At 49.3% G+C, this 144,179-nt stretch overlaps 2 protein-coding genes across 7 annotated transcripts in view; one reads left to right on the forward strand and one right to left on the reverse strand.

Annotated features, from left to right (window-relative positions):
- Nucleotides 1–30,082: 30,082 nt before the first annotated feature.
- On the forward strand, nt 30,083–91,439 carry p2rx1 (purinergic receptor P2X, ligand-gated ion channel, 1). Its single transcript, XM_080211099.1, has 11 exons — nt 30,083–30,225; nt 58,711–58,858; nt 59,765–59,836; nt 62,693–62,762; nt 73,710–73,806; nt 79,150–79,230; nt 79,335–79,476; nt 81,975–82,111; nt 83,477–83,567; nt 88,407–88,472; nt 91,263–91,439. The coding sequence occupies exons 1-11, from the start codon at nt 30,083–30,085 to the stop codon at nt 91,437–91,439; spliced, it is 1,224 nt and encodes a 407-aa protein (XP_080067225.1).
- Nucleotides 91,440–120,706: 29,267 nt separating this feature from the next.
- Nucleotides 120,707–144,179, reverse strand: part of camkk1a (calcium/calmodulin-dependent protein kinase kinase 1, alpha a) — a 166,599-nt gene continuing 143,126 nt past the window's right edge. For 3 of the 6 annotated variants that reach the window (XM_080210626.1, XM_080210625.1, XM_080210627.1), the window contains 5 exons: nt 144,018–144,105; nt 141,361–141,489; nt 136,968–137,071; nt 131,088–131,135; nt 120,708–123,124 (listed from right to left, as the gene is read on the reverse strand). In XM_080210626.1, the coding sequence (XP_080066752.1) occupies nt 123,052–123,124; nt 131,088–131,135; nt 136,968–137,071; nt 141,361–141,489; nt 144,018–144,105 (442 nt within the window). In that variant the 3' untranslated portion in view covers nt 120,708–123,051. Of the gene's footprint in view, nt 123,125–131,087; nt 131,136–136,963; nt 137,072–141,360; nt 141,490–144,017; nt 144,106–144,179 lie in introns of those variants that run through there. The other 3 variants (XM_080210631.1, XM_080210628.1, XM_080210630.1) reach the window with 3 other exon arrangements.

Here is a 144,179-nt window from a genome sequence, read left to right on the forward strand (position 1 = left end):
GATGTGTGGGTTAGGTTGATTGGCCAATTGCCCCTTAGTGTCCAGGGATGTGTAGGTTAGAGGGGATTAGTGGGTATAATATGTAGGGATATGGGGGTAGGGCCTGGGTGGGATTGTGTTCGGTGCAGACTCGATGGGCCGAAGGGCCTCTTTCTGCCCTGGAGGGTTCTATGTTCTACCCTTTTCTCAGCTCAAGTCAGATATTGTCCAGGTCTCGCTGCATTTGGACACGGACTGCTTCAGTATCTGAGGAGTTGCGAATTGAACAGAACATTGTGCAACCATGAAATCCCTTCAGCGCGGAAGGAGGTCATTCGGCCCATCGAGTCTGTACCGACTGCCCGGCAGAGCGTCCCTCCCAGGCCCATTCCCTGGCATTTACCCCACTAATCCCTCTAACCTACACATCTTTGGATACTACCATCAGCGACCTTATGATGGAAGGGAGATCATTGATGAAGCAGCTTGGGCCTGGGGCATTACCCTGAGGAAATCCTGCAGTTTGGTAGGAATAACAGATGTGTCGAGTATAGGGCTAACGGGAGGACTTTGAATAGTGTGGATGAACAGAGGGATCTAGGTGTATGTGTACATAGATCCCTGAAAGTTGGGAATCAAGTAGATAAGGTTGTTAAGAAGGCATACGGTGTCTTGGCGTTTATTGGTAGGGGGATTGAATTTAGGAGTCGCAGCGTCACGTTGCAACTGTACACAACTCTGGTGCGGCCGCACTTGGAGTATTGTGTGCAGTTCTGGTCCCCACATTATAGGAAGGATGTGGAGGCTTTGGAGAGGGTGCAGAGGAGGTTTACCAGGATGTTGCCTGGTATGGAGGGGAGGTCCTATGAGGAGAGACTGAGGGATTTGGGGTTGTTTTCGTTAGAAAGAAGGCGGCTAAGAGGGGACCTTATTGAAACATATAAGATGATTAGAGGTTTAGATAGGGTGGACAGTGATAGCCTTTTTCCTCGGATGGAGAAATCTAGCACGAGGGGGCATGGCTTTAAATTAAGGGGGGGGTAGTTATAGGACGGATGTGAGGGGTAGGTTCTTTACCCAGAGGGTGGTGAGGGATTGGAATGCCCTGCCTGCTGCAGTTGTAAATGCGCCTAGTTTGGGGGCGTTTAAGAGATCCGTGGATAGGTTTATGGACGAAAAGGGATTGGTTTAGGTTAGAGGGTCATTGCTTTTTAACTGGTCGGCGCAACATCGTGGGCCGAAGGGCCTGTTCTGCGCTGTAATGTTCTATGTTCTATGATGCCCTGGGAATGGAGATGATTAATCTCCAGCCACGCCGTCCATATTTCTGAGTGTTTGATATGCCTGGAGTGTTTGTTCCCTGATTCCCACTGATTTCAATTTTCCCAGGGCTCCTTGATAGTAGATTTGGTCAAATACTGCCTTGATGTCCCTCTCCCCACAACACTCCATCCCCCCCACCCATGGATCTATCCCAGGCTCCCTCCTATTTCTCATTACGTGCTGCCCCATGGCAACATCATCCAAAATTAGTTCGCAAAAGTAGGCTGATGACACCCAGCTCTATCTCATCACCTCTCTCCACCCCACTCCACGAAATTATCCGCCTGTTAGAGCATAGAACACTACAGCACAAACAGGCCCTTCGGCCTACAAGTTGCGCTGATCATATCCATACCTACCAGGCCATAGAACTATCTGTAACTCCCAAATCCATATACTCATCCAGAAATCTCTTAAAAGACCTCCACCACCACCGATGGCAGCCGATTCCACTCACTCACCACCCTCTGACTGAAAAACTCACCCCTAACATCTCCTCTGTACCCACACCCCAGCACCTTAAACCTGTGCCCTCTTGTAGCGACCATTCTGTGAAAGCTGAAAGATTGTTTTTATTGTTTAGAGAACCTAAAACACTGGGGGCACAGTCTCGGGATAAGGAGTCAAATCGTTTAGGATTGAGATAAAGAGAAATTTCTTCACTCAATGGCTGTGAATCTTTGGAATTCTCTAACCCGTCTCGTAGCGACCATTTCAGCTGGAATGGTATCCAGCATTCAGATCTGGATGAGCAGATATTTCCTCCAGTTACGTACAGGCCTTCAGTTCCCACTCCAAGTTCAGTTCCCTAGCGACCAACTCCATTCCTCTCCATGGCAACAGTCTGAGACTAAACCAGTCTACTCACAATCCTGATGTCTTACCACATCTTGAGGTTGATGGTTTACTCATTGGAGTTTAGAAGGCTGAGGGGGGGAGTCTTATAGAGACGTATAAGATAATGAAGGGGATGGGTAGGGTAGAGGTAGAGAGATTCTTCCCGCTCAGAAAGGACAGCAGGACTAGAGGGCACAGCCTCAAGAGAAGGGGGGGACAGTTTAGATCGGAGTTGACGAGGAAATTCAGAAAGGATGTGGTGAACCAGGTCTCTGGACCATCACAGGTGTGCCGACACACTGCCTCTCTGTCTCCTGTAAGTAGGACACTCTTCAACTATAACCCCTTGCCATGGGGTGAGTCTCCTCCTCAGGATCCCCCCTGGACATCTCCCCCAGGTGGCACCTCCTGCTGGAGCTGCATGTGCCAATGCCTCACCCTCCCCTCCTCACCTCCTGAGGTCGCTGAGAAATGGAGCCTGGAGCTCGGGATCCAGCTTTCTCTCCAAAAATAACCATCGAAGATAGCAATGGGTGCAGGATGCAGCAAAGGGAAGCTGTGACTGAGAGATCGATAGGCGATAGGGGCGGCACGGTAGCACAGTGGGTTAGCACTGCTGCTTCACAGCTCCAGGGTCCTGGGTTCGATTCCCGGCTCGGGTCACTGTCTGTGTGGAGTTTGCACATTCTCCTCGTGTCTGTGTGGGTTTACTCCGGGTGCTCCGGTTTCCTCCCACAGTCCAAAGATGTGTGGGTTAGGTTGATTGGCCGTGCTAAGAAATTGCCCCTTAGTGTCCAGAGATGGGTAGGTTACAGGGATTAGTGGGTGTAATATGGGGGTAGGGCCTGGGTGGGATTATAAGAACATAAGAAATAGGAGCAGGAGTCGGCCATCTAGCCCTTCGAGCGTGCCCCGCCATTCAATAAGATCATGGCTGATCTGTCGTGGCTCAGTTCCACATTCCCGCCCTCTCCCCATAACCCTTAATCCCCTCGCTTATCAAAAACCCATCAACCCGCGTCTTAAAAATATTTAGCGAGGCAGCCTCCACCACTTCAACGGGCAGAGAATTCCAGAGATTCACCACCCTTTGAGTGAAGAAGTTCCTCCTCAACTCCGTTCTGAACCGCCTCCCCTTTATCCTGAGGCTGTGCCCCCTAGTCCTACTGTCCTTTCTGAGCGGGAAGAGTCTCTCCACCTCTATCCTATCCATCCCATTCATCATCTTATACGTCTCAATGAGATCTCCCCTCATTCTTCTAAACTCTAACGAGTACAAGCCTAATTTATTCAGCCTCTCCTCATAGCTCAACCCCCTCAACTCCGGCATCAGCCAAGTAAACCTCCTCTGCACTCCCTCCAAGGCCAAAATATCTTTGCGCAGGTGCGGCGCCCAAAACTGCACACAGTACTCCAGCTGCGGCCTCACCAATGCCCTATACAGCTGCAGCAAGACCTCCCTACTTTTATATTCAATCCCCCTCGCTATGAAGGCCAGCATCCCATTCGCCTTCCTGACCACCTGCTGCACCTGCAAGCTGGGTTTTTGCGACTCATGCACAAGGACCCCCAGGTCCCTCTGCACCGTCGCCTGCTGCAGTTTTTCTCCATGTAAGTAATAATCCTTCCTACCATTATTCCTACCAAAGTGGACCACCTCACACTTGCCAACATTAAATTCCATTTGCCATTTCCTGGCCCATTCGCCCAGCCTATCTAGATATGTACGGTGCAGACTCGATGGGCCTCTTTCTACACTGTAGGGTTTCTATTTTGGGGAATTATATGAATTTTGAATCATTTGGAATTTTTTCGAGGTGTACTCAGAGGTGATGGAGGGGGTTACACTGGGAACCACTGCTGGACAGCATTGGGCAGACACGTCCAACCTACATAGCGACACATCAGTCAGGCAAACCTGTCATTCAATGCAATCATAAGGTTCCATTTATTCCAGGGAAGTAAAAAATTAAACAGTGAGAAATTAATCAGAAAATCCAAACCACGGAAGTTCTCAAGCCTCAGGCTCGCACCATAAATTGTCCCCAAAGTCATTACTGCTCATTCAGATGTTGAACGGAGTAAAAGTCCAATTAAACTCTCATGACACTGGAGATATTTTAGTGAGCTATTTTCCCACAAGGACATTTCAAATTGGCATTTCTCTTATTTCAAGACTGTCAGTGGAATTAAAAGGTTTTAAAGTCCTCATTGTGCTATTTTTATACACCAATTCAGGCCAATCATTGCGTTGCTAACCTCACTGACACAGAGTTTATCAAAAATACTGTTAAAGTACGCTCACCTTAAACCAAGGCTCGCCCCCTTGGTCAACTCACGAGTTAACGCAACCACAGCCTCCAGGATCGAGTAAATCCCTTGTATTTTTATGATCGGTTTGGCAAAAATAATCAGTTTGGAAGAAATAATAGTAAAATGGAATATTATTTAAATGTTGAAAAGCTGCAGCATGATACGGTGCAGAGGGACCTGGGCGTCCTTGTGCACGAGTCGCAAAAAACCCAGCCTGCAGGTGCAGCAGGTGATCAAGAAGGTGAATGGGATGCTGGCCTTTATAGCGAGGGGGATTGAATATAAAAGCAGGGAGGTCTTGCTGCAACTGTACAGGGCACTGGTGAGGCCGCAACTGGAGTACTGTGTGCAGTTTTGGTCGCCGCACTTGCAGAAGGATATTTTGGCCTTGGAGGGAGTGCAGAGGAGGTTCACTAGGCTGATACCGGAGATGAGGGGGTTGGACTATGAAGAGAGACTAAATAGACTTGGTCTGTACTCGTTGAAGTTTAGAAGGATGAGGGGGGGATCTTATAGAGACGTATAAGATAATGAAGGGGATGGATAGGGTAGAGGTAGAGAGATTCTTCCCGCTTAGAAAGGATAGCAGGACTAGAGGGCACAGCCTCAAGATAAGGGGGGGGGCAAGTTTAGATCGGAGTGGAGGAGGAACTTCTTCTCTCAGAGGGTGGTGAATCTCTGGAATTCTCTGGATCTCCCTTAATCTGGTGCACATATAATTCTTTAAATTTGCACCCCCTTTATTGTGAAGTCCGAGAGGCGTAGACAAAAGTCGTAGGTAGAAGGAGGATTGGAATGAGGCACTCACTGAGTGTTAAAATGGGCGGCGCGGGCTTGTAGGGGCTGTTTCCTGTGCTGTGTTGTTCTTTGTTCTCTGCTTTTCCCAAGGCAGCGGGAAGTGTAGACATAGTCAATGGACGGGAGGCTGGTTTACGTGATGGATTGGGCTACATTCACGACCTTTTGTCATTTAACACAGGCCCACTTGACCAAAGCTGCAGTGATATAACAAAGAACAAAGAACAACACAGCATGGGAAACAGGCCATTCGGCCCAACGAGCCCACGCCGCCATCTTAACAATGTGCTTTTCCTCCTCCACCCTTGACCCATGTCTACGCTTATGGTACCCCCATTGGAAACCAGATTCAGGGGAGAATAATTTAGGGACAATTTGTTACACCAATCAGCCTAAGAGCACATCTTTGGGGTGTGGGAGGAAACCGGAGCACCCGGAGAAAACCCACGCAAGCACGGGGAGAATGCGCAAACTCCCACAGACACCGGCCCAAATCCATGTATCTGCACAGCAATCAGTGATAGTCACTGAGCTGTCGTGGTGCCCATCTGCTGGTCCAGTTTTAAGCGTACACTAACGACGTGAAGCACTAGGCCACTCTCGAAACACCCAAGATTAGCCCACGCACGACCCACCGTGTGTACGCCCCTCATTGGACAACAAGGTGGACCGACACTCCTGCAGAGTAAAAGAGACAAAACATCAACACATGTAACATTAGATTTCCAGGAACGTCCCAAGGCTCTGATCCTTATTTATAACCATCTCCTATAACCCTCCATCCCTGTTTCGCTCATGTGTCTATCTAAGTAAACCTTAAACAAGTCCAGCGTTCCTGCCTCCACCACCTTACTTGGCTGTGCGTTCCATACCCCCATGACCCTCTGCGTGAAAAACCTCCCTCTAGCATCCAAATTATACCTCTCCCCCCTCACCCTAAGCCCATAGCCCCTCGTGATATTTGTCTCTAATCTAGGAAAAAGCCCGCCACTGCTGACTCTATCTATACCCTTCATTATTTTATACACCTCTATCAGATCCCCCCTTAATCTCCGTCTTTCTAAGGAAAAGAGCCCCAATTTGTCAAACCTTTCCTCATACCCCAGTCCTTCCATACCAGGCAACATCCTGGTAAACCTCCTCTGCACTCTCTCCAGGGTCTCCACGTTCTTCCGGTAGTAAGGTGACCAGAACTGGACGCAGTACTCCAAATGCGGTCTAACCAACGTTCTGTAGAGTGGTGATATGATACTGGGGGCTCTGAGGGAACACCACCTTGCACTTGTCCCTGTGATACTCAATACCTTCACCCCTCACCTGGGGCCAGTATTCTGCGTGAATGGCTCACGCTGCTCCCCCCGGAGTTGAGGGGGTTGAGCTATGAGGAGAGGCTGAATAAACTAGGCTTGTACTCGTTAGAGTTTAGAAGAATGAGGGGAGATCTCATTGAGACGTATAAGATGATGAATGGGATGGATAGGATAGAGGTGGAGAGACTCTTCTATCTCAGAAAGGACAGTAGGACTAGGGGGCACAGCCTCAAGATAAAGGGGGGGCGGTTTAGAATGGAGTTGAGGAGGAACTTCTTCACTCAAAGGGTGGTGAATCTCTGCCCGTTGAAGTGGTGGAGGCTGCCTCGCTAAATATTTTTAAGACGCGGGTTGATGGGTTTTTGATAAGAGAGGGGATTAAGGGTTATGGGGAGAGGGCGGGAAAGTGGAACTGAGCCACGACAGATCAGCCATGATCTTATTGAATGGCAGGGCAGGCTCGAAGGGCTAGATGGCCTACTCCTGCTCCTATTTCTTATGTTCTTATGTTCTTATGAATCCCCCTGCACCAATTCCACCTCAAAAGTCAAACACTTCTCTCCAATCTTTCCCCCCGGAGTGTCAGGGGAGGGACCTTAGGGAAGTTCTACTCTAGGCCGGAGCTATGCTTTAGTGACCATCCATAAACAGTCCTCTCTCGCCACCTTGTGACTATCTGACCCATTACACCATCAGAGACATCACAGGAACAGTGTCCAGGGCACCAACTCCAAAAGGATTCTATATAACGGAGGGTCCGCGTTACTGATAACGTCAGAGAGTTCTTCTCCCAGCTTTTGTTACAAGAAGTCTAATTCCCCCTTCTGTCAGTCGGAATCAAGATGAATATTAATTCCATTCATTTCAAATAAAGGCTGTGATTCTCCCAAAGGCGCTGAATCGGGGTGGAGGTAACGGTTCGAAATCCTGACTCAGTTCAGCCTCTCACCCGAATCTCTGGGAGATCTCGGAAAAGACTTCCCAGTATCTGGATTACTGCCCTCAAACCCCCACACACACATCGCTGGCTTCATCGCTGACCCCCACAACCCCCCACAGAGACATTACTGACCCCCACAACCCCCCCCACAGAGACATTACTGACCCCCACAACCCCCCCCCCACAGAGACATTACTGACCCCCACAACCCCCCCCATAGAGACATTACTGACCCCCACAACACCCCCCCCACAGAGACATCACTGACCCCCACAACCCCCCCCCCACAGAGACATCGCTGACCCCCACAACCCCCCCCACAGAGACATTACTGACCCCCACAAACCCCCCCACAGAGACATCGCTGACCCCCACAACCCCCCCCACAGAGACATCGCTGACCCCCACAACCCCCCCCACAGAGACATCACTGACCCCCACAAACCCCCCCACAGAGACATTACTGACCCCCACAACCCCCCCCACAGAGACATCGCTGACCCCCACAACCCCCCCCCACAGAGACATCGCTGACCCCCACAACCCCCCCCCACAGAGACATCGCTGACCCCCACAACCCCCCCCACAGAGACATCGCTGACCCCCACAACCCCCCCCACAGAGACATTACTGACCCCCACAAACCCCCCCACAGAGACATCGCTGACCCCCACAACCCCCCCCACAGAGACATCGCTGACCCCCACAACCCCCCCCACAGAGACATTACTGACCCCCACAAACCCCCCCACAGAGACATTACTGACCCCCACAACCCCCCCCCACAGAGACATCACTGACCCCCACAACCCCCCCCCACAGAGACATCGCTGACCCCCACAACCCCCCCCACAGAGACATCGCTGACCCCCACAACCCCCCCCCACAGAGACATCGCTGACCCCCACAACCCCCCCCCACAGAGACATCACTGACCCCCACAACCCCCCCCCACAGAGACATTACTGACCCCCACAACGACCCCCCACAGAGACATTACTGACCCCCACAACCCCCCCCACAGAGACATCGCTGACCCCCACAACCCTCCCCCCACAGAGACATCGCTGACCCCCACAACCCCCCCCCACAGAGACATTACTGACCCCCACAACCCCTCCCCACAGAGACATTACTGACCCCCACAAACCCCCCCACAGAGACATCACTGACCCCCACAACACCCCCCAGACCCCCTCCCACAGGCCTCATTGCCCCCTCCCCCCCGTCTCTCCCCCTCACACACAGACACGGCTGCCTCCTCACCCCATTCCCCCATGGATCCGAGTAATGTGGGTACCCTTACACATTCTGTCCTCACTGCTGCAGGGAATTAGCGTTGCGCTGAGACGCACAACCCCAGCGAGTGGTCATTCCCTCTCTATAATGGGAGCTTTGAGTTTTGTACCCCCCTCCCCAAACGCCTGGACACAGCAGTCTGTTGAATGGCAGACAACCAGCACCCCGAGGGATGAATGAAACTCAACTTGAATGCAGCCTTCAAGATCTCTCTCAAATATTTGTTGACCAACGGGCCCCCCACTGGCCACGTTCAATGCTCGTGTGCTCCCCTAGTAAGCCACAGCTGTAACTGCAGGAATGGACACGTAGCCACAATGGTGTCTGTGCAGAAACCGGCTCCCAGATTTTAGGAGGTCGACCAGGAGCACTAGATACCGGGGGGAGAAGGGTCATCGTCTGTTCCCCAGCCAGGGCCCCAACCCAAGGGGTGCATCTGCCATGGGAGGAGGTGGCAGAAGGGGTGAGTACCAGGAGCCTGACGCCGCGCCCTGGTGACTGCAAGGCTGTTCCAGGGAGTCAGAGTGCCAACACAGCGTGAGACCCAGGCCAACACTGCAAGGGTGGCGACCCCAGTGGAAAGTCTGGCTCAGGGATCTGTCCTCATGGGTGAGAGCGTCCAGGCCACCCTGGAGACACTGCGGGTCAAGGGTGAGTGTGTTCCTGGCATGCAAGAGGCACAGTGTTCGATGGCCTTTGGTGTCGGGGCATGTGGGAGATACAGCAGGCTGTGGCTCTGAGCCTCGACAACTTAGCCCAGGCTCAGGGGGCTACTGCTGAGGGGCTCCAGAGCCTGGCTCGCTCCCAGAGCGCTGTAGCCGGAGGAGATCTGGAGCTTGGCCAAGTCTCAGAGGGCTGAGGGATCACACGTCATGGGGCGGACACATCTAGGCCTCCAGGACTGGCAGAGACAGGGCATGCCGGAGTTCAGTCCAGCTACCCTGGCATCCCTGGGAGTGCCCCCAGGATCTCTGGGCACGCCAAGAGAGGAGGAAGGGCTTGAGCACATCCCGGACTCTTTCACCCCAGGAATCCAGAGATCTCCTGATTCCTCCTTCCTCACACCAGGGCAGCTCAGGGCCAGCGAGGATGGCACCAAAGCAGTGCCATTCGCACTAGTCAGCCAGGGCTCTCGAGGTTCCTGCCACCCAGGAGATGCCCGCCAAGGGCATCGCTGGCAATGGGGCGAGCGTCACAGCTAAACACCTCCGACGTACACCCTGGGGGAGCACCGAGGAGAAACAGCAGACAACACAAAGTTAGAAAGGTGTCGTTCTATAAGAGGGCACAGGTGAGGGTCAGCATGAGTCAGGGTTTGGTGATCGTTTATATTAGGAGCACAATAAACTGTTAATTGCACATCAAGTTATGACTGATGTGTCTCTGAATCTCTTCCCCCCCATTCTACCAGGGTGTCAGCGTACATTCGGTAGGAGTTAGATTGGAATTGCACTGGGGCAGGGTCCCAATGAGCACAACGGTGAGTTATCATCGCCCTCCAGCCTTCAACCAAGACCACTGCCAACCCCGGAATATTAATAGGGTCGGATATTTCTGGGGGAAAGGGTAGTGGGATCACAGGAGCCGGGGGTGGGGAAGGGTGATATGGTGGTTTGAGTGCCCAGGTTGGTTTGGAGGGGGGCATAGCGGCTGCACTTACTCCTGGGGTGTGTGTGTGTGTTGGTTGCAACCCCCTCACTGCACAGCACCAGCGGGGTGAAGCGGGCTAGAATCAAGGCTTCCCCCGCTGCCCGTCCTTGCTGGATACCCTCTATCGCCCCCTCTCCGTCTTTCCTCTGGCTCTTCCTGTGGTCGGGTGCCCCCTCGCTACTCCCTCCCCTCCCCCTGCTCCAGCTGGTTTCTCCCCACTGCTTTCTTTTTTCACATCCACAGGCGATTGGGTCCGCCTTGTTGGCCAACGAGGGGCATACACGCGGTGGGTCGTACGAGGGCTGCTCTTGGACGTTGCTTCGAGAGTTGCCTAGTGCTTAGTGTGCGCTTAAACTGGACCAACTGATGGGCAACACGACAGCTCAGTGACTATCACTGTTTGCTGTGCAGTTACAGGGACCCGGGTCGGATCTCCGGCTTGGGTCGGTGTCTGTGGGAGTTTGCACATTCTCCCCGTGCTTGCGTGGGTTTTCTCCGGGTGCTCCGGTTTCCTCCCACACCCCAAAGATGTGCTTTTAGGCTGATTGGTGTCAATAAATTGTCCCTAAATTAGACCTCCCTTAATCTGGCCGACATATAATTCTCTAAATTTGCACCCCTTTATTGTGGAGTTCCACGAGAGGTAGACTAAAATGTCGACGAAAGACTTGAATGAGGCACTCACTGAGTGTTAAAATGGGCGGTGCGGGCTCGTAGGGCCTGTTTCCTGTGCTGTGTTGTTCTTCGTTGAAGGAGGTGTCCCTTTAAGAGGGCCATTCCTTTGACTTCTTCCTTGAGTTTATTTGATTTAATTCGATTAGTTTACTCGGAAAAGTTGGTCTCCATGAGCACCCTGTGAGAAGGAAGTCTTGTGGCGAGACGGTGGGCTGGGTGAGAGCAGCAGGACATTGGTGACACGTCTACATGGGGGAACTAGATGGCAGATGTTGTAAAATGCCACCCAACTGGCAGTGCGAATGAGCAGAAGCCCCCGTCCTCTCCTTACCAACCTCATTTATTTACTCGTCGTCATTTTGAACGCATCCACCCAAATCTCTCTTCATCTCCGTCCGCTCAAAGAGAGGCAAACCCCACCGTTTTCCAGTCCCGTCGCGTAATCCAGCAGCACTCCAGCTTATCAACTCTGTGCCCGCTGTCCCGTACCCTTGGCATCCTTCCGAAAGTGTGATGCCCAGAACTAAAGACAGGACCGAGGTGATTTATGCACATTTAGCCTAAGTGCCTGGCTTTTACGCTTGTGTTTATGTGTGAAGATGAGAGAGATTGAGTATGAATGCTGAAGGAAATCAAAGCAAGGCTGCTACGTTCTTGAATCACCTCCTTCTTGCAAGATAAATGGGATTCAATTAAAGATATTTAGCGAGGACAGGGTGATAAATCTCTTAAATAATGTAAAGTCTTGTCGTAGATATATTTATATGATGAGTTACAAGCAGATTGAGGTGTCTAAACACCAAGAAAAATCTCCATTCAATGTTTTTTTTTAGAATTAGAACAGTGCAGAAGGAGGCCATTCAGCCCATCGAGTCTGCGCCAACAACAATCCCACCCACACCTTGTCCCCCTGTCCACATATGCTAATACCCCTGATACGGAGGGCAATCTAACACGGCCAATCGACCTAACCCGCACATCTTTGGAGTGTGGGAGTACCCGGAGGAATCCCACGCAGACCCAATTCACAGCCTCTACTGGGAAGAGAATTCCACAGATTGACGACCCTCTGAGAAACAAACATTCTCGCTGTTTTAAAAGGAGGGCTTCTGAATTTTAAACCCCTTCATTTTACTCTTCCCGCATCCACCTTATCAAATCCGCTCAGGGTTTGTGTCTCAGTAAGATCACCTGCGATCCAGTGGGTACAACAGGTGCAGGCTCAATCTTCCCTCATAAGACAACCCCCTTTGCCCCAAGAATGAATCCAATTTCCCCAGTCCGATAGGGGGGTTAACTTATGAAGAGGGATTGAATAGACTGGGTCTGTACTCATAGAACATAGAACATAGAACATTACAGCGCAGAACAGGCCCTTCGGCCCACGATGTTGCGCCGACCAGTTAAAAAAAAACAACAACAATGACCCACTAACCTAAACCAATCCCTTTTCGTCCATAAACCTATCCACGGATCTCTTAAACGCCCCCAAACTAGGCGCATTTACAACTGCAGCAGGCAGGGCATTCCAATCCCTCACCACCCTCTGGGTAAAGAACCTACCCCTGACATCTGTCCTATAACTACCCCCCCTTAACTTAAAGCCATGCCCCCTCGTGCTAGATTTTTCCATCAGAGGAAAAAGGCTATCACTATCCACCCTATCTAAACCTCTAATCATCTTATATGTTTCAATAATAACTCGTTGGAGTTTAGAAGGATGAGGGGGGGATCTTATAGAGACGTATAAGATAATGAAGGGGATGGATAGGGTAGAGGTAGAGAGATTCTTCCCGCTTAGAAAGGACAGCAGGACTAGAGGGCACAGCCTCAAGATAAGGGGGGGGTGCAGTTTAGAACGGAGTTGAGGAGGAACTTCTTCCCGCCTAGAAAGGATAGCAGGACTAGAGGGCACAGCCTCAAGATAAGGGGGGTGCAGTTTAGATCAGAGTTGAGGAGGAACTTCTTCACTCAAAGGGTGGTGAATCTCTGGAATTCTCTGCCCGTTGAAGTGGTGGAGGCTGCCTCGCTAAATATATTTAAGTCACGGGTAGATAGGTTTCTGATAGACAGGGGAGAAAGCGGGAAAGTGGAACTGATCCACTTCAGATCAGCCATGATCTTATTGAATGGCGGGGCAGGCTCGAGGGGCTAGATGGCCTACTCCTGCTCCTATTTCTTATGATCAATGACCACTCTCGGAACTGTTTCTTTGGTTATTATATCCTCAGGGGCCCAAAAACGTGCACAATATTGCACATTTGCTCTCTTTATGGCCCTGTACAGTTGCTGTAAGACTGCTCTATTTTTATGAAGGGAAATTACTGCGGATGCTGGAATCTGGAATCGAAAGAGAAAATCTCAGCGGGTCTGGCAGCATCTGTAAGAGCTGACGTTTCGAGTCCAGGTGACCCTTTGTCAAAGCTCAGCAAATCACTACAGCAATCTGAAACCAAACGTCAAAGCTTTGACAAGGAGAGAGCTCTTTTCTCTCCTTACAGATGCTGCCAGACCCGCTGAGATTTTCCAGCATTTTCTCTTTTGGTTCCCTATTTTTATATGAGCTACAAACACCAACGTTCTATTTCTCTGCGTAATCATTTGCTGCACCTGCAGACTGTGTGATACATGTACTAGGACACCCAGATCCCTCTGTACCTCAGAGCTCTGCAATCTCACTCCACTTAAATAATATGTTATTTTTCTATTCTTTCTTCCAAAATGGACAGCTTCATATAAACCCATGTTGTGCTCCATCTGCCAATATTTTGCCCACTCACTTAACCTGTCTATATTCCTTTCTTTACCTCTCCTTGACAATTTACTTTTCTGCATGACTGGAGATGCTTAGATTCATGTTACAGAGTAACTACGCTAGTTATTCCATTCTGCTCCCCTCTCAGAGGTTCCCCAAGGCTTTATTGACAGGAAAACATCAAATTCATCTGGATATCCTGGCCAATAATAATCATAGAATCCTTACAGTGTTGAGGGAGGCCATTCAGTCCATCGAATCTTGCCCACCATGCTCACCCGTAATATTTACCTTGCTCATCCCTCTGACTTGAGGGTCAATTTAGCATGGCCCATCAACCGAACTCACACGTGGTAATCGCTCATCCAAAATCTCCAAAGGGAGATTATTTGCTCATTGCTGCCTGCGGGATCTTGCTGTGCCGAAATTGGCCGCTGTGTTGACGTTATGGAGCACTTTGGAACGTCCTGAGCTTCTACGCGGCGCTGTATTCATTAAGGTGGCACCGTGGTTAGCACCTCACAGCAGCAGGAACCCCAGTTTCAAATCCCAGCTCGGGTCACTGTCTGGGTGGAGTCTGCACATTCTCCCCGTGTCTGCGTGGGTTTCCTCCGGGAGCTCCGGTTTCCTCCCGCAGTCCGAAGATGCGCGGGTTAGGTGGACGGGCCATGCTGGATTGTCCCTTAATGTCAGGGGGTAAACGTATGAGGTTATGGGGGATAGGGCCTGGGCGGGATTGTGATCGGTGCAGACCCAATGGGCCAAATGGCCTCCCCTCTGCACTGTAGGGAACTAATGATTCTAGGTTCATCCTCTCATGGGCGTTTTCCTTCTCATTCCTGTTAACTCTCCCACACTGAGATCAAAAGGATATCGCGCTGCTCTCCAGGGTGTTTGGTTCCCAAGCAGTGTGTCTGCCATCAAGATGACTTCAGCTAACAGAAAGACAACTCGCGCATACAATTCTAAGTGGGGAATCCAAATATTTTGCTTGAAAAGGTCGACTTTAAAACAAAGAGGAAGGAGCTAAAGCAAACCGATTGAAGAAATGCGCTCAACAACACTTCAGGAAATGGACAAGGGAACCAGCTTAATGGACGTAATGTTGAGCGTACAGAATAAACACGGACCGGGGCAGATGAATCAAAGGTAAACTTAGTGAAGGGGAAACGTCAGGTACAAGCGCTGAGGAGGGAGTGTTTGGGATGAACAGAATTTTGCCCAAGAATATAGAAAAAGGTGGCCAAAGACACGAGGGACTTGGAGAAGCAGATCTGTCCGTGCACAGTGTGAGGGAACCCCGAGATGTTTCGAAGGAAGTGACATCTCTTTTTCATCCATTTGAATTCTTAGCCAATAGAACATAGAGCATTACAGCGCAGTACAGGCCCTCAATGTTGTGCCGACCAGTGGAACCAATCTAATGACCCTCTAACCTAAACTATTCCAATGTTATCCATATCCACTGACCATTTGAACGCCCTTAAAGTTGGCAAGTCCACAACTGCTGCAGGCAGGGCATTCCACACCCTCTGAGTAAAGAACCTACCTCTGACATCCATCCTATAATTACCACCCCTCAATTTGAAGCTATGTCCCCTCGTGTTAGCCATCACCATCCGAGGCTCTCACTATCCACCCTATCCAATCCATTGATCATCTTGTATGCCTCAATCAGGTCACCTCTTAACCTTCTTCTCTCCAATGAAAATAACCTCAAGTCCCTCAGCCTTTCCTCATAAGACCTTCCCACCATACCAGGCAACATCCTGGTAAACCTCCTCTGCACCCTTTCCAATGCCTCCACATCTTTCTTATAATGCGGCGACCAGAACTGTACGCAATACTCCAAGTGCGGCCGCACCAGAGTTTTGTACAGTTGTAACATGACCTCACGGCTCCGAAATTCAATCCCTCTACCAATAAAAGCTAACACACCGTACGCCTTCTTAACAACCTTATCAACCTGGGTGCCAACTTTCAGGGAGCTGTGCACATGTACCCCGAGATCTCTCTGCTCGTCAACGCTACTAAGAGTCCTTCCATTAGCCCTATATTCTGTACTCCTGTTACTCTTACCAAAGTGAATCACATAAGAACATAAGAACATAAGAAATAGGAGCAGGAGTCGGCCATCTAGCCCTTCGAGCCTGCCCCGCCATTCAATAAGATCATGGCTGATCTGTCGTGGCTCAGTTCCACATTCCCGCCCTCTCCCCATAACCCTTAATCCCCTCGCTTATCAAAAACCCATCAACCCACGTCTTACCACGTCACACTTTTCCGTATTAAACTCCATCTGCCACCTCTCAGCCCAGCTCTGCAGCTTATCTACGTCCCTCTGCAAACTGTAACATCCGTCCTTACTGTCTACAACTCCTCCGACTTTGGTGTCGTCAGCAAATTTACTAATCCATCCTTCTACACCCTCATCTCGGTCATTTATAGAAATGACAAACAGTCAGTGGCCCCAAAACAGATCCTTGTAGCTTGTAACTGAACTCCAGGTTGAATATTTCCTGTCAACCACCACCCTCTGTCTTCTATCAGCTAGCCAATTCCTGATCCAAACTGCTAAATCACCCTCAAATGGTGTGTTTGGCCGTGTGGTAGTGAGTTTCTCATAGCAGACAGGAGGGTGAGTACGGTTAGGTCTACAGTGTAGTGAAGGATAGCTGGTGGGAATGGCCTCACAGTGGCAATCACCATCTCTGCACCCACTAACCTGTGTTAAAATTCTCTAACGCCCATCTCGCCCAACTCACCCCGGCTCCAGGTGTCAATGTTTAAGATGGAGTGAGGGAGGACGCACCCCCATTTTTACAGCATGGACTGCCATAAAGCGGGTGAGTTCACATGCCACATAACACGCTTGGGAGAATATTCCTGTCGTAGGGAATGTGGGTGGTGATGGGTGCGGATAAAGGGGCAGGAGGGTGGGTTAGGCATCGTAGGGGAGAGGGGCTGGTGTAGGGGTGTCGGACGTCAAGGAGGTTAGGCGTTGGGGTGGTGAGAGGGTCATGGGGGGTCAAACAACACGGTTTGAGGTGGGGGTCAAGGGGTAGGGCTTGTGTTGGGGGGGTGAGGATTGGGTTGGAGGGGGCGAGGGTGGGGTCAGGGGGTGAGGATTGGATCGGGAGTGAGGGTGGGGTCAGGAGTGAGGGTCAGGTCGTGGGGGGGGGTGAATGTTGGGTCAGGGGGTGAGGATGGTAGACTCGGAGATGCATTGGTTTCCCGTGCAGCCTGTAATTATCCAGGGGGAGTTCTCCTAACTGTTCGTTGTGATTTGATTTGATTTATTATTGTCGCATGTATCAATATATCTCGGGACACTAAGGGGCAATTTTAGCACGGCCAATCCACCTAACCCGCACATCTTTGGACTGTGGGAGGAAACCGGAGCACCCGGAGGAAACCCACGCAGACACGAGGAGAATGTGCAAACTCCAACACAGAGACAGTGACCCGAGCCGGGAATCGAACCCAGGACCCTGGAGCTGTGAAGCAGCAGTGCTAACCCACTGTGCCACCATTTGTTTTGTTCCTGACAGGAGGTAATTGTGCCATGCAATAGCGCTCGAGAAACTTGGCACCAGGGCAAAGCAGTTCGCTTGGCTGGTACCCCTCCCGCTAAACATTCACCTCCTCCACCACTGACGGACAACGGCAGCCCTGTGCACCATCGACCAGATGTACTGCCAGGAACTCACCGAGGCTCCTTAGACAGCACCTTCCAAACCCATAACCTCTACCATCTAGAGGGACAAGGGCAGCAGACACATGGGAACACCGCCAGCAGGAGGTTCCCCTCCAAGTCACTCACCATCCTGACTTGGAAATACGTCATCATTCCTTCACTGGGTCAAAATCCTGAATTTCCTCTCTAACAGCACTGTGGGTGTACCTGCATGGACTGCAGTGATTCAAGAAGGCAGCTCACTACCATCTTCTCAAGGGGCAATTAAGGATGGGTAATAAATGTCGGTCAAACCAGAACCATCCATATCCTGTAAATAACTGTTAAAAAAACTTCCACTGTGAATGCTTACTGGGTCCAATATTTACCATGTATGTACCCTGTAGTCGCTTCATATCTCCTGGGACGGTGATGGCTAACACGAGGGGACATGGCTTTAAACTAAGGGGTGGTAATTATAGAACGGATGTGAGAGGTAGGTTCTTTACTCAGAGGGTGTGGAATGCCCTTCCTGCAGCAGTTGTGGACTCGCCAACTTTAAGGGCGTTCAAATGGTCAGTGTATATGGATAACATTGGAATAGTTTAGGTTAGAGGGTCATTAGATTGGTTCCACTGGTCGGCGCAACAACGAGGGCCTGTACTGCGCTGTAATGTTCTATCTTAGGGGTCAGAGCTCGAATAGTTGTTATTCTTTCCCCTGAGCCTGCAGGTGCATTGGTGGTCAGGAAGGTGAATGGGATGCTGGCCTTCATAGCGAGGGGGATTGAATATAAAAGTAGGGAGGTCTTGCTGCGGCTGTATAGGGCATTGGTGAGGCCGCAGCTGGAGTACTGTGTGCAGTTTTGGGCGCCGCACTTACGCAAGGATATTTTGGCCTTGGAGGGAGTGCAGAGGAGGTTTACTAGGCTGATGCCAGAGTTGAGGGGGTTGAGCTATGAGGAGAGGCTGAATAAACTAGGCTTGTACTCGTTGGAGTTTAGAAGAATGAGGGGAGATCTCATTGAGACGTATAAGATGATGAATGGGATGGATAGGATAGAGGTGGAGAGACTCTTCCCACTCAGAAAGGACAGTAGGACTAGGGGGCACAGCCTCAAGATAAAGGGGGGGCGGTTTAGAACGGAGTTGAGGAGGAACTTCTTCACTCAAAGGGTGGTGAATCTCTGGAATTCTCTGCCCGTTGAAGTGGTGGAGGCTGCCTCGCTAAATATTTTTAAGATGCGGGTTGATGGGTTTTTGATAAGCGAGGGGATTAAGGGTTATGGGGAGAGGGCGGGAATGTGGAACTGAGCCACGACAGATCAGCCATGATCTTATTGAATGGCGGGGCAGGCTCGAAGGGCTAGATGGCCGACTCCTGCTCCTATTTCTTATGTCCTTATGTTATGAATGTCTCTGGCCCAGGAGTGGAGGCAGAGAAATGAGGGAAATTCCCCAAGAAAAGCCTGATGAATTCACTCAATATATGGGTTGTAAAACCAAGGCAGTAACCAGGGAAACGTCCTGAAAAGGCACTGACCCCTATTTTCTAATGCTCTCCCTGTGGCAGGAAGAAGATCCGTCGATGGCAAGAATGGACCAGTTGTTTCCATGCAATTTTTCCCTGGGTTTTAATCTTGTAAGATACAGTCCGCCGTTTAATCCATCATGATCCCAGGGACCCAGCCATCTCTGAAGTTCCTTACCTGAAGCAGATCACCTGTTTGGACTGTTCCTTCTGCCCTCGCAGAAACGTGATTTATTTTCTCTCTCTGGTTTTCTTATTGGGATTCGACTCTCCCCGCCGGGTTTGGGAACTCAGTCTTGCGCGAAGCCAACACCTCATTAACAGTTCCGCTGGGGCAACTCCTGTGTGAGACATGGACCTACAGTCAAACTAAAATCATGTCTTTGGTCTCCATGGACATCGCCTGGTGTGGGGCAAGTTTGAACCGAAATGACACAGCCTTTTGATAAATTGCCTCCAGCTCTCAACTTGAGTTACGAGGAAAGGTTGGAGAAACTGGGACTCTTCTCCTTGGAAAGACGGAGATTAAGGGGGGATATGATAGAGGTGTATAAAATACTGAAGGGAATAGATAGAGTAAACAGTGGTAGGCTTTTCCCTCGATTGGGGACAATTACGAGAGGTCACGATCGAAGGGTGAGGGGGGAGAAGTATAATTTGGATATGAGAGGAAGGTTTTTCACGCAGAGGGTCGTGGGGGTATGGAACGCGCTACCGAGTAGGGTGGTGGAGGCAGTTACGTTGGACTTGTTTAAGATTTACTTAGACAGACACATGAGTGAAGCAAGGATGGAAGGTTATAGTAGAGGGTATTAAATAGGGTCAGAGCCTCGGGACGACACTGGAAATGTAGTTTTACATGTTAACGTTTTGTCTTTTTATTCCGCAGGTGGAGGTCCACCTTGTTGTCAAACGAGGGGCATGCACACGGTGGGTCGTGCGTGGGCTGCTCTTGGAGGTTCCGGGAGCAGCCTAGTACTTCATGTCGTTGTGTGAGCTTAAACCTGGACCGGCAGATGGGCACCGCAACAGCTCAGTGACTATCACTGCTGGCTGTGCAGATACATGGATTTGGGCCGGTGTCTGTGGGAGTTTGCGCATTCTCCCTGTGGTTGCGTGGGTTTCCTCCGGGCGCTCCGGTTTCCTCCCACACCCCAAAGATGTGCTCTTAGGCTGATTGGTGTACCAAATTGACACTATTCTCCCCTGAATCTGGCTACATTAGGGGTTCCACTCACATACACAGGGGGCAGGGTAGGTGTGGGATGATGCGGTGGCGTGGGCTCGTTGGGCTGGGCACAGGATGTTCTTTTTTTTGCTCTTTGTTCTAGGTCAAATGGCTGTAACTTCATAAGAACACAAGAAATAGGAGCAGGAGTAGGCCATCCAGCCCTTCGAGCCTGCCCCGCCATTCAATAAGATCATGGCTGATCTGTCGTGGCTCAGTTCCACTTTCCCGCCCTCTCCCCATAACCCTTAATCCCCTCTCTTATCACAAACCCATCAACCCGCGTCTTAAAAATGTTTTCCCGATTAAAGGCATCTTCAGGGCATCTGTATCCTTTCCTTCTTGGCTTTGACAATCACATTCTTCCCTCTCTAACTGCTCTCTGTGATCTCCTCGATTTTCCTTGCCCCCTGTGTAGTAACTGGAGGCGATGCGATGTGACCTCAATAGCAAAGGGTTTATTAAACTAATACAACTGTCTACAACATAAAGGTCTGGCTGATCATATGCTCAGGTCTGCTCTCTCCTCCTGTCTGACTCCAACCGAATATCACCCCCCCCCTCAATCCCAGGATGGACACTCTCGCTCCAGATTGGCCCAGGTCTCTACATGACCACTCCATAGGGTCCAGCCCAGTCATGTGGCCCACATAGGACCACTTGGGAATCAAGTAGATAGGGTTGTTAAGAAGGCATACAGTGTCTTGGCGTTTATTGGTAGGGGGATTGAATTTAGGAGTCGCAGCGTCATGTTGCAACTGTACAAAACTCTGGTGCGTCCGCACTTGGAGTACTGTGTGCAGTTCTGGTCCCCACATTACAGGAAGGATGTGGAGGCTTTGGAGAGGGTGCAGAGGAGGTTTACCAGGATGTTGCCTGGTATGGAGGGGAGGTCCTATGAGGAGAGACTGAGGGAATTGAGGTTGTTTTCATTAGAAAGAAGGCGGCTAAGAGGGGATCTTATTGAAACATATAAGATGATCAGAGGTTTAGACAGGGTGGACAGTGATAGCCTTTTTCCTCGGATGGAGAAAGCTAGCATGAGGGGGCATGGCTTTAAATTAAGGGGGGGTAGTTATAGGACGGATGTCAGGGGTAGGTTCTTTACCCAGAGGGTGGTGAGGGATTGGAATGCCCTGCCTGCTGCAGTTGTAAATGCGCCTAGTTTGGGGGCGTTTAAGAGATCCGTGGATAGGTTTATGGACGAAAAGGGATTGGTTTAGGTTAGAGGGTCATTGTTTTTTAACTGGTCGGCGCAACATCGTGGGCCGAAGGGCCTGTTCTGCGCTGTAATGTTCTATGTTCTAAGGGACCATGTTACAACAGCCTCGATTCCAGTACAGTAAGGTAATGAGATTAGACAACTCAGAGCTGGGAATCGGAAAGAAATCTCTAATATTATCCCTCCGAGTGGTGAGTGGAATCACCTGCCGTCGGTGGGGGTGGAGGCGAACTCGCTGGGGCATTTTAAGAGACTTCTGGATGAGTACATGGGATTTAGTGGGATTGAGGGTTATAGAGGAACTTCTTCACTCAAAGGGTGGTGAATCGCTGGAATTCTCTGCCCGTTCTCTGCTCGCTGAATATATTTAAGTCACGGGTAGAGAGGTTTCTGATAGACAGGGGAATTAAGGGGAGAAAGCGGGAAAGTGGAACTGACCCACTTCAGATCAGTCATGATCTTATTGAATGGCGGGGCAGGCTCGAAGGGCTAGATGGCCGACTCCTGCTCCTATTTCTTATGTTCTTCGATAGGCCTGGTAGGTAGGGATATGACTTGTGGGCTGAAGGGCCTGTTTGTGCCGTAGCGTTCTATATGGAAAATCAGGGTAAACCAACTTGGAATCAGTTCGCCGTCAATGGCCTTTGACAAAAGGGATTGTTCATGCCAAGAGAATATGTCCCTGATTGAGGGACGATGGCTACATTGGTAATTAGGCTGACAATCATCTAATTTACACTGTGTCCGAGCGGCTTTGACTCTGTGGGAGCGAGCTCCTGTTAGGGGGCGAGGTTTTGGGAAGGGTGGAGAGGGCAGCAATCAGGCCGGAGACCACAAATCCCGGGATTCAGCGCGGGCTTTCCCAGTTAGCCTGAGGCTGGAGTTGAAGTATTGGGTAGCGCGTTTCTTGTACTCTGCACATAGTTCATTGGTTGCAATAAACAGTTTGGTTACTAAACCCGATGGCGGCCAATCCTTCTGAGATGTCGCGCACTCATGTTTTGCCAACCTCCACCTTGGAAAAGCTTTGGAAGGCTTTCAAACAAAACCCAAGCAGCAACGAGTGATCCACGGTAGGTGGGAGAGGCTGAGCCAGGACATTCTCCTTACTAATTCACGCCTAGCTTTGCGTATCGTAAATCCTCAGCAATGTAAACAGAGATCGGCAGACTGTGAGCTCACTTAGCACAAGGCGATGGCATGTTACTAAAAGCACGCACCCGCTTTCAAGTCTTAATTGAGCTGATAAATCTTCGACACAATCGCGTTCGCTGTCCTCATCAGTGAAGTGCTTCTTAGGAGCAGTGAACAAAGGCAAATTTCTCTGGGATAGAACAGAAGGTATCGGAAACGCTCAGCAGATAATAGGCAGCAAACCAGCCAGTTCAAGCTTCAGGTTAATGACTGGCCCAATGCGAAAGAACAAAAAAATTCTCAAGCACCTTACGCGGCCTCAGAACATCCCTTGTTGCTTTGCATTCGTGCATTCTTGAAGAGCGCGGTAACAGAATCCCTGCAGTGCAGAAGGAGGCCATTCAGCCCATCAAGCTTGCTCCGATAGCAATTCCACCCAGGCCCTATCCCTCTTATCCAACTTCTTTACCCTGTTAATCAGCGTGCTGCGGTGCAGAGGGATCTGGGCGTCCTGGTGCACGAGTCGCAAAAAACCCAGTCTGCAGGTACAGCAGGTGATCAAGAAGGCGAATGGGATGTTGGCCTCTATAGCGAGGGGGATTGAATATAAAGGCAACTTGCTGCAACTGTACAGGGCACTGGTGAGGCCGCAGCTGGAGTACTGTGTGCAGTTTTGGTCGCCGCACTTGCGGAAGGATATATTGGCCTTGGAGGGAGTGCAGGGGAGGTTCACCAGGCTGATACCAGAGATGAGGGTGTTGGACTATGAAGAGAGACGAAATAGACTGGGTCTGTACTCGTTGGAGTTTAGAAGGACGAGGGGGGATCTTATACATGGCGAAAAACTGCAGCAGGCGATGGTGCAGAGGGAGCTGGGGGTCCTTGTGCATGAGTCACAAAAACCCAGCTTGCAGGTGCAGCAGGTGGTCAGGAAGGCGAATGGGATGCTGGCCTCTATAGCAAGGGGGATTGAATATAAAAGTAGGGAGGTCTTGCTGCAACTGTATAGGGCATTGGTGAGGCCGCAGCTGGAGTACTGTGTGCAGTTCTGGTCGCTGCACTTACGCAAGGATATTTTGGCCTTGGAGGGAGTGCAGAGGAGGTTTACTAGGCTGATACCGGAGTTGAGGGGGTTGAGCTATGAGGAGAGGCTGAATAAACTAGGCTTGTACTCGTTAGAGTTTAGAAGAATGAGGGGAGATCTCATTGAGACGTATAAGATGATGAATGGGATGGATAGGATAGAGGTGGAGAGACTCTTCCCGCTCAAAAAAGACAGTAGGACTAGGGGGCACAGCCTCAAGATAAAGGGGGGGGCGGTTTAGAACGGAGTTGAGGAGGAACTTCTTCAATTAAAGGGTGGTGAATCTCTGGAATTCTCTGCCCGTTGAAGTGGTGGAGGCTGCCTCGCTGAATATATTTAAGTCACGGGTAGATAGGTTTCTGATAGACAGAGGAATTAAGGGGAGAAAGCGGGAAAGTGGAACTGATCCACTTCAGATCAGCCATGATCTTATTGAATGGCGGGGCAGGCTCGAGGGGCTAGATGGCCTACTCCTGCTCCTATCTCTGAGCATCCATTCCCTAGTCTCCTTCTCTCTCTGGAAATCCCCATTTCCCAGTCTCTCTCTCTCTCTGGGAATCCCCATTCCCAGTCTCTCTCTCCCTGTCTCCAAGCATCCATTCCCCAGTCTCTCTCTCTCTTTCTGGAAATCCCCATTTCCCAGTCTTTCCCTCTTCCAGGATCACATTGTCCCTCTCTGCTGGACACCTACCATAAACTCTGTGAGAATGCCTGAGGCACAACTTGATTTAAAGTTTTATTTAATCACACTAAGATTCAGGATGCCAGGCTGAGAGTTACTGTTGCTCTTGGCAGTTCCTCACGCAGTGTTTGCTGTTTAAATGGGGTGCACTGAGGCAAGGAATTTAAATAGCTGATCTCAGGGGATACTGGGGGCAGTGTTCAGGGAAGCTTAATTCTGGGAAACGTCCAGTTATCCCAGGAGGATCGGGACCCCCAAAGCACGGCACAGGAAAAGAATGAGGGAACGGCAACATTCCTAACTTCAGGATGTGACAAAGGATAAACAGCTGTTGCTGGTGGGCGGCACAGTGGCACACTGGGTTAGCACTGCTGCTTCACGGGTCCTGGGTTCGATTCCCGGCTCGGTTCCCTGTCTGCGTGGAGTTTGCACATTCTCCTCGTGTCTGCGTGGGTTTCCTCCGGGTACTCCGGTTTCCTCCCACAGTCCAAAGATGTGCGGGTTAGGTCGATTGGCCGTGCTAAGAAATTGCCCCTTAGTGTCCAGGGATGTGTAGGTTAGAGGGATTAGTGGGTATAATATGTAGGGATATGGGGGTAGGACCTGGGGTGGGATTGTGTTCGGTGCAGACTCGATGGGCTGAATGGCCTCTTTCTGCACTGTAGGGTTTCTATGTTCTAATTTTGGAATCCAGTTGCTGTCATGTGAGGCAGGAAATATAACAGCTAACCTGACAAGATCCCACACACACTCACCTGATGATGACCACTGAATTAGATCGAGGGATAAATATTGGCCAGAACTCCCTCGCTCTTCTCGAAGATGGTGTCACGGAATCTCTCGCCTTCATCTGAAAGGGAAGATTGGTTTGAAGACAGCACCACTGACAGTGCAGCATGGTGACACTGCTGCCGGACAGCGCCAGGGATCCCCGGTTCGATTCCCGGCTCGGGTCACTATCTGTGTGGAGTCTGCACATTCTCCCCATGTCTGCGTGGGTGGCTCTGGTTTCCTCCCACCGTCCAAAGATGTGCGGGTTAGGTGGATTGGCCATGCTAGATTACCTCTTAGCATCAGGGGAACTAGCTATGGTAAATGTATGGGGCTCGGGCCTGGATGAGATTGTGGTCAGTGCAGACTTGATGGGCCGAATGGCCTCCTTCTTTGATTCTATGTCAAATCCATCTCTCTGTTGATACACACTCAATAGTCCATCGGTGCGTCAGCCTCTTTGACTCAAAGTCGTACAACCTTCTGACAAAGAGGTCAGTGTGTTGCCTTGGTAATGTTTGGTTTGGGGGAAGATTGATGACGTGACTACTTTGGACATGGGGAGTATGATAATATCAAGAACAGCTTGCATTTATTTATCTACAGATATAAAAAGAGAGTCCCAATGCTCTCTACAAGAGCATTATGGGATAAGGCTTGACGTCAAGTCAAGGAATGAGATATTGGGTCAGATGACCAAAACTTTGGTCAAAGCGGTAAGATTTAAGGAGGATAGAGAGTGGAGAGATGGAGTGAAGGGTTGGGGCGGGAATTCCAGAACTTTGGGCCTCAGGTTGTGGCAAGAATTGACAGATCGCAGAGATCGAAGGGAATCAGAGATAGGGATTGGACCATGGAGGGATTTGGAAACAAGGATGAGAATTTTTAAGTTGAGGCGTTGCCTGATTCGAAGCTTCCTGTTTATTTCTTAAAGAACAAAGAACAAAAACAGCCCGGGAAACAGGCCATTCGGCCCAACGAGCCCGCGCCGCCATCCCAACACCACCAGTCCCCCTCTCCACCCACGACCCATGGCCATTCAGATTGAGGGAAACTAATTTAGGGACAATTTGTTACACCAATCAGCCTAACAGCACATCTTTGGGGTGTGGGAGGAAACCAGAGCACCCGGAGAAAACCCACGCAGACACGGGGAGAATGCGCAAGCTCCCACAGACACCGGCCCAAATCCATGTATCCGCACAGCAAACAGTGATAGTCACTGAGCTGTCGTCTTGCCCAGTATCTGGTCCAGTTTAGGCACACACTAACGACACTAGGCCAATCTCGAACATCCAAGAGCAGCCCCAGTACGACCCATCGCGTGTATGCCCCTCGTTGGAGAACAAGGCGGACCGACTTAAAACCTGTGAATGAAAAGAGAAAAAAACATTCTTACATGGGTTGTGGGCATGGCTGGCTGGGTCAGCGTTTGTTGCCCATTCCTAATTACCCCTGAACTGAGTGGCTTGCTAGGCCATTTCAGAGGGCAGTTGAGAATCAACCACATTAGTGGAGCTCTGGAGTCACATGTAAGCCAGGCTGGGTAAGGACAGCAGATTTCCTTCCCTAAAGGACATGAGTGAACCAGATGAATCTTTACGACAATGGTTTCAAGGTCGTAAGGTTAAGCAGAGACAAGAGTCATGGGTGGAGTGGGGGGCTCATAACGTTAAAATGGCGGGGCCTGTTTCGTTCTTTGTCACTATTTACTGAGAATGAGTTCTAAATTCCACCAGCTGCCTCGATGGGATTTGAACCTGCGTCACCAGAGCATCAGGCTAGGCCTCTGAATTCGGGGTTCGGTGACATTTCCACTACTCCACCATCTCCCCTGTGAAGGCTATGCAATATTGAGCTGTGTGCCTTTTCATTCTGTTGTATGATTGTGGCTCAGACCATATTTTGGGACAGGCCCTCTCATTTTCATTAAAGTGGAGGGTTTAATCATAGAATCACAGAACCCGACAGTGCAGAAAGAGGCCCTTCGGCCCATTGAGTCTGCACCAAACACAATCCCACCCAGGCCCGACCCCCATATCCCTACATATTATACCCACTAATCCCTCTAACCTACGCATCCCTGGACACTAAGGGGCAATTTCTTAGCACGGCCAATCGACCTAACCCGCACATCTTTGGACTGTGGGAGGAAACCGGAGTACCCGGAGGAAACCCACGCAGACACGAGGAGAATGTGCAAACTCCACAACGCAGCTGTAGGGCAGCACGGTGGCACAGCGGTTAGCGCTGCTGCCTCGCAGTGCCAGGGACTTACAAAGAACAACACAGCCCGGGAAACAGGCCCTTCGGCCCAACGAGCCCGCGCCGCCATTTTAACATTATGAGTCCCCCCCTCCACCCATGACCCCTGTCTATGCTAATGGCATTCCACATTGAGGGAAGACTAATTTAGGGACAATTTGTTACACCAATCAGCCTAACAGCACATCTTTGGGGTGTGGGAGGAAACCGGAGCACCCGGAGAAAACCCACGCAAGCACGGGGAGAATGTGCAAACTCCCACAGACACCGACCCAAATCCATGTACCTGCACAGCAATCAGTGATAGTCACTGAGCTGTCGTCTTGCCCGGTATCTGGTCCAGTTTAGGCACACACTAACGATGTGAAGCACTAGGCCAATCTCGAACATCCAAGAGCAGCCCAAGTACGACCCATCGCGTGTATGCCCCTCGTTGGACAACAAGGCGGACCGACTTAAAACCTGTGAATGAAAAGAGAAAAAACATTATTATCATACCATATCCATTTACCTTTCCAGGGACGTCCCAATGCTAATGACCCTTATTTAAAACAATCTCCTATATCCTCCCATCTCCATCCCGCTCATGTGCCTGTCTAAGTTACTCTTAAACAACTCCAGCGTGTTTGCCTCCACCACCTTACTTGGCAGAGCATTCCATACCCCCACTACCCTCCATGTGAAAAACCTCCCTCTAATATCCGTGTTATACCTCTCCCCCCTCACCTTGGTCTTGGGTGGCTGTGTGGAGTTTGCACGTTCTCCCAGTGTCCGCACGGGTTTCGTCTGGATGCCCTGGTTTCCTCCCACTGTCAAAGATGTGCAGGGGTGGGTTGATTTGGCTATGCTAAGTTGCCCCATGGTGTCAGGGGAATTAGCAGGGTAAATACGTGGGGTTATGGGGATAGGACCTGGGTGGGATGGTTGTCGGTGCAGATTCATAAGAACATAAGAAATAGGAGCAGGAGTAGGCCATCTAGCCCTTTGAGCCTGCCCCACCATTCAATAAGATCATGGCTGATCTGTCGCTGCTCAGTTCCACTTTCCCGCCCTCTCCCCATAACCCTTAATCCCCTCTCTTATCAAAAACCCATCAACCCGCGTCTTAAAAATATTTAGCGAGGCAGCCTCCACCACTTCAACGGGCAGAGAATTCCAGAGATTCACCACCCTTTGAGTGAAGAAGTTCCTCCTCAACTCCGTTCTAAACCGTCCCCCCCTTAATCTTGAGGCTGCACCCCCTAGTCCTACTGTCCTTTCTGAGCGGGCAGAGTCTCTCCACCTCTATCCTATCCATCCCATTCATCATCTTATACGTCTCAATGAGATCTCCCCTCATTCTTCTAAACTCCAACGAGTACAAGCCTAGTTTATTCAGCCTCTCCTCATAGCTCAACCCCCTCAACTCTGGTATCAGCCTAGTAAACCTCCTCTGCACTCCCTCCAAGGCCAAAATATCCTTGCGTAAGTACGGCGTCCAAAACTGCACACAGTACTCCAGCTGCGGCCTCACCAATGCCCTATACAGCTGCAGCAAGACCTCCCTACTTTTATATTCAATCCCCCTCGCTATGAAGGCCAGCATCCCATTCGCCTTCCTGACCACCTGCTGCACCTGCAAGCTGGGTTTTTGCGACTCATGCACAAGGACCCCGAGGTCCCTCTGCACCGTTGCCTGCTGCAGTTTTTCGCCCCGTAAGTAATAGTCGATGGGCCGAGTGGCCTCCTTCTTCACTGTAGGGATTCTATGAAGATTCAAATCAAGGATTCATCAATTTGTCTCAAAACAGCTCCAATCATGTTGGCCTTGCTTGTCCATATCCTGCAGGGTAATTGAGTCTGAGCAGAGGAGGTTTACTAGGCTGATACCGGAGTTGAGGGGATTGAGCTATGAGGAGAGGCTGAATAAACTAGGCTTGTACTCGTTAGAGTTTAGAAGAATGAGGGGAGATCTCATTGAGACGTATAAGATGATGAATGGATAGGATAGAGGTGGAGAGACTCTTCCCACTCAGAAAGGACAGTAGGACTAGGGGGCACAGCCTCAAGATAAAGGGGGGGGCGGTTTAGAACGGAGTTGAGGAGGAACTTCTTCACTCAAAGGGTGGTGAATCTCTGGAATTCTCTGCCCGTTGAAGTGGTGGAGGCTGCCTCGCTGAATATTTTTAAGAAGCGGGTTGATGGGTTTTTGATAAGAGAGGGGATTAAGGGTTATGGGGAGAGGGCGGGAAAGTGGAACTGAGCCACGACAGATCAGCCATGATCTTATTGAATGGCGGGGCAGGCTCGAGGGGCCAGATGGCCTACTCCTGCTCCTATTTCTTATGTGCTTATACTTACAGCTCTGCTTATCTTGGTGTTCTCTGGTTCAAGGATGCCACCGCAGTTAACTAAGAGTTAAAATTTTATTTACTTCCGATCCTTTTTGTTTTGCATACACGTGGTACAGTTCCAGATGGCCTCGAACCATAAGTGGAAATGCTGGGTTGTTACTATAGAAATAGCTGTGTCAATAGGCTCCACCCATCAGGGTTAAACAAGTTATCAACGATGAATTAGGGTCCTGTTTGCAGATGTTTGCGTCGCTCTGTCTATGTGGACCTCCCCAAGGATGATGGAAAAGGACAAGTTGGTCGCAAGCGTCTCTGGGTTCTTGTTCGAGTATGACACCCCTCGGATGGTGACGGTTAGAAACAAAAACATTGGAGTCACTTTTCGATTGATTCAACTAGGAGTCCTCGCCTACATCATCGGGTAAGAGAAAGTTTGCTTAACCCTTAACTTTTGCACATGAAGTGCAACTTTCGCCAATCACCAGGCTGCCTAGGAGCCATAAGTTGTAAAAAGTCGCCCTCGCAGCCACATTATTAACTGCGAGGGGAGTGTAGAAAGAAAACACTCGAAAGAGCGCAGAAAAGATTTACTAGGATGTTACCAGGATTTGATGGTTTGAGTTATGAGGGACAGCCTGAGACTTTTTCCTCTGGAGTGTAGATGGCTGAGGGGTGATCTTATAGAGATCTATAAAATAATAACAAAGAACAACACGGGAAACAGGCCCAACGAGCCCACGCCGCCCAGTTTAACATTATGAGCCCCCTCCTCTACCCATGACCCTTGTCTACGCCTGTTGGGTAAGATTGAGGGGAGACTAATTTAGGGGCAATTTGTTACACCAATCAGCCTCAGAGCACGTTTTTTGGGGTGTTGGGAGGAAACCGGAGCACCCGGAGAAAACCCACGCAAGCACGGGGAGAATGCGCAAACTCCTGCAGACACCGGCCCAAATCCATGTATCTGCACAGCAATCAGTGATAGTCACTGAGTTGTCGTGTTGCCCGTCAGTCGGTCCAGTTTAAGCGTACACTAACGACGTGAAGCACTAGGCAACTCTCGAAACATCCAAGAGCAGCCCTCGTACGACCCACCGCGTGTATGCCCCTCGTTGGACAACAAGGCGGACTGAATCACCTGTGGGTTAAAAGAAAAGACATCAATAAACATGCACAATTTAGACAGACATTTACAGAATCCCCAGAAGCTCAGATATAAAGCAACTGAGCCATAAAATATGTTGGAAGGTCCGGAGGAATCAATTGATTCCCAGGGACGTCCCAAAGCTCTTGATCTTTATTTAGATCAGTCTCCCCTATCCCTCCATCTCTAGTCCGCTCATGTACCTGTCTAAGTAAGAGGGGCATAGACCAGCTAGATAGTCAATATCTTTTCCCAAAGGCAGGGGAGTCCAAAACTAGAGGGCAAAACTAGTTTAAAATGAGAGGGGAGAGATACAAAAGGGTCCAGAGGGGCAATTCTTTCACACAGAGGGTGATGAGTGTCTGGAACGAGCTGCCAGAGGCAGTAGTGGAGGCGGGTACAATTTTGCCTTTTAAAAAGCATTTAGACAGTTACATGGGTGTAGAGGGATATGGGCCAAATGTAGGCAACTGGGATTAACTTAGGGGTTCAAACGTAAAGGGGGCAGCATGGACAAATTAGGCCAAAGGGCCTTTTGATGTAAATATCCATGACTCTAGGGGAGTGTCCACAACGAGAGTGCCCCAGATTGACCTCGAACTGTCAGCAAAATGTCCAGCGCTGGAATTACAGCTGGGTACTGATTAACAATGAGGGCAAATGTCACACTTCTGAGTCTGAGTGTCTATTCAAACCCTGCTCCCTTCCTGGCAAATTACCCCAGACATCAATCAACGTGCAGACATTCCTTCTTCCCATTAAGTTTATTTCTCTCTCTTTCTCTATATAAGGAGTTCTGCAAAAGGTTCTGCTGTGGTCAGGCGTTTTGCGAAATGCTGGGAGCCGTTCCTGGAACACAGGAAATTGAGGGGCTGCGAGTGGCTGACTGATACCACACACCAGGATCTGTCTCAGATCCTAATCTGTCAATAATCTGATCCTATCATCCCTAGCCCTTTGACACGGCCTCTGCTTCCCTTTCTCTCTGGGCTGTGAAGGGAATTCATCTCCGTCAATGTACAAGACAAATGCTATTGGGTCAGTTCCAAATGGAAGTTTTTAAGAAATTATTTATGGGATGTGGGTTTCGATGATAAGGCCAGCATTTAGTTCCCACCCCCAATTGCCTTGAACGGAGTGGTTTCCTAGAGCAGTTGTTCCCAGTGAGTGCCGTGAGGACATCCCCACGTGTGCTGGGGAGAGAAATTGATTCCAAACGATTCAAAATTCATGCCGTTAAACTAAAACTAACCTTGGTCTCCAACTCTGGGGCAGGCAGTGCCAAGGAGCTATACCAAGACTGGGGGAAAGGCAAATTGTGCGGAGGGTGTGGAGAGTCTGCAGAAGGATCTAGATAGGCTGGGTGAATGGGCCAGGAAATGGCAAATGGAATTTAATGTTGGCAAGTGTGAGGTGGTCCACTTTGGTAGGAAGAATGGTAGGAAGGACTATTACTTACGTGGCCAAAAACTGCAGCAGGCGACGGTGCAGAGGGACCTCGGGGTCCTTGTGCATGAGTCGCAAAAACCCAGCTTGCAGGTGCAGCAGGTGGTCAGGAAGGCGAATGGGATGCTGGCCTTCATAGCGAGGGGGATTGAATATAAAAGTAGGGAGGTCTTGCTGCAGCTGTATAGGGCATTGGTGAGGCCGCAGCTGGAGTACTGTGTGCAGTTTTGGGCGCCGCACCTGCGCAAGGATATTTTGGCCTTGGAGGGAGTGCAGAGGAGGTTTACTAGGCTGATACCGGAGTTGAGGGGATTGAGCTATGAGGAGAGGCTGAATAAACTAGGCTTGTACTCGTTAGAGTTTAGAAGAATGAGGGGAGATCTCATTGAGACGTATAAGATGATGAATGGGATGGATAGGATAGAGGTGGAGAGACTCTTCCCGCTCAAAAAAGACAGTAGGACTAGGGGGCACAGCCTCAAGATAAAGGGGAGGCGGTTTAGAACGGAGTTGAGGAGGAACTTCTTCACTCAAAGGGTGGTGAATCTCTGGAATTCTCTGCCCGTTGAAGTGGTGGAGGCTGCCTCGCTAAATATTTTTAAGAAGCGGGTTGATGGGTTTTTGATAAGAGAGGGGATTAAGGGTTATGGGGAGAGGGCGGGAAAGTGGAACTGAGCCACGACAGATCAGCCATGATCTTATTGAATGGCGGGGCAGGCTCGAAGGGCTAGATGGCCTACTCCTGCTCCTATTTCTTATGTTCTTATGTTCTTATGTTCTTATGAACTTCTTCACTCAAAGGGTGGTGAATCTCTGGAATTCTCTGCCCGTTGAAGTGGTGGAGGCTGCCTCGCTAAATATTTTTAAGAAGCGGGTTGATGGGTTTTTGATAAGAGAGGGGATTAAGGGTTATGGGGAGAGGGCGGGAAAGTGGAACTGAGCCACGACAGATCAGCCATGATCTTATTGAATGGCGGGGCAGGCTCGAACGGCTAGATGGCCTACTCCTGCTCCTATTTCTTATGTTCTTATGTTCTTAAATCTCGGGCCTCCCGCGTGTGTACTAGGTATAGGGGCACACTTGTGCGGTTTAGGTATTTTACATCAGTCAGGCCCATGTGCATTGATCTTGTGGCTGTGAAATAGGTCCCCAACCGCCCGCAAAAAAAGCAAAAACTCAAAAAGGATGCACAAACCACGGGAGAAGTGAGACATGATGTGGAGATGCCGACGTTGGACTGGGGTAAACACAGTAACAAGTCTGACAACACCAGGTTTAAGTCCAACCGATTTATTTGATAGTAAACTCGCAAGTTTTTGGGGTTTGTCCCTTCGTCAGGTGAATGGAGAGGCCAGAACAGCGGTTAGCACTGCTGCCTCACAATGCCAGGGGTTCGATTCCCGGCCTGGGTAGGTGTTCGCGCATTCTCCCCGTGGGTTTCCTCCGGGGGCTCCGGTTTCCTCCCACAGTCCAAAGAAGGCATACGGTGTCTTGGCGTTTATTGGTAGGGGGATTGAATTTAGGAGCCGCAGCGTCATGTTGCAACTGTACACAACTCTGGTGCGGCCGCACTTGGAGTACTGTGTGCAGTTCTGGTCCCCACATTACAGGAAGGATGTGGAGGCTTTGGAGAGGGTGCAGAGGAGGTTTACCAGGATGTTGCCTGGTATGGAGGGGAGGTCCTATGAGGAGAGACTGAGGGATTTGGGGTTGTTTTCGTTGGAAAGAAGGCGGCTAAGAGGGGATCTTATTGAAACATATAAGATGATTAGAGGTTTAGACAGGGTGGACAGTGATAGCCTTTTTCCTCGGATGGAGAAAGCTAGCACGAGGGGGCATAGCTTTAAATTAAGGGGGGTAGTTATAGGACGGATGTCAGGGGTAGGTTCTTTACCCAGAGGGTGGTGAGGGATTGGAATGCCCTGCCTGCTGCAGTTGCAAATGCGCCTAGTTTGGGGGCGTTTAAGAGATCCGTGGATAGGTTTATGGATGGAAAGGGTTTGGTTTAGGTTAGTGGGTCATTGTTTTTGTAACTGGTCGGCGCAACATCGTGGGCCGAAGGGCCTGTTCTGCGCTGTAATGTTCTATGTGTGGGTTAGGTGGATTGGCCATTCTAAATTGCCCTTTAGTTGCAGGGGGGCACTAGCAGGGGAAAATGTATGGGGCTATGGAAATAGGGCCTGGATAGGATTGTGGTCAGTACAGACTCGATGGGCTGAATGGCCCATTCCGGGTTCTGGATGAATCCTGTAGGATTTTATGAAATTTCCAATTGCTCGCGTGCTTTCTACCTAATTCAGAGCAAAAACCTCACGAGGGACACTGCAGATGCGGGGGGGGGTCCCCCTCTTTACGATTGCAGGGAACAGGTCAACGGGGAAAGCAGGGTTGGGGAGGGGCACAAAATCAAAACTCCAAAGCTCAGCTAAACTGGGGCATTTTCACTTTCTGATGACACCTGTAACCTGTCCCCCCCACCCAAGCCACGAGCGTGGAGCACTCCCCCAGGGTCAGACCGCTCCTCCGCACATCGAGTGGCGGATGGGTTTCCGAGTTGGCACAGACCCGCAGGACGTGACGCCGATTTCAGCTGGCACCAGCTGGTAAGTGGGCGCGGATGTGACAAAACTGTTAACCAGCGAGCGAGCAAAGAACAAACACAACACAGGAAACAGGCCCTTTGGCCCAACAAGCCCGCACTGCCCATTTTAACACTCAGCGAGAGCCTCATTCCAATCCTCCTCCTACCTCCGACTTTTGCCTACATCTCATGGATTCCACAATAAAAGGGGGTGCAAAGTTAGAGAATTATATGTGCGCCAGATTAAGGGAGGTCTAATTTAGAACATAGAACATTACAGCGCAGAACAGGCCCTTCGGCCCACGATGTTGCGCCGACCAGTTACAAAACAATGACCCACTAACCTAAACCAATCCCTTTCCGTCCATAAACCTATCCACGGATCTCTTAAACGCCCCCAAACTAGGCGCATTTACAACTGCAGCAGGCAGGGCATTCCAATCCCTCACCACCCTCTGGGTAAAGAACCTACCCCTGACATCCGTCCTATAACTACCCCCCCTTAATTTAAAGCCATGCCCCCTCGTGCTAGCTTTCTCCATCCGAGGAAAAAGGCTATTACTATCCACCCTATCTAAACCTCTAATCATCTTATATGTTTCTATAAGATCCCCTCTTAGCCGCCTTCTTTCCAGCGAAAACAACCCCAAATCCCTCAGTCTCTCCTCATAGGACCTCCCCTCCATACCAGGCAACATCCTGGTAAACCTCCTCTGCACCCTCTCCAAAGCCTCCACATCCTTCCTGTAATGTGGGGACCAGAACTGCACACAGTACTCCAAGTGCGGCCGCACCAGAGTTGTGTACAGTTGCAACATGACGCTGCGACTCCTAAATTCAATCCCCCTACCAATAAACGCCAAGACACCGTATGCCTTCTTAACAACCCTATCTACTTGATTCCCAACTTTCAGGGATCTATGTACACATACACCTAGATCCCTCTGCTCATCCACACTATTCAAAGGCCTAATTTAGGGACAATTTGTTAACGCCAATCAACCTAAAAGCTCCTTTTTGGGGTGTGGGAGGAAACCGGAGCACCCGGAGAAAACCCATGCAAGCACGGGGAGAATGTGCGAACTCCCGCAGACATTGACCCAAGCCAGAGATCCGACCCAGGTCCGTGTAACTGCACAGCAGACAGTGATAGTCACCGAGCTGTCGTGTTGTCCGTCAGTTGGTCCAATTTAAGCGTACACTAATGGGTGGTGATGACCTGAGGGTGGAATTGGAAACAGTCAATGATTCCAGAAGGAAATTGGCTGGGCGTTTGACGAAACTAAACGAAAGGGTGATGAGGATAGAGCGGGCGAATGGGATTGGCTGGACTGACCTACCAAGAGCTCAGTTGGACTCAATGGGCCGAATGGTCTCCCCCTGCGCAGTACCTACCCTAATTGTATTTATTTTTATGTTTGGAATATGAGCTCCAGTTATCTTGAAGGTATAAAATGTGGAACTGATCCACTTCAGATCAGCCATGATCTTATTGAATGGCGGGGCAGGCTCGAAGGGCTAGTTGGCCTACTCCTGCTCCTATTTCTTATGTTCTTATACTAAAAAAACAAACACATGAGCATGAATGAAACAGGTTTCCATCTCTGAAGGGCACTCGTGAAACATTTGCATTTTTTTTGGCTGTGGTCAAACTCACAAGTTCAGAGATTTGCTGAGGTTAATTTTATAACTTGTCATGGTTGGGTTTGAGCTCAAGGTTGCTAAGCTATTCACATAGATGGGGCAATGTGTGTAATGCACTGGACATTATCCTCTGGGGTACAGCCATCTCTTTAACCATTATATCAGGGATCTACACCGGTGTATCAGATTTCGATGGGTATAGATAGAATGAATGCTTTCCTCCACTGAGGCTAGGGGAGAGAAAAAAAACCAGAGGGCTTGGGTTAAGGAGAAAAGTTTAAAGGGAATATTAGGGGGGGCTTCTTCACGCAGAGAGTGGTGGGGGTGTGGAATGAGCTGCCGGATAAAGTGGGGTCACTTAACCCAGCTTGCAGGTGCAGCAGGTGGTCAGGAAGGCGAATGGGATGCTGGCCTTCATAGCGAGGGGGATTGAATATAAAAGTAGGGAGGTCTTGCTGCGGCTGTATAGGGCATTGGTGAGGCCGCAGCTGGAGTACTGTGTGCAGTTTTGGGCGCCGTACTTACGCAAGGATATTTTGGCCTTGGAGGGAGTGCAGAGGAGGTTTACTAGGCTGATACCAGAGTTGAGGGGGTTGAGCTATGAGGAGAGGCTGAATAAACTAGGCTTGTACTCGTTAGAGTTTAGAAGAATGAGGGGAGATCTCATTGAGACGTATAAGATGATGAATGGGATGGATAGGATAGAGGTGGAGAGGCTCTTCCCGCTCAGAAAGGACAGTAGGACTAGGGGGCACAGCCTCAAGATAAAGGCGGGGGGCGGTTTAGAACGGAGTTGAGGAGGAACTTCTTCACTCAAAGGGTGGTGAATCTCTGGAATTCTCTGCCCGTTGAAGTGGTGGAGGCTACCTCGCTGAATATATTTAAGACGCGGGTTGATGGGTTTTTGATAAGCGAGGGGATTAAGGGTTATGGGGAGAGGGCGGGAATGTGGAACTGAGCCACGACAGATCAACCATGATCTTATTGAATGGCGGGGCAGGCTCGAAGGGCTAGATGGCCTACTCCTGCTCCTATTTCTTATGTTCTTATGTTCTAAGAGAAACTTGGATGGGTTCATGGATGAGAGGGGTGTGGAGGGGATATGGCCCAAGTGCAGGACAGTGGGACAAGGCAAAAAATGGTTGGGCGCAGGGGATGTTTCAGAGCTGTAATTTTCTATGGTACAGCAACTTTGGTCAGATTAGCCATTGGCGGACAAAGTACAAACAGAATATTCTGTACATGATTTCATTTCATCTATTCGATTTTGGAGTACATTTTAAACTTATAGTCGCTACCACCTAGAAGGACTAGAGCAGCAGGTACCTGGGAGCAGCACCACCTCCAAGCCACTCACCATCCCAATTTGAAATGTATTGCTGTTCCTTAGAATAGAAAAGAATCGCTGCCGTACAAGAGGAGGTCATTCGGCCCATCAAATCTGCACCAACGCTCCGTCGGAGCATCAAGCCCTCTCCCCTCCCCATCACCTTTATCCTACTAAACCCCATAAACTAACACAGCTTTGGACACTTCATTATCGCTGGGTGAAAATCCTGGAATGCGCTGCCTAATGGCACTGTGGCAGCACCTACACCATATGGACTGTGGGCAGTTAGCCCAATTCACCCCCTTATCAAGGGGAAATTAGCAATAAACAACAAATATTGGCCCAGCCAATGATACCCACGTCCCATGGATGAATTGAACAAGCCATCGTGTTAACAGCTGGTGAACTGCGATAATGATACAAATAAAACAGGTAATTATAACTCGTGTAAGAGTTATAAACAATCATAAAAATGAACTCTAGAATAATTAAAAGGGTGGTGCAGTTCTGATTGTAGCGTGAGGATTGGAGTGTAGAATTAAATTGGACAGTTCTTTCAAAGGGCTAGTATAGAGAGATAATGGGCAGAGTGGTGCCTGTGACTGTCACTGGCTGGGCCAATGTTTTGTTGCTCATCAACCCTCATCAAAACCCAGCTTGCAGGTGCAGCAGGTGGTCAGGAAGGCAAATGGGATAGAATATAAAAGTAGGGAGGTCTTGCTGCGGCTGTATAGGGCATTGGTGAGGCCGCAGCTGGAGTACTGTGTGCAGTTTTGGGCGCCGTACTTACACAAGGGTATTTTAGCCTTGGAGGGAGTGCAGAGGAGGTTTACTAGGCTGATGCCGGAGTTGAGGGGGTTGAGCTATGAGGAGAGGCTGAATAAACTAGGCTTGTACTCGTTAGAGTTTAGAAGAATGAGGGGAGATCTCATTGAGACGTATAAGATGATGAATGGGATGGATAGGATAGAGGTGGAGAGACTCTTCCCGCTCAAAAAAGACAGTAGGACTAGGGGGCACAGCCTCAAGATAAGGGGGGGGGCAGTTTAGATCAGAGTTGAGGAGGAACTTCTTCACTCAAAGGGTGGTGAATCTCTGGAATTCTCTGCCCGTTGAAGTGGTGGAGGCTGCCTCGCTAAATATTTTTAAGACGCGGGTTGATGGGTTTTTGATTAGAGAGGGGATTAAGGGTTATGGGGAGAGGGCGGGAATGTGGAACTGAGCCACGACAGATCAGCCATGATCTTATTGAATGGCGGGGCAGGCTCGAAGGGCTAGATGGCCTACTCCTGCTCCTATTTCTTATGTTCTTATGTTCTTATCCTCTTATCCCTGATTGAGAAGGTGGGGGTAAATTGGGTGAACTGCCTTCTTGAATCGCTGCAGTCCGTGTGATGTAGGTACTGCCACAGTGCTGTTAGGCAGTGTATGCCAGGGTTTTGTCCCAGAATTCTAATTGTACAGAATTTGAGTACTGTTGAAGCTTTTCGCCTTGCACTCATCAAGAGTTTGCAAGGATATAAAGGTAAACAAGCAGCGCAGTGGTTAGCGCTGCTGCCTCACAGTGCCAGGGAACTGGGGGTTCAATTCCTGCCTCGGGTCACTGCCTGTGTGGAGTTTGCATATTCTCCCTGTATCAGCGTGGGTTTTTCTCTGGGTGCTCTGGTTTGCTCCCTCACTCCAAAGACGTGCGGGTTAGGTGGATTGACCCTGGCGTCAGGGGGATTAGCAGGATAAATATGTAGGGTTATGGGAATAGGGCCTGGGTGGGATCGTGGTCAGTGCAAACTTGATGGACCAAATCGCCTCCTTCTGTATTGTTGGGATTCTATTTATAACAGCAACATTGGGAACAACAAGTTATGAGTATTCTTTTAAATCGGCCTGATGTGTACAAGACAAAAAGCTTTGACTGCATGTGCCTTTTTTCAACCATATTTCAAAGGTATACAAAGTATATCGCGGCAAGGTTGATTCTTAAAGCTGGTGGCTCCCCTCCAAACAGGGAGTGGGACAGTGTAAAGTATTCTTTATACTTTAATATAATTGATTTGTGCTTTGTTTGCCAGCAAACAATAGGAAGATATCTCTGTCTACCCGGGAGATACAAATAGTTAACTTCAGTAGTAGGCAAGCTTGCTCATTCAGGAAGTTATAGAACATAGAACATTACAGTGCAGAACAGGCCCTTCGGCCCACGATGTTGCGCCGACCAGTTAAAAAACAATGACCCACTAACCTAAACCAATCCCTTTTCGTCCATAAACCTATCCACGGATCTCTTAAACGCCCCCAAACTAGGCACATCCACAACTGCAGCAGGCAGGGCATTCCAATCCCTCACCACCCTCTGGGTAAAGAACCTACCCCTGACATCCGTCCTATAACTACCACCCCTTAATTTAAAGCTATGCCCCCTCGTGCTAGCTTTCTCCATCCGAGGAAAAAGGCTATCACTGTCCACCCTATCTAAACCTCTAATCATCTTATATGTTTCAATAAGATCCCCTCTTAGCCGCCTTCTTTCTAACGAAAACAACCCCAAATCCCTCAGCCTCTCCTCATAGGACCTCCCCTCCATACCAGGCAACATCCTGGTAAACCTCCTCTGCACCCTCTCCAAAGCCTCCACATCCTTCCTATAATGTGGGGACCAGAACTGCACACAGTACTCCAAGTGCGGACGCACCAGAGTTTTGTACAGTTGCAACATGACGCTGCGGCTCCTAAATTCAATCCCCCTACCAATAAACGCCAAGACACCGTACGCCTTCCTAACAACCCTATCTACTTGATTCCCAACTTTCAGGGATCTATGTACACATACACCTAGATCCCTCTGTTATGCAGTTCTATGTCAGAGGAAAGCCTCTGTGTCCAAAGCCAATGGGTTAAGGTAATCTTTTTGAGTTCCTTTGATGCCTTGGTTTGAACCTTGAAGGTAACCTAGGTTTAACTCTCAATCTGTATGTACCTCATTGGAAAGCAGCAAAACTGGGACACCTGAGATACCCGGGACAGGAAGGTAGGTAAGACCTCACCTTTTGCTGCAATGTTTGATTAAGTGTTTGAGTACAAGTGTTGGTGAAGTGTTGCTTTATCGCACCTTTGGAGGTCCCAGTTAAGTTCAATTATGTCCTGCTAACGGTTCACTATCACTCTTTCAAACCTCAATGTGTGGTTTGCAGCTTAAGCCAAATAATCTGATGGTGTTAAATATTCTTTCGCTATCTGAAGGCCTCATGAACGTTTTATCTTCACTTCCTGTCAGTATGTTTCCCGTTTGATCAGTGGAGAGAGGTTGGCGCATTGGGTAACATGTAACTGTGGTCGTACTCCATGGTGTGGAGGTGCCAGCTTTGGACAGGGGTAAAAACAGAGTCTTACAACACCAGCTTAAAGTTCGACAGGTTTACTTGTAGCAAACACTACAGGCTTTCAGAACGACAGCCTGTTCCAAAAGCTAGTGGCATTTGCTACAAATAAACCTGTTGGACTTTAAGCTGGTGTTGTAAGGCTTCTTACTGTTCATACCAACAGTACTTGTTGGGTGGCTGATGTACATATAGAATATAAAAGTTGGGAGGTCTTGCTGCAACTGTACAGGGCACTGGTGAGGCCGCAGCTGGAGTACTGTGTGCAGTTTTGGTCGCCGCACTTGCGCGAGGATATTTTGGCCTTGGAGGGAGTGCAGAGGAGGTTCACTAGGCTGATACCGGAGATGAGGGGGTTGGACTATGAAGAGAGACTGAATAGACTGGGTCTGTACTCGTTGGCTGAGGGGGGATCTTATAGAGACGTATAAGATAATGAAGGGGATGGATAGGGTAGAGGTAGAGAGATTCTTCCCACTTAGAAAGGACAGCAGGACTAGAGGGCACAGCCTCAAGATAAGGGGGGTGCAGTTTAGATCAGAGTTGAGGAGGAAGTTCTCCACTCTAGTACAATAAAAAGGGTGGTGCAGTTATGATTGTAGTGTGAGGACTGGAGTGTAGAATTAAATTGGACAGCTCTTTCAAAGGGCTAGTATAGAGAGATACTGGGGCAGAGTGGCACTTCTGTAAAATTCAATTCAGTCACAGGGTGTAATTCTAAGTAAAGCTGCAGAGCAAATTTGTTCCAGTAAATTTCTTGCTTCATGTTGTTTATGAAATGGATGTGGTTCAGATAGGGTGGGACTGGCTGATCCCAGTGGCAGGCAAGGCCAGGATATCCCACAATATATCTGTTTATGTGTCCATCTCTATGTTCCCTGGTTTTATTTACATCTCTGTCACATCAGTTACGTGCGCCATTAAGTGAGAAAGTGTAATCATAGATTGAATCGTAGAATCATAGAACCCTACAGTGCAGAAAGAGGCCCTTCGACCCATTGAGTCTGTACCGAACACAATCCCACCCAGGCCCAACCCCTATATCCCTACATATTATACCCACTAATCCCTCTAACCTACACATCCCTGGACACTAAGGGGCAATTTCTTAGCACGGCCAATCAACCTAACCCCCACATCTTTGGACTGTGGGAGGAAACCGGAGTACCCGGAGGAAACCCACGCAGACACAAGGAGAAACTCCACACAGACAGTGACCCCGAGCCGGGATTCGAACCCAGAACCCTGGGGCTGTGAAGCTGCAGCGCTAACCCACTGTGCTACCGTGCCGCCCTCATGCTTACAGGAATATGAGTTAAATTGAGACAGTAAGTGGTTAACGTTAGCTTTCCCAGGTATGATTGTGTTTGTGGGAGAATCGAGATACAACAGGGCATGATGTGAATTCTACTGAGGTCTCTCCAATCGAGGAAAGTGAAGAACCCTCATTGCACAGACCTTGCCAGCAGTGTATCATCGAATCCCTACAGTGCAAGAGAAGGTCATTCAGCCCATCGAACCTGCACCAACCCCACCCAGGCTCTATGCCCGCAACTCAATGTATCTACCCTGCTAATCCTCTGAGACTAAGGGGCAATTTTGCATGGCCAATCAAACTGTCGGAGAGCAAATCGGAGGAAACCCACGCAGACATGAGGAGAACATGCAAACTCCGCGCTGACAGTTACCCGAGGCCAGAAGTGAACCCGGGTCCCTGGCATTGAGAGGCAGCAGTGCCAACTGCTGTGCCACCATGCTAACCTCAGATATGTCAAACGTGTGTGTGTGTGTGTGTGTGTGTGTGTGTGTGTGTGTTAGATATAGTTACTAATATTCACACAGGGTTTCTATTCCAAAACAGGGAGGTACTGGATTAGCCTCCTACATTCTTGTAATGGTTACTCCAAGGTCAAACTCACAAAGAGATAAAGGACAGATCTTCATTCTTCTACGGGAGCTGAATGGGCTCTGTCAGTTTCCTGTCAATAGGAAGTTGGCTAGAGAGCCAGTTAGCAAAGGCTAGATTTCAAAAACAGAGGAAAGCTCCAACTGAAAGCAGCAGCATGGAGGAACTTTGAATCTAAGAGCTCTTATTTATTAACAGTTCGAATCCTAAAGCTATCATCCAAACTAAAGTGAATGATGTTGGCTGGATACGGGAAACTGTGTCTACCAGGGATTGGCCCCTCTGTAAGTGCCTATTCTCAGTAAAAAGTCTGACAACACCAGGTTTTAGTCCAACCTATTTATTTGATAATATTCTCACAAGCTTTCGAGGGGTTACCCTCTTCGTCAGGTGAATGGAGAGTTCTGGCCTCAGACAGAGCATATAAAGCACAGACAGTTTAGAGATTACTGATTAAAATGCGAATCCTTACACCTAACCTGCTGTTCAAGACCTGAAGTGGCTGATAATGTGAGTGGAAGGAGCACTGATCACAGTTTAAAGAGATGTGTATTGTCTCCAGACAGTACAGTAAGTGAGGTTTTGCAAACCCAGGCAAGTCACGGGGGTTACAGATAGTGCGACATGACATGACATGACATGACAGTGCCTATTCTGCCATTCGTAGAACCCTACAGGGCAGAAGGAGGCCATTCAGCCCATCGAGTCTGCACCTAACCACAATCCCAGCCAGACCCCATCCCCATAACCCCATGCATTTACCCTCCCTATTCTCCAATACTGAGGGACAATTTAGCACTGCTAATCCACCTAACCCACACATCCTTCGACATATTGTTCAACATTATTACTGAACAACAAACTTACGGCCTGATTTTTTTTTTGGCATGGCAATGGGTAGGTAGGCAGATAGGAGGGAGATCGGGAGGTGCCCAGCCCCTGAGGGGAAGGTGTCCCCAGTCAGAAGGGGTGTCCGGTGGAGACAACCCCAACCATCCCCCACCTTCCCACCCAAGAATTGAGATTTAAAATGTTTCCCACCTCCCCCCCCCTCACTGATCTATCCATCGCCCACCAGCCTAAGAGTTGGGGAAGAGGAAGGCCCGTGAATGGATCTTAACTCAGGCAAAACGGAGGCAGACTTCCCACCTGGGGCCCTGGCTGTCCCTCTGTGAAATCATGGCCAGGTTGGGATGGGTGGAGGGACCCTTGCCCACACAATTCCACACTCCCCTCCTGCCTCAAACCCACAGGAGGATGGTAAAATTCAGGTTGGTGACTCGGGATGTAATTCCTGATGCCACCTTAGCAAACTGAGTTCTTACACATTGGATAACTTTGCCAGATGCTTACGTAGAACGTAAGAAATAGGAGCAGGAGTAGGCCATCTCGCCCTTCGAGCCTGCCCCGCCATTCAATAAGATCGTGGCTGATCTGAAGTGGATCAGTTCCACATTCCCGCTCTCTCCCCATGACCCTTAATTCCCTTAAGAACATAAGAACATAAGAAATAGGAGCAGGAGTCGGCCATCTAGCCCCTCGAGCCTGCCCCGCCATTCAATAAGATCACGGCTGATCTGAAGTGGATCAGTTCCACTTTCCCGCTTTCTCCCCTTAATTCCCCTGTCTATCAGAAACCTATCTACCCGTGACTTAAATATACTTAGCGAGGTCGCCTCCACCACTTCAACGGGTAGAGAATTCCAGAGATTCACCACCCTTTGAGTGAAGAAGTTCCTCCTCAACTCCGATCTAAACTGTCCCCCCCTTATCTTGAGGCTGTGCCCTCTAGTCCTGCTGTCCTTTCTAAGTGGGAAGAATCTCTCTACCTCTACCCTATCCATCCCCTTCATTATCTTATACGTCTCTATAAGATCCCCCCTCATCCTTCTAAACTCCAACGAGTACAGACCCAGTCTATTCAATCTCTCCTCATAGGCCAACGCCCTCATCTCCGGTATCAGCCTAGTGAACCTCCTCTGCACTCCCTCCAAGGCCAAAATATCCTTACGCAAGTGTTGATGCAGCCGAAGGAATTAGTAGCAAAATATTTATTTTGTATTTATTGGCTATTTAATTGCATTCAGGTTGGGGCGGGGGGATTGATCTGTGCCCATACGTATAGGAACTGACTGAAATGTGGCTTTTGGGTTTAGATGTGTAACCGTGTGTAATTATGTACAGAGATCATGGGTGGGATTTTCCACCACGTGTATCCCAAGACGGGAAATTCTCATCCAAGCTCAAGGGATCTTTAATTGGTCTGTCGGATTTTCCGTACGATTCGCACCGCGGGCAGGATGGGACATTTTCAGCCAATTTCTACCCTTCAGTGAGTGGCGATTTGAGTTGGAACTCACCACACTTGTCCAAACCAAATTCGGCTCAAGAATATTTCCCATGGCTGAACCATAGACTTGTCAGAGAGCCAACGAGTTATCACACTGTGTATGTATGTGTGTGCGCGTTTGGTATTGGAGCCAATATTTGTGTATGTCTTGTTTGTAAGTGTTTGATTGAGCGTATGTTTGTTCTGTCAGTGTATGTGTTCTGTCCAATGTGAGTATCTGTGTGTGCGCCGTGTGTTGTGTAGGTGACCATGTGTGTGTGCAAATTTGTGTATATGTGTGTGCGTAAATCTGTGTTTGTGTGTATTGTGGATTTTTTTTATCCATTCATGGGATATGGGTGTCGCTCATTAAGCCAGCATTTATTGCCCATCCCTTCTTGCCCCTTGAGAAGGTGGTGGTGAGCTGTCTTCTTGAACCACTGCAGTCCTGGGGTGTGCAGAATGCAGAAACGCCAAGCCTGATCATCGCTCGTTTGTATAATTATGAATGAAAAGATACCGCAAATGTCTATTCATTCTGTACTCAATGAATGCCCCCACAGTGTGGAGCAGTGCATGTGAGAGAGGCTCCAAATTAAAGGGTAGCAGACTCCTGTGATGTGTGATACTGACATATCATTCACCAAGTATGGCATAGAACACAGAAATCACTTGGTTGAGAGTTAGTTAAAATGATACCAGTCCCCGTGATGAGATTCTTTGTCCTTCAGGTAGGAGCTGGCATGCTAGACTGGCACTATGTGCATCTACAGGGCAATATCCTGTTAATGCAGGTAATTGGCACAGGAGGAGGAGCATTTCTCAAAAAGCTTCTAAACTGGCAAGACATGGCTAAGCACAGGTTTTAAGTCGGTCTGCCTTGTTGTCCAACAAGGAGCGTACAAGCGATGGCTCGTATGAGGGCTGCTCTTGGTTGTTCGAGAATAGCCTAGTACTTCACGTCGTGTGTGCTTAAACTGGACCAGATACTGGGCACCGCGACAGCTCAGTGACTATCACTGTTTGCTGTGCAGACACATGGATTTGGGCCGGTGTCTGTGGGGAGTTTGCGCATTCTCCCCGTGTTTGCGTGGGTTTTCTCCGGGTGCTCCGGTTTCCTCCCACACCCCAAAGATGCGCTCTTAGGCTGATTGGAAGTAATAAATTGTCCCTAAATTAGTTTCCCTCAGTGTGGATGGCCATAAAACAGTAGATAAGGGTCATGGGTGGAGGGGGGACTGGTGGTGTGAAAATGGCGGCGTGGGCTCGTTGGGCCGAAGGGCCTGTTTCCCAGGCTGTTTTTGTTCTTTGTTCTTTGCTCAAAGAACGACTCACTTACTGTCCTGTCTGGAGGCAATACAAATCCCTTTAATCTATGCTTAATGCTCTCTCCACTCACATTGTCTACACCTTTAAGACTTGATTAGGTGCAAAGACTCGCATTCTAATCGGTATTCTGTAAACTGAGTGTGTGTCTTTATATGCCCTGTTTGTGATCAGAACTCCCACTCACCTGAGGAAGGAACAGCACTCCAAAAGCTAGTGGCGTTCACTACCAAATAAACCTGTTGGACTTCAACCTGGTGTTGTGAGACTTCTTATTGTGCTTACCCCAGTCCAACGCCAGCACCCCCACATAAAGCAAAGAACACCAGCTCCTTCGATTGTAATATCTGGCCCTGTTCAGGTACAATTTAACTGATTAATGGAACTAATTCTGAGAGATAATGTTGAGTGGGATAACATTGTACCAGGCATTCTGTACTAGGCAGCAGTGAGCTGGCATTTTAGATGCTATACATGGCACCAAATCAGTTAGTAATACAATTCGTGTGCACTTTAAGCTCAGGATGTTTTAAAATGCATCCCTGGAGATAGGATGTTGCTGGCTGGGCTAGCATTTATTACCCATCTCTAATTGCCCTTCAGGAGATGTTGGAGAGTTGCCTTCTTGTACCGTTGCAGTCCCTGAGGTCTAGATACACCCACAGTTCTGTTAGGGAGGGATTTCCAGGATTTTGACTCAGTGAGAATGCAGGAATGGTGATATATTTCCAACTAAGAAGTCTGACAACACCAGGTTAAAATCCGGCGGGTTTATTTGGTAGGAAATGCCACTAGCTTTCAGAGCTCGACCCCTTTGTCAGGTGAAGGGGCAGAGCTCCGAAAGCTAGTGACGTTCGCTACCAAATAAACCCTGTTGGACTTTAACCTGGTGTTGTCAGACTTCTTACTGTGTTTACCCCAGTCCAACACCGGCATCATTGTCTGTGCGAATCAGAGGTGTTTTTTTTTTAATGGGTTTACAAAGGTTGATTCACTCTCCGTGGAAAAATTCATACGTTCCAGAGGATTCTTAAAGACAGGTGCACAAACCAGAAAGTGACTTCTTAGCAAATTAGCACAGGAATAATACAATACATCCAACAGTGCAAATAGTCACAGACAAATAGATTTTACAAATAAATCAACACACTTAATAACACAGGTTGGCAAAGTCGCCAGAAGCAGTGCAATTCCTCTCAGGAGCCTGAGAATTGAAAAGCAGAGAAATGAGATGCAAATGCTACAGTACCTTGGTTTGACCGCATTGAATCGCAAAGTTGTGAGCTGTGCTACCCCAACTTGTCATGAAGTACAATGGGGGAAGACGGTGGTGTCATGACAATAATCACTGGATCAGTAATCCAGAGGCCCAGGCTAACACTCTGGAGTCACGGTGTCAAATCCCACCACAAAAGCTGATGGAATTTAAATTCATAAGAACATAAGAAATAGGAGCAGGAGTAGGCCATCTGGCCCTTCGAGCCTGCCCCGCCATTCAATAAGATCATGGCTGATCTGTCGTGGCTCAGTTCCACTTTCCCGCCCTCTCCCCATAACCCTTAATCCCCTCGCTTATCAAAAACCCATCAACCCGCGTCTTAAAAATATTCAGCGAGGCAGCCTCCACATTGGAAAACGGCTAATGTTACGCCGTTGTTTAAGAAGGGTGCCAGGCAAAAGGCAGGGAATTATAGGCCGGTTAGTTTAACGTCTGTTGCAGGTAAAATGTTAGAATCCGTCATCAAGGAGGAAATAGCGAGGCATCTTGAGGGGGATTGCTTGATAGAGCAGACGCAGCACGGTTTCGTTAAGGGGAAGTCGTGTCTGACAAACTTATTGGAGTTCTATGAGGAGAGCCAAGATAGCTCGCTCCCTCGTCGGCTCCAACACACACTGTTCAAGGAAATTATCCCGGCAGCATTCCAAGAACTCCTCCTCAAGCCCACCGCGTCCAACATGGGTCGACCAATCAATATGTAGATTGAAATCCCCCATAATTATGGCCATTTCATTCCTGCACGCCGCACTTATTTGCGCGTTAACAGCCCGCCCCACCTCCAGATCATTATTCGGGGGCCTATAGACGACACCCACCAGCGTCTTCCTCCCTTTGCTGTTCCTAATCTCCACCCACAACGATTCCACTTTCTGCTCCTTGGCTCCAATATCATCCCTTGCTACCACCCTGATGCTATCCTTAATCAGCAGTGCTACGCTCCCCCCCCCTTTTCCCTCCCGCCTATCCTTCCTAAACACTTGATACCCCTGGACATTCAGCTCCCAGTCCCTGTCACCTTGTAGACACGTCTCTGTAATAGCCACCAGATCAATTAATAAATCTAGAATATAAATGATCTGGAATATTTAGGGTTGGGTCTCAGGTGTTGCTGTAGCCAGAATGGGGCCGGCGTTGAATGAAGTTGAAGTTGAAGTATTGATAAGAACATAACATAAGAACATAAGAAATAGGAGCAGGAGTAGGCCATCTGGCCCTTCGAGCCTGCCCCGCCATTCAATAAGATCATTCTTCTCAACTCCAACGAGTACAAGCCTAGTTTATTCAGCCTCTCCTCATAGTTCAACATTTAGATCATTTCAAGGATTAACTTTTTATTTTTATAAACGTCCCTATTTGATTTGAGAATTGTTTTATCCATAAGAACATAAGAACATAAGAAATAGGAGCAGGAGTAGGCCATCTAGCCCCTTGAGCCTGCCCCGCCATTCAGTAAGATCATGGCTGATCTGTCGTGGCTCAGTTCCACTTTCCCGCCCTCTCCCCATAACCCTTAATCCCCTCTCTTATCAAAAACCCATCAACCCGCTTCTTGAAAATATTTAGCGAGGCAGCCTCCACCACTTCAACGGGCAGAGAATTCCAGAGATTCACCACCCTTTGAGTGAAGAAGTTCCTCCTCAACTCCGTTCTAAAACGCCCCCCCTTTATCTTGAGGCTGTGCCCCCTAGTCCTACTGTCCTTTCTGAGCGGGAAGAGTCTCTCCACCTCTATCCTCTCCATCCCATTCATCATCTTATACGTCTCAATGAGATCTCCCCTCATTCTTCTCAACTCCAACGAGTACAAGCCTAGTTTATTCAGCCTCTCCTCATAGTTCAACATTTAGATCATTTAAGAAGGGGTCTCACTGAGAACCAGTCGCCCCGAGTACTAACAAAGAACAACACAGCACAGGGAACAGGCCCACGCTGCCCATTTTAACACTCAGTGAGTGCCTCATTCCAATCCTCCTCCTACCTCCGACTTTTGTCTATGCCTCTTGGACTCCACAATAAAAGGGGGTGCCCACCAGTGATGTGTGGGAAACCAGACAGTCTGGGGAACGCTCGAGTCGGCTTTGAACATTCCCTCCGGCTTTCTGTTTCTTTTTTCACGCTCTGCTTTGGTTCCGCCCTCCCTGCCAAATTTGGAAACGCCAAGTCCAACCTGGTTCGAAAATTCCCACCCATCAGCAACTCGGCAGGAGTTACTCCGGTGGCCAGGGTGAGGTGTTGATCTACAGGTAATAAGAAAATTGGGTCTGTAGGCATGTTGTTGGTTGTTTACCATGGCTACTTAAGAGTTAGTTCGCGGAGGGTTGCACAATCACGAACAAATGTACGGTGAGTGAGTTAGAATTGAGTGTTTCTGAAGGTCACTGATGCTGACACTGCACCTTCTCCCCATGTCTGCCTGGGTTTCCCCCAGTATCCCCCCACTGTCCAAAGATGCGTGGGTTAGATGGATTAACCATGGTAACTTGCCCCACTAGTTTATTCAGCCTCTCCTCATAGTTCAACCCCCTCAACTCCAGTATTTACTAGGCTGATACCGGAGTTGAGGGAGTTGAGCTACGAGGAGAGGCTGAATAAACTAGGCTTGTACTCGTTAGAGTTTAGAAGAATGAGGGGAGATCTCATTGAGACGTATAAGATGATGAATGGGATGGATAGGATATTGGTGGAGAGACTCTTCCCGCTCAGAAAGGACAGTAGGACTAGAGGGCACAGCCTCAAGATAAAGGGGGAGGCGGTTTAGAACGGAGTTGAGGAGGACCTTCTTCACTCAAAGGGTGGTGAATCTCTGGAATTCTCTGCCCGTTGAAGTGGTGGAGGCTGCCTTGCTCAATATTTTTAAGACGCGGGTTGATGGGTTTTTGATAAGAGAGGGGATTAAGGGTTATGGGGAGAAGGCGGGAATGTGGAACTGAGCCACGACAGATCAGCCATGATCTTATTGAATGGCGGGGCAGGCTCGAAGGGCTAGATGGCCTACTCCTGCTCCTATTTCTTATGTTCTTATGTAAGGGCGATTTGCAGGGTAAATGTGTAGGGTTATGGGAGTAGGGCCTGGGTGGGATTGTAATCAGTACAGACTCGATGGGTCAAATGGCCTTCTGTGCTTTAGGGGTCTACGTTTAGCTGGACTAAAGGTCACTGATGCTGACACTGCAATCCGCAAGAGGTTGTGCTGCCAAATGATAAGATGACTGATCAACACCAACACTAATCAGAAAAGGAAATATACCCCCATCACTTCTTGTGTTCCACTTTAACCACTATGATCATTTCGTCTCCAATGTTGCAAGTTGGTTTGTTAAGACTAACGTCATGATAATAGTCCAGCTAAACGTAGGCCCCTAAAGTACAGAAGGCCATTCGAACCATGGACCGATTTCCATTTGGCTAATCAACCTAACCCACACATCTTTGGCCTGTGGCTTTTGGCTTAGAAAGGATAGCAGGACTAGAGGGCACAGCCTCAAGATAAGGCAGGATAAGTTTAGATCAGAGTTGAGGAGGAACTCCTTCACTCAAAGGGTGGTGAATCTCTGGAATTCTCTGCCCGTTGAAGTGGTGGAGGCTACCTCGCTAAATATATTTAAGTCATGGGTAGACAGGTTTTTGGTAGGCAAGGGAATTAAGGGTTATGGGGAGAAAGCGGGAAAGTGGAACTGAGCCACTTCAGATCAGCCATGATCTTATTGAATGGCGGGGCAGGCTCGAAGGGCTAGATGGCCTACTCCTGCTCCTATTTCTTATGTTCTAATGTTCTAACGAGAACGTTCTTTTGCATCTCTCCACTCCCAGTCTGCTCTTGTGACTATCCAGGTAAGTCTCAAAGAACCCTAGCGTGTCTGCCTCCACCACCCTGCTTGGCAGGGCGATGACTGGCTTCTTCTGGAGCAGAACATTCTGCTCCAGAGACAAGTTTGCTGCTATGTGACGTCCCCAGTATCAACCTTCTAAACCTCTCCCGCACCCTCCCCAAGACCTCGATATCCACCCTACAGGGTGAAGTCCGACATTGTAAATCAGCTGAGGCCTCATCAGTCATTTATAACTAATTAGGATTCCTTTCTTGATTTCTGTGTGTACACAACCTTCTGTTGGTCATTGTAAAACGAGAGCCGTGCTCCCAGGTAGCTGATTCAACCCGGAATGGATCGAATCATTGGGAACGCTTTCGATAAAAACGGTTTATTGTATGATAATTGCCAGGCTGTGTGACACTGGGACAAGCCCACGCAACGTAACCAGGGCTGTTGCGACAGAGTACCACCCACAGGTGTTTGCAGTGTCCACTCTGAAAACAAATATTGCAGTAATCCTACCTATTCACCGGGCATTCATATTCTAAACCCCTTTAGTGAGTTTCCAAAGGCACTGTGAAAATGACACCAGCGAGCAAACATCTCTCGTTGCCAACCCACTGTATGAAACGTGGAGCCTGAGATCTCACGGGGATCACTGCCCACGTTCCAGGACAGTGACAGACATGGGAAACGGGAAGCAGGGGGCTGTAGAGGCTGGGTTGCTAAGTAGGTTCAAGGCTGAGATAGACAGATTTTGAATGGAGCAAGGAATCGAGGGTTACGGAGGTGAGGCAGTGGTCATAGAATGCCTACAGTCCAAAGGGAGGCCATTCGGCCCATCAAGTCTGTACCGAGCACTATCCCACCCAGGCCCTATTCCCATAACCCCACATATTCGCCCTGCTAATTCCCCTGACACTAGGGTCAATTTAGCATGGCCAATCAACCTAATCTGCGCATCTTTGGAGTGTGGGAGGAAACCCAGGCAGACATGGGGGGAGACATGCAAACTTCACACAGACGGTGACCAGAATCGAACCCAGGTACTTGGCCTCTGAGACACAGTATGAACATAGAACACTACAGCATAAACAGGCCCTTCGGCCCACGAGTTGCGCCGATCACATCAACACCTATCTATAACCCCCAATCCCATAAAACCCCATATACTCATCCAGAAGTCTTTTAAAAGACCCCAGCGAGTTCACCTCCACCACCACTGACGGCAGCCGATTCCATTCACTCACCACCCTCTGAGTGAAAAACTTACCCCTAACATCTCCTCTGTACTTTCCTCCCCGCACCTTAAACCTGTGTCCTCTCGTAGCGACCATTTCAACCCGGGGAAATAGCCTCTGAGAATCCACCCTATCCATTCCTCTCAACGTTTTATAAACCTCTATCAGGTCGCCTCTCAACCTTCGTCTCTCCAGGGAAAAGAGACCCAGTTCCCTCAACCTAACTTCATAAGGCATGCCTCCCAATCCAGGCAACATCCTTGTAAATCTCCTCTGCACCCTCTCAATAGCTTCTACGTCTTTCCTATAGTGAGGCGACCAGAACTGCGCACAGTACTCCAAGTGAGGCCTGACAAGGGTCTTATAAAGTTGCAGCATTACCTCCCGACTCCTAAACTCAATCCCTCGATTAATGAAGGCCAGTACACCATACGCCTTCTTGACCACCTCTTCCACCTGCGAGGCCGATTTAAGAGTCCTGTGGACCCGGACCCCAAGATCCTTCTGATCTTCAACACTACTAAGACTCCTGCCCTTGATAGTGTACTCGTTCATCCCGTTGGTTCTGCCAAAATGGACAACTACGCATTTATCCGCGTTGAAGTCCATCTGCCACTTCTCCGCCCAGTCCTGCATCCTATTTATGTCCTGCTGCAACTTTTGACATCCTTCCAGACCATCCACAACACCACCAACCTTCATGAACTTTCACAACACCAGGTTAGAGTCCAACCGTTCCTCTGAGGCAGTAGTGCGAACCACTGTTTCCACCATGGAGCAGACATTTGTATAAAATGAGACCCAGTACAGAATGTTTATTAGCCAACGCGTTAAAATGGCAGCAGGGGCTTGTTGGGCGAAGGGCCTGTTTCCTGTGCTGCGTTGTTCTTTGTCCTTTTGCGTTGGAGGTGCACAACCTCAGTGGAGGGTCCCCCGAGACTGACCCTAGTCTAGCCGAGGAACTATATCATATTTATTCTAAGTTAGGCAGGGTGTACATTCCAGCATTGTCTGGTTTTAGATTTTACATTAAACAATTTGCAAATATGCTTCAAATGGCCACATTTAACTGGTGTGGTCAAGTTTCCACAAATTCACAATTAAATCGTACATACTTGGACACAAGTTTCCGAGCAACTTATCAACAAATCAACTGTTTGCTACAATGATGAACCTTACTGCACAATCTGAAGTGATGGGGAAACTCAGCATTTAATTGCATCATTTTAGGTTATTTGAAAAAAATACTTCTCTTATTCTATTTTTCCTCAATTTTGCTCAAACTTAACCTGTTTTGTCCACTCTTCTTCAAGCCAATTTTCAATTTCCAATATTTGCTACTGTATTTTTCCTTCTCGACTTGTCAGTGGCTCTGACTGAGTTTTCACAGAGGTTTATAGCATGGAAACAGGCTCTTTGGCCCAACTTGTCCATGCTATCCTTCTTTTTTAAACCACAAAACGAGTCCCAATTTAAGAACATAAGAAATAGGAGCAGGAGTAGGCCATCTAGCCCTTCGAGCCTGCCCCACCATTCAATAAGATCGTGGCTGATCTGAAGTGGATCAGTTCCACTTTCCCGTTTTCTCCCCTTAATTCCCGTCTATCTGAAACCTACCTACCCGTGACTTAAATACATTTAGCGAGGCAGCCTCCACCACTTCAACGGGCAGAGAATTCCAGAGATTCACCACCCTTTGAGTGAAGAAGTTCCTCCTCAACTCTGATCTAAACTGTCCCCCCCACTTATCTTGAGGCTGTGCCCTCTAGTCCTGCTATCCTTTCTAAGCGGGAAAAATCTCTCTACCTCTACCCTATCCATCCCCTTCATTATCTTATACGTCTCTATAAGATGCCCCCCTCAGCCTTCTAAACTCCAACAAGTACAGACCCAGTCTATTTAGTCTCTCTTCATCGTCCAACCCCCTCATCTCCGATATCAGCCTAGTGAACCTCCTCTGCACTCCCTCCAAGGCCAAAATATCCTTGTGCAAGTGCGGCGACCAAAACTGCACACAGTACTCCAGCTGCGGCCTCACCAGTGCCCTGTACAGTTGCAGCAAGACCTCCCTGCTTTTATATTCTATCCCCCTCGCTATAAAGGCCAGCATCCCATTCGCCTTCCTGACCACCTGCTGCACCTGCAGACTGGGTTTTTGCGACTTGTGCACAAGGACGCCCAGGTCCCTCTGCACTGTAGCATGCTGAAGCTTTTAAATAATAATCCCTCCTACTGTTATTTCTACCAAAGCGGATAACCTCACATTTGCTAACATTATACTCCATCTGCCATGGGAGTCAATACGTACACAGCAAGCTCCCATAACAGCATGACCAAATAGTCTGTTTTCTCAGACAATATTGATTGAGGGATCAATATCGGGAAGGATACTAGAGTTTGCCTGCGGGAAAAGCGGCGTTGAATACACTGGCACGAATGGTGGCTTTTCCCAACATGCCATTAGGGACATGGAAAAAAATAGAAAGTAGAAAATTTGGCCTCCCTCACTACACAATGTCCCCCTCTCCCTCTCCTAGCACTGCCTGGTTATTGCCAAGGTGGGGGGGCAGTGCCAGGGGCAGTACCAGAGCCTGTGTCCAGCTACTGCCTGCAAATGACCCCCTCCCCACCCCGAGTGATGACTCTACTCAGCTCCTCCGAGAGCCAGGTACATGTCGTAGGAGACCAGTCGGAACTCACACAAGCCTGCCCATGCGCCAACATGAATGGGCGATCTTCTGGGGGTGGGGAGGGGTGAGGGAATGTGGATGATTAGGTGTAGGGGCCAGATTCAGATTTATTACAATGATGTTTACGATTCCTGTTACGTTACTACCAGGAGACGGGATAAAATTAAGAATTCCCGCTGATGTAAAACCCAAATTTGTGATTTTTGCCGCTCCTGGCATCCAACCTCCCACCCCACGAGACGAACGGGAGAGGAAAATCCCAGGCAATGGCATTGGATCTTTGACGTGCATCCAAGGACTGCTCTTGGACGTTGCTTTGAGAGTTGCCTAGTGCTTCGCGTCGTTAGTGTACGCTTAAACTGGACCAACTGATGGGACAACACAACAGCTGTGCAGTTACAGGGGGTCAGATCTCCGATTTGGGCCGGTGTCTGTGGGAGTTTGCACATTCTCCCCGTGCTTGCGTGGGTTTTCTCCGGGTGCTCCGGTTTCCTCCCACACCCCAAAAACGTGCTTTTAGGCTGATTGGTGTAACAAATTGTCCCTAAATTAGATCTCCCTTAATCTGGTGCACATATAATTCTCTAAATTTGCACTCCCTTTATTGTGGGGTCCAAGAGGCATAGACAAAAGTCATAGGTAGGAGGATGGGAAGGGGATTGAATACAAAAGTAGGGAGGTCTTGCTGCAGCTGTATAGGGCATTGGTGAGGCCGCAGCTGGAGTACTGTGTGCAGTTTTGGGCGCCGCACTTGCGCAAAGATATTTTGGCCTTGGAGGGAGTGCAGAGGAGGTTTACTAGGCTGATACCGGAGTTGAGGGGGTTGAACTATGAGGAGAGGCTGAATAAACTAGGCTTGTACTCGTTAGAGTTTAGAAGAATGAGGGGAGATCTCATTGAGACGTATAAGATGATGAATGGGATGGATAGGATAGAGGTGGAAAGACTCTTCCCACTCAGAAAGGACAGTAGGACTCGGGGGCACAGCCTCAAGATAAAGGGGGGGCGGTTTAGAACGGAGTTGAGGAGGAACTTCTTCACTCAAAGGGTGGTGAATCTCTGGAATTCTCTGCCTGTTGAAGTGGTGGAGGCTGCCTCGCTAAATATTTTTAAGACGCGGGTTGATGGGTTTTTGATAAGAGAGGGGATTAAGGGTTATGGGGAGAGGGCGGGAATGTGGAACTGAGCCACGACAGATCAGCCATGATCTTATTGAATGGCGGGACAGGCTCGAAGGGCTAGATGGCCGACTCCTGCTCCTATTTCTTATGTTCTAATGAGTGTTAAAATGGGTGGCGCGGGCTCGTAGGGCCTGTTTCCTGTGCTGTGTTGTTCTTTGAAAAGGGGCTTCACTTGGATATCTGCTCCAGATCACAGCACCTCCGATAGTGTGGCACTCCCTGGAACGCCAGCCTAGATGTCACCCTCAAATTTTATGTAGTGAACCTTGCAAAGCTTCCCAACCTGACTTGGGGAACGTGCTGAGCTACAGCTGGGATGGCTACACAGAAAGGCTACCCACTGAAATTGACCCAGTCTCTTTCCTGGTGATGAGGAAATGCCAGCGTTGGGGTAAACACAGTAAGGAGTCTCACAAGACCAGGTTAAAATCCAACAGGTTTATTTTGGTAGCAAAATCCACTAGCTTTCTGGGCTCTGCCGCTTTGTCGGGTGAGTGGGGAGACCTCCCTACTCACCTGATGAAGGGGCAGCGATCCGAAAGCTAGTGGCTTTTGCTACCAAATAAACCAGTTGGACTTTAACCTGGTCTTGCGAGACTCCTTACTGTGTCTCTTTCCTTGTGCATAGGCTAGACGTTCATTCGCACAGTTTCGAAAGCAAATGGCCAGCCTTGCCTCAAAGTTTGCAGCTACTAATAACCTGTGCACCCAGCCAAAAGTACTTCAACGATCCCACCTCTGTGTGAGACAGGGTCACAGGGTTCAGACTCACGCCAGCCATTCAGCAGTGGTCCCAGCAACACTTGTAGAACATAGAACATTACAGCGCAGAACAGGCCCTTCGGCCCACGATGTTGCGCCGACCAGTTAAAAAACAATGACCCTCTAACCTAAACCAAACCCTTTCCATCCATAAACCTATCCACGGATCTCTTAAACGCCCCCAAACTAGGCGCATTTACAACTGCAGCAGGCAGGGCATTCCAATCCCTCACCACCCTCTGGGTAAAGAACCTACCCCTGACATCCGTCCTATAACTACCACCCCTTAATTTAAAGCTATGCCCCCTCGTGCTAGCTTTCTCCATCCGAGGAAAAAGGCTATCACTGTCCACCCTATCTAAACCTCTAATCATCTTATATGTTTCAATAAGATCCCCTCTTAGCTGCCTTCTTTCTAACGAAAACAACCTCAAATCCCTCAGTCTCTCCTCATAGGACCTCCCCTCCATACCAGGCAACATCCTGGTAAACCTCCTCTGCACCCTCTCCAAAGCCTCCACATCCTTCCTGTAATGTGGGGACCAGAACTGCACACAATACTCCAAGTGCGGACGCACCAGAGTTGTGTACAGTTGCAACATGACGCTGCGACTCCTAAATTCAATCCCCCTACCAATAAACGCCAAGACACCGTATGCCTTCCTAACAACCCTATCTACTTGATTCCCAACTTTCAGGGATCTATGTACACATACACCTAGATCCCTCTGTGTCCCTCCTAGTGTCTCTTGTTACCAAATCAACCAGTTGGACTTTAGCCTGGTGTTGCGAGACTTCTCCTTTGGTCATATGCATGGAGTGTTGGGATAAACACTGAGTTTGTATCCCTGTGTGTTACAGGTGGGTTTTTATCTACGAGAAGGGTTACCAGTCTACAGATTCCACCATCAGCTCGGTCTCAGTGAAAGTGAAAGGCATTGGTTTCACCAACCTCTCCGAAATGGGGCCCAGAATTTTCGACGCAGTCGATTACTCATTCCCGTCACAGGTCAGGTCGATCGAGAGAGCAAGGCAACTCGTGAACCTTGTTTTTCTTTCCATAACGGGCTCCCAAAACTCCCACCGCCACACTGCGGTCAGATTCATGGTTTGTTCAGATTCCCCCTGGAGAGTAGGGATCATAGAAATCCTACAGGGCAGAAAGAGACCCTTTGGCCTATCGAGTCTGGACCAAACACAATCCCTACCCCCATATTATACCCACTAATCCCTCTAACCTACTCATCCATGGACACTAAGGGGCAATTTCTTAGCCAATCGACCTAACCTGCACATCTTTGGACTGTAGGAGGAAACCGGAGTACCCGGAGGAAACCCACGCAGACACGAGGAGAATGTGCAAACTCCACACAGACAGTGACCCCGAGCCGGGAATCGAACCCGGGACCCTGGAGCTGTGAAGCAGCAGTGCTAACCCACTGTGCTACCGTGCTGTGGGGGTTCACGTTCTGGGCTACTGGCCCCGGCAGGGGGGGGTCTGGTGTTCAGTCCTTAGTGTTCTGGGGAGAAAGTGATCTGGTAAAGGGGGGGGTGTGCAGAGTCCTGAGGGATCGTTGTCCAGAGAGGGGGGGGGGTTTAGTACCCTGCTTGCCAGGGACTGGGGTGCAGAGTCCTGGGGTTTGGGTCTTGATGTTGAGGGTCCAGAGGGGACAGTGCCCTCGGATAGTTTAATGGTAATACCACTCGGCATGCCAACACCCCCCCCCCAACATCTCCCCAGATGTATGACACTAAATGCCAGTGGTGCCAACAATGCCCACTGCCTGAGAATGAATAAAATGATTTTCAATTATCCAGCTTTCAAAAACTTGAATGTTGAACGTGTCAGTTAGTGTCAGACAAAGGAAGCATCTCACCGTGATCCTCCAGCCTGTAACGATATTTCTCTTCTCAGGGATCGGACTCCTTTGTAATTATGACAAATTACATTGTCACTCCGAGACAAACATTGACATACTGTACACAGGTAAGCTGCTGATTGCACTGAATATCTCTTTCCCCCACGTCCGCCTGTGTCGGTAACCTGCTCCCCCACGTCCGCCTGTGTCGGTAACCTGCTCCCCCATGTCCGCCTGTGTCGGTAACCTGCTCCCCCACGTCCGCCTGTGTCGGTAACCTGCTCCCCCACGTCCGCCTGTGTCGGTAACCTGCTCCCCCACGTCCGCCTGTGTCGGTAACCTGCTCCCCCACGTCCGCCTGTGTCGGTAACCTGCTCCCCCACGTCCGCCTGTGTCGGTAACCTGCTCCCCCACGTCCGCCTGTGTCGGTAACCTGCTCCCCCACGTCCGCCTGTGTCGGTAACCTGCTCCCCCACGTCCGCCTGTGTCAGTAACCTGCTCCCCCACGTTCCCGTGTCAGTAACCTGCTCCCCCACGTCCGCCTGTGTCAGTAACGTGTCCCCCACGTTCCCGTGTCGGTAACCTGTCCCCAACGTCCACCTGTGTCAGTAACCTGTCCCCCACGTTCCCCTGTATCAGTAACCTGTCCCCCACGTCCGCCTGTGTCAGTAACGTGTTCTCCACGTTCCCTTGTGTCAGTAACCTGTTCCCCACGTCCGCCTGTGTCAGTAACCTGTCCCCCACGTTCCCCTGTATCAGTAACCTGTTCCCCACGTTCCCTTGTGTCAGTAACCTGTTCCCCACGTCCGCCTGTGTCAGTAACCTGTTCCCCACATTCCCCTGTATCAGTAACCTGTTCCCCACGTCCGCCTGTGTCAGTAACCTGTTCCCCACGTCCGCCTGTGTCAGTAACCTGTTCCCCACGTCCGCCTGTGTCAGTAACCTGTTCCCCCACGTCCGCCTGTGTCAGTAACCTGTTCCCCACGTTCCCCTGTATCAGTAACCTGTTCCCCACATCCGCCTGTGTCAGTAACCTGTTCCCCACGTTCCCCTGTATCAGTAACCTGTTCCCCACATCCGCCTGTGTCAGTAACCTGTTCCCCCACGTCCGCCTGTGTCAGTAACCTGTTCCCCCACGTCCGCCTGTGTCAGTGACCAGCTGAATGCGCGCACAAACCATTCTTTTAGGATAAATATTTAAACAACATTCTTTACTATTTTGTTGTTAAATTTTAGAACGATTCCATTTAAGTTCTGGATATAGATCAAATTTGTCCAAACTTTTCACAAGTGTTGTTGTCTGCTTTATTCACGTGCGATTGGCAACCTTTCCTTGACCATCTTTCCACTTTATTCTCTCCCTGTATGCAATATACATATTTCTCTAATAGCACATGGTAGCCATACAGTTCACTGTATTAACTTCCACCTTCCATTTAATGATGGAATTAATCAACATCCTTTTAACTTTCGACAGACTGACATACTCGCAATCTATCATCATCATCTTCTGGATAACTTAGATGCAATTCTCCGTTCTGAATCACTTATAAAATCTCTAAACGACCCCAGCTCTGAAACCCAGCCTTGAAGCACTCCAGTGGGAGCTGCTTACTCGCAATTCCCAGCCCATACACCATTACCCATTAGCGTCCAACAACCAGTCATCTTCCCATCCATGTTCATATATGTCCATCTATCCTACCAGATTCGTGAAGTTGTTTGCTTTGTGGGGGAATGTCAAAATCTTCCCAAAATCCGGCTAAATAACATGCACCGTGTCTGTCCTATCTACAAAGATTTGTCCTTTTTTTCAAACTAATTCTCCAGCCTCACCCGCGACTGGGATTCTCCAGTCCCGCTGCAGCGGATGCCAAATTTTCCGATCTCGCTGGCAGCAGCGGAGGGAGTGAACAGCCTGCAGAGGGATCTGGATAGGCTGAGCGAGTGGGCGAGGACCTGGCAGATGGAGTATAACGTTAGCAAGTGTGAGGTTATCCACTTTGGTAGAAATAACAGTAGGAGGGATTACTATTTAAAGGGCGAAAAGCTGCAGCATGCGACGGTGCAGAGGGACCTGGGCGTCCTTGTGCATGAGTCGCAAAAACCCAGTCTGCAGGTGCAGCAGGTGGTCAGGAAGGCGAATGGGATGCTGGCCTTTATAGCGAGGGGGATTGAATATAAAAGCAGGGAGGTCTTGCTGCAACTGTACAGGGCACTGGTGAGGCCGCAGCTGGAGTACTGTGTGCAGTTTTGGTTGCTGCACTTGCACAAGGATATTTTGGCCTTGGAGGGAGTGCAGAGGAGGTTTACTAGGCTGATACCGGAGATGAGGGGGTTGGACTATGAAGAGAGACTAAATAGACTGGGTCTGTACTCATTGGAGTTTAGAAGGCTGAGGAGGGGATCTTATAGAGACGTACAAGATAATGAAGGGGATGGATAGGGTAGAGGTAGAGAGATTCTTCCCACTTAGAAAGGACAGCAGGACTAGAGGGCACAGCCTCAAGATAAGGGGGGCGCAGTTTAGATCGGAGTTGAGGAGGAACTTCTTCACTCAAAGGGTGGTGAATCTCTGCCCGTTGAAGTGGTGGAGGCTGCCTCGCTGAATATATTTAAGTCACGGGTAGATAGGTTTCTGATAGACGGGGGAATTAAGGGTTATGGGGAGAAAGCGGGAAAGTGGAACTGATCCACTTCAGATCAGCCACGATCTTATTGAATGGCGGGGCAAGCTCGAGGGGCTAGATGGCCGACTCCTGCTCCTATTTCTTATGTTCTTAAGACTCCGACCTCAAACTCAGTCTGACGCTGAAGCCAGCTGCTGTTTGAGTCATTCAGTCGGAACCGAACACAAGCATTAGTCATCGAGCCAAGGCCCACACCCAAAGCCCAAACTCTGAATGAAGTGATACCGTCTACACAGGCTGGACACTGATGAATTGAATGGTGATTCACTGTGGCTTATCTCGTTTTCTCTGCAGCAACAAAGTCCCAGGGGCTGCAAATCTAACAGTGACTGTTCAGCAGGCGAGTTTGATCGGTACGGACAAGGTAAATGAATGGGCTCCACCCGGTTAGACAATAGCCTGACCTATTGAAAGAAAATACAGACTCACTTTCACGCACAAATAACATAACACTGACTCAGTGGTTGCACCAGGTGGTCTGTCAGACTCTCCCAGCTGACTCATCCATCAATATCATTCCAGTTTTATTGTTTTGAACTGTAAACTGAAACACAAGTGCTATAGACCAATGGTTTGCAGTAGGAAGAGATTGCCAAGGCATTAATGGGAGCCCTAGAAGAGCGAACAGCAACAATTATTATTGAATCCCTACAGGAGGTGGCCATTCAACTCAATCTCCAACAGAGTATCCTACGCAGACCCTATCGCTGTAACCCCATGTATTTACCGCGCTAACACACCCCCTCCAACCTACACATCCTGGGTCACTAAGGATCAATTTAACACAGCTAATCAATCTAACCTGCACATCTTTGGACTCTGGGAGGAAACCCACATGGACATGGGGAGAATGTGCAAACTCCCGCACAGACAGTGATCCAAGGCCAGAATTGAAGCCAGGCCTCTGTGGCGCTGTGAGGCAGCAGTGTTAACCACCGTGCCACTCTATCTCATAGTCACATAACCTCTTTGGCAGAAAAGTATCCCAAAGAGAGTTCACGGGAGTGTATATTAGATGTTATATTAGACCTCTCTTGATTTTCAGAAGGCATTTGACAAGGTACCTCATAAGAGGTTATTGCAGAAGGTCAGGGGACATGGAGTTGGGGGTAGGGTGTTAGCGTGGATAGAGGATTGGTTGTCAAATAGGAGGCAGAGAGTGGGGGTCAATGGGTGCTATTCGGATTGGCGGATGGTGACTAGTGGAGTGCCCCAGGGGTCGGTGCTGGGCCCTCAGCTATTTACCATTTATATAGATGATCTGGAGGAGGGAACCGAGTGTATGGTGTCGAAATTTGCTGATGACACCAAGATTGGTGGAAAGGCAAATTGTGCGGAGGGTCTGGAGAGTCTGCAGAAGGATCTAGATAGGCTGGGCGAATGGGCCAGGAACTGGCAAATGGAATTTAATGTTGGCAAGTGCGAGGTGGTCCACTTTGGGAGGAATAATGGTAGGAAGGATTATTACTTACGTGGAGAAAAACTGCAGCAGGCGACGGTGCAGAGGGACCTCGGGGTCCTTGTGCATGAGTCGCAAAAACCCAGCTTGCAGGTGCAGCAGGTGGTCAGGAAGGCGAATGGGATGCTGGCCTTCATAGCGAGGGGGATTGAATATAAAAGTAGGGAGGTCTTGCTGCGGCTGTATAGGGCATTGGTGAGGCCGCAGCTGGAGTACTGTGTGCAGTTTTGGGCGCCGTACTTATGCAAGGATATTTTGGCCTTGGAGGGAGTGCAGAGGAGGTTTACTAGGCTGATACCGGAGTTGAGGGGGTTGAGCTATGAGGAGAGGCTGAATAAACTAGGCTTGTAATCGTTAGAGTTTAGAAGAATGAGGGGAGATCTCATTGAGACGTATAAGATGATGAATGGGATGGATAGGATAGAGGTGGAGAGACTCTTCCTGCTCAGAAAGGACAGTAGGACTAGGGGGCACAGCCTCAAGATAAAGGGGGGGCGGTTTAGAATGGAGTTGAGGAGGAACTTCTTCACTCAAAGGGTGGTGAATCTCTGGAATTCTCTGCCCGTTGAAGTGGTGGAGGCTGCCTCGCTAAATATATTTAAGACGCGGGTTGATGGGTTTTTGATAAGAGAGGGGATTAAGGGTTATGGGGAGAAAGCGGGAAAGTGGAACTGAGCCACGACAGATCAGCCATGATCTAATTGAATGGCGGGGCAGGCTCGAAGGGCTAGATGGCCTACTCCTGCTCCTATTTCTTATGTTCTTATGTCCAAAGGCTTGGTCAGAGAGCTTAAATGGAGGTTGGAAGTGAGGTAGAGAGATGGAGAGATTAAGGACGGAGACCTTGTGGAACAGTGGATAGCGCCCCTACCTCTGGACTGGTAGCTCCAGCTTTGAGCCCAATGCCAGGACTTGTTGACCATGGAAGGGGCATTCAACTTATTCCAACAGGCTTGGGAATCCTTTCACTACTTCCCCACTATCCCCTATAATGCTTTTAAGGTGGATTCTCCCAGCTCCCAGGATCCTCTGGCCCTCGGCGGGGGCAGTGGAAACCTGGTCTCTATACCTACTGGAGGGGTTGACCCTCTAAGGTTAAGGTGTGGGGGTTTTTCCCAATGTCTGCGGAGGAGCCGTAACGTCCAAGAGGGAGACCTTAAACTTATCTTTGCAATGGAGCTGCCCTTTATAAAGGGGGAGCCCCAATCTTTGAGGATCAGGTCTCTAAGTCCCCATTCCAAAAAGTCCCAAGTGTTAGAGAATTCAGTGAGACTCTCCGCAGACTCCAAGAAGTGTGGGTGAATAGTGAACTGCATTGCACCGACCTTCCCAACAAGAGTCTCACCGGTTTTCCCTACTGGGACAAGACTTAGACCCGAATTCTCCCATTTCGCACACCTCACAACCCCAGTCAGCGAGAACAGAGAATTTGACACTCAGTCAAATCTCCCGTTCACAGTAGCGAGACTGGAGAATCCCACGCGCAGGTGAAGTCATAAAATTCTAGCCTTACAAATCTTTTGGGAGAATTAACCCCGATAACCGTTACTTTGGTGTAAATTCTGTCATGAGAAGTTGGCAATGGTCCATTTTCAGATCCACAAACGCTGCTCAGCACACACTTGGCCTGTGAGGCCTGAAGTTAGGCCTCAGGCCTCATTGTGCGTACATCGGGGAGCTGCGGGCTGCTGCACGATTCCACGTCAGGCTTCTTGCTTCTCCAGCCGGATGGTATTTCCCAGGCATTCCGGGAAATGGGAAAGTGAAGCGGTTGTCTCTGTGCTTTGGCAGTCATGATCACTAACACAATCCAGGCCCTACTGACAGCTGAAGGGTGCCAAACGGAGGGGGTTTGACAACCATGTAGCAGAGTAAGGATCCAAAACAAGCATTAGGACCCCTCCATGAATAAGAAAGAAAAGGGTTTTCAATTAACTGGGCCCCGGGGCATACTTGCAGTGCGAGGTCTACTCTTGGACGTTGCTTTGAGAGTTGCCTAGTGCTTCACGTCCGTTAGTGTACGCTTAAACTGGACCAACTGACGGGGCAACACGACAGCTCAGTGACTGTTTGCTGTGCAGTTACAGGGACCCGGGTCGGATCTCCGACTTGGGCCGGTGTCTGTGGGAGTTTGCGCATTCTCCCCGTGCTTGCGTGGGTTTTCTCCGGGTGCTCCGGTTTCCTCCCACACCCCAAAAACGTGCTCTTAGGCTGATTGGTGTAACAAATTGGCTCTAAATTGGACCTCCCTTAATCTGGCGCACATATAATTCTCTAGGCTTGTACTCGTTAGAGTTTAGAAGAATGAGGGGAGATCTCATTGAGACGTATAAGATGATGAATGGGATGGATAGGATAGAGGTGGAAAGACTCTTCCCGCTCAGAAAGGACAGTAGGACTAGAGGGCACAGCCTCAACATAAGGGGGGCAGTTTAGAATGGAGTTGAGGAGGAACTTCTTCACTCAAAGGGTGGTGAATCTCTGGAATTCTCTGCCCGTTGAAGTGGTGGAGGCTGCCTCGCTAAATATTTTTAAGAAGCGGGTTGATGGGTTTTTGATAAGAGAGGGGATTAAGGGTTATGGGGAGAGGGCGGGAATGTGGAACTGAGCCACGACAGATCAGCCATGATCTTATTGAATGGCGGGGCAGGCTCGAAGGGCTAGATGGCCTACTCCTGCTCCTATTTCTTATGTTCTTAAATTGGCACCCCCTTTATTGTGGGGTCCGTGAGATGTAGACAAAAGTCGTAGGTAGGAGGAGGATTGGAATGAGACACTCACTGAGTGTTAGAATGGGCGGCGCGGGCTTGTAGGGCCTGTTTCCTGTGCTGTGTTGTTGTTCTTTGTTCAATTACTTAACATCAATTTGTTCAATTACTTAACATTATGGACGAGAAGGGATTGGTTTAGGTTAGTGGGTCATTGTTTTTGTAACTGGTCGGCGCAACATCGTGGGCCGAAGGGCCTGTTCTGCGCTGTAATGTTCTATGTTCTATCTTTCTAAATCTTAGCACGCTCCCAAGCACTTTCTAGCCAATAGAGTACTTCTCAAGTTCAGGCACTGTAGTAACGTTAAGGTCCTAGCAACCGATTTAGGCGGCTCCTAAGGTGGCCCGTAAAGCAGCAAAAAAGTGGAGAGGGGTGAGTGTCGAGTTAATGATGAAAAGTCCAGCCCTACACTATGTGTAAATGTGGGTCAAATGTATCATTGAGGCCAAACTACTTTTGTACCAGAGATAAAAGCAAAATACCGCAGATGCTGGGAAGAAATAGGATCCTATGGCACACAAGGAGGCCATTTGGCCCAACAAGTCTACACCAACCACAATCCCAGCCAGGCTCTATTCCCTATGCATTTACCCGAGCTGGTCCCCCTGACACCAAGGGGCAATTTAGCATGGTCAATCCACCTAACCCGCACACCCAGAGGAAACCCGCGCAGAGAGGGTGAGAATGTGCAAAACTCCGCACAGACAGTGACCCGAGCTGGGAATTGAACCCGGGACCCTGGCGCTTTGAGTCAGCAGTGCTCACCGCTGTGCCACCCATAAAGCAGGAATCTGATTCAAATCGGCGGAGAATCTCGGCAGGCTGACAGCAGACGTTTCCAGACTGGATGACTCTTCTCCAGAGCTCTGTTTGTCATTGATAAAGGGTCTTCCAGACCTGGAACGTTGGCTGTATCCTCTCCCCACAGGTACCGTCAGATCTGCCGGGATTTTCCAGCATTTGTACCAGCCCTAAGTGCTTAGCACACTGCAGTGCAGGCTGCCACAGGTCAACACAGCACAGCCTTGGAGAGGAGGACAAGACCAAGGCAAAACAGACTCTGAGCTACAAATCACCGTAAACCTCTGGACAACAGTTCTTGATGTCAAATAAGCAAAATAGTGCGGGCTGGGAATCTGAAACAGAAAGGGAAAATGCTGGAAATACTCAGCAGGTCTGGCAGAGGAGAGAGAAACGGGGTTAACGTTTCAAGTCTTTGTGACTCTTTAAAACTCTGAAGAGAAGTCAAACAGACTCAAATTGTTAACTCTGTTTCTCTCTCCAAAGATGCTGCCAGATTTACTGAGTTTTCAATGTCAGATATGGTGTCATAAGGGGTTTGAGGGTGAGGTCTGGGATGATAGGACATAGAAAAACTACAGTGCAAACAAGCCCTTCAGCCCACAAGTTGCGCCGATCATATCCATACCTACTAGGCCTACCTATAACCCTCAATCCCACTAAATCCCATGTACTCACCCAGAAGTCTCTCAAAAGACCCTACCGAATTTGCCTCCACCATCACCGACGGCAGCCGATTCCACTCACTCACCACCCTCTGAGTGAAAAACTTACCCCTGACATCTCCTCTGTACCTGCTCCCCAGCACCTTAAACCTGTGTCCTCTCGTAGCGACCATTTCAACCCTGGGAAATAGCCTCCGAGAATCCACCCTATCTATTCCTCTCAACATCTTATAAACCTCTATCGGGTCGCCTCTCAACCTTCGTCTCTCCAGGGAGGAAAGACCGAGCTCCCTCAACCTATCCTCATGCCTCCCAATCCAGGCAACATCCTTGTAAATCTCCTCTGCACCCTCTCAATAGCTTCCACGTCCCATATAGGTTATCCAAACTTTCTCTCATTAGAAAGCTAGCGATTGTTGCCCTCGTAGGCGTATCACCGGGCTTGCGCTAGCGCCAAAGCTGGGTTACAGGATAGTGTTGTGGTTTGTAACTACAATATAGGACAACAAAGTGATGCAATGCAATTTCCTCCAATATACCAGACCACGCACAGACGGAGAAACTGAAATACGAAACAATTCATCTCTCAAAGCAGATGAAGCTCCTTCATCAAAGTCCAGTAAAACGAGTGCTCCAACAAATCCAACATTAGTAAAGCCATGATTCATAAACTGTTGTGTCAGCCATCAGTGTTATTTATACCACTGAATATCAAAGTAGGGTTATAAAGTGAAGGACCATCCTGGAGGTTGAAAACAATAGAGAAACGATATTTTACTGGGCAAATAACCCAGGGAAATGGTAACACCGCTCGTGTGTCCAAATACACTCAGAGAAGATCTTTTGACACTAAAAAGATCGAGGTCACGACTCTCCCATCCCGCTCCGCTACTTTTTCAGGGGGCCACCAGCAAGAGTGGGGGTGACCCACTGCCATTGGGATCGATGAAGGCTGGAGGGATGCCAGGGTAGACGGGTCTGTGCTAGGGGTGGGGGGGGTAGACTGCCGTCAGGGGGTGTCTGCACTGTAGGAGGACGGGGGATTGGTTCTTCAGGGGCAGGAAAGGCTGGAGATCGGGGTGGTCCGGGACTGGGAGAGGGGATTGACGAATCGGGGGGGGTGGGCGGTGGGGTACTGCAATCGGGGTGTTGGGGGGGTTGCTGGGGGGAGCATCGCAGGTGTCCCGGGCTGACCAGCAATCGCGCTGGTTAGCGAATGGGAGGCAGACACTTCAGGACCATTGCGCACGCACAGAGACTCGCCGGTTCCATTTAGTCTGCACTTTTGGGACCTATTCCCACTCCTGAAATCTAATGATATTTGCATTGGTGGCCTCTCCATTGCACAGAGTGTGGGAATTCCAGTGCAAACTCCCACTGGAAAGAAACAGCGTGAATAACTCCAGTTTTCCAGCAAATTCAACATTTCGAATTTTTTGGGAGAATTACATAAGAAATAGGAGCAGGAGTCGGCCATCTAGCCCTTCGAGCCTGCCCCGCCATTCAATAAGATCATGGCTGATCTGAAGTGGATCAGTTCCACTTTCCTGCTTTCTCCCCATAACCCTTAATTCCCCTGTCTATCAGAAACCTATCTACCCGTGACTTAAATATATTCAGCGAGGCAGCCGCCATCACTTCAACGGGCAGAGAATTCCAGAGATTCACCACCCTTTGAGTGAAGAAGTTCCTCCTCAACTCCGATCTAAACTGCCCCCCTCCTTATCTTGAGGCTGTGCCCTCTAGTCCTGCTGTCCTTTCTAAGCGGGAAGAATCTCTCTACCTCTACCCTATCCATCCCCTTCATTATCTTATACGTCTCTATAAGATCCCCCCTCATCCTTCTAAACTCCAACGAGTACAGACCCAGTCTATTTAGTCTCTCTTCATAGTCCAACCCCCTCATCTCTGGTATCAGCCTAGTGAACCTCCTCTGCATTCCCTCCAAGGCCAATATATCCTTGCGTAAGCACGGCAACCAAAACTGCACACAGTACCCCAGCTGCGGCCTCACCAGTGCCCTGTACAGTTGCAGCAAGACCTCCCTGCTTTTATATTCTATCCCCCTCGCTATAAAGGCCAGCATCCCATTCGCCGCCTTGACCACCTGCTGCACCTGCAGGCTGGGTTTTTGCGACTCGTGCACAAGGACGCCCAGGGAATAAGAATTCCAGATTTTTATTGAATTCAAAATTTCACCATCTGCCATTTGAACTCGGTTCAAATCCTACCACGGTGTTTAAAATGATAAAACGACGCTGGCACAGTGGTTGGCACTGCTGCCTCTGAGCGCCAGAGACCTGGGTTCAATCCTGGTCTCGGGTCACTGTCTGTGTGGAGTTTGCACATTCTCCTCGTGTCTGCGTGGGTTTCCTCCGGGTGCTCCGGTTTCCTCCCACAGTCCAAAGGTGTGCGGGTTAGGTCGATTGGCCATGATAAAATTGCCCCTTAGTGTCAGGGGGATTAGCAGGGTAAATATGTAGAGTTAAGGGAATAGGGCGTGAGTGGGATTGTTGACGGTGCAGATTCAATGGGCTGCACTGTAGGGATTCGATGATGCATTTGGGTCAACATAAAAAAAAACATTTTTTCAAGAGAAAGAGACTAATGTTAATATTAAAATCATGAAACACTTCCAGGTGGAGGATGTTCGGAATCCTCTCACCAAAAAGAGTTGGATACACTGCTTAGACTCAGCTGGAATTTCCAAGACTGGGGTTGATAGAATTTTAGTTGGTTGGACTGGATAGTAGAACAGGCTCAGGGGGCCGAATGGCCTACTCTTGTTCCTGTATTCGAAGGGAAAAAGAGAGAGGCAATTGCCCAGGCTGTTCTGACGCACAGCAGAAGGTTAACGCCGGGACAGGAATTGGTACAGAACACGGGAGATTTTACACAGAAAATCCTGGATTATCCTGGCAGTATTTGTGGGGAGGGGAACAGAGTTAATGGCCGGAATTCTCCAGTCTCGCAAGCCTTGTTTCCAGCAAGAATAGGGTATTTGGCGCTCAGTCGGATCTCCACTCATCGCAGGGGGACTGGAGAATCCCAGCCGTGGGCGAGATTGGAGAATTCTGGCCAGTCCAATGACTTTTCACGTTTTGCAGCGGGACTGGAGAATCCCAGCCGTGCGTGAGATCGGAGAATTCTGGCCAGTTCAATGACTTTTCTTGTTTTGCAGCGGGACTGGAGAATCCCAGCCGTGCGTGAGATCGGAGAATTCTGGCCAGTCCAATGACTTTTCATGTTTTGCAGCGGGACTGGAGAATCCCAGCCGTGCGTGAGATCGGAGAATTCTGGCCAGTTCAATGACTTTTCACGTTTTGCAGCGGGACTGGAGAATCCCAGCCGTGGGTGAGATCGGAGAATTCTGGCCAGTCCAATGACTTTTCATGTTTTGCAGCGGGACTGGAGAATCCCAGCCGTGCGTGAGATCGGAGAATTCTGGCCAGTCCAACGACATTTCACGTTTTGCAGCGGGACTGGAGAATCCCAGCCGTGGGCGAGCTCAGAGAATCCCGGCTAACATTTCAGGTCAATGACTTTTCATGTTTTATGTCAGATTTTCAGTGTCACAGCTTCTTTCTATTGCAGAACATTTGCAAATTAGACCTTCACCATCATTACCCATTTATAGACACTTAAAATTCCCTGCACTGTGATCCTAGATGGTTGCGTTAGCCGCTGGGAACCATTTTAGCAACATCTCTACCCAGCCCATCTCCAGACCAGATGGAGTCAAAAGGGGATTCGGAAGACGATAGCTAACCTCCTTCACTCATAAACCTGGTGTTACACCGATCCAACCCTTGTACAAGGGAGAAGACCACGACTATTGCCCTCACTCAGACATCACTGACGGGAGGCACCCTTGTGGAGACCAGTCTCCATGTTGTATTGGTCACAATTAATATGCCAGGGCCTGGAGTGGGAGCTAGTTCCTCTGCAAAACTTAGAAAGGATAGCAGGACTAGAGAGAACAGCCTCAAGATAAGGGGGGCAGTTTAGATCAGAGTTGAGGAGGAACTTCTTCACTCAAAGGGTGGTGAATCTCTGGAATTCTCTGCCCGTTGAAGTGGTGGAGGCTACCTCGCTGAATATATTTAAGTCACGGGTAGATAGGTTTCTGATAGACAGGGGAATTAAGGGGAGAAAGCGGGAAAGTGGAACTGATCCACTTCAGATCAGCCATGATCTTATTGAATGGCGGGGCAGGCTCGAAGGGCTAGATGGCCGACTCCTGCTTCTATTTCTTATGTAAAAACACGCTGCCGTTTCTCTTCCTACAGGAGAATTTGCAGTTTCACAAGTACATTCCTGGAATCCCAAGACAGCACCATCAACATCTCTCTACCATTCTCCTCAGACATTCACTCTTCTCCTAATAGAGCTACAGATTGAGGGAAGAAACTTCTCCACCCCAGTCCCATCCCTCCACTCCTCCCCTGAGTGAGGGCAATAGTCCTGGTCTTCTCCCTTGTACAAGGGTTGGATCGGTGTAACACCGGGTTTAGGAGTGAAGGAGGTTAGCTATCGTCTTCCGAATCCCCTTTCGACTCAATCCGGTCTGGAGATGGGCTGGGTAGAGATGTTGCTAAAATGGCTCCCAGCGGCTAACACAACCATCCAGGATCACAGTGCAGGGAATTTTAAGTGTCTATAAATGGGTAATGATGGTGAAGGTCTAGTTTGCAAATGTTCTGCAATGAAAAGAAGCAGAGACACTGAAAATCTGACACAAAACATGAAAAGTCATTGACCTGAAATGTTAGCCGGGATTCTCCGATCTCACCCACGGCTGGGATTCTCCAGTCCCGCTGCAAAACACGTGAAGTCATTGAACTGGCCAGAATTCTCCAATCTCACCCACGGCTGGGATTTTCCAGTCCCGCTGCAAACCGTGAAAAGTCATTGAACTGGCCAGAATTCTCCAATCTCTCACACGGCTGGGATCCTCCAGTCCCGCTGCAAACTGTGAAAAGTCATTGAACTGGCCAGAATTTTCCAATCTCACACACGGCTGGGATTTTCCAGGCCCGCTGCAAACCGTGAAAAGTCATTGAACTGGCCAGAATTCTCCAATCTCACCCACAGCTGGGATTTTCCAGTCCTGCTGCCATGAGTGGAGATCCGACTGAGCGCCAAAGACCCTATTCTTGCTGGAAGCAAGGCTTGCGAGACTGGAGAATTTCAGCCATTAACTCTGTTCGCCTCTCCACAGATGCTGCCAGGCCTGCTGAGATTATCCAACATTTTCTGTGTAAAATCTCCTGCGTTCTGTACCAATTCCAGTCCCGGCGTTAACCTTCTGCTGTGCGTGAGAACAGCCTGGGCAATTGCCTCTCTTTTTCCCCTTCGAATACAGCAACAAGAGTAGGCCACTTGGCCCCTTAAGCCTGTTCTACTCTCCAGTCCAAAATTCTATCAATCACAACACCTACCCCTCTACGCCAACCCCACCCATTGCTGTAAATTAGACATTGTGCTAAGAGTGGAGAATGCTATAAAACGATGGAGATAAGAGGGTGCGGGGGGGAAAGAGTTAAATGGAACAAGTTGTTTAGAACACAGTGTCTTTTCTTTCACTAACATTGCTGGACTGTTTGAACCTTGTTAGGCATCATGAGTGGGAAATGTCGGAACAACACCGAGGGAAGCAATTCGTGCGAAATCTTTGGATGGTGTCCGGCTGAGAATGATCATCATGTTTCAAAGTAAGCATTGTCTGACCGCAGGCCTGCGGCAACCTCTGTGTAACTCCTGACAGAGAAATATTGTCCTGGCGTCAAAACCGCATCCATTTTTACCATCGCCAAAGAAATTCTACACAAAGAGATGTGTTGTGCTGAGGCCGCACTGAGCTTTTCACATGGTTTGATCCCGTGTTCAAACTCGTACAAAAATTCACTCTCTCCGTCACCAAGCGCGCATCTCCAAGAAGCGCCGAGGGACTCACTATGGCTACTTACACAGCACCTTCCACGACTGCTACTATCCAGGACAGGAGCGGCAGATACATGGGGGCACCACCAGCTAGACATTCCCCTCCCAAGTCCCCATCCTGACATAGAAATATATCACCGTTCCTTCACCGTCACAGGGTCAAAATCCTGGAATCCCCTCCCTAACAGCACTGTGGGTGTACCTACACCACGGGGATTGCAGTGGCCCAAGAAGGCAGCTCGCCATCACCTTCTCAAGGGGCAAATCGGGTTAGGCAATAGATGCAGGCCTGAGATAATCCCGTTCCAACTGATGATTTTACAGTGCTGCAGACCGCACTCTCCCCGGTTTCCCCCCCACACCCCAAAGATGTGCTCTTAGGCTAATTGGTGTAACGAATCGTCCCTAAATTATTCTCCCCTCAATCTGGGGGGTTCCATAAGTATAGACAGGGGTCAAGGGTGGAGGAGGAAAAACACATTGTTAAGATGGCGGCGCGGGCTCGTTGGATCGAAGGGCCTGTTTCCCGTGCTGCGTTGTTCTTAGTTCTCTCTCTCTGATACACGCTCTCTCTCTCACGCACTCACACAAAGAAAAACAAAGAAAATTACAGCAGAGGAACAGGCCCTTTGGGCTTCCAAGCCTGCACCGGCCATGCTGCTCAACTGAACTTAAACTCCCTACCCTTCCGGGGACCACATCCCTCCATTCCCATCTTACTCACGTACTTGTCAAGACGCCTCTTGAAAGTCACTACCGTATCCGCTTCCACTACCTTCCCCCCGGCAGTGAGTTCCAGGCACCCACTACTCTGTGTAAAAAATCTTGCCTCGTACATCTCCTTTAAACCTTGCCCCTCGCACCTTAAACCTGTGCCCCCGTGTAATGACTCTTTCGCCCTGGGAAAAAGCTCCTGACTATCCACTCTGTCCATGCCTCTCGTGATCATGAACACTCCTATCAGGTCTCCCTTCAACCTCTGTCACTCACATGAGAACAAACCAAGTTTCTCCAACCTCTCCTCGCAGCTAATGCCCCCCATACCAGGCAACATCCTGGTAAATCTTTTCTGTACCTTTTCAAAACCTCCTGATAATGTGGCGAACAGAACTAAACACTATATTCCAAGTGCCCTAACTAAGTTTGTATAAAGCTGCAACATACCAGTTTTTAAACTCAATACCCCGGCTGATGAAGGCAAGCATGCCATATGCCTTCTTGACCACCTTCTCCACCTGCATTGCCACTTTCAGTGACCTGTGTACCTGTACACCCAGATCCCTCTGTCTATCAATACTCTTAAATGTTCTGCCATATGCTGTATATTTCCTATCTGTATTAGACCTTCTAAATGCATTACCTCACATTTGTCCGGATTAAACTCCATCTGCCATCTCTCTGCCCAGGTCTCCAACCGATCTATATCCTGCTGTATCCTCTGATGATCCTCACTGCTATCCGCAAATCCACCAACCTTTGTATCGTCCGCAAACTTACTAATCAATCCAGTTACATTTCCCTCCAAATCATTTATATATATTAAAAACAGCAAAGGTCCCAGCACTGATCCCTGAGGAACGCCACTTGTCACAGCCCTCCATTCAGAAACACACCCTTCCACTGCTACCCTCTGTCTTCTTTGACCGAGCCAGTTTTGTATCCACCTTGCCAGCTCACCTCTGATCCCATGCAACTTCACCTTCTGCACCAGTCTGCCACGAGGGACCTTGTCAAAGGCCTTATTGAAGTCCACGTAGACAACATCCACTGCCCTACCCTCATTGATCATCTTCGTCACTTCCTCGAAAAACTCGGTCAAGCTAGTGAGACACGACCTCTCCTTCACAAAACCATGTTCCCGCTCACTAATATGTCCATTTATTCCCAAGTGGGGGTAAATCTTGTCTCGAAGAATCCTCTCCAATAATTTTCCTACCACTGACATCAGACTCACCAGCCTCTATTACCTGGATTATTCTTGCTACCTTTCTTCACACGCTCGCTCTCTCACACGCGTCTCTCTCATAAACACACTCGCTCCCGCGCGCACTCTCTCTCTCACACTCGTACACTCTCTCTCACACTCGCTCCACACTCTCCCTCTCTCACTCAGTTTCTCATTCACTCATGCACTCACTCACTCAGTCATTCACTCACACACACACACTTACTCATTCTCTCCCTCATTCATTCGCACACTTATTCACTCTCTCACTCTTGTTGACTCACACTGAAAACCAGTATATACAAGGAGCACCTTCAGCTGGCCTTGCCGAGTGTCGCTGGCCTTACCCTGTATTGATTTTGGTTTGCAGTATCCCTGAACAGGGATGATTAATAAGCTGTGGTGCGGTTGTGGGAGGGACATGCCTCCGATCCCGAGGTTTGATCCAGCCCCCCTTGTTTCACATGGGAATTCTGCCTGATGGAGTTGATGTGGTCATTGGATTGGCGCACCCTCTGCCCAGGGCTGGCACCGTGAGTCCATTTTCAGTATCGGACTTGCTGTTGGACACTTTGGAGCTCACCAGCTTTTCCAAGGGGCATCTCCGTGGAAACAACATCTCCTAATTTCCTGCCTCTTGGGCCTCCCTGATTTGAATCTCTCCACCACTGATATTTATAAATGACCTAGATGAGGGTGTAGAAGGATGGGTTAGTAAATTTGCTGACGACACCAAAGTTGGAGGAGTTGTAGACAGTGAGGATGGATGTTACAGTTTGCAGAGGGACATAGATAAGCTGCAGAGCTGGGCTGAGAGGTGGCAGATGGAGTTTAATACGGAAAAGTGTGAGGTGATTCACTTTGGTAAGAGTAACAGGAGTACAGAATATAGGGCTAATGGAAGGACTCTTAGTAGTGTTGACGGGCAGAGAGATCTCGGGGTACATGTGCATAGATCCCTGAAGGTTGATAAGGTTGTTAAGAAGGCGTACGGTGTGTTAGCTTTTATTGGTAGAGGGATTGAATTTCAGAGCCGTGAGGTCATGTTACAACTGTACAAAACTCTGGTGCGGCCGCACTTGGAGTATTGCGTACGGTTCTGGTCGCCGCATTGTAAGAAAGATGTGGAGGCGTTGGAAAGGGTGCAGAGGAGGTTTACCAGGATGTTGCCTGGTATGGTGGGAAGGTCTTATGAGGAGAGGCTGAGGGACTTGAGGTTATTTTCATTGGAGAGAAGAAGGTTATGACGTGACCTGTTTGAGGCATACAAGATGATAAAAGGATTGGATAGGGTGGACAGTGAGAGCCTCGGATGGTGATGGCTAACACGAGGGGACATAGCTTTAAATTGAGGGGTGGTAATTATAGGACGGACGTCAGAGGTAGGTTCTTTACTCAGAGGGTGTGGAATGCCCTGCCTGCAGCAGTTGTGGATTCGCCAACTTTAAGGGCGCTCAAATGGTCAGTGGATAGGCATATGGATAACATTGGAATAGTTTAGGTTAGAGGGTCATTAGATTGGTTCCACTGGTCGGCGCAATATCGAGGGCCTGTACTGCGCTGGAATGTTCTATGTTCTATAGGTGAACGTGTCTCCAGCTGCCTGGGCCCTAAGCTTGGGAATCAACCCCCTCCCCACCCCACCCTTCCAGCTCTCATTGCACACGTCACAATGATTGATAGACCAAATGGTCTTTCCTGGAGGGAAAATTTCATTTCTTTCTCTGTTGACAGGGTTGGGAGATTTTCACGTTAAATATCTTCAGCAATAAGTACCTCAGGGAGGAATAGTGTGACTAGAATAATATCGATTCATTAAACACCTTTCCAGTTCTAGTCAATAAAACTGCAAATCGACAACTGTGCTATCAACCCCATTTTATCCTGGAACGCAAAATGATCTCCACTGATTTTATCAGTGGACACAGGCAAGAAAGACACTTCCTTCAGTAAGCGTGCAAGTATAGCAGGCAGGAAAGACGACAAATGGTACGTCCACCTTCATAGCAAGAGGATTTAAATACAAGGACAAGGATGTTTTGCTGCTACTATTGGTGAGGCCCCACCTGGAGTATTGTGCGCAGCTTTGATATCCTTATCTGAGGAAGGGTGTCCTGTAGAGGGAGTACAGCTAAGGGATTCCTGGGATGGCAGGACTGTTGTCCAAGGATAACCTGAGTTGCTTCGGATTATATTCACTGGAGTTTAGAAGAGTGAGAGGGGATCTCATAACAACTTTCAAAATTCGAATAGGATTAGACCAGGTAGATTCAGAAAGTGTATTCCTGATGGTGGGGGAGTTCAGAAGTAGGGGTCATCGTTTGAGGATAAGAGGGTAAACCTTTTAGAACTGAGGAGAGGAGAAATTTGTTCACCCAGAGGGTGGTGAATGTGTGGAATTCACTCCCACAGAAAGTAGTGGGGGCCAAAACATCGTCTGATTCCGAGAAGAAATTAATTCTTGGGGCTAATGGGATCAAGAGATATGACGGGAAGTTGGACCAGGATATTGAATTTGAAGATGATCCGTGATCAAAATGGATGGCAGAGTAGACTCAAAGGGCCAAATGGCCTACTCCTGCTTTGAATTTCTGTGTAAGTCGCCACACTTGCGCAAGGATATATTGGCCTTGGAGGGAGTGCAGAGGAGGTTCACTAGGCTGATACCGGAGATGAGGGGGTTGGACTGTGAAGAGAGACTAAATAGACTGGGTCTGTACTCGTTGGAGTTTAGAAGGATGAGGGGGGATCTTATAGAGATGTATAAGATAATGAAGGGGACGGATAGGGTAGAGAGATTCTTCCCGCTTAGAAAGGATAGTAGGACTAGAGGGCACAGCCTCAAGATAAGGGGGGCACGGTTTAGAACCGAGTTGAGGAGGAACTTCTTCACTCAAAGGGTGGTGAATCTCTGGAATTCTCTGCCCGTTGAAGTGGTGGAGGCTGCCTCGCTGAATATATTTAAGTCACGGGTAGATAGGTTTTTGATAGACAGGGGAGAAAGCGGGAAAGTGGAACTGATCCACTTCAGATCAGCCATGATCTTATTGAATGGCGGGGCAGGCTCGAAGGGCTAGATGGCCGACTCCTGCTCCTATTTCTTACGTAAGGCAGTTTGCTCCCAATACTGAACCTTCTCTCCGATCTCCCCTCCCCCAACCCCATCTAGCCCACCACTGTTGATGGCTGCCGAGAACTTCACCATTTTTATCAAGAACGCGATCACTTTCACGGCTTTCGGTGTTTCCAGGTACGTTCGGAGACGTTCTATTTTTCATTGCTCGCAATCCTGAAGACGCTGATTAGAAAAGAAAGCCGTGTATTTTCAGCTTTACCAAAAGCTCTGTTTTCCAGGAGGAATATAGTGGAATCAATAACCAAAGAGGTTCTGAAAAATTGCACCTACCATAAGGTCCATGATCCGCTTTGCCCGGTCTTTCGTTTGGGGTACATTGTTGAAGAAATCAAAGCGAATTTCACTGCCTTGGCGTACAAAGTAAGTCTGAGTTCTTACCGCGGGCCCCAATTAACTAAGGAAGCTGAAATGGGCATTGGGTAGCAATAGCTGGCATGATCCACACCGCACCACATAGAAAATCAGAGCCGGAAGAGGCCATTCAGCCCTTTAGGTCATTTAGCCCTTTTCGGTCATTGATAATAACCTGTTCCCACCTTATCCTTGGATCATCTCGCCCCGTACCTAACCCCCTCTTGAAAGAATAAATGCCAAGATTGGAATGAGGCACTCACCGAGTGTTGAAATGGGCGGCGTGGCCTTATAGTTCTTTCTTCTTTTCATTTCATGCCTGCCAACCAGTGTTGTATCCATCTCAACACACTGTTCCCAAATTTTACACCTAATCTCTTAGGTAGTAGAATGGTAGGAAGGACTATTACTTACGTGGCGAAAAACTGCAGCAGGCGACGGTGCAGAGGGACCTGGGGGTCCTTGTGCATGAGTCGCAAAAACCCAGCTTGCAGGTGGTCAGGAAGGCGAATGGGATGCTGGCCTTCATAGCGAGGGGGATTGAATATAAAAGTAGGGAGGTCTTGCTGCGGCTGTATAGGGCATTGGTGAGGCCGCAGCTGGAGTAGTGTGTGCAGTTTTGGGCGCCGTACTTACGCAAGGATATTTTGGCCTTGGAGGGAGTGCAGAGGAGGTTTACTTGGCTGATACCGGAGTTGAGGGGGTTGAGCTATGAGGAGAGGCTGAATAAACTAGGCTTGTACTCGTTAGAGTTTAGAAGAATGAGGGGAGATCTCATTGAGACGTATAAGATGATGAATGGGATGGATAGGATAGAGGTGGAGAGACTCTTCCCGCTCAAAAAAGACAGTAGGACTAGGGGGCACAGCCTCAAGATAAAGGGGAGGCGGTTTAGAACGGAGTTGAGGAGGAACTTCTTCACTCAAAGGGTGGTGAATCTCTGGAATTCTCTGCCCGTTGAAGTGGTGGAGGCTGCCTCGCTAAATATTTTTAAGAAGCGGGTTGATGGGTTTTTGATAAGAGAGGGGATTAAGGGTATGGGGAGAGGGCGGGAAAGTGGAACTGAGCCACCACAGATCAGCCATGATCTTATTGAATGGCGGGGCAGGCTCGAAGGGCTAGATGGCCGACTCCTGCTTCTATTTCTTATGTTCTTATGTGCGACCTCTTCGAAAGTCAGCCAGTAATCCAAATAAACCACATCCACTGACTCCCCCTTATCAACTCTACTAGTTATATCTTCGAAGAGTTCCAGTGGATTTGTCAAGCGCGATTTCCCTTTTGTAAATCCAAGCTGAATCTATTCAATCCTGCCAGTGCTCTGCTATTACGGGTTGCATTCTGTAACCACGCCCACAGCAGGGATTCTCCAGTCCTGCCGCAGTGAATGGAGATTTGGCCGCATGCCAGATTTTGCATTCCTGCTGGCAGGGCGTAGATAGCCGGAGAATTCAAGCCTAACTCGTTGATAATGGACCCACTCCCTCCGCGCCACCTTTTTAAATAGTGGGGTTACATTAGCCACCCTCCATTCTGTAGGAACTGTTCCAGAGTCTACAGAATGTGGAAAATAACCACCAACGCATCCACTATTCTCAAGCCATTTCCTTAAGTACTCAGGGACATAGATTACGAGGACCCTGGAGGTTTAATCGGGCTTCAGTTCCATCAATTTCCATCAAGTTAAGAAATAGGAGCAGGAGTAGGCCATCTAGTCCTTCGAGCCTGCCCCGCCATTCAATAAGATCATGGCTGATCTGAAGTGGATCAGTTCCACTTTCCTGCCCTCTCTCCATAACCCTTAATCCCCTTGTCTATCAGAAACAATTCTTTTCTTTGCCATTTCTTTGTTCCCCATTATAAATTCCCCCGTCCCTGTAAGGGACCTACATTTGTCTTCACTATTTTTTTATTGCTATTGAAGTTTTTACAGTCAGTTTTTTATGTTCCCACAAGCTTATACTCGTACCCTGTTTTCCCCTTCTCAATCAATCTCTTTGTCCTCCTTCGCTGAATAGAGTAACAGAGAACCTGTAAGTGAGAGCACGCTAATATTCCCTCATTAATAACACTGTGGGTGCGCATGGACTGCAGTGATTCAAGGCGGCAGCTCACCGCCACCTTCTCAAGGGCAATTAGGTGGCAAGTGGTTAGCGCTGCTGCCTTACGGTGCCAGGGAGCAAGGTGCAATTCCAGCTTCGAGTGTTTGCACATTCTACCCGTATCTGCGTGGGTTTCCTCTGGGTGCTCCGGTTTCCTCCCACACTCCAAAAGATGCGCGGCCACTGGCCACGGTAAATGCGTGGGGTTATGAGGTGAGGGTGGGTGAGAGGGTCCGGATGAGATGCCCTGTCCGAGAACTGGTTGGAAACTCGATGGGCTGAATGGCCTCCTTCTGCATGTTCGGGATTACGTGATTCTAGCCAGCGACGCTTACAGTCCACGAAAGAGGGAATGTGTGAAAACTGTGGCGATGTGATTATGCTGACACTGTGTTTCTGTTGAAGGGAGGTATGATTGGTATTGTGATAAACTGGGATTGCGACCTGGACTGGCCTGAGAACCTCTGTATACCCACCTACAGCTTCCATCAGCTTTACGGGGGTTTAGGCAAGGAGAAAGCATCAACTGGGTTTAACTTCAGGTAAGAGCCCGACAATTTGAAGGAGCTTGCGTTTAGCGTTTAGCTGGGTAGCACAGCGCGTTGACCTCCTGACCTATGCAGCTCCACATTGCTTGGGTCCCAGTTACAGTCAGATCAGAGTGAAAAGCCTTGCTTTAAGGAGAGATCGGAGGAGCTGGTGAATCCCCCGCCATCTCTCTGACAAGAGTCCACTAGAATTGTTCAGAGTCCAGGGTCAAAGAGGTCCTGGTCTCATTTGGCATCATAAAGTAAGAACATAAGAAATAGGAGCAGGAGTAGGCCATCTAGCCCTTCGAGCCTGCCCCGCCATTCAATAAGATCATGGCTGATCTGAAGTGGATCAGTTCCACTTTCCCGCTTTCTCCCCATAACCCTTAATTCCCCTGTCTATCAGAAACCTATCTACCCGTGACTGAAATATATTCAGCGAGGCAGCCTCCACCACTTCAACGGGCAGAGAATTCCAGAGATTCACCACACTTTGAGTGAAGAAGTTCCTCCTCAACTCTGATCTAAACTGCCCCCCCCCTTATCTTGAGGCTGTGCCCTCTAGTCCTGCTATCCTTTCTAAGCGGGAAGAATCTCTCTACCTCTACCCTATCCATCCCCTTCATTATCTTAGACGTCTCTATAAGATCCCCCTTCATCCTTCTAAACTCCAACGAGTACAGACCCAGTCTATTCAATCTCTCTTCATAGGCCAACCCCCTTATCTCCGGTATCAGCCTAGTGAACCTCCTCTGCACTCCCTCCAAGGCCAATATATCCTTCCGCAAGTGCGGCGACCAAAACTGCACACAGTACTCCAGCTGTGGCCTCACCAGTGCCCTGTACAGTTGCAGCAAGACCTCCCTGCTTTTATATTCTATCCCCCTCGCTATAAAGGCCAGCATCCCATTCGCCTTCTTGATAACCTGCTGCACCTGCAGGCTGGGTTTTTGCAACTCGTGCACAAGGACGCCCAGGTCCCTCTGCACCGTAGCATGTTGCAATTTTCACCATTTAAATAATAATCCCTCCTACTATTATTTCTTCCAAAGTGATCAATGACCCGATCATTGAGTCTCCTGTGGCAGCTAAGTATTTTATTTTTAATCCCATTATTTTATCCATTACAATTTTTCCATTTAACTTGATTCCCTTCATCAACCTGTTACCTCTGGTATTGAACCTTTCTCACTGATATATTAGCACAAATCCTTTCTGCGACCTGAATCTTCCAAATTTACACTTCAAAAGGTACCCCGTTGTCTGTGAAGCAGTCGTGGAGTTTTGAGATTACAATAGGCGCCGTATCAATGCAAGTCTTTGTTCCGCTCTGGGTCATTGTGGGTTCAATAACATCTCCCGCGTTTCATTCCAAAGGTATGCTAAATACTACAAGGAGAACGGCACAGAAACGAGGGATCTTTACAAGGTCTTTGGAATTCGATTAGACATTATGGTCAATGGCAAGGTAAGGCTCGAGTTATCAGGTGAAGGCAGTCAGCATTGGCAGCGCCGCTCAGACCTGATGCTCGCTGACAATGGTAGTGAATTGACCTCACACCATATCTGCGTCTTTCCCTCCACAAAACCTCCTGTGGGTTTTCCATTGAATAACTCCTGATGAGCAAGTGGGCTACATTTTGCCAAGCTGTGATGGATTTTCTGTTGGTTGGCTGGTGAGACTCCAAGAAACACAAAATAATTGTCACCTCGTTAGCCAGGTCCGGAACCAAATTGAGTTCTCAGGAAGGTCAGCATGGTGTTACTGCATCGAGAACTTTGAATCTACTATTTTGTCGTGAGATAATCATTTGTTTCCAATTCATTCATCAGTACAGACACAAAAATTTCTGGATGAATTATTACGTTCTGGGGATTCTGTGTTCATTATTTCCATTGGGTTCCTCCTATTAGGGAATCTCATCTCTCCAAACAAGGCTGAGCCTTTCTCTGCCAATATTTAGGGAGTGTAATAAAATTTGGGATCAAACAGAGAAACTCTGTTACAATAGGAATAACAGATGTGTTGAGTATAGGGCTAACGGGAAGACTTTGAATAGTGTGGAGGAGCAGAGGGATCTAGGTGTATGTGTACATAGATCCCTGAAAGTTGGGAATCAAGTAGATAAGGTTGTTAAGAAGGCGTACGGTGTCTTGGCGTTTATTGGTAGGGGGATTGAATTTAGGAGTCGTAGCGTCATGTTGCAACTGTACACAACTCTGGTGCGGCCGCACTTGGAGTATTGTGTGCAGTTCTGGTCCCCACATTACAGGAAGGATGTGGAGGCTTTGGAGAGGGTGCAGAGGAGGTTTACCAGGATGTTGCCTGGTATGGAGGGGAGATCCTATGAGGAGAGGCTGAGGGATTTGGGGTTGTTTTCGCTGGAAAGGCGGCAGCTAAGAGGGGATCTTATTGAAACATATAAGATGATTAGAGGTTTAGATAGGGTGGATAGTGATAGCCTTTTTCCTCTGATGGAAAAATCTAGCACGAGGGGGCATGGCTTTAAATTAAGGGGGGTTAGTTTTAGGACGGATGTCAGGGGTAGGTTCTTTACCCAGAGGGTGGTGAGGGATTGGAATGCCCTGCCTGCTGCAGTTGTAAATGCACCTAGTTTGGGGGCATTTAAGAGGTCTGTGGATAGGTTTATGGACCAAAAGGGATTGGTTTAGGTTAGTGGGTCACTGTTGTTGTTTTTTTTTAAACTGGTCGGCGCAACATCGTGGGCCGAAGGGCCTGTTCTGCGCTGTAATGTTCTATGTTCTATGTTCTATGTTTAATACTCACTGCATTCTATAATGAGTTGCTTCCCTCTTCCACTGATGTAACAAATATACTCTCTCCAACTCAGATAATAAATCAAATATATTTAACGTTCAACAGGTTAATGAACAGTATTCAATACAAATGCAGTCTTTATTGTAATTCATGAACTGTAAGCTCTTCCATGTGTGTGTGCCAGGAAAGGTGCTCAGCAGAGGAAAGGTTCATGCGAGCCTGGGGACTAGCACTGTGTATGGTATGATGTGTCGAGTCACATGGTAATAGACCCTGAGACAACACTCTAGAAGCAGCCCAGCTGCGTTAAGAAGCAGCACCATGCATGACACTTACCCAAGTTCTGTAAATAATTGAAAGACTTAACAATATGGCTCATGTTTAAACACACAATGATTTCAGAGACTTCTAAAGAACTCATCACAACAAAATCCACAAAGGCAAATGTCCCAAATTAACTCTCAATATAGATTCATTTTTGAAACAGGGCTGACCACTTATGTGAAACAAATGTTAGAACATAGAAAAACTACAGCACAAACAGGCCCTTCAGCCCACAAGTTGCACCAATGATATCCCTACCTACTAGGCTTAGCTATAGCCCTCAATTCTATTAAGTCCCATGTACTCATCCAGAAATCACTTAAAAGACCCCATCAAATTTGCCTCCACCACCACTGACAGCAGCCAATTCCACTCACTCACCACCCTCTGAGTGAAAAACTTACCCCTGACATCTCCTCTGTACCTGCTCCCCAGCACCTTAAACCTGTGTCCTCTCGTAGCGACCATTCCAGCCCTGGGAAAAAGCCTCCGAGAATCCACCCTATCTATTCCTCTCAACATTTTATAAACCTCTATCAGGTCGCCTCTCAACCTTCGTCTCTCCAGGGAGAAGAGACCGAGCTCCCTCAACCTATCCTCATAAGGCATGCCTCCCAATCCAGGCAACATCCTTGTAAATCTCCTCTGCACCCTCTCAATAGCTTCCACATCCTCCCTGTAATGAGGCGACCAGAACTGTGCACAGTACTCCAAGTGAGGCCTGACAAGGGTCTCATAAAGCTACAGCATTATCTCCCGACTCCTAAACTCAATCCCTCGATTAATGAAGGCCGGTACACCATACGCCTTCTTGACCACATCCTCCACCTGCGGGGCCGATTTAAGAGTCCTATGGACCCGGACCCCAAGGTCCTTCTGATCCTCTACACTGCTAAGAGTCTTACCCTTGATATTATACTCCTTCATCCCATTTGACATTGTTACCAACGTAATATAACTTGCAGTAAAGTCAAAGTCATAGAAACTCACAGCGCCAGGGACCCAGGTTCAATTCCAGCCTCGAGCGCCTGTTTTTGTGGAGTTTGCACTTTCATCCCGTGGGTTTCCTCCGGGTGCTCCAGTTTCCTCCCACAGTCCTCCCAAGGTGTGCAAATTAGGTTGATTGGCAGTGCTAAATTGTCCCTTCCCATCAAGGGGATTAGCAGGCCAAATATGTGGGGTTTTGCAGGGATAGGGCCTGGGTGTGGGCTCAATGGGCCAAAAGGCCTCCTTCTGCACTGTAGGATTCAATAATTTTAAGATAAAGATTTAACAGAACAAATACACATCTACTCTCTTCCCTTCCCAGGCTCCAACTGAGGCTCCTCCCAGTCCTACTTTGTGTATCCTTGCTCCTGATTGGCTCAGCTTTCCTGCTGCCTCTCCATTGGCCCTTAAAGGATCACCCCACCCCCCCCTTAAAGAGGCCATGTTACCACTTAGCTCCATCTCTCTATGTGATAATATATAACTTCAACACCCACTGTCCAAGGGGAGGTCCGTCGCCAAGCTACTGGCTGCAGCAAGCGGAGAGAGGATGTCTTTCATTAGAACAAGGAATAGAACATAGAACACTACAGCACAAACAGGCCCTTCGGCCCACAAGTTGCACCAATCATATCCATACCTACCAGGCCATAGAACTATCTGTAACTCCCAATCCCATGTACTCATCCAGAAGTCTTTTAAAAGACCCCAGCGAGTTCGCCTCCACCACCACTGACGGCAGCCGATTCCACTCATTCACCACCTTCTGAGTGAAAAACTTACCCCTGACATCTCCTCTGTACCTGCTCCCCAGCACCTTAAACCTGTGTCCTCTCGTAGCGACCATTTCAGCCCTGGGAAATAGCCCCCGAGAATCCACCCTATCTATTCCTCTCAACATCTTGTACATCTCTATCAGGTCGCCTCTCAACCTTCGTCTCTCCAGGGAGAAGAGTCCCAGCTCCCTCAACCTATCCTCATAAGGCATGCCTCCCAATCCAGGCAACATCCTTGTAAATCTCCTCTGCACCCTCTCAATAGCTTCCACATCCTTCCTGTAGTGAGGCGACCAGAACTGCGCACGGTACTCCAAATACTGTGTGCATTACTTGGAGGCCTCATTGAAAATTAGGAATGGACATGGAGACAACATTTCTACTTGGGGAATCCAAAAATGGGAGCCATAAGTACAAGATATTGACTAATTAATCCAAGAAGGAGAAATTTCTTTACTCAATGGTAGGATAGAAACTGGTTTCAGAGTGAACTTTCTCTCTGCGGACCCAGAGGGATCTATTAGTCAGAGTGTTCTCAAAGCTCAGAGCTATGTCTTCAGCCCAAGGTATAGCTATCAAACATAGAGGGCATCGAGTACTTTGAATGGAATGCTATGTGCTTTACATCATTACTATCACTAACGAGGTAGTGCTTGATAGACTAACGGGACTGAACATGGACAAGTCCCTAGGACCGGATGGAATGCAGAGAGATTGAATAGACTGGGTCTGTACTCGTTGGAGTTTAGAAGGATGAGGGGGGATCTTATAGAGACGTATAAGATAATGGAAGGGATGGATAGGGTAGAGGTAGAGAGATTCTTCCCGCTTAGAAAGGACAGCAGAACTAGAGGGCACAGCCTCAACATAAGGGGGGGCAGTTTAGATCGGAGTTGAGGAGGAACTTCTTCACTCAAAGGGTGGTGAATCTCTGGAATTCTCTGCCCATTGAAGTGGTGGAGGCTGCCTCGCTAAATATATTTAAGTCATGGGTAGATAGGTTTCTGATAGACAGGGGAATTAAGGGGAGAAAGCGGGAAAGTGGAACTGATCCACTTCAGATCAGCCACGATCTTATTGAATGGCGGGGCAGGCTCGAAGGGCTAGATGGCCGACTCCTGCTCCTATTTCTTATGTTCTTATGTATCACTCACTAAACAGAGCCTCAGCCTGGTATAACTGAGCAATCAAACTATCTATACAAAGGTGTTCTTCAACTGTGCATAGCTTCTCTTCCTCTGATGACTGAATATTAGCTGGTCAGGTAGCGCTCAAAATCACCCCCTTAATCTGCCTGAATATATTTCACATTTGTTCTGAATAGCTTTTAATTTCCTTTGGTCAAAGTAATCAAAGCACCTCCAATACACAAGACATTAATGTATTTGTGTGCATGCAGTTCCATACTCAGCCAATTTAACTGTCTTGTTTGTTTTACCAGGCTGGAAAATTTAACATCATTCCCACTGTGACAACGATTGGTTCTGGAGTTGGTGTGTTTGGAGTGGTGAGTCAGGTTTAAAGCCAGCCCATTTGTGAAGGGAATTGCAAAGCAATCTTTCACGCAATGGGGAATGGAAATCTCAATCTCACTCCCTTCGAATGCTGTGGTTGTTTTGTGGAGGCTATCTCTAATAATAACCTCCACTCTCAACACAGAGCTATTCTCAAATCTTCTTCGCCTTCCTCTGTTCTTCAGTTTGTCCAAGCTACTGGAATTCCATCCACCCGCTCGCTGTCTCTGCTGCCAGTGAGGACAAAGAATTTGGTTTTCAGTCAAATCTCCATTGACCGCAGCGGGATCAGAGATTTCCAGTCACGGGCAAGGTCGGAGAATCCCAGAATCCCAGCCATGGGCGAGGTTGGAGAATCCCAGCCGCCTGTGAGACTGGAGAATCCCAGCCACGGGTGAGGTTGGAGAATCCCAGCCACCTGCGAGACTGGAGAATCCCAGCCATGGGCGAGACTGGAGAATCCCAGCCACCTGCGAGACTGGAGAATCCCAGCCATGGGCAAGGTTGGAGAATCCCAGCCACCTGCAAGACTGGAGAATCCCAGAATCCCAGCCACGGGCGAGGTTGGAGAATCCCAACCACCTGCGAGACTGGAGAATCCCAGCCACGGGCAAGGTTAGAAAATCCCAGCCGCCTGTGAGATTGGAGAATCCCAGCCACGGGCAAGGTTGGAGAATCCCAGCCACCTGCGAGACTGGAGAATACCAGCCATGGGCGAGACTGGAGAATCCCAGCCACCTGCGAGACTGGAGAATACCAGCCATGGGCGAGACTGGAGAATCCCAGCCACCTGCGAGACTGGAGAATACCAGCCATGGGCGAGACTGGAGAATCCCAGCCACGGGCGAGGTTGGAGAATCCCAGCTACCTGCGAGACTGGAGAATCCCAACCATGGGCGAGTTTGGAGAATCCCAGCCACCTGCGAGACTGGAGAATCCCAACCATGGGCGAGGTTGGAGAATCCCAGCCATGGGCGAGGTTGGAGAATCCCAGCCACCTGCAAGACTGGAGAATCCCAACCATGGGCGAGGTTGGAGAATCTTAGCCGCAGGTAAGGTCAGAAAATCGGGCAAACTACAACCCAAACTCTGAGTCAACAAAGATTCCCCAAATCAACAGAGCCTTTTACTCGCTCCTCCAACCATGGCCAGAGAAAGATCTGGAAGATTTGTCAAGCATCTGGAACATCTGGAGTGATCCAGACAGAGACGGAGAGTGGGGAAGGCGGAGAAAGGGGATAGCATGAGTATAATGTAATTACAGAAGGGTAATCTAGACTCAAAACGTTGGCTCTATTCTCTGTCCATAAATGCTGAGATTTTGCAGCATTTTCTGTTTCATTTCGGTTTCCAGCACCCACAGTATTTTGCTTTCATATTATGATAATGTAATTATATTGGTTAAAAACACTTAGAGGGAGGGTGTAGTGTAAGAATATCTGACACTGCAAACGTTACGTTTATTTATTGGTGTCTTAAGTATAAAAAATTAGCACTGCAATAAAGTTACTGTGAAAATCCCCTAGTCGCCACACTCTGGCGCCTGTTCGGGTACACTGAGAAGGAACTTAGCATGGCCAATGCGCCCTAACCAGTACGTCTTTCAGACTGTGGGAGGAAACCCACACAGACATGGGGAGAATGTGCAGACTCCACACTAACAGTGACCCAACCTGGGAATCGAACCCAGATCCCTGTCGCCGTGAGACAGCAGTGCTGACCACCGTGCCACCTATATGTGGGTCTGGGAAATGTACCACCCATAGGGTGATTTATGTGCAGTTTTGGTCGCCGGACTTACGCAAGGATATTTTGGCCTTGGAGGGAGTGCAGAGGAGGTTTACTAGGCTGATACCGGAGTTGAGGGGGTTGAGCTATGAGGAGAGGCTGAATAAACTAGGCTTGTACTCGTTAGAGTTTAGAAGAATGAGGGGAGATCTCATTGAGACGTATAAGATGATGAATGGGATGGATGGGATAGAGGTGGAGAGACTCTTCCCGCTCAGAAAGGATAGTAGGACTAGGGGGCACAGCCTCAAGATAAAGGGGAGGCGGTTTAGAACGGAGTTGAGGAGGAACTTCTTCACACAAAGGGTGGTGAATCTCTGGAATTCTCTGCCCGTTGAAGTGGTGGAGGCTGCCTCGCTAAATATTTTTAAGACGCGGGTTGATGGGTTTTTGATAAGCGAGGGGATTAAGGGTTATGGGGAGAGGGCAGGAAAGTGGAACTGAGCCACGACAGATCAGCCATGATCTTATTGAATGGCGGGGCAGGCTCGAAGGGCTAGATGGCCTACTCCTACTCCTATTTCTTATGTTCTTAGATGATCCGAGACTTTGGCCAGTTGTAGACCAGTGTAGAAACAAGCATTGGAGTTCACCAACCGGAATGGATTTCACCACCAACGTGGATTTGGGTGGGTGCCTGTGGGGAGTTTGCACATTCTCCCCGTGCTTGCGTGGGTTTCCTCCGGGTGCTCCGGTTTCCTCCCCCACCCCAAAGATGTGCTCTTAGGCTGATTGGTTCTAACAAATTGTCCCTAAATTAGACCTCCCTCAATCTGGTTATCATGGAGCCCAATAGGCGTAGACAAAGGTCATGGATAGAGGAGGGCACTCACAATATTAAAATGATGGCGTGGGCTCGTTGGGCCAAAGGGCCTGTTTCCCGTGCTGTGTTGTTCTTTGTACAACAGATAAGGATCTTTTTATACCTGGTAAAAATCTTTTAGCACCGAGAGGTTGAATCTTTTTCTTAAACAAACTATCTTCCCTCTTTCAAGGCAACACTTCTCTGCGACTTGGTTATGCTTCATTTCCTATCCAAACGAAACTTCTACAAACAGAAGAAATTTAAGACTGTGAAGGGCGACTCATCTAAAATGACCACAGGACAAGGGAGCAAAGATGCGACGAAGACGACTCATTGCACAGCGTCCCGAGATAATCCGATGCAATAAAAGACTCATTTAAACTTCACTTACTGTCGGAAAGCCAATTCAAACGAGGGGAGTGTGATGGTTTAGCGCTGAGTTAATGGTGTCTCCAACACTTGTGAGGCTGCTAATGCAAGATGCCCCTATTGTTCGGGGCACACTGTTGGCGTAGTGGTCAGGAAGTGATGTCCGCACAATGGCTCCCAGCAGCGCGAGGAAATACACAATCCCGGGAAAGCCATTCGATAATTCCAGCTACTTCTCAAGAGATAATAAAATGAACTCTCTCGCTGAGTCCAGAGTCTCAGCCTCACACAGCGGAGGATTACATACCACTAGATGTTGCAAGTGTAAGAACATTAGAAAGAACATAAGAAATAGGAGCAGGAGTCGGCCATCTAGCCCCTTCGAGCCTGCCCCGCCATTCAATAAGATCATGGCTGAACTGAAGTGGATCAGTTCCACTTTCTCCCCTTAACCCTTAATTCCCCTGTCTATCAGAAACCTATCTACCCGTGACTTAAATATATTCAGCGAGGCAGCCTCCACCACTTCAACGGGCAGAGAATTCCAGAGATTCACCACCCTTTGAGTGAAGAAGTTCCTCCTCAACTCTGATCTAAACTGCACCCCCCTTATCTTGAGGCTGTGCCCTCTAGTCCTGCTATCCTTTCTAAGTGGGAAGAATCTCTCTACCTCTACCCTATCCATCCCCTTCATTATCTTATACGTCTCTATAAGATCCCCCCTCATCCTTCTAAACTCCAACGAGTACAGACCCAGTCTATTTAGTCTCTCTTCATAGTCCAACCCCCTCATCTCCGGTATCAGCCTAGTGAACCTCCTCTGCACTCCCTCCAAGGCCAATATATCCTTGCGCAAGTGCGGCGACCAAAACTGCACACAGTACTCCAGCTACGGTCTGGGAAGAAGCAGACTCGTAGGCAATCATCTAACACAATCAGCTTTTGCATTGATCATAAGGTGATTGGAATATAATAGTGAGGTTTCACCGTGGCTGTACCACACTGTGTACTGTTTTTGGCTGGAATTTTACCACCACGCCCACCCTGGAACCCAGGCTCCCAGAACGGAATTCTCCGTTGTCCGAGAGAGGTTATAAAATAACGGCCTTGGCCTCCTGGTTTGATGTGGGAATGCCGGCGTTGGACTGGCGTAAACACAGTAAAAAGTCTGACAACACCAGGTTTTAGTCCAACCTATTTATTTGATAGTAAGCTCACAAGCTTTCGGGGTTACCCCCTTCGTCAGGTGAATGGAGAGTTCTGGCCTCAGACAGAGCATATAAAGCACAGACAGTTTAGAGATTACTGATTAAAATGCGAATCCTTACACCCAACCTGCTGTTCAAGACCTGAAGTGGCTGACAATGTGAGTGGAAGGAGCACCGATCACAGTTTAAAGAGATGTGTATTGTCTCCAGACAGTACAGTAAGTGAGGTTTTGCAAACCCAGGCAAGTCACGGGGGTTACAGATAGTGCGACATGAACGCTACGACAACGGATGAATGAACATCGCTTGACAGTCACCAGGCAAGACTGTTCCCTTCCTGTTGGCGAACACTTCAGTGGTCACGGGCATTCGGCCTCTGACCTTCGGGTAAGCATTCTCCAAGGCGGCCTTCACAACACACGACAGCGCAGAGTCGCTGAACAGAGACTGATAGCCAAGTTCCGCACACATGAGGACGGTCTCAACCGGGATCTTGGGTTCATGTCGCACTATCTGTAACCCCCATGACTTGCCTGGGTTTGCAAAACCTCACTTACTGTACTGTCTGGAGACAATACACATCTCCTTAACCCGTGATCAGTGCTCCTTCCACTCACATTGTCGGCCACTTCAGGTCTTGAACAGCAGGTTAGGTGTAAGGATTCGCATTCTAATCAGTAATCTGTAAACTGTCTGTGCTTTATATGCTCTGTCTGAGGCCAGAACTCTCCATTCACCTGACGAAGGGGCTAACCCGAAAGCTTGTGAGTTTACTATCAAATAAATAGGTTGGACTAAAACCTGGTGTTGTCAGACTTTCTCCTGGTTTGAAACAGGGTGTAATTGCTTTCAAAGCAGTTCGCAGAAGGTCCACTGGATACGGTGGGGATTTGGTAGGGTAGATACCAGGAGGATGTTCCTCCTGTGGGGAGAACACAACCAGAGGGCACAGTCTATAAATAAAGAGGTCTTCCTTTCAGTGGAGCCCCCTCCCTCTCCCCCCAGGCATGGTGAGCCCCCTCCCTCTCCCCCAGGCATGGTGAGACCCCCCCCTCTCCCCCAGGCATGGTGAGACCCCCCCTCTCCCCCAGGCATGGTGAGACCCCCCCCTCTCCCCCAGGCATGGTGAGACCCCCCCCTCTCCCCCAAGGCATGGTGAGCCCCCCCCGCTCCCTCAGGCATAGAACATAGAACATTACAGCGCAGAACAGGCCCTTCGGCCCACGATGTTGCGCCGACCAGTTAAAAAACAATGACCCACTAACCTAAACCAATCCCTTTCCATCCATAAACCTATCCACGGATCTCTTAAACGCCCCCAAACTAGGCGCATTTACAACTGCAGCAGGCAGGGCATTCCAATCCCTCACCACCCTCTGGGTAAAGAACCTACCCCTGACATCCGTCCTATAACTACCCCCCCTTAATTTAAAGCCATGCCCCCTCGTGCTAGCTTTCTCCATCCGAGGAAAAAGGCTATCATTGTCCACCCTATCTAAACCTCTAATCATCTTATATGTTTCAATAAGGTCCCCTCTTAGCCACCTTCTTTCCAGCGAAAACAACCCCAAATCCCTCAGTCTCTCCTCATAGGACCTCCCCTCCATACCAGGCAACATCCTGGTAAACCTCCTCTGCACCCTCTCCAAAGCCTCCACATCCTTCCTATAATGTGGGGACCAGAACTGCACACAGTACTCCAAGTGCGGCCGCACCAGAGTTTTGTACAGTTGCAACATGACGCTGCGACTCCTAAATTCAATCCCCCTACCAATAAACGCCAAGACACCGTATGCCTTCTTAACAACCTTATCTACTTGATTCCCAACTTTCAGGGATCTATGTACACATACACCTAGATCCCTCTGTTCATCCACACTATTCAAAGTCCTCCCGTTAGCCCTATACTCGACACGTCTGTTACTCCTACCAAAGTGAATTACCTCACACTTCTCCGCATTAAACTCCATCCGCCACCTCTCGGCCCAGCTCTGCAACCTGTCCAAGTCTTCCTGCAAACTATGACACCCTTCCTCACAATCTACCACACCTCCGACTTTGGTGTCATCAGCAAACTTACTAATCCACCCAACTATACCCTCATCCAGATCATTAATAAAGATTACAAACATCAGTGGCCCCAAAACAGATCCCTGAGGCACACCACTCGTAACCGAACTCCATGATGAATATTTACCATCAACCACCACCCTCTGTCTCCTATCTGATAGCCAATTCCTGAGCCAATTCCCTAGATCACCCCCAATCCCATACATCTGCATTTTCTGCAGAAGCCTTCCATGGTGAACCTTATCGAATGCCTTACTAAAATCCATATATACCACGTCCACTGCCTTACCCCCATCCACCTCTTTGGTCACTTTCTCAAAAAACTCAATAAGGTTAGTAAGGCACGACCTACCCGCTATAAAACCATGCTGACTATTTCTAATCAATTCATTACTCTCTAAATAACTATAAATCCTATCCCTAATAATTTTTTCTATGGTGAGCCCCCCCCTCTACCCCAGGCATGGTGAGCCCCCCCCCCCCCGCCCAGACATGGTGAGCCCCCCCCCCAGGCATGGTGAGCCCCCCCCCCGCCCAGACATGGTGAGCCCCCCCCCCAGGCATGGTGAGCCCCCCCCCGCCCAGACATGGTGAGCCCCCCCCCCAGACATGGTGAGCCCCCCCCCCAGGCATGGTGAGCCCCCCCTCCCCCAGACATGGTGAGCCCCCCCTCCCCCAGACATGGTGAGCCCCCCCCCCGCCCAGACATGGTGAGCCCCCCCTCCCCCAGGCATGGTGAGCCACCCCCCTCCCCCAGACATGGTGAGCCCCCCCCCCCCAGACATGGTGAGCCCCCCCTCCCCCAGACATGGTGAGCCCCCCCTCCCCCAGGCATGGGGAGCTCCCCCCGCCAGCCTCCCCATATAGGCATGGTGACCCCCCCCTGTCCCCTCCCCACCCATGCTGCTGAGCAGTGGGTGGGTGGGCCTCGTCAGTAGGCATTTACTGCCCATTTTGAACGGTTAGGTTACTGAGGCCCTTACGTGTCCAGTTAACGGTAACATCTACAGACAGTTTGAAACGGGGCCCTTCACAGCCTGAATCTCCCTTAGATCAGATCGTATCACACCTCACACAGACATCACAGTACACAGTGAATCCTAACGCGTGAAGCTTAATGTCCAATAACCTTTTAAAAATCTGAGACTTGACCCCATCCCTACCTCCAAACTGCCTCCACGGTGTCCCTCAATGTTGGCAGTGAGTCTGGCAGGAGTACAACACCTTGTAGGGACACAGACAGCTCAAACGAGAGACGTCGGGCTCAATCAAGGCAGGGGAGAGTCAAACTAATGCCCCATCCATGTAAAAAAAATCTGCCACAGGCTGCTACTAGATTGGATTTAATAAGTTGTCCTGGATAGTCAGGTCAGAATCGATTGCCTCACATGGACTCATGGGCGGCACGGTAACACAGTGGGTTAGCACTGCTGCTTCACAGCTCCAGGGTCCTGGGTTCGATTCCCGGCTCGGGTCACTGTCTGTGTGGAGTTTCTCCTCGTGTCTGCGTGGGTTTCCTCCGGGGGATCCGGTTTCCTCCCACAGTCCAAAGATGTGCGGGTTAGGTCGATTGGCCATAAGAAATTCCCCCGTGGTGTCCAGGGATGTGTAGGTTAGAGGGATTAGTGGGTATAATATGTAGGGATATGGGGGTAGGGCCTGGGTGGGATTGTGTTCGGTGCAGACTTGATGGCCGAAGGGCCTCTTTCTGCGCTGTAGGGCTCTACGGACTTGGCACAGGAAGCTCCAACTAAAGCCTGATACATCTGAAACTCATGTCAATCCATTAGCGGCTGTAGTCCCTCTACACTCCACACGATGGAGACAATGGCCTCTCTGACAATAACACGGCCTTTACCTTGATGCCAAAGCTCCATTGAAATTCCGGTCACCTTTCCAGAAGGCTACACTCGCAGTGATTAATACAAGCTCCGTTTTCTGAAGGAAAAAGACACTCAGAGATCAATGCATTCGCCTCACACTCACTTCACATTGAGGCTGTTCTGGATTTTTGGACACGGGTCACGTTTCTACACGAGTGTTGGTATGTTGCTAGGGTTTGACTACCTCAGCGCAATAGCGAACGAACACGCAAACACGTGAATCAGCCATCCAGCTCCTCGAGCTTTGTTTTACATAGAACATAGAACATAGAACATTACAGCGCAGAACAGGCCCTTCGGCCCACGATGTTGCGCCGACCAGTTACAAAAACAATGACCCACTAGCCTATACCAATCCCTTTTCGTCCATAAACCTATCCAGAGATCTCTTAAACGCCCCCAAACTAGACGCATTTACAACGGTTCGGTAAGACTAGGATCTTTGACCCCCATCCAATCCAGAATCTACCCAACACAGACTCAAAAATGTCCCAACCGGGGATGAGAATTCCAGAGATTAACCATCGTCTGAGGGAAAAAAATCTCTTCACCTTCATGTTAAATGGGTTACTTTTTATTTTGAAACCGTGTCCCCTAGCCCTGGTCTCTCTCACAGGAAACATCCTCCCAGCATCCACCTTGTCAAGCCCCCCCTCAGGATCTTTCAATAAGAGTCTTCGAGACGTCATGGATACAGGCCCAACCTTTTCTCATGATGATAATCCACACCCCACCCCCCAAACCCCCGCCAAGAATCAGTCATAGAGTCATAAAATCATAGAATCCTACAGTACACAAGGAGGCCATTTGTCCCATCAGGCCAACCACAATCCCACCCAGGCCCTATCCCTGTAATCCCACACACTTACCCTGCCAATTCTCCCCAAGACACTTGGGTCAACTTAGTCGAGTGAGCCTTTTCGGAACTGTTTCGATTATAGACTTTCTTAAGTAAGGAGAACCAAACATGTGGTGTCACCTGTACAACTGAAACAAAGCCACAGGGAGGCAGTGGTGTAGCGGGATTGTCACTGGCCTTGTATTTCAGAAACTCAGCGTGATTCTCTGGTGGACCCAGGTTCAAATCCCGCCATGTTGAAATTTGAATTTGGTAAAAATCTGAAATTAAGACCGATAACCATGAAACCATTGTCGGAAAAAGACATCCGGTTCGCTAATGTCCTTTAGGGAAGGAAATCTGCCATTCTTACCAGATCTGGCCTACAATGTGACTCCAACGCCACAGCAATGTGATTGACCCTTGGCTGCCATCTGAAAGAGCCTAGCAAGCTATCCAGTTCAGTTAGGGATAGGCAAATGCTGGCCCCATGCACTATGAATACATAAAACTTCCCAATTTGTATACCCCATTGCAATAAACTACACCATTCTATTTGCCTCCCTAATTCTAATGTGGCGACACAGTGGTTAGCAGGGACCTGGGTTCGATTCCAGGCTCGGCTCACTGTCGGTCACCAGTGGAGTGTCCCAGGGATCTGTTCTGGGACCCTTACTCACTTTATAAATGACCTAGATGAGGAAGTGGAGGGATGGGTTGGTAAGTTTGCCAATGACACAAAGGTTGGAGGTGTTGTGGATAGTCTGGAGGGATGTCAGAAGTTGCAGCGAGACACAGATAGGATGCAAGACTGGGCAGAGAAGTGGCAGATGGAGTTCAACCCGGATAAGTGCGTGGTGATTCATTTTGGCAGGTCAAATTGGATGGCAGAATATAACATTAATGGTAGGACGCTTGGGAGTGCGGAAGGATCTTGGGGTCCGGGTCCACAGGACTCTTAAATCGGCCTCGCAGGTGGAGGATGTGGTCAAGAAGGCGTATGGTGTACTGGCCTTCATTAATCGAGGGATTGAGTTTCGGAGTCGGGAGGTAATGCTGTAGCTTTATGAGACCCTTGTCAGACCCCACTTGGAGTACTGTGCGCAGTTCTGGTCGCCTCACTACAGGAAGGATGTGGAAGCTATTGAGAGGGTGCAGAGGAGATTTACAAGGATGTTACCTGGATTGGGAGGCATGCCTTATGAGGATAGGTTGAGAGAGCTGGGTCTCTTCTCCCTGGAGAGACGAAGGATGAGAGGTGACCTGATAGAGGTTTATAAAATGTTGAGAGATATTGATCGAGTGGATAGTCAGAGGCTATTTCCCAGGGCTGAAATGGTCGCTACGAGAGGACACAGGTTTAAGGTGCTGGGGAGCAGGTACAGAGGAGATGTCAGGGGTAAGTTTTTCACTCAGAGGGGGGTGGGCGCGTGGAATGGGTGCTGGCAACGGTGGTGGAGGTAAATTCGATAGGGTCTTTTAAGAGACTTTTAGATAAGTATATGGAACTCAGTAAGATAGAGGGTTATAGGGGAACCTAGTAATCGCTAAGGTAGGGACATGCTCGGCACAACTTAGAACATAGAACATAGAACCCTACAGTGCAGAAAGAGGCCCTTCGGCCCATCGAGTCTGCACTGACCACAATCCCACCCAGGCCCTTCCCCCATATCCCTACACATTATACCCACTAATCCCTCTAACCTACACATCCCTGGACACTAAGGGGCAATTTCTTAGCACGGCCAATCAACCTAACCCGCACATCTTTGGACTGTGGGAGGAAACCGGAGCACCCGGAGGAAACCCACTTTTTTTTTGTTTTTAAGGGATATACTGGCACTCGACGGGGTGCAACGAGATTCACTAGATTGATTCCGGAGTTGAGAGGGTTGGCATATGTGGGCCGAAGGGCCTGTATTGTGCTGTAGTTTTTCTATGTGCGGTTATGGGAATAGGACATGGGTGGGACTGTGATCGGTGCAGTCCTGATGGGTCAAATTGCCTCTTTCTGCACTGTATAGATTCCTAGAGTCTATGAAACCATAGTGAGCGATACACCAGTGAAGTATTGACAAAGTGCTGCACTATCAGAGGCGCCGGCTATCAAATGTTGTCCACTTTGGTAGGAATAATGGTAGGAAGGACTATTACTTACATGGCGAAAAACTGCAGCAGGCGACGGTGCAGAGGGATCTGGGCGTCCTTGTGCATGAGTCGCAAAAACCCAGTCTGCAGGTGCAGCAGGTGGTCAGGAAGGCGAATGGGATGCTGGCCTTCATAGCGAGGGGGATTGAATATAAAAGTAGGGAGGTCTTGCTGCAGCTGTATAGGGCATTGGTGAGGCCGCAGCTGGAGTACTGTGTGCAGTTTTGGTCGCCGCACTTACGCAAGGATATTTTGGCCTTGGAGGGAGTGCAGAGGAGGTTTACTAGGCTGATACCGGAGTTGAGGGGGTTGAGCTATGAGAGGCTGAATAAACTAGGCTTGTACTCGTTAGAGTTTAGAAGAATGAGGGGAGATCTCATTGAGACGTATAAGATGATGAATGGGATGGATAGGATAGAGGTGGAGAGACTCTTCCCGCTCAGAAAGGACAGCAGGACTAGGGGGCACAGCCTCAAGATAAAGGGGAGGGCGGTTTAGAACGGAGTTGAGGAGGAACTTCTTCACTCAAAGGGTGGTGAATCTCTGGAATTCTCTGCCCGTTGAAGTGGTGGAGGCTGCCTCGCTAAATATATTTAAGACGCGGGTTGATGGGTTTTTGATAAGCGAGGGGATTAAGGGTTATGGGGAGAGGGTGGGAATGTGGAACTGAGCCACGACAGATCAGCCATGATCTTATTGAATGGCGGGGCAGGCTCGAGGGGCCGGATGGCCTACTCCTGCTCCTATTTCTTATGTTCTTATGTTAATGAGGTGGCACAAATTGTTCCGTGTCACTCTCTCAAACAAAGGAGCTCTCCCCAGAATCTGACCAACGTTTATCTCTCTCTGCCAACGTTTGCGAAGACAGATCATCTGGTCATTACCGCGCGGTTCTTTGTGGGATCTTGCTGTGCGCGCGTTGACCGATATTACAACAACAACAACAACCCTTCAAAGGGCGCCGCTGCCGCTACGGTGCTTTGGGAATATCTCGGGGCTGTGACCGGCGTCACGTCAACGCGAGTTCCTGGTGACTGATCTCACTCAACGCAGCCCGGGACTGAGGGAAGGAGATAGATAAAGGTCGCCTCGTCTCAAAAGGCAGGAAACATCTTGCGGCTTATTTTCCTCGTTCCACTTTATCGGATTTATCACCGGAGAGAGAAAAAAACGGCCAAAATACGGTTATCTGTCTTTCAATAAATTGCCTTTTTAAGATCCCTCGCTTGCATTCGTGTTTGAGATAAGGTCCGTGAGTCACCTAACTTTGAGCAGATGGAGTTTATTGCTATCTTCTCGATTCAATGAACATGAAATATTACTGCTGATCAGTATCACGAGAACCATTGCTCATTCTGTGCCTATCGATCCCTCTTAACACACAGCAGTTGATTAAAGTGAATCGAACCGGAGGTCATTATCTTAATCGCATCCGTGGCTTTCTCTAAGAAAACATTATTCAAACTTCAGCGAGGCCATTCGATGATGATTTGATGAGGATTTTTTCTTCGAGAGATTGTGATCAGATTCAATATTGACAGCCGAGCACTAGACTGTGCTGGCCAGGGCTCGGAGGGAACCCTCTCGCTTGAGTTACGGGTTCAAGCCCCACTCCAGGACTTCCCGTTGGCCAGTGGGAGAGAGCGCAAATGGGCTTCCTGCTGGGTTTCTGTCAGTCCTGACCTCCCAGTGGCTTTGGGCTGGGGCATATAGAACATTACAGCGCAGTACAGGCCCTTGGAACCTCGATGTTGCAGTGGAACCAATCTAATGACCCTCGAACCTAAACTATTCCAATGTTATCCATATGCCTATCCACTGACCATTTGAACGCCCTTAAAGTTGGCGAGTCTATGCCCTTACTACCCTCTGAGTAAAGAACCTACCTCTGACATCCGTCCTATAATTACCACCCCTCAATTTAAAGCTACGTCCCCTCGTGTTAGCCATCACCATCCAAGGAAAAAGGCTCTCACTGTCCACCCTATCTAACCCTCTGATCATCTTGTATGCCTCAATTAGGTCACCTAATTGAGGAGCAGGTGAGGCCTCGCATGGGGTGCCACCCTTGTCCCAGTTGAGGCCCTTAAGTAGCCAATTATTGGACAATTCAAGCTTGTTCTACATCCAGCCTCAAACTTTAGCCTCCCGGGAGCATTTCCCAAGTACAAGTACAATAGCTTTCAGGGTGAGTTCAACCAGTTAACGTAGAGAACACAGGTGGCGCTGCTGCTTCACAGCTCCAGGGTCCTGGGTTCGATTCCCAGCTCGGGTCACTGTCTGTGTGGAGACTGCACATTCTCCTCATGTCTGCGTGGGTTTCCTCCCACATAGAACATAGAACACTACAGCACAAACAGGCCCTTCGGCCCACGAGTTGCGCCAATCACATCAACACCTATCTATAATCCCCAATACCATAAAACCCCATATACTCATCCAGAAGTCTTTTAAAAGACCCCAGCGAGTTCGCCTCCACTACCACTGATGGCAGCCGATTCCATTCACTCACCACCCTCTGAGTGAAAAACTTACCCCTGACATCTCCTCTGTACCTGCTCCCCAGCACCCTGTGTCCTCTCGTAGCGACCATTTCAACCCGGGGAAATAGCCTCTGAGAATCCACCCTATCTATACCTCTCAACGTTTTATTTTATAAACCTCTATCAGGTCGCCTCTCAACCTACGTCTCTCCAGGGAAAAGAGACCGAGCTCCCTCAACCTAACTTCATAAGGCATGCTTCCCAGTCCAGGCAACATCCTTGTAAATCTCCTCTGTACCCTTTCAATAGCTTCTACGTCTTTCCTATAGTGAGACGACCAGAACTACGCACAGTACTCCAAATGAGGCCTGACAAGGGTCTTATAAAGTTGCAGCATTACCTCCCGACTCCTAAACTCAATCCCTCGATTAACGAAGGCCAGTACACCATACGCCTTCTTGACCACCTCTTCCACCTGCGAGGCCGATTTAAGAGTCCTGTGGACCCGGACCCCAAGATCCTTCTGCTCTTCAACACAGCTAAGACTCCTGCCCTTGATAGTGTGCTACTAAGACTCCTGCAGTCCAAAGATGTGTGGGTTGGCCATGCTAAAATTGCCCCTTAGTGTCCTGAGATGTGTAGGTTAGAGGGATTAGTGGGTAAATATGTAGGGATATGGGGGTAGGGCCTGGGTGGGATGGTGGTCGTTGCAGACTCGATGGGCCGAATGGCCTCTTTCCATACTGTAGGATTTCTATTATTTATGACGACTATTTACAGAGTGCTTTCCCAACTCAGCTGTGGGTTCCAGCTGCCAGGTCAAGTCCTGACATACCCCAATGAATGCCAACTCTGTCCCTGATTGGACTAGCAGGTCACATGACTCCTCCTTCAGACAACACCCCTTCAAAGGGTTAACTACTACATGGGCTAATCCCGAAAAGGATTGGGATTAGGCCTCGGAGGGTAAGGGACAGCACCTCCATCAAAACCTCCTTATTCATTTTGGGACCCCCCCCCATCCAACGCCCCTTCCCGATTAAGGTCCAATGGGCACTGGACCATCTCCCGCCCCCAAAACCCCAATGGCCCTCTATGCGCCCCCGACAAAGGCCCTCTAGGCCCTGAGACCCTAAAAATAAGCCTTTCCTTCCTGTTCTAGGGTTTACGCATCTTCAAGCAATTCCTCTTCTGGCCTCTGCTCTGTGGTCGCACTCATAGAACATAGAACATAGAACATTACAGCGCAGAACAGGCCCTTCGGCCCACGATGTTGCGCCGACCAGTTAAAAAACAATGACCCTCTAACCTAAACCAATCCCTTTTCATCCATAAACCTATCCACGGATCTCTTAAACACCCCCAAACTAGGCGCATTTACAACTGCAGCAGGCAGGGCATTCCAATCCCTCACCACCCTCTGGGTAAAGAACCTACCCCTGACATCCGTCCTATACCTACCACCCCTTAATTTAAAGCCATGCCCCCTCGTGCTAGCTTTCTCCATCAGAGGAAAAAGGGCTATCACTATCCACCCTATCTAAACCTCTAATCATCTTATATGTTTCAATAAGATCCCCTCTTAGCCGCCTTCTTTCTAACAAAAACAACCCCAAATCCCTCAGTCTCTCCTCATAGGACCTCCCCTCCATACCAGGCAACATCCTGGTAAACCTCCTCTGCACCCTCTCCAAAGCCTCCACATCCTTCCTGTAATGTGGGGACCAGAACTGCACACAGTACTCCAAGTGCGGCCGCACCAGAGTTGTGTACAGTTGCAACATGACGCTGCGACTCCTAAATTCAATCCCCCTACCAATAAACGCCAAGACACCGTATGCCTTCCTAACAACCTATCTACTTGATTCCCAACTTTCAGGGATCTATGTACACATACACCTAGATCCCTCTGTTCATCCACACTATTCAAAGTCCTCCCGTTAGCCCTATACTCAACACGTCTGTTATTCCTACCAAAGTGAATTACCTCACACTTTTCCGCCTTAAACTCCATCCGCCACTTCTCGGCCCAGCTCTGCAACCTGTCTAAGTCTCCCTGCAAACTATGACACCCTTCCTCACTATCTACCACACCTCCGACTTTGGTGTCATCAGCAAATTTACTAATCCACCCAACTATACCCTCATCCAGATCATTAATAAAAATTACAAACAGCAGTGGCCCCAAAACAGATCCCTGGGGCACACCAGGTTGGCTGGCGGCTCTGTGAGGTAGGGCTGCCTCTCGAGTGAGGGGCAGAGGAGGCACTCGCAAACAGTGACGCTCGTTTGAGTGTGAGACGGCTGTGAGGCAGACAGGGTGGATGGGAATGTGTTCCCCGCTGTCTCTACAGATGGTGGGGTCCTGCCCAAGAAATACTGAAGGATTCAGAGATACTTCCCGTTAGAGGAGGGTGGTGGGGCGGGGAGTTGGCTACCACGTGGATGTGGTGTCCACAGCAACTGCCTGTAAAAATGTGTTGTGTTCAGACTTTTTATATAGCCATTCCCTGATGGACCAATGATTCAGAGCTCTCACCGGTGCTGCCGGCTTTTTATTCTTGTTTAAGGAGCAGGAATGTTGTGAGATGGTCCTTGTACTATTTCTATTGTCAAGGATGTTGCCTGGATTGGGAGGCATGCCTTATGAGGACAGGTTGAGGGAGCTCGGTCTCTTCTCCCTGGAGAGACGAAGGTTGAGAGGCGACCTGATAGAGGTTTATAAAATGTTGAGAGGAATAGATAGGGTGGATTCCCGGAGGCTACTTCCCAGGGCTGAAATGGTCGCTACGAGAGGACACAGGTTTAAGGTGCTGGGGAGCAGGTACAGAGGAGATGTCAGGGGTAAGTTTTTCACTCAGAGGGTGGTGAGTGAGTGGAATCGGTGGTGGTAGAGGCGAACTCGCTGGGGTCTTTTAAGAGACTTCTGGATGAGTACATGGGATTTAATGGGATTGAGTTATAGATAGGCCTGGTAGGTAGGGATATGATCAGCGCAACTTGTGGGCTGAAGGGCCTGTTTGTGCTGTAGTTTTTCTATGATCTATCTGGGACTCTAGGCGTGAGATTTGTTTCTTAGAAAGACTGGAGACAGACTCTGGTATCTGCTTCACACTCCTGTATCGGTGCCACATCGGAACTGGTTACAGGATAGGTGTACGTGCTTCTAATATGATTCCAACCTCTCTCAATAGAGAGAGATATCAGTGGTACGTCATCATCTATATCACACACTAGCACCGCCAATCTTTAACCCTTTACACCGCAAAGAGGGACTGGTGTAAAGATGCACTTTCACGCACTGCGGGGAGGGATTTTCTGGCCACATTCGCCCGGAAAATCTCACTCGAGATCAACGCACAAAAGTCATAGGTAGAAGGAGGATTGGAATGAGGCACTCGCTGAGTGTTAAAATGGGCGGCGGGGGTTTGTAGGGCCTGTTTCCTGTGCTGTGTTTGTTCTTTGACATTTGCATATCCTGCTCACCCTCCAGCGATGTTTCCTGCGGCTGGCAGGTTGGGAGAATGACCCCCTTCGTGAGAAACACGTGTATTAATAAGAAAAACCGTGCAGCAATATCGCAGCGTGCATAGCTGCCCCTTGACCTCTCCTGCCTGAGAGCAGACTCCACCCCACAACACCCCCCTCCCGGGGTGATTACCCTTTCTGAACACCTACTGGTCCCTTAGGCCAGGTGACCCTTACTCTGCTGTGTTTCCCTCAAAGGGTTAATTCAGTTGGTTCAAACGTGTTGCTATTAACGTCAAGATTAGACCCATGACTGCACCGTGCACCAATAACTCACTGTCCGTGAAACACATTGCGATTTAACACTACAGAAAGGCGAATTGTCACCCCCCCCCCAACCCCCCCCCCCCCCACTGCTGCTTTGAGTGCATGAGTCGCAAAAACCCAGTTTGCAGGTGCAGCAGGTGGTCAGGAAGGCGAATGGGATGCTGGCCTTCATAGCGAGGGGGATTGAATATAAAAGTAGGGAGGTCTTGCTGCAGCTGTATAGGGCATTGGTGAGGCTGCAGCTGGATTACTGTGTGCAGTTTTGGGCGCCGCACCTGCGCAAAGATATTTTGGCCTTGGAGGGAGTGCAGAGGAGGTTTACTAGGCTGATACCGGAGTTGAGGGGGTTGAGCTATGAGGAGAGGCTGAATAAACTAGGCTTGTACTCGTTAGAGTTTAGAAGAATGAGGGGAGATCTCATTGAGATGTATAAGATGATGAATGGGATGGATAGGATAGAGGTGGAGAGACTCTTCCCGCTCAAAAAAGACAGTAGGACTAGGGGGCACAGCCTCAAGATAAAGGGGGGGCGGTTTAGAACGGAGTTGAGGAGGAACTTCTTCACTCAAAGGGTGGTGAATCTCTGGAATTCTCTGCCCGTTGAAGTGGTGGAGGCTGCCTCGCTAAATATATTTAAGAAGCGGGTTGATGGGTTTTTGATAAGAGAGGGGATTAAGGGTTATGGGGAGAGGGCGGGAAAGTGGAACTGAGCAGCGACAGATCAGTCATGATCTTACTGAATGGCGGGGCAGGCTCGAAGGGCTAGATGGCTGACTCCTGCTCCTATTTCTTATGTTCTTATGTTCTTATGGATAAAACAATTCTCAAATCAAATAGGGACGTTTATAAAAATAAAAAGTTAATCCTTGAAACCCTGTGGCAGCGCGGCTAAATTAGATTGCTGATTCTTACGTGTTTGGAGTCTGTGTGGATTTCTTGTGTCACGTTATATATCAGTCAGTGTATTCATTCACCCTAACCTCCAGAGAAAATACCAGGGCTCACGTCTGGATTAATAAGCTTCGAATCTTGTTTTTGTATCAGAACGACCTTTTTGATCTTTGGTTCCAGTCCAAGCTCCATAGATTCTGCTTATTGCTCAACACCTGGGATATCAGAGCAGGAGACCTTGTTCTGAGCTTTCCTTTCTGTGTTCCGAGCAGGGAACTCGACCCCAACAGAAGGCAATTTCCATCCTCTTAACTTGAGACACTGGAGGGAGGGACAGAACCAATCCATATCCTGGTTGGCTCCAAAACTGGAATCGAAAGCAGACTCTGTCCGTCAACCAGCCGAGCTAATGGTGTTGGACAAGGTAGCGGGGGTTGCTGGTGGAGTTCTGGCTACGGGTGGGCAAACAGGAATGGGGTCAGTCATATCTCACGGAGATGGGAGGAGAGGCTTTGGAGGAAGGTGGTGTGGCCACACACATCAAAGTCTGCAGCGGATGAGATCGGGGAGGTTGACAATGGAAAGTTTAACACGGTCACCGCCAGTGTGGGTTTGTACAGTAAGCAGTCTGACAACACCAGGTTAAAGTCCGACCAATTTATTTGATAGTGAACTCACAAGCTTTCGGGGTTTCAGGTGAATGGAGAGTTCTGACCTCAGACAGAGCATACAACAGCTCAGTTTACAGATTAGAATGTGAGTCTTTACCACTAACCTGTGTCTGATGGTGGTCAGGATTCCTAGATTTTGCAAGAGACCTTACAGAGGACAAAGGTATTCCATTCAAAATACCTTTAGTAATATCACTAATTACATAAGAACATAAGAAATAGGAGCAGGAGTCGGCCATCTAGCCCTTCGAGCCTGCCCCGCCATTCAATAAGATCATGGCTGATCTGAAGTGGATCAGTTCCACTTTCCCGCTTTCTCCCCATAACCCTTAATTCCCCTGTCTATCCAAAACCTATCTACCCGTGACTTAAATATATTCAGCGAGGCAGCCTCCACCACTTCAACGGGCAGAGAATTCCAGAGATTCACCACCCTTTGAGTGAAGTAGTTCCTCCTCAACTCCGTTCTAAACTGCGCCCCCCCTTATCTTGAGGCTGTGCCCTCTAGTCCTGCTATCCTTTCTGAGCGGGAAGAATCTCTCTACCTCTACCCTATCCATCCCCTTCATTATCTTATACATCTCTATAAGATCCCCCCTCATCCTTCTAAACTCCAACGAGTACAGACCCAGTCTATTTAGTCTCTCTGCATAATCCAACCCCCTCATCTCCGGTATCAGCCTAGTGAACCTCCTCTGCACTCCCTCCAAGGCCAATATATCCTTGCGCAAGTGCGGCGACCAAAACTGCACACAGTACTCCAGCTGCGGCCTCACCAGTGCCCTGTACAGTTGCAGCAAGACCTCCCTGCTTTTATATTCAATCCCCCTCGCTATAAAGGCCAACGTCCCATTCGCCTTCTTGATGACCTGCTGCGCCTGCAGACTGGGTTTTTGCGACTCGTGCACAAGGACGCCCAGGTCCCTCTGCACCAATCAATTTAACCCGCACATCCCTGGACTGTGGGAGGAAACTGGAGCACCCAGTTCACCACAACAAGAGCTCTTGAGAGCCACAGGGAGAGGGCTCACCATCACCTCGTGTTAGCAATAATGGCGGGCGACCTTCTCAATATTACCTGCGTCCCTAGAACGGATGAAAAATAACGTACAGGTCAGCCGCATCCCAAAGATCGTTCAGTATCAGTGTCCACGGACAGGTGAGTTGAACCCCTGCCAATGTTGCCTCTAAATCTGGGTCACTGATTAGCCCAATCGGCCTAATGAGGACAAACTCCAGGAGAAGATTTTGAGCTTGCTGTCAAATATCTGAGGGAAAATGGTGGACTCGAGGAGATTGATGTGAATTTAACTCTCGTCCTTCTACGTGACAGATCATCTCGAGTGACTGAATCTCAAGCCCCGAGAGAAAGACGAGATTGAGACACATTTGACTGACTCTGTTCTGGCTTTGAAAGTGTAAGAGAGACTGTCTGACAAGCTATTGCCGGAAATTAAAAAGCTTGTACGCGTTTAAAGCCTGAGAGAGGTTTGCAGATAACGTCAAACCTCGAATGTGCAGAATAGGCAGTGTGCATGAGTTGCTGGGTCCTTGGAGCTGCCATCTCAGCCAGCTCTGTTTCAACGCCATTAGCAGTGAGTCCAGACAGTTCTGACACACTGTCACAATTGATTACAACCCCAATCCGCTCACTGATGCAGAATCAGCTACAACGTGTAGTCCTACAGAAGGATATTATTCAACTAGAAAGAGGGCAGAAAAGATTGACTAGGATGCTACTGAGTTATAAGGAGAGGCTGGATAGATTGGGACTTTTCCCCTGGAGCGTAGAAGTCTAAGTGATCTTACAGAGGTCTTATAGAGGGGGGGGCGCAGTTTAGAACGGAGTTGAGGAGGAACTTCTTCACTCAAAGGGTGGTGAATCTCTGGAATTCTCTGCCCGTTGAAGTGGTGGAGGCTGCCTCGCTAAATATACTTAAGACGCGGGTTGATGGGTTTTTGATAAGAGAGGGGATTAAGGGTTATGGGGAGAAAGCGGGAAAGTGGAACTGAGCCACGACAGATCAGCCATGATCTTATTGAATGGCGGGGCAGGCTCGAAGGGCTAGATGGCCTACTCCTGCTCCTATTTCTTATGTTCTTATGTTCTATAAAATAATGAGGGGTTTGGATCAGCGAGATAGTCAATATCTTTTCCCAAAGGTAGGGGAGTCTAAAACCAGAGGGCATAGGTTTAAGATGATTGGAGAGAGATACAAAAGGGTCCAGGGGGACAATTCTTTCACAGAGGGTGGTGCATGTCTGGAACAAGGTGCCAGAGGTCGTGGTAGAGGCAGGTACGATTTTGTCTTTTACAAAGCATTTAGAGATTTACGTGGGTAAGATGAGTATAGAGGGATATGGGCCAAATGTAGGCAATTGGGGCCAGCATGATGGTTAAAAAAGGGACGGCATGGACAAGTTGGGCTGAAGGGCCTGCTGTAAACCCCTTTGATTTTATGACTCTAAGTTTAACAGCTTGTTGTCTGTAGCCAATTATTCTGTTTTGGTATCCAAACCTTGTATTTTCTTTATTCATTCATGGGGAAGTGGGTGCCACTGGCTAGACCAGCATTTATTGACCATCCTTGGTGGTCAGCTCACTTTATTGAGCCACTGTCCACGTAGTGCAGGTAAGCCCACAGTTCCCTTATGGAGAGAGTTCCAGAATGGTCTTGGTATTAAGTTTCTCGAGCGTTGTTGGAGCTGCACCCATCCAGGCAAGTTTATTTATTAGCGTCGTAAGTAGGCTTACATCAACACTGCAATGAAGTTACAGTGAAAATCCCCTCGTCGCTACTCTCCAGCTCCTGTTCGGGTACACTGAGGGAGAATTTAGCATAGCCAATGCAGCTAATCAGCGCGCCTTTCGGAGTGTGGGAGGAAACCGGAGCACCCGGAGGAAACCCACGCAGATACGGGGAGAATACAAAGACAGACACCCCAAGCCGGGGATCGAACCCTGGCCTCTGGTGCTGTGAGGCAGCAATGCTAACTAATGTGCTGGGGAGTGGTGGGTATTCCATAACATTCCTGACTTGTGTCCTTGTAAATGATAGTGTTCTGGTGGAATTAAAAGTGATGGACGCAAAATGGTTACCTGGGAAGGGATATTAAGAGGCACTGGCTTTAGGCACAGACAGTGACACAAGTTAAAACCTGCAGTATCTGAATTGCTGCAGGAAGCTGGTCAGAGCTTGAGGCATTCTAGCAGGCGGCACGGTAGCACAGCGGGTTAGCACTGCTGCTTCACAGCTCCAGGGTCGTGGGTTCGATTCCCAGCTGGGGTGACTGTCTGTGTGGAGTTTGCACATTCTCCCCGTGTCTGCGTGGGTTTCCTCCGGGTGCTCTGGTTTCCTCCCACAGTCCAAAGATGTGTGGGTTAGGCTGATTGACCAGGCTAAGAAATTGCCCCTTAGTGTCCAGGGATGTGTAGGTTGGAGGGATTAGTGGGTATAATGTGTAGGGATATGGGGGTAGGGCCTGGGTGGGATTGTGTTCAGTGCAGACTTGATGGGCTGAAGGGCCTCTTTCTGTACTGTAGGGTTCTATAGATAAGAGCAGACCCAGAACAATGAGTCTGATAATAAGGTCAGACACAGATGGGGACATAAATATAACAAGATCAGGACTGAATGTATAAATCGAAACAAGTCATTGATAAAAGACATAAGTGTATACATGTATCCATTCTATGAACAATGATATGTTAACTGTTCATGTCCGTACCTGTCCGCTTGTAACCAAGTGTTAACTGTCGATATCTGTATCTGTCTACTCGACTTGTAACTATGTGTCTGTACTGCCTATTGTCTACAAGGTACAAAAATGATCAACTACCATTGTGTAGCTGTCAAGTACTGCAGAGTACCAGTGTTTCTCCCAAAGCTTTGTCCGAAATAAAACTGTATTGTTGAACCCTCCAAGTCTGACTCCAAAGTGGTAAATTTCCCACTACAGTAGACAGACTTTAGAAAGTCAGGAGTAAGTTATTATAGAGACGTATAAGATAATGGAAGGAATGGATAGGGTAGAGGTAGAGTGATTCTTCCCACTTAGAAAGTATAGCAGGACTAGAGGGCACAGCCTCAAGCTAAGTGGGGGGCAGTTTAGATTGGAGTTGAGGAGAAACTTCTTCACTCAAAGGGTGGTGAATCTCTGGAATTCTCTGCCCATTGAAGTGGTGGAGGCTGCCTCACTGAATATATTGAAGTCACGGGTAGATAGGTTTCTGATAGACAGGGGAATTAAGGGGAGAAAGCGGGAAAGTGGAACTGATCCACTTCAGATCAGCCATGATCTTATTGAATGGCGGGGCAGGCTCGAAGGACTAGATAGCCTACCCCTTCTCCTATTTCTTATGTTCTTACACCAAGGTCTCACTGAGTATCTACCTCTCTCAATTTACAGCCATTCAGGTGATAATCTGTCTTCCTATTCTTGACCATGCTAGCATTGCCTCCTTTTGTGATGAATCTCTTGGTGGAGCAGCCAATTGGGGCCCTATGCTGGTTCCATTACATAGACAGTCTAAACTGTTTGCTTTGGTGACTCTTGCACTGTAAAATTTTTGTTGAAAATTATGGAATCTTGCGGGTTTAGTCTCTTTACAAGTAACTGGGATTTTGTCTGCTTCAACAGCTAAAAAGTTATTGGGCTCTAAATGGATTGGACCCAAATTTCGGGATCTTGGCCAGGATTGTAACAAAATTGGGGATCTGCTTTGGGATCGTAAAATCTGGAATACAATAAATACCTGATAAGATGGTGGGATCAGGTTTTATAGGAATGTTTACATGCAAAGAGAGCAAATTTATTGGGTTATCATGGAACCATAGAAAATTACAGCTCAGAAACAGGCCTTTTGGCCCCTGTGCCAAACCATTTTTTGCCTCGTCCCACTGACCTGCACTTGAACCATATCCCTCCACATCCCTCTCATCCATGACCCCGTCCAAACTTTTCTTAAATGTTAAAAGTGAATCCCACAGTGCAGGAGGCCATTTGGCCCATCAAGTGTGCACTGACCACAATCCCACCCAGGCCCTATCCCCATAACCCCATATATTTACCCTAGCTGGTCCCTAATGGGTAACTTAACATGGCCAATCCGCCTAAACTGCACATCATGCGAGGAAACCGGAGCAACTGGAGGAAACCCACGCGGGCTACAAGGAGACTCCGCACAGACAGTGGGTCCCTGGCGCTGTGAGACAGCAACGCTAACCATTGTGCCCCTAATGGGGTCGGGGTGGGATTTGCGTTAATAATTTATCCTGGGTTCATCCGCTTTTTTCAGGCTGTATAACACAGCCATGGGATCACACACGAGGAAGGCATTCACATTATTGTAGGTCTCTGCTGGGCTGAAAGCTGGGCACGGAACGCATTCCAAGAGCTATCACAGGCACGATGGGTCAAATGGCTTGTGTGTCAGGGCTGATTCATCAACTTATTTTGCCACAGGGCTGTGGGAGACAGTGGTTACAGAAATGGACAGAACGCAACTGGCTCACCACATTGTCATCTGCGAACTAGAACATAGAACATTACAGCGCAGTACAGGCCCTCGATGTTGCACCGACCAGTGGAACCAATCTAATGACCCTCTAACCTAAACTATTCCAATGTTATCCATATCCACTGACCATTTGAACGCCCTTAAAGTTGGCGAGTCCACAACTGCTGCAGGCAGGGCATTCCACACCCTCTGAGTAAAGAATCTACCTCTGACATCCGTCCTATAATTACCACCCCTCAATTTAAAGCTGTGTCCCCCTCGTGTTAGCCATCACCATCCGAGGCTCTCACTGTCCACCCTATCTAACCCTCCGATCATTTTGTATGCCTCAATTAGGTCGCCTTCTTCTCTCTAACCAAAACAACCTCAAGTCCCTCAGCCTTTCCTCATAAGACCTTCCCACCGTACCAGGCGGGAACTGGACAGGAATGTCACAGGAAGGCGAAGGAAGCGCTTGTAAATAAATCTTTTGATCCTCTTGATACAAGGACAGATCTTAAGCCAGGTTAGTTGTAGAAGATGGTTTATTCGATCTTACAAAAATCTTGCTGACCATGCAGTTAACCAACCAGTCAGTTTAATCCTCATTGTGAGTAACTTACTGAAGTCCTTCTTCATCTTATTTCTAGAATATAAAAGCATGCGAAAAATATCCTCTTTATATTAATACATATTTACAATGTAACATCTTGCATCCCTCCCTGGACTAAAGTACAATTGTATCATGCGTCAGGTATACTTACTACAGTGCAACATCCATTAGAACACAGCAAACACTGATGAACATTGCAGGCTGGTGGAGTAGCAGAGCAGGATGAAATGATGTGTTGATGCTCTGAGCATGAGACAGCTGTGGGAAATTCTCCTCTGCAATCCAACTCTGCCAGTCGCAAGGAGGAGAGCAAGCTTTTCATTCAGCCTCTGCAGACCGGCACAGTTACTGAGCGGTTGGCATCAGCGGGTATTTGGTGAGATCCATGTCTATTATTTAACCTGGGTCCGCCAGCCCTTTTTTTCCAGCCTGAACAAAAGCTGTGGGTCTCTCACGCACACACGCACACACACACACAATAAAGGCATTACTGTCGGTCTCTGCTGTGCAGAGACGAAAGCACTGTACCTGGTGTCTAATCCATGATGAAGTTCCCCTTGTCTTACTGCTTAGACTTGGGCAACGTCTCTCTAAGGACTGAATCAGCTTGCAGTGAGGTCACAGAATCAGAAGGAGGCCATTCAGCCCATCGAGTCTGCACCGACCACAATCCCGTCCAGGCCCTATCCCTATAACCCCATGCATTTACCCTAGCCAGTCCCCCTAACATTAAGGAGCACTTTAGCACGGCCAATCCACCTAACCCTATCTTTGGACTGTGGGAGGAAACCCACACAGACACGGGGAGAATGTGCAGACTCCACACAGACGGTGACCCAAGCCGGGAATCGAACCTGGCTCCCTGGTGCTGTGAGTGCTAACCCACCGTGCAGAGACAGGCTCTGGTGAGGCTGTGGGGGTATTTCTCAGTGAGCCGTTTGTGGCTTCCGTCTTTGCTGCGATTTAATTGTTAATGGATCCGACGCCTGGTTACACCCCTCCCCTCCCCGGGGAACTGGCCAGCGCTTTCCCCGACTAACCCCCTCTGCCCTGCTTTTGAAGATATCAGACTCAGAACTCCAGCTTACGAGTTTTGCCTGTGGGTCTTAACAAACGGGACAGACCCCCGCAAACTCTGAGCGATGATCTGTGCAATTATGTGCAATAAATAATCATGTACCTCCTAGACAAAATGTCCAGCTAACTCATGGTGATGACAATTAAACTCAGATCCAACTGTACTCATGCACTAAGAACTTCTTTTTAATTATTTGTGGGATATGGGTCTCGTTGGCTGTGCCAGCATCTCTTGCCCATCTTTAATTGCCCCTGAAAAGCATCACAGAATCCCTACGGTGCAGAAAAAGATCATTTGACCCAATGCACTGGCAACAATCCCACCCAGGCCCTATCCCCATATTAACCTTGCTAGTCCCTCTGACACCCAGGGGCAATTTAGCACGGCCAATCCACCTATTTGGGCTGTGGGAGGAAACCCATGCAGACACGGGGTGAACGTGTAGACCCTGCGCAGACACGGGGTGAACATGTAGACCCTGCGCAGACACGGGGTGAACATGTAGACCCTGCGCAGACACGGGGTGAACATGTAGACTCTGCGCAGACAGTAACCTGAGGCTGGATTTGAACCCGGGTCCCCGCTGCTGTGAGGCAGCAGTGCTTCCCAGGACACTGTGAAGGATATTTTAAGAACATAAGAACATAAGAAATAGGAGCAGGAGTAGGCCATCTAGCCCTTCGAGCCTGCCCCGCCATTCAATAAGATCATGGCTGATCTGTCGTGGCTCAGTTCCACTTTCCCGCCCTCTCCCCATAACCCTTAATCCCTTCTCTTATCAAAAACCCATCAACCCGCTTCTTAAAAATATTTAGCGAGGCAGCCTCCACCACTTCAACGGGCAGAGAATTCCAGAGATTCACCACCCTTTGAGTGAAGAAGTTCCTCCTCAACTCCGTTCTAAACCGCCTCCCCTTTATCTTGAGGCTGTTTGGCCTTGGAGGGAGTGCAGAGGAGGTTCACGAGGCTGATACTGGGGATGAGGGGGTTGGACTATGAAGAGAGACTAAATAGACCGGGTCTGTACTCGTTGGAGTTGAGAAGGATGGGGGGGTATCTTATAGAGACGTATAAGATAATGAAAGGGATGGATAGGGTAGAGGTAGAGAGATTCTTCCTGCTTAGAAAGGACAGCAGGACTAGAGGGCACAGCCTCAAGATAAAGGGGGCGCAGTTTAGATCAGAGTTGAGGAGGAACTTCTTCACTCAAAGGGTGGTGAATCTCTGGAATTCTCTGCCCGTTGAAGTGGTGGAGGCTACCCCGCTGAATATATTTAAGTCACGGGTAGATAGGTTGCTGATAGACAGGGGAATTATGGGGAGAAAGCGGGAAAGTGGAACTGATCCACATCAGATCAGCCATGATCTTATTGAATGGCGGGGCAGGCTCGAAGGGCTAGATGGCCGACTCCTGCTCCTATTTCTTATGTTCTTAAGACTCCGACCTCAAACTCAGTCCGACGCTGAAGCCAGCTGCTGTTTGAGTCATTCAGTAGGAATTGAAGACAAGCATTAGTCATCGAGCCAAGGGCCACACAAGGAGCTAGATGGCCTACTCCTGCTCCTATTTCTTATGTTTGTTCTGTGCTAACCACAGTAATATATTTGATAAAGGGCAGCAAGTGAACTGGGGGAACCTGGAAGGTGTTAAACAAACCCTCTGGAGATTAACTATAGCCTCGTATCCCTTTTCATCCAACAGTGCAGACGAGAAATGAATGGGAGAACAAGAATCCTCATCTACAAGCTGACACTAACTCGTGTAGACGGAGGATAGAGGGATATAGACTAAGCGAAGGAGTAAAGTGCTGGCAAAAAGAATCCGTTGCAGGGAAGTGTTAGAACATCTTGAATCCAAGATAGAAAAATTGGAATATCTTCCAAATGGAGGGAAGCTCAGAGCTCCAGAGGAGGAAAAGGATTTGGGAGACCTGGAATCATACTATAATAGAAACCCTACAGTGCAGAAGGCCATTTGGCCCATCGAGTCTGCACCGGCTACAATCCCACCCAGGTTCTATTCCCATAACCCCACATATTTACCCCGTTAATCCCCCCAACCTAGGGCAATGGGATGGATAGGATAGAGGTGGAGAGACTCTTCCCGCTCAAAAAAGACAGTAGGACTAGGGGGCACAGCCTCAAGATAAAGGGGAGGCGGTTTAGAACGGAGTTGAGGAGGAACTTCTTCTCTCAAAGGGTGGTGAATCTCTGGAATTCTCTGCCCGTTGAAGTGGTGGAGGCTGCCTCGCTGAATATATTTAAGACGCGGGTTGATGGGTTCTTGATAAGGGAGGGGATTAAGGGTTATGGGGAGAGGGCGGGAAAGTGGAACTGAGCCACGACAGATCAGCCATGATCTTATTGAATGGCGGGACAGGCTCGAAGGGCTAGATGGCCTACTCCTGCTCCTATTTCTTATGTTCTTATGTTCTTATGCAATGCAGCATGGCCAATGTATCTAACCGGCACAGCTTTGGACTGCGGGAGGAAACCGGAGCACCCAGACACGGGGAGAACGTGACCCAAGCTGGGAATCGAACCCGGGGTTCTTGGCACTGTGAGGCAAGGAGTGCCAACGACTGCGCCGCCATGCCACTTGTGTCAACCCATCAGCTAAAGTGGGCAAACGGGCTGATGGAAGGTTGCCTTAAATCGCATGGGGCTGCGATACAGAAGTATGAGAGTGATGTTTCCAGTGCTCCAGCCTTGGAGAGACCGCTCCCCCGCTGGAATACTCCTTTCAGTTTGGGATATCAAAGCTGAGGAAACATATTCTGACTTTGTATGGCAGCGGGGGGGAAAGAATGGAATGTAACGTTAATAATAGAACTGGGATATTCAGAAGTGAAATCATATTTCTCACACAGAGTGTAATGAAGATTCTCTCTCTCTGAAAGGCAGGAGTCTGGAAATGTATAGCTGCTTTTGAAAAAGATGGGTTTGTTTTGGACGAGGGATATTGGCGCAAAAGTGGGTAAATGGAACTGAGTGGGTCAACAGTCTCTAATGAATGGCCTCCTCCTGTTCCTCTGGACTGTCCTTTTAGTGTCATATGTGGGGCCAGTAATTACAACTCATGAGTAAGTGAGATGGTTACTGGTGTTGTACTTGTTTCCTCTGGTCAGTCCCACTGACAATACTTCAGAACACATATCCACCACTCCACTACAACACGCACAAGGTACATGTCAAAATGGACACGTCGAACCGGCCAATAAAACACACCGCCCTGTGACAGTATCATGAATTGGTCAAATACAAACCCAGGCCACATTCCTGAGCCGGACAACAGTGAAGGAGAAGAATTTATCCTGAGTGAAGTGAAGATTTTATCAGGAAATATTTGATTAAGGATTGGAAAGTTAGATGGTCAACGTTAAAAATCTATGCTTGTTTTACTGTAAACTGTGTGTGTACGCCGTGTGACTGTATGCCATTTTACTGTTTGCTGTGTGACAGAGTGTTGTGTGACTGTAAACTGTTTATTTGCTTTGATTGTGAACCGAGTGACTGTGAATCCAAAGACTGTGAACCGAGTGACTGTGAATCCAAAGACTGTGAACCGAGTGACTGTGAATCCAAAGACTGTGAACCGAGTGACTGTGAATCCAAAGACTGTGAACCGAGTGACTGTGAATCCAAAGACTGTGAACCGAGTGACTGTGAATCCAAAGACTGTGAACCGAGTGACTGTGAATCCAAAGACTGTGAACCGAGTGACTGTGAATCCAAAGACTGTGAACCGAGTGACTGTGAATCCAAAGACTGTGAACCGAGTTGAGGAATAGGAAGGGAGATGTTACTATGTTGGGTGTGTACTACAGACCGCCCAACAGCCCGAGGGCTGTGGAAGAAGGGATAAGCAGGGACATTCTAGATAAGTGCAGGAAGAATAGGGTGGTGGTAGTGGGAGATTTTAATCTCCCCGGGGTAGATTGGAAGGTGCCGAGATCAGAGGGTGCTGACAGGGAGGAATTTGTACAGTGTGTAATGGAAGGATCTCTGGAGCAGTATGTGGATAGCCCGACCAGAGAGGGGGCTATACTGGACTTGGTTCTGGGGAATGAGCCTGGGCAGGTGGTTGACGTTGAAGTAGGAGAGCATGTGGCTAACAGTGACCACAACTCTGTCTGGTTTAAGATATTAATGGATAAAGATGAAGCCTGTCCTAAGGGGAGGGTGTTAAACTGGGGGAGGGCTAGATACAACCGGATTAGGCAGGATCTTAAAGATATGGACTGGGGTAAGCTGTTTGATGGCAGGTCGACGCTGGGTATGTGGGAGTCTCTCAAGGGAAAACTAAAATCTTTGCAGGAAAGACATGTGCCGGTCAAGAGGAAGGATGGGAAGGGTAGGATTAGAGAGCCGTGGGTAACTAGGGATATTGAGGACCTAGTCAGGAGGAAGAGGGAGGCGTACATTAGATCTAGGCATTTGAGGACAGAGATAGCGTTAGAAGAATACAGAGAATGTAGGAGGGAACTTAAAAGGGGCATCAGAAAGGCAAAAAGGGGCCACGAAATGGCTTTGGCGGGTAGGATTAAAGAAAATCCTAAGGCATTTTACTCCTATGTTAGAAATAAAAGGATGGTTAGAAGGAAGATTGGTCCTCTCAGGGACAGAGGAGGGGAACTATGCTTGGAGCCTGGGGGAATGGGGGAGATCTTGAATGAATACTTTGCATCGGTATTCACGCAGGAGAGGGGCCTGATGTCTGGTGCTGTGCTTGAGGAGTTTGAGGATCCGTTGAGGGAAATAGTCATCATGAGGGAAGAGGTGTTGGGACTTTTAGACAGTATAAAGACGGATAAATCTCCGGGGCCTGATGGCATCTATCCCAGGCTGCTAAGGGAGGTGAGGGATGAAATTGCTGGGCCTCTGATGCAAATCTTTGTCTCTTCTTTGGACACAGGTGAGGTCCCAGAGGATTGGCGCATTGCAAATGTAGTACCGTTGTTTAAAAAGGGTCAGAGGGATAACCCAGGGAATTATAGGCCGGTGAGCTTGACTTCAGTTATAGGCAAGCTAATGGAGAGGATCCTCAAGGATAGGATGTATGAACATCTGGAGCGCTGCAATCTGATCAGGGATACGCAGCATGGCTTCGTTACAGGGAGGTCGTGCCTTACGAATCTAGTGGAATTTTTTGAAGAGGTGACAAAAACGGTTGACGAAGGACAAGCCGTTGATGTCGTCTATATGGATTTCAGTAAGGCGTTTGACAAGGTCCCTCATGGTAGGCTGATAGAAAAAGTGAAGGCTCATGGGATACAAGGCCAGGTATGTAGATGGGTGGAGAACTGGCTTGGGAGGAGGAGACAGCGAGTAGTAGTGGAAGGCTCCTTTTCCAATTGGAGGTCTGTCACCAGTGGTGTGCCGCAGGGCTCGGTACTAGGACCTCTTCTATTTGTAGTATATATTAATGACTTGGAAGAGGGGGTAGGTGGTGTGATCAGCAAATTTGCTGATGACACTAAGATGGTTGGATTGGCGGGTACTGAGGAGCAGTGCCTGGCAATGCAACAGGACATAGACAGGCTGGTAGATTGGGCAGATAGATGGCAAATGGAATTTAATCCGGAGAAATGCGAGGTGATGCACTTTGGCCGGAATAATGTGGAGGGGAGTTATACGATAAAAGGTAGAACTATCCAGAGTATAGATACGCAGAGAGACCTGGGGGTGCAAGTGCACAAGTCCCTGAAGGTGTCGGTGCAGGTGCAGAATGTGATGAGGAAAGCATATGGTATGTTAGCCTTCATAGGAAGAGGTATAGAATATAAGAGTAGGAGTCTGATGTTGCAGTTGTATAGAACGTTGGTTAGGCCTCACTTGGAGTACTGCGTCCAGTTCTGGTCGCCGTACTACCGGAAGGATGTAGAGATCCTGGAGAGAGTGCAGAGGAGATTTACCAGGATGCTGCCTGGTATGGAAGGGCTGTCTTACGAGGAAAGATTGAACGAACTTGGGCTGTTTTCCCTTGAGAGACGTCGGCTGAGGGGGGATCTAATAGAGGTTTATAAGATTATGAAGGGGATAGATAGAGTAAATGGTGGTAAGCTTTTTCCGCTATTAGAAATGGATAGAACGAGGGGTCACGGGCTTAGGGTGAGGGGGGCTAGGTATAAGACAAATATTAGAGGGCAGTTTTTCACGCAAAGGGTAGTGGGGGTGTGGAATGCACTACCGAGTAAGGTGGTGGAAGCAGGCACGCTAGGGTTGTTTAAGAGTCACTTAGACAGCCACATGAGCGGGCTACATATAGGGGGATATAGTAGGCCTTACTAAACATTGTAGGCTTGGGATTACGTTTTTGCCTCAGGGATGTTACAGTCTTTGCCTGTTTAATAATGAATTTTTTGTCTCCACAGGCATTTAAGTCCAGCAAGGGGCATGCATGCGGCAGGTTGTAGTGGGCTGCTCTTGGACGTTGCTTCGGGAGATGCCTATTGCTTCATGTCGTTAGTGTGCTTAAACTGGACCATCTCGAGGGCAACATGACAGCTCAGAGACTATCTCTGTTGCTGTGCGGACACATGGATTTGGGCCTGTGTCTGTGGGAGTTTGCACGTTCTCCCCGTGGTTGCGTGGGTTTCCTCCGGGTGCTCCGGTTTCCTCCCACATCCCAAAGATGTGCTTTTAGGCTGATTGATTGGGTACTAAATTGTCCCTAAATTGGACCTCCCTGATCCTCGCACATTAGGCCTAGACTAAAATCATGAATAGGTCACTGAGACAGTGGGACGGCGGCGCGGGCTCGTTGGGCCGAAGGGCCTGTTTCCCGTGCTGTGTTGTTCTTTGTTGTTCTTTGAGTGACTGTGAATCCAAAGACTGTGAACCGAGTGACCGTGAACCCAGAGACCGTGAACCGAGCGACCGTGAACCGAGCGACCGTGAACCGAGCGACCGTGAACCGAGCGACCGTGAACCGAGCGACCGTGAACCGAGCGATTGTAAACCGAGTGACTGTGAACCGAGCGACCGTGAACCGAGCGACCGTAAACCGAGTGATCGTGAACTGAGCGACCATGAACCGAGCGACTATAAACTGAGTGACCGTGAACCGAGCGATTGTAAACTGTGTGTACGCGATGTGACTTCATGTGGTCTAATTTTTTTTTGTGTGTTAACTCGGGCAATCACGGGACTGGAAAATCTGTGGGGCGGGGTGGGGGAGGTGCGGGACGCGAATTACGTTCTGGTGTACAGGCCAGGATCCTAGCTGACCTTACGGGAGTTCACAAGGCCAATCCACTTACACCTCCTGCTGTTGTCCCAGATCCAACATGTTGGGATACCTGACCATTGCTGCAGCGGCTATGAGGAGTCCCAGTTTCCCCCAGCCCCCTCCACCTGTTGAGGGGGGCGGGCAGGGTGGCGAAGGGGTTCTCTGCACTGCCGTTTGGGCAGGGGGGTTGGCTGAATTTGTTGAGGTGTACCCCTCTCCTGCCCCAGAAGGCCGCTCTGGGTAACTCCCTAACTGCTCCCCACCCACTAGCCTGCCCATCTAAGCCTGGCTTGTTCCGGGGAGGTTCATTGAAGTTGGCTTCCCAACAGCTACAGCTCTGCCCCCACCTCCCAATAACGCTGTGAACTCGAACTGGGTCAGTGGTCCCACAAATGCCGTCCCTTATTGAGATGCTGGGTTCACACAACCACGTAGAATACAATCCTTACCCCTGTGGAACTGTGAGGAATCCAAGTTGGGGAACAGAGCAGATCAATCACCCAACCATCTGAATAATTAAAAACGCTAACTTGCTCATGCTCCATTCACCGGCCACCCACGTCGCTGGCTTGGCAGACTGCAAGTATGATACATCATTAATAAAAGACTGATTTCAGGTACTCTGGAATGTCAAGCAGCACAGCTCTGAGACACACCCAGGTCACAGCAGGGCCCGGGCGATAGACCTTCGCTCTGCAGGGCACGGAGGGAAACGTCTACGTTCCTCTGGCGTACGAGCCTCAAGGGTTACGACGCTACAGGGGAAGCTAGTCCTGCGACCGCCCTGGATACCCGCAGCCCCAGAGGAGTGACCAGCGTAGCTCGAGGCGACGATTTTGTGTCGGAGCCCAGCGGCCCAAGGCTGGCCCACGTGACGGATGGGGGTGACGGCGGGGTTGCTCGGACGGCGAACACCCACCCCGAGCGCCCGTTCGCAAAGCCGGTCCGGTCGTTTGGTGTGCCTTGGGAAGACAAGTTGTAAAAGTGGGAATCCGTTCCATCCCGCTGCCTCTCTTGGAGCTGGCCTTTTTTGTTCCCTGCTAAGTCCCAATCTCTCGTCGCGTTCTCAGAAGTTCATGACAGCCGTGTAGAATGACACTTGCACGTGGAGGTGATTTTTTTTTTTTTCTTTTGTTAAAATCTTGAGTCGAGCAAAGGCAGGGTGCAACAGACCAATACAGCATGCACGTGCCCAGAGCACTCAGGAAATAGCCTCATCTTCACAGACATCAGGAAGCTCCGTGTCCTTCCCCGTATCTCCGCTGCTCCCCTTCCTGCAATTGGGAACAAATAATAATCATTCCGCTTTCATCTTCCTTTTACTCGGAGCTTGCCACTCTGGAGCGAGCATAAGATATTGGAGCAGAATTAGGCCCCACTCATGGCTGATAAGTTTCTCAACCCCATTTGTCCCCTTTATCCTGTAACCTTTGATCCCCTCATGGGCGGCACGGTAGCACAGTGGGTTAGCACTGCTGCTTCACAGCTCCAGGGACCTGGGTTCGATTCCCCGGCTCGGGGTCACTGTCTGTGCGGAGTTTGCACATTCTCCTCGTGTCTGCGTGGGTTTCCTCCCACAGCCCAAAGATGTGCGGGGTTAGGTTGATTGGCCAGGCTAAGAAATTGCCCCTTAGTGTCCAGGGATGCGTAGGTTAGAGGGATTAGTGGGTGCGATATGGGGGTAGGGCCTGGGTGGGATTGTGTTCGGTGCAGACTCGATGGGCTGAATGGCCTCTTTCTGCACTGTAGGGTTTCTATGATTCCTTACAAAGGACAACACAGCACAGGAAACAGGCCCTTTGGCCCGACAAGCCCACGCCGCCCATTTTAATACTGAGTGCCTCATTCCAATCCTCCTACCTACAACTTTTGTCTACGCCTCTTGGACCCCACAATAAAGGGGTGCAAATTTAGAGAATTATATGTGCGCCAGATTAAGGGAGGTCTAATTTAGGGACAATTTATTAACACTGAACAGCCTAAAAGCACATTTTTGGGGTGTGGGAGGAAACCAGAGTACCCGGAGAAAACCCACGCAAGCACGAGGAGAATGTCCCATAGATACTGACCCAAGCCAGAGATGCAACCCAGGTCCCTGTAACTGCACAGCAAACAGTGATAGTCACTGAGCTATTGTGTTGCCTATCAGTTGGTCCAGTTTAAGCGTACACTAACGACGTGAAGCACTAGACAACTCTCGAAGTTTCGAGAATTACTCTCAAAACTAAATTAAATCCTAAAAATTACCAATCGGGAACCTAACTATCTCTGTCTTAAATACACTGAACGACTTGGCCTCCACAGTCAATGAATTCCAGGTTCACTACCCTCTGGCTGGCGAATCGGTCCCCTTATTCTGAGACAATGTCCTTGGATCCTAGTCTCTCCTACTAAAGGAAGCATCTTCTCCATGTCCACTCTATCCGCACCTTTCAGCATTCTGCACCTTTCAACGAGATCCCTCCTCCCCATCCTTCTAACCTCCATCGAGCTCAGAGCCACAGTCCTCCAACGCTTCTCACGTGACTTGTATCATTTGGTGAAAGACCACCCCCAGCTCCAAGGCTGAAGGCTTAAGGGTTTGAGCTCCACTAATACACAACCCCAGTGAACGGAGGCTGGAGTTCCAATCTCAGGGCGCTGGCTCAACATGGACTGGGGTACTTGCCTTGAGTGGGAATGGATCTGCCCCCCCACCCACCAACCCCATGGCGTTCTATGCAGCCTGGACTTCCTGGTGGGGAGTGGACACAGTAAGAAGTCTGACAACACCAGGTTTAAGTCCAACCGATTTATTCGATAGTAAACTCACAAGCTTTCGAGGTTTGTCCCTTCGTCAGGTGAATGGAGAGTTCTGGCCTCGGACAGAGCATATAACAGCACAGACAGTTTACAGATTACTGATTAGAATGCGAATCTTTGCACCTAACCTGCTATTTAAATCTTAAAGTGGCCGACAATGTGTGTGGAAGGAGCACTGATCACAGGTTAAAGAGATGTGTATTGTCTCCAGACAGTACAGTAAGTGAGGTTTTGCAAACCCAGGCAAGTCACGGGGGTTACAGATAGTGCGACATGAACCCCAGATCCCTGTCGAGACCGTCCTCATGTGTGCGGAACGTGGCTATCAGTCTCTGCTCAGCGACTCTGCGCTGTCGTGTGTCATGAAGACCGCCTTGGAGAATGCTAACCCAAAGGTCAGAGGCCGAATGCCTGTGCCCACTGAAGTGTTCGCCAACAGCAAGGGAACAGTCTTGCCTGTGGGGAGTGGGCAGTCAGCTTAATGACCTCTCCGTCTGGGAGGACACGGGAGTGAGCCAGAGGCCCGCTGGGTGTAAATCAACGCGAGGGGACTTTCCGTTTCAGTTAGCCGCCACTGTGTGTCGGACGTTCTGTTCTGTGCGCCCCCACATTTCCAACATTCTCCTCCTGGGTTCTCAAGAGTGAATCACTGCCTGTTCTGTCACCTCCAGTCGAGACAGGCCTCACACGCTGGGAGTCCCAACACACAAAATTAATCCTCATATTTACAGCTCATCCTGATCTGTTTGTGCCTAAAATCCTCCCTCTGACCACTCCCTTTGACCCCCCCTCGTAGAATCTCTCTACCTCTGCCTTAACTATAGTTACTGAGCCTGCCTCCACTGTGCCCTGGACAAAGACCACCCAGACCCTATTCCCATAACCTACATTTTATCCTGCTAACCCCTCACCCCCAGACACTAGGGTTAATTGAGCCTGGCCAATCAACTTAACCTAATCTTTGGACTGTGGCAGGAAACCGGAGCACTCGGAGGAAACCCACGTGGACACGGGGAGGATGTGTAATCTTCACACAGACAGTGACGCAAGGCTGGGATCGACCCTGGCACTGTGAGGTAGCAGTGCTAACCGTGGTGCCACCGTGCCAATCTGGGGGTACGGAGATGGCACGGGGGATCTTTAAGGGATATGGGGATGAGCGGAGGCGAAGGGGTAAGGTTTAGAGGGCATTTAACAATGGAGGAATGAAAAGAGGGAAGTTACGGAGATGTTAAGGGGGACTGGGAGGGGAGCGAGGCCACAGCAGGATCTGGAAACAAGACTGAGAATCCGAACATCGAGGTTTTCCTATACTGGGAGCTGGTGTCAGTCAATGAGCCCAGGGACATCCCTACAGTGCAGGGGGTCATTTGGCCCATTAAGTCTGCACCGACCACAATCCCACCTAGGCCCCATCGCCGTAACCCCACATATGTACCCCACTAATCCCTCTAACCTACACATCCCAAGACATTAAGTGGCAACTCTAGCACGGCCAACGCGACTAACCCTCACATCTTTGGACTGTGGGAGGAAACCGGGGCGCCCGGAGGAAACCCACGCAGACACGGGGAGGATGTGCAAACTCCGCACGGGCAATGAGCCAGAGGGGAAATCGAACCCAGGTCTCGCGAGCTGCGAGGCAGCAGGGTTAACCACTGTGCCACCACGTTGCCCCATTGGGGCAGCTGAGTTCTAGGGGGTTGGCAGGGGGTGTGGGGAGGGTGGTCACTAGTTTTCTGTCTCAGTTTGTTGCTCCCTGGTTTTGCTGTTAAGCAGCTGGTTCGGAAAGAGTATGCCACGCAAACGGATACAGCGCCGCATCGAGAGATCAGCGATAGAAATATCTAAACTAACAAAATGGGCATCGCAGAAGGCAAGGCTGATAATTACTGGACATCTGATTACCATAATTAAATAGGGGTGAGTAAACGGAGCTAACACAAACCTGCCCCTTGACACCAGCTGGTGGAAGAGGCACAGGCCAAGATAAAGCTGATTTAATTGGAAAATTGAGAGATAAACGAGCTGTGATCACAATAATGCAATTAGATATTGCCAGGACAGGCTTACTGAGCACAAACACCGGGTCTCAGGGAAGGCGCTCCCGGAGCTATGGGCCGCAAATTGGAGAGTGAAAATTTGAGGGGAAGAGATCGGAGGGTCCGGCTCCAAAACCAAAGGAAATGCCTTTAAAATACCAGCGTTCCCCCCCCAACCCCGGCTGCATCGACAGAGACACTGTCATTGTGAACCACCTCCGCGTCCTGTCCTCTCAGATCAATGTTAAAGTGCCCACAGCACCAAAAGCATCACTGAGGGGAGGGGAGAGGAGAGGGGAGAGGGAGGGGGTAGGGGAGGAGGGGGTAGGGGAGGAGGGGGTAGGGGAGGAGGGGGTAGGGGGGGAGGAGGAGGGGGTAGGGGGGGAGGTGGAGGGGGTAGGGGTAGGGGAGGAGGGGGTAGGGGATAGGGGAGGAGGGGGTAGGGGGTAGGGGTGGAGGGGCTAGGGGAGGAGGGGGAGGGGGTAGGGGTGGAGGGGCTAGGGGAGGAGGGGGAGGGGGGAGGGGGTAGGGGAGAAGGGGGAGGGGAGAAGGTGGAGGGGGTAGGGGAGGGGGGGAGGGGGTAGGGGAGGAGGGGGAGGGGGTAGGGGAGGGGCTAGGGGAGGGGGGGGTAGGGGAGGAGGGGGAGGGGGTAGGGGAGGGGCTAGGGGAGGGGGGAGGGGGTAGGGGAGAAGGGGGAGGGGAGAAGGTGGAGGGGGTAGGGGAGGGGGTAGGGGAGGGGGTAGGGGAGGGGGTAGGGGAGGGGGTAGGGGAGGGGGTAGGGGAGGGGGTAGGGGAGGAGGGGGTAGGGGAGGAGGGGGTAGGGGAGGAGGGGGTAGGGGGGAGGGGGTAGGGGAGGAGGGGGTAGGGGAGGAGGGGGTAGGGGAGGAGGGGGTAGGGGAGGAGGGGGTAGGGGAGGAGGGGGAGGGGAGGCAGGAGAGGGGAGGGGAGGCGGGAGAGGGGAGGGGAGGCGGGAGGGGAGGCGGGAGAGGAGAGGGGAGGCGGGAGGGAAGGGAGAGGGAGGGGAGGGGATGAGGGAAGGGAGAGGGAGGGGAGGGGATGAGGGAAGGGAGAGGGAGGGGAGGGGAGGGGGGCCAGCCAAAAGCATCACTGGGGGGGTCTCCCCACTGCTGTCACCAATATTTGTCCTTTGACCAACCCTAAATTCTTCCGAGTTTCTTCCCTGCTGCCATCAGACTTTTGAATGGACCCAAGTTGATCTTTCTCTAACCCTCGCTATGACTGTAACACTGCTTCCTGCACTCTCTCCTTTCCTTCTCTATGAACGGTATGCTTTGTCTGTGCAGCGCGCAAGAAACAATGCTTTTCACTGTGTAACAATACATGATAATAATAAATCAAATCCAATTCAGTATTTGGCCAATATCCCATTGCTGAATGCTGGGTGAGGGGCGGTTCACTGGATTTCAGATCAGCTGCCACATTCCAACAGTGACTGCGTTTACAACATTGATTGTGAAACGCTTTGCGATATGCTGGGGATGTGATGGTGCTATATAAATGCATGTCTTTCCCTTTTGCTTAACAGGGTAGGAGTGTGCTGTGTGTAGAAGCAATAATCTACACACAGGCGTCAATACTGAGGTTACAAGGGAGACACGTAAGCACTGGGATTCTCCGGACTCGCCCCGGGGCTGGGGATTCTCCGGACTCGCCCCGGGGCTGGGGATTCTCCGGACTCGCCCCGGGGCTGGGGATTCTCCGGACTCGCCCCGGGGCTGGGGATTCTCCGGACTCGCCCCGGGGCTGGGGATTCTCCGGACTCGCCCCGGGGCTGGGGATTCTCCGGACTCGCCCCGGGGCTGGGGATTCTCCGGACTCGCCCCGGGGCTGGGGATTCTCCAGACTCGCCCGGGGCTGGGATTATCCAACCTCTCCACAGGGCTGGGGATTCTCCGGACTCGCCCGGCGGCTGGGGATTCTCCGGACTCGCCCCGGGGCTGGGGATTCTCCGGACTCGCCCCGGGGCTGGGGATTCTCCGGACTCGCCCCGGGGCTGGGGATTCTCCGGACTCGCCCCGGGGCTGGGGATTCTCCGGACTCTCCACAGGGCTGGGGATTCTCCGGACTCGCCACAGGGCTGGGGATTCTCCGGACTCGCCTGGGGCTGGGGATTCTCCGGACTCGCCCGGGGCTGGGATTATCCGACCTCTCCACAGGGCTGGGGATTCTCCGGACTCGCCCCAGGGCTGGGGATTCTCCGGACTCGCCCCAGGGCTGGGGATTCTCCGGACTCGCCCGGCGGCTGGGATTCTCCAATCCCGTTGCAATGAATGGAGTTTTGGCTGCGTGTTCTCGTTGGCAGTAGTAGCGGGATAAATAATCCCACCCAGAATCTCTCAGGCTTACAAACTATTTGGTAAATCTTGAACAGTTAAAGACTACAACGAAAAACGGTGACTGCAAAATCAGAATAGCAAAGAGAATCATTAAACTGTGGTCAGGAAGATGTCAACAGTAATAATCAAACGCATGGGGCCTATTTGCCTTGCCAGCAGTGCGGCACTATAATCCTGGGGGGAAGGAGTGGAAGGGGCATGAGGATGGGGGCAGGAAGGGGGGGATCTCTCTCTTCTTTCCCTCCTGGCTCCCCAGGAACACTTATTCTGTATTTAACACCGTGCCTTTCAATGGGGTTCACCCAGCATCAAACTTCCAGCAGAATGAGCGCTGAATTCTCGTCTCCTCTCTCACCATACCAAGCCAGTTACCTCCTGAAGCCTCATGGGGTGTCCTTCACACAGGCCGGCCCAGTAACTTATTCCCCAACTCTCAATTCACTCCCTTAATCCTCCGGGCCCCACAGTTGCTGGGTTCCTGCTAGGCCGAGACGCCTGGCCACTGACTGTCCAGACCACAGTCCGGCTCTCTGGGGCAGTTAATAATGGGAGTAGGTGTCCCACCTCTTCAGAGGCTAAGCAAAGGGACCCTCTGCTTCAACAGGGTAAAGCAGAGGGGGCATTAAAGAGATTCAGAGGAAATAACTTCTTGTAATTCTTCCTCCAGTGAAACCAGGATCAGTATTTGTAAATAATCAATACCTTCTGGCACTGAATACTGCCTTTGGAAGCCGTGGAACCCAAGGCTGAATAAGGTTAGTGTCACTTCCCCAGCAGGTCACCTCCCTCTCTGCTCAGTCCAGCCCCTTATTTTAAACTTGTATAGGCCTGGCTCCCCGCCTTTGGGCCTGGCTCCCTCCCCCCCCGACCACTCTCGGGCCCGGCTCCCCCATTGCCAGCTCGTTGACGGAGTCAGATTTGGCAACTCCAGTCATCATTTTGACAAGTTGAATTAATTATTCACAACTTGAGTGAGGCCGTAAGACCAACCAATACACACACTCTCCCTCTCACTCTCCTACACACACATATACACACACGCTCTCTCCCTCTCACTCTCCTACACACACATATACACACACGCTCTCTCCCTCTCACTCTCCTACACACACATATACACACACGCTCTCTCCCTCTCCTACACACACATATACACACACACTCTCTCCCTCTCACTCTCCTACACACACATATACACACACACTCTCTCCCTCTCACTCTCCTACACACACATATACACACACACTCTCTCCCTCTCACTCTCCTACACACACATATACACACACACTCTCTCCCTCTCACTCTCCTACACACACATATACACACACACACACCCTCTCACACACACACTCCCCCTCTCTCTCTCTCTCGCGCACACGCACGCTCTCTCTCGCGCACGCACGCTCTCTCGCACACACACACACTCTCAGTCACACACTCTCTCTCTCTCACATACATACATACACACACACACACACACACACAGACACACAGTTGGGCAGCACAGTGGTTAGCACTGCTGCTTCACAGCTCCAGGGACCTGGGTTCAATTCCCTGGCTCGGGTCACTGCCTGTATGGAGTTTGCACATTCTCCCCATGTCTGCATGGGTTTCCTCCGGGTGCTCCGGTTTCTTCCCACAGTCCAAAGATGTGCGGGTTAGGTTGATTGGCCATGCTAAAATTGCCCCTTAAGTGCCCTGGGATGCGTAGGTTAGAGGGATTAGTGGGTATAATATGTAGGGATATGGGGGTAGGGCCTGGGAGGGATTGTGTTCGGTGCAGACTCGATGGGCCGAAGACGCGGGTTGATGGGTTTTTGATAAGAGAGGGGATTAAGGGTTATGGGGAGAGGGCGGGAAAGTGGAACTGAGCCACGACAGATCAGCCATGATCTTATCGAATGGCGGGGCAGGCTCGAAGGGCTAGATGGCCTACTCCTGCTCCTATTTCTTATGTTCTTATGTTCTCCACTGTAGGGTTCTAGGATTCTACGATCTACTCACTCTCTCTCTCTCTCACACTTACAAACATTTACCTTAATGAAGGGTGCCTTTTTGAGGAATTCTGAAACAAACTCTTGTCACTGTGACAGCAAAATGAAAAGAAAGGATAGAAATTCCTATTAATACATGAAAAAAACTGACATTGAAATTAAAACAAACAGGTAGGAATTAAAAAGGGGTCTGACTGAATGCACTCACTGGGATCCTGTACTCACTGGGATCCAGACTCCAGGATCACACGGATCCTGTACTCACTGGGATCCAGACTCCAGGATCACACGGATCCTGTACTCACTGGGATCCAGACTCCGGGATCACACGGATCCTGTACTCACTGGGATCCAGACTCCGGGATCACACGGATCCTGTACTCACTGGGACCCAGACTCCGGGATCACACGGATCCTGTACTCACTGGGACCCAGACTCCAGGATCACACGGATCCTGTACTCACTGGGACCCAGACTCCGGGATCACACGGATCCTGTACTCGCTGGGACCCAGACTCCGGGATCACACGGATCCTGTACTCGCTGGGACCCAGACTCCGGGATCACACGGATCCTGTACTCACTGGGACCCAGACTCCGGGATCACACGGATCCTGTACTCACTGGGACCCAGACTCCGGGATCACACGGATCCTGTACTCACTGGGACCCAGACTCCAGGATCACACAGATCCTGTACTCACTGGGATCCAGACTCCAGGATCACACGGATCCTGTACTCACTGGGATCCAGACTCCGGGATCACACGGATCCTGTACTCACTGGGATCCAGACTCCGGGATCACACGGATCCTGTACTCACTGGGACCCAGACTCCAGGATCACACGGATCCTGTACTCACTGGGACCCAGACTCCAGGATCACACAGATCCTGTACTCACTGGGACCCAGACTCCAGGATCACACAGATCCTGTACTCGCTGGGATCCAGACTCCTGGCCAGATCATGGGAGTTGCAGTGGGGGAACATGTGGCAAAGGGTGACTACAATTCTATAAGTTTACAATTATTGGAGGTAGATAGAAGTATGGAAACACAATTAGATTAGCCATGATCTTATTGAATGGTGGAGCAGAACAGCGGGGTCCACTGGCTTACTCCTGCTCCTATTTCTTATGTTTGTCTGCTCGAGAACTTGCCCATTCTCCCCGTCATCAGAGTTGAAGAGGAACTTCTTCACTCAAAGGGTGGTGAATCTCTGGAATTCTCTGCCCGTTGAAGTGGCGGAGGCTGCCTCGCTAAATATATTTAAGTCACGGGTAGATAGGTTTCTGATAGACAGGGGAATTAAGGGTTATGGGGAGAGGGCGGGAATGTGGAACTGATCCCATGATCAGCCGTGATCTTATTGAATGGCGGGGCAGGCTCGAAGGGCTAGATGGCCGACTCCTGCTCCTATTTCTTACTCTGGCTTCAATAGAGTCTGGAAAGTGGGCTAGAGCAATCAGATCCAGGTAGAAAAGGTTATGACGGTGCAATCACGAGGATGAGTGTCTCATCAGTGTGTCGGTTTGCAAATATTATCTTCTTCCAGCCTGGTTTCCTCAGTCTCAGCTAACAGCTCAGCTTCAAGTGGGAAACGACTGAGCTAAGTTCAGGAACTACTCGTACCTCCTGGATCCAGGTATCTGTCTGTAAAGCCCCCTGCGATCTCTCCCTTCCCTTTTCTCCCAATGTCTCTGATCCCACCATGTGGCCTCTGAGCTCCGACTCCTCGTCCCTCCCACTGAGGGCTCCGCACTCCAATTTCACCCCCCACAATCCTGCCTTCCTCAATGGGCCAAAGGGCCTCTTCCTGCACTGTAGGGTTCTATGATTCCCCAAGGCTTCTGACTGCTACCCCTCCCCTCACTTTGGTCCCCAACCTTCCCGGTGTGGATTTACCTGTTACTGCAGCCATCACTGGCTTGTGGTTGGTGAAGGTATGGAGGGATTAGGGGTGAATGTGAGCAAATAAGAGTTGATGGATAGAACCCCCATTAAATCATGGGATAGGCTTGAGGGGCTGAGTGGCCTTCTCCTGCGTGTAAATTGAGCTAACAGATAAAATATTGCACAGAGGTCAGTAACACACATCTACACTGCACCGTCATTGGTTCAATGATTGAGAAAGGGGACCTAGTGGTAGGGGATGGGGATATGGCTAAGGTCTTGAATAATTTTTTTGTTTGTCTTCACGGAGGAGGACATGAATAATTTGCCGGGTGTCAGCGATGGAAAGGTGGTAGGACTGGAGGGTCTTAATGACATTACTGTTACTAGAGAGGTGGTGCGCGACAGACTGGAGGGGCTGATTGTGGACAAGTCCCCAGGACCGGATGGAATGCATCCGAGGGTTCTGAAAGAAATGGCGGAGGTTATAGTGGATGCCTTGGTGGTTATTTTCCAGACGTCGCTGGATTCCGGGGAAGTGCCGGAAGATTGGAAAACGGCTAATGTTACGCCGTTGTTTAAGAAGGGTGCCAGGCAAAAGGCGGGGAATTATAGGCCGGTTAGTTTAACGTCTGTGGTAGGTAAAATGTTAGAATCCGTCATTAAGGAGGAAATTGCGAGGCATCTTGAAGGGAATTGCTTGATAGGGCAGACGCAACACGGTTTCATTAAAGGGAAGTCGTGTCTGACAAATTTACTGGAGTTCTATGAGGATGTGTCTAGGGCGGTGGATAGAGGAGAGCCGGTGGATGTGGTCTTTCTGGATTTTCAGAAGGCGTTTGATAAGGTACCTCACAAGAGGTTACTGCAGAAGGTCAGAGGACATGGAGTTGGGGGTAGGGTGTTAGCGTGGATAGAGGATTGGTTGTCAAATAGGAGGCAGAGAGTGGGGGTCAATGGGTGCTATTCGGATTGGCGGTTGGTGACTAGTGGGGTGCCCCAGGGGTCGGTGCTGGGGCCTCAGCTATTTACCATTTATATAGATGATCTGGAGGAGGGAACCGAGTGTAGGGTGTCGAAATTTGCTGATGACACCAAGATTGGGGGAAAGGCAAATTGTGCGGAGGGTGTGGAGAGTCTGCAGAAGGATCTGGATAGGCTGGGCGAATGGGCCAGGAAATGGCAAATGGAATTTAATGTTGGCAAGTGTGAGGTGGTCCACTTTGGTAGGAAGAATGGTAGGAAGGACTATTACTTACGTGGCGAAAAACTGCAGCAGGCGACGGTGCAGAGGGACCTCGGGGTCCTTGTGCATGAGTCGCAAAAACCCAGCCTGCAGGTGCAGCAGGTGGTCAGGAAGGCGAATGGGATGCTGGCCTTCATAGCGAGGGGGATTGAATATAAAAGTAGGGAGGTCTTGCTGCAGCTGCATAGGGCATTGGTGAGGCCGCAGCTGGAGTACTGTGTGCAGTTTTGGGCGCCGCACCTGCGCAAGGATATTTTGGCCTTGGAGGGAGTGCAGAGGAGGTTTACTAGGCTGATACCGGAGTTGAGGGGGTTGAGCTATGAGGAGAGGCTGAATAAACTAGGCTTGTACTCGTTAGAGTTTAGAAGAATGAGGGGAGATCTCATTGAGACGTATAAGATGATGAATGGGATGGATAGGATAGAGGTGGAGAGACTCTTCCCGCTCAGAAAGGACAGTAGGACTAGAGGGCACAGCCTCAAGATAAAGGGGGGGCGGTTTAGAACGGAGTTGAGGAGGAACTTCTTCACTCAAAGGGTGGTGAATATCTGGAATTCTCTGCCCGTTGAAGTGGTGGAGGCTGCCTCGCTAAATATTTTTAAGAAGCGGGTTGATGGGTTTTTGATAAGAGAGGGGATTAAGGGTTATGGGGAGAGGGCGGGAAAGTGGAACTGAGCCACGACAGATCAGCCATGATCTTATTGAATGGCGGGGCAGGCTCGAAGGGCTAGATGGCCTACTCCTGCTCCTATTTCTTATGTTCTTATGTTCTTATGCTGTCTTTGCCTCGTGTGGTCTAATCTTTAACTCGATTTCAGACCATCTCCTAAGATTGCAAAGCAGCAAAAGGCACTATCCTTAACTTCAGACCCACCCGCTATATCTGCGGGGAGTGACGCTCAGGGATGCTGTGGCAACACACTCTTACACGCATGTTGTAGGCTGCAGCTATGAGTAGCGACGGTAGAGGTTCTTACTTCCTCGCCCACTCTCACCATCTGCCTTTGACAAGCATTGCAAGGATCTGCGGACTGCTAACTCACCTGTTTGGCCACGTTACTGAACACATCTTCTGTGGCCATCAGACCTTGGGGTGGGACTCGAACCTGGGTCTCCTGGCTCAGAGACAGGGACGCTACACACTGCGCCACGAGACCGCCTCTCGTTGATACACGGACTCAAAGTGCCCCGTCCCCGGGAGAAAGCTTGGCAGAGCATCTCCGAAATGAAACAAAAAACAAGTAAAACATGGAAGTAACTGGTAGGGGTTGCACTGGCATTGTGAAAAATTACAACGTGCTACAGTGCAGAGGGATCTGGGGGTCCTTGTGCACGAATCGCAAAAACTCAGTCTGCAGGTGCAGCAGGTGATCAAGAAGGCGAATGGAATAGAACATAGAACGCTACAGCACAAACAGGCCCTTCGGCCCACAAGTTGCACCGACCACATCCATATCTACCAAGCCATAGAACTATCTGTAACTCCCAATCCCATATACTCATCCAGAAGTCTCTTAAAAGACCCCAGCGAGTTGGCCTCCACCACCACCAACAGCAACCGATTCCACTCACTCACCACCCTCTGAGTGAAAAACTTACCCCTAACATCTCCTCTGTACCTGCTCCCCAGCACCTTAAACCTGTGTCCTCTCGTAGTGACCATTTCAGCCCTGGGAAATAGCCTCCGAGAATCCACCCTATCTAGACCTCTCAACATTTTATAAACCTCTATCAGGTCCCCTCTCAACCTTCGTCTCTCCAGGGAGAAGAGACCGAGCTCCCTCAACCTATCATGTTGGCCTTTATAGCGAGGGTGATAGAATATAAAAGCAGGGAGGTCTTGCTACAACTGTACAGGGCACTGGTGAGGCCGCAGCTGGAGTACTGTGTGCAGTTTTGGTCGCCGCATTTGCGGAAGGATATATTGGCCTTGGAGGGAGTACAGACAGTACCGGAGAGATACTGGAGATGAGGGGGTTAGCCTATGAGGAGAGATTGAATAGACTGGGTCTGTACTCGTTGGAGTTTAGAAGGATGAGGGGGGGATGTTATAGAGACGTATAAGATAATGAAGGGGATGGATAGGGTAGAGGTAGAGAGATTCTTCCCGCTTAGAAAGGATAGCAGGACTAGAGGACACAGCCTCAAGATAAGGGGGGCAGTTTAGAACAGAGTTGAGGAGGAACTTCTTCACTCAAAGGGTGGTGAATCTCTGGAATTCTCTGCCCATTAAAGTGGTGGAGGCTACCTCGCTAAATATATTTAAGTCACGGGTAGATAGGTTTCTGATAGACAGGGGAATTAAGGGGAGAGAGCGGGAAAGTGGAACTGATCCACTTCAGATCAGCCACGATCTTATTGAATGGCGGGGCAGGCTCGAAGGGCTAGATGGCCGACTCCTGCTCCTATTTCTTATGTCTACCTGATCATGGAACTCAAACATGGGGAGGCGATGGTCTTGTGGCATTATCACTCGATTATTAATCCAGAAACTCAGCTAAAGTTCTGGGGACCTCGGCAGATGAATTCAGATCTTAAAAACCTGGAATTAAGAATCTACTGATGACCACGAAACCATTGTCGGAAAAACCCATCTGGTTCACGAATGTCCTTTAGAGAAAGGAAATCTGCCGTCCTTACCTGGTCTGGCCTACGTGTGACACCAGAGCCACAGCGATGCGGTTGGCTCCCAACAGCCCTCGGACAACTTGGGATGGGCAATAAGTGCTGGGCAGCCAGTGACGCCCATGTCCCACAAAAGAGAAAGTCGGAACACTCACATGAGAAGGTTTCCTGGTGCTGACATCGATCTCCCCTCCTTCCTGCTCAAGAACTCAAATGGGTTTCCAAAGGAACGCTTCCTCAACATGGCTTTCACCAAAATCTACGAGAGACAGAGAGACAGACAGAAAGGCAACACTTCAGTTTGGCAAATGGTGAGTCAGATCTGACAACTGGCTCCCAGTGGCAGCACACCCTTCGCTGAGTTTCATACGACAGACGGTGGAGGCCTCAGCTTCCACTGCGACATCCAGAGGCCTAGTAAATGGCAGCCCCCAGACAGTCCCTCACCAAGGTGCCAGCTCCAGAGGCCATGGCAGGGGCTCACAATGAGGCCAAAGAGAGGGCCCCAGTGTTAAATTTGAGGCTATAAAGGTTGAGTGAGGCATTGTCTGGGTTCCTGAAGGCCTCACAGGAAGTGTCCAGGGCACCACTGGAGTCTGGATCCTTGAAGATAGCTGGGCAATGCTTTATAATTTCTATATGTCGCCTCCGTGGAAGGGAAAAATAAACAGGTTAAAATTGTCAAAATCCCAGGACCATTGGCACCAGGAGATCCAGTATAAGGTCATTCCAGCCAACTCCCAGTGGGGAGTATCAGGAAAGATCATCCCCTCAGTAAGGGATCATCCTTACCCCTCTCTTCCTCATCCTCTCACCCAAGCCGAGAGGGGCAGGAAGAGAGGGGGCAACCTCAGGCATTTCCTGGGGTTAGATTTTACAAAGAGGGAAGGGTGGTCTCGAATGGGTTGACGTTTTAAAAGGCTGTCCTGTAGCGATAACACAGTGAGGGGGTGGGTGTGGGGGGGGTATCACAGACAGGCTGGGGGTGGGGGGGGAGGGACGCACCTCTGCCCCTCAGCAGGAGGAAGTCCCACCCCTCGAGAGCTACCAGCAAGACCTAAACTCAATTGTGAGTGCTGCTGGGACCACGGGGGTGGGAGGGATCATGATGGCGTCTGGAGTGAGGTACGTGCTGGGGTCCTAGCACAGCAATCAGGTACCTGAGGAGGAGGAGGAGGAGGAGGAGGAGGAGGAGGAATGGGGCTTTGGAGGCACGGCAGGAAGATTATCTAAAAATGAGACAAAGAGACCCTGATCTACACAGGGAGGGAAAGGCCTATCAGAGTGAAGAGGCAGCAGTAGGGGCCTAACTAGATGGGCCTCACTTCTTGCTGCTGTGGAAAGGCGGAGGGGAATTATGATGCCGACGTTGGACTGGGGTAAACACAGTAAGAAGTCTCATAACACCAGGTTAAAGTCCAACGGGTTTATTTGGCAGCACTAGCTTTCAGAGTCTCAGGTTCCTTCTTCAGATGAGTGAGGACTTGTGCTCACAAACTGGGCATATACAGACACAAACTCAATTTACAGGATAATGGTTGGAATGCGAGTCTTTACAGGGTAGCCAGGCTTTTGCTACCAAATAAACCCTGTCGGACTTTAACCTGGTGTTGTGAGACTTCTTACTGTGTTTACCCCAGTCCAACGCCGGCATCTCCACATCAGTTTCTGCTCAGCGACTCTGCATTGTTGTGAAGGCCGCCTTGGAGAACGCTTACCCGAAGATCAGAGGCTGAACGCCCGTGACTGCTGAAGTGTTCCCCGACTGGAAGGGAACAGTCTTGCCTGGTGATTGTCGAGCGGTGTTCATTCATCTGTGGTCGTAGCGTCTGCATGGTCTCCCCAATGTACCATGCTTTGGGACATCCTTTCCTGCAGCGTATCAGGTAGACAATGTTGGCCGAGTTGCAAGAGTATTTACCGTGTACCTGGTGGATGGTATTCTCACGTGAGATGATGGCATCCGTGTTGATGATCTTGCGGAGGTTGCTGTGGCAGGGTTGTGTGTTGTGGTCACTGTTCTCCTGAAGGTAGTTTGCTGCGAACAATGGTCTGTTTGAGGTTGTGCGGTTGTTTGAAGGCAAGAAGTGGGGGTGTGGGGATAGCCCTGGCGAGATGTTCATCTTCATCAATGACGTGTTGAAGGTGCCAGAGAAGATGCTGTAGCTTCTCCGCTCCTGGGAAGTACTGGACGATGAAGGGTACTCTGTCCACCATGTCCCTGTGTTTGTCTTCTGGGGAAGTCAGTGTGGTTTTTCACTGTGGTGCATCATAACTATTGATCGATGAGTTGAGCGCCATATCCTGTTCTTATGATGGCATCTTTCAGCGTCTAGGGGTGTCTGTTGCGATCCTCCTCATCTGTGCGGATCCTGTGTATACGGAGAGCTTGTCCGTAGGGGATGGCTTCTTTAGCATGTTTATGGTGGAGCTGGAGAAATGGAGCATTGTGAGGTTATCCGTGGGCTTGCGGTACAGTGAGGTGCTGAGGTGACCATCCTTGATGGAGATGCATGTGTCCAAGAATGCAACCGATTCTGGAGAATAGTCCATGGTGAGTCTGATGGTGGGATGGAACTTGTTGATATCATCATATAGTTGTTTCAGTGATTGTTCACCATGAGGCCAAAGGAAGAAAGTGCCATCGATGTATCTAGTGTATAGCATCAGTTGAAGGTCCTGTGCGGTGAAGAAGTCTTGTTCCAACCTGTGCATAAAGATGTTGGTGTACTGAGGTGTAATTTAGTCCCCATTGCTGTCCGTGTGTCTGGGTGAAGAACTGGTTGTTCGTCTGCACACATGAGGATGGCCTCAACCAGGATCTCGGGTTCATGTCACACTATCTGTAACCCCCACGACTTGCCTGGGCTTGCCAAATCTCACTAACTATCCTGTCTGGAGACAATACACATCTCTTTAACCTGTGCTGAACCCTCTCTCCATTCACAATGCCTGTACCTTTAAGACTTGATTACCTGTAAAGACTCGCATTCCAACCATTATCTTGTCAACTGAGTTTGAGTCTTTATGTGCCCTGTTTGTGGACTCAAGTCCTCAGTCACCTGAAGATGGGGGTTGAGGTTCTGTAAGATGGCGCTGCCAAGTAAACCCGTTGGACTTTAACCTGGTATTATGGTATTAAGAGTTCCACAGATTCCCCACTCTCTGGCTGAAGAAATTCCTCCTCATCTCTGTTTTAAAGGATCGTCCCTTTAGCCTGAGGTTGTGCCCTCTGGCTCTAGTTTCTCCTACGAGTGGAAACATCCTCTCCGCGTCCACTCTATCCAGGCCTCGTAGTATCCTGTAAATTTCAATAAGATCCCCCCCCCACCTCTCATCCTTCTAAACTCCAATGGGTACAGACCCAGAGTCCGCAACCATTCCTTAAAGAGATAGATGTTAAAGCTGAGAGCAATAGAAATTGAAGCCTTTCTTAAGAACATAAGAACATAAGAAATAGGAGCAGGAGTAGGCCATCTAGCCCTTCGAGCCTGCCCCGCCATTCAATAAGATCATGGCTGATCTGTCGTGGCTCAGTTCCACATTCCCGCCCTCTCCCCATAACCCTTAATCCCCTCGCTTATCAAAAACCCATCAACCCGTGTCTTAAAAATATTTAGCGAGGCAGCCTCCACCACTTCAACGGGCAGAGAATTCCAGAGATTCACCACCCTTTGAGTGAAGAAGTTCCTCCTCAACTCCGTCTAAACCGCCCCCCCCTTTATCTTGAGGCTGTGCCCCCTAGTCCTACTGTCCTTTCTGAGCGGGAAGAGTCTCTCCACCTCTATCCTATCCATCCCATTCATCATCTTATACGTCTCAATGAGATCTCCCCTCATTCTTCTAAACTCTAACGAGTACAAGCCTAGTTTATTCAGCCTCTCCTCATAGCTCAACCCCCTCAACTCCGGTATCAGCCTAGTAAACCTCCTCTGCACTCCCTCCAAGGCCAAAATATCCTTGCGCAGGTGCGGCGCCCAAAACTGCACACAGTACTCCAGCTGCGGCCTCACCAATGCCCTATACAGCTGCAGCAAGACCTCCCTACTTTTATATTCAATCCCTCTCGCTATGAAGGCCCAGCATCCCTTCGCCTTCCTGACCACCTGCTGCACCTGCAGGCTGGGTTTTTGTGACTCATGCACAAGGACCCCGAGGTCCCTCTGCACCGTCGCCTGCTGCAGTTTTTTGCCACGTAAGTAATAGTCCTTCCTACCATTATTCCTACCAAAGTGGACCACCTCACACTTGCCAACATTAAATTCCATTTGCCATTTCCTGGCCCATTCGCCCAGCCTATCTAGATCCTTCTGTAGACTCTCCCCACCCTCCGCACAATTTGCCGTTCCACCAATCTTGGTGTCATCAGCAAATTTCGACACCCTACACTCGGTTCCCTCCTCCAGATCATCTATATAAATGGTAAATAGCTGATTATTTCTTAATAAGTCTAATTGTGAGAATAAGGTAGGAAACGATGACAATTTGCTCCAGTCAAGCGTATTAACCTTTCCACGTCTCTGTAGTGAAGGTGGAAAGTTTTCTTACCACGGTCGAGAGGCTGGAGATTAACTTGACGGAGTTCATCACCTCCTCTTCAGTGACCTCCACCACGCTGCAGTGTTCCTCCTCCAGAGGAAGAGTATCATTCCCGTCCTTTGTCACCCATGGGTGCAGCTGTAAGGAGAACCACAGATCAGCACTTGAACCTCTTCCCTGTAACCGTTGCAAGAGGTTTAGGGCACTGGGGAGCAGGTACAGAGGAGATGTTAAGGGTAAGTTTTTCACTCAGAGGGTGGTGAGTGAGTGGGATTGGTGGTGGTGGTAGAGGCGAACTCGCTGGGGTCTTTTAAGAGACTTCTGGATGGGTACGTGGGATTTAAAAGGGGACAAAAATGACCTCAATGTGTCACATTTGCACAAGGATATTTTGGCCTTGGAGGGAGTGCAGAGGAGGTTCACTAGGCTGATACCGGAGATGAGGGGGTTGGACTATGAAGAGAGACTGAATAGACTGGGTCTGTACTCGTTGGAGTTTAGAAGGATGAGGGGGGATCTTATAGAGACGTATAAGATAATGAAGGGGATGGATAGGGTAGAGGTAGAGAGATTCTTCCTGCTTAGAAAGGACAGCAGGACTAGAGGGCACAGCCTCAAGATAAGGGGGGGTCAGTTTAGATCGGAGTTGAGGAGGAACTTCTTCACTCAACGAGTGGTGAATCTTTGGAATTCTCTGCCCGTTAAAGTGGTGGAGGCTACCTCGCTGAATATATTTAAGTCACGGGTAGATAGGTTTCTGATAGACAGGGGAATTAAGGGTTATGGGGAGAATGCGGGAAAGTGGAACTGATCCACTTCAGATCAGCTATGATCTTATTGAATGGCGGGGCAGGCTCGAAGGGCTAGATGGCCTACTCCTGCTCCTATTTCTTATGTTCTTATGTGGTGGAGGCAGATTCGATAGGGTCTTTTAAGAGACTTTTGGATGAGTACATGAGTAAGATGGAGGGTTATAGATAGGCCTGGTAGGTAGGGATATGTTCAGCGCAACTTGTGGGCCGAAGGGCCTGTTTGTGCTGTAGTTTTTCTACGTTCTAAGACCAATCTCTGGGCAAGAAAACCTAACAGTGATTTCAGTCTGAAGACAGGAATGTTGCCCGATGTAATGAAGCTATGGGCAGGCTTTTACCATCCCGGGTGGGACCATGCAAAGATCCGCTGAGCAAAATTTTCCAGAGCGTGGCTGGAAAATCCCATGTTTCAAACAGAACTGCCTTTGATGAAGATTACCAAACAAATATCATCTTCAACCAAACACTGGAGGGGCAATTTCAAATAAAACCAGAAAATGCTCCAAGGGTCTGGCAGTTTCTGCAGAGAGAGAGGAACAGGGTTAATGCTTTTATGACTGAAACGACATAAAAATGTTAACACTGTTTTTCTCTCCTCTCTGGGCGACACAGTGGGTTAGCACTGCTGCTTCACAGCTCCAGGGTCCTGGGTTCGAATCCCGGCTCGGGGTCACTGTCTGTGTGGAGTTTGCACATTCTCATCGTGTCTGCGTGGGTTTCCTCCGGGTACTCCGGTTTCCTCCCACAGTCCAAAGATGTGCGGGTTAGGTTGATTGGCCGTGCTAAAATTGCCCCTTAGTGTCCAGGATGTAGGTTAGAGGGTATAATATGTAGGGATATGGGGGTAGGGCCTGGGTGGGATTGTGGTTGGTGCAGACTCGATGGGCCAAAGGCACTCTTTCTGCACTGTAGGGTTCTATGATTCCAGATTCTGTCTGACCTGCTGAGTTTTTTCAGCACTTTTCATTTTATTGTGATAATTTTTTGCAGCCACATATTGTAGAACCAACTCCAGATAAAGCTATTTTAGATTTATATTGTACAACGTGGCAGGAGTAATTAGCAATGTCACAACTAATTGAATGGTATTATGATCACTATTTCTTAGTGAATAAAATATCATTGAATTCCATAATAAGTTTAAAACTAACATACTCCAATGACAATCTTCAGCTTAAATAAAGCCAATTACATCGATACAAGTTGGCTAAGGTTGATTGGGTAAATAGGCTACAATGCATTATGGTAAATAAATAGTGGGAACTGTTAAAAAAAAAATTCAAAATGTTTGATGAAAATGCATTCCATTGAAAAACAAAATTACAGCAAGAAAGATCTATTTGTAGCTTACTAAACAGGTTCGGTATAATATTAAGATTAAAAGAAAGGGTTTATAATATTATAAGGAGTAGTAGTAAGCCTACAGTTTAGGAATATTTTAGAAACCAGCAAACAGTACTAGAAGATTGATAAGAAGAGGGAAGATATCGAAGATAAAAATAAAAATAAGAATATAAAACAAAAGATTGTGAGAGCTTTTAGAAATGTATAAAAAGGAAGGGAGTAGCTAAAGTCCCTTAGAAGCAGCACTGGTGGCACAGTGGTTAGCACAGCTGCCTCACAGTGCCAAGAACCAGGATTTGATTCCCAGTTTGGGACACTGTCTATGCAGAGTTTGCATGTTCTCCCCGTGTCTGCACGGGTTCCCGCCGGATGCTCCGGTTTTCTCCCACAGCCTGAAAGACATGCCGGTTAGGCGGATTGGCCATGCTAAATTCTCCCTCAAGTGTACCCGAGAGATAGCGGCTGGAAAATCCTGCCAGACGGGTTCAGGTATTCGAATTGCGTGGTTACCTTTATCTGGGGAATTGTAATCCGGGTATCAGGATTCTTATCCAGCATCCGGAGAAGCAAATCCTTCAGTCCTTCACTGATTCCTGGTCTGGGAAAGATGGATTGAGAATGCATGTGAATGAGCGATAGACAAGTGGTATTTATAGAGCATGAATAGACCAT

The sequence above is a fragment of the Carcharhinus amblyrhynchos genome, chromosome 23 (genome assembly GCF_965287045.1).
Source record: "Carcharhinus amblyrhynchos chromosome 23, sCarAmb.v2.hapA, whole genome shotgun sequence".
In the NCBI taxonomy this organism is placed as follows: domain Eukaryota; kingdom Metazoa; phylum Chordata; class Chondrichthyes; order Carcharhiniformes; family Carcharhinidae; genus Carcharhinus; species Carcharhinus amblyrhynchos.

Coding starts and splice junctions, on each gene's coding strand:
- p2rx1 (XM_080211099.1), top strand. CDS start 30,083: ATGATGGAAAAGGACAAGTTGGTCGCAAGCGTCTCTGGGTTCTTGTTC. Junction 83,568..88,406: donor ACATTATGGTCAATGGCAAG/GTAAGGCTCGAG, acceptor TTGTTTTACCAG/GCTGGAAAATTTAACATCAT. Junction 88,473..91,262: donor GAGTTGGTGTGTTTGGAGTG/GTGAGTCAGGTT, acceptor CCCTCTTTCAAG/GCAACACTTCTCTGCGACTT.